Source organism: Schistocerca cancellata, chromosome 2, assembly GCF_023864275.1.
Source record: "Schistocerca cancellata isolate TAMUIC-IGC-003103 chromosome 2, iqSchCanc2.1, whole genome shotgun sequence".
Taxonomy (NCBI): domain Eukaryota; kingdom Metazoa; phylum Arthropoda; class Insecta; order Orthoptera; family Acrididae; genus Schistocerca; species Schistocerca cancellata.
In genome coordinates, this window is record NC_064627.1 from 1,107,203,900 (window position 1) to 1,107,348,078 (window position 144,179).

A 144,179-nucleotide genomic window follows, 5' to 3' on the forward strand; every position below is an offset into this window, starting at 1 on the left:
TACGAGGGCAGTTCAATAAGTAATGCAACACTTTTTTTTTCTCGGGAAATTTTGGTTGAAAAAACCGAAAATTTCTTGTGGAGTATTTTCAAACATTCCCGCTTCGTCTCGTATAGTTTCATTGACTTCCGACAGGTGGCAGCGCTGTACGGAGCTGTTTAAATGGCGTCTGTAACGGATGTGCGTTGCAAACAACGGGCAGTGATCGAGTTTCTTTTGGCGGAAAACCAGGGCATCTCAGATATTCATAGGCGTTTGCAGAATGTCTACGGTGATCTGGCAGTGGACAAAAGCACGGTGAGTCGTTGGGCAAAGCGTGTGTCATCATCGCCGCAAGGTCAAGCAAGACTGTCTGATCTGCCGCGTGCGGGCCGGCCGTGCACAGCTGTGACTCCTGCAATGGCGGAGCGTGCGAACACACTCGTTCGAGATGATCGACGGATCACCATCAAACAACTCAGTGCTCAAGTTGTCATCTCTGTTGGTAGTGCTGTCACAATTGTTCACCAGTTGGGATATTCAAAGGTTTGTTCCCGCTGGGTCCCTCGTTGTCTAACCGAACACCATAAAGAGCAAAGGAGAACCATCTGTGCGGAATTGCTTGCTCGTCATGTGGCTGAGGGTGACAATTTCTTGTCAAAGATTGTTACAGGCGATGAAACATGGGTTCATCACTTCGAACCTGAAACAAAACGGCAATCAATGGAGTGGCGCCACACCCACTCCCCTACCAAGAAAAAGTTTAAAGCCATACCCTCAGCCGGTAAAGTCATGGTTACAGTCTTCTGGGACGCTGAAGGGGTTATTCTGTTCGATGTACTTCCCCATGGTCAAACGATCAACTCTGAAGTGTATTGTGCTACTCTTCAGAAATTGATGAAACGACTTCAGCGTGTTCGTAGGCACAAAAATCTGAACGAACTTCTCCTTCTTCATGACAACGCAAGACCTCACACAAGTCTTCGCACCCGAGAGGAGCTCACAAAACTTCAGTGGACTGTTCTTCCTCATGCACCCTACAGCCCCGATCTCGCACCGTCGGACTTCCATATGTTTGGCCCAACGAAGGACGCAATCCGTGGGAGGCACTACGCGGATGATGAAGAAGTTATTGATGCAGTACGACGTTGGCTCCGACATCGACAAGTGGAATGGTACCGTGCAGGCATACAGGCCCTCATTTCAAGGTGGCGTAAGGCCGTAGCATTGAATGGAGATTACGTTGAAAAATAGTGTTGTGTAGCGAAAAGATTGGGGAATAACCTGGTGTATTTCAATGCTGAATAAAACAACCCCTGTTTCAGAAAAAAATGTGTTGCATTACTTATTGAACTGCCCTCGTATGCCAGTTCAAGATAAAGAAACATACAAGACGAAGGAAAACAGCACTCCTAACAGCCTCTTCTTAGTTGTTGTCGTGGTCATCGATCCGAAGGCTAGTCTGATGCAGCTGTGCATGTTAGTCTACTCTGCAGATTCCTCTCCATTTCTGCATTATTACTGCAACCTACATAAACTTGAAATTGATTACTATAGACAGGCTTGGGTCTCCTTTACAACTTTTATCATCCCTCCCCCACAAACTTCCCTTCATTATCACAATAACTACTACTGAAGATAGGTCAGGGTACCCTACTAAACTAATCAAACTACCCTTTGTTCCAGGGTAAACCTGTCGGTGATACACAAAACTTCTCCTGAAGAGACTGGCGCTGGAGTTCACTGAGTACGTCCGTAACGCTTTCGTACTTACGAAACGATCTAATGACGAAACTCACCTTCTCCGTTGGATCTTTTCTACGATGCCGTGTACAAGAATTGGCCGATGGCGATAACGATAGTGGCGGTTACGGTTATGTTGAGAGTCATCGCGGCGATTCTGATACACATCACGTGTAAATATTTTCAAATTGCGACTCAAGAACACAGAGAACTCCAGGCACCCTCAAGAAAATCTGGCATGTAAGCCATTAGGGAACTGAACAGGAACAACAAGTACGGAGGCGATGAACTCTGACGCCACGTTCAATCACGTCCCAGTTGCATTCGATCGGGCTCGGGTCTGGGGGGTTCGGAGATCAGCTCATCAACTGGAACTCGCCACTGTGCTCCTCGAAGCACTCCATCACATTCCTGGTCTTGTGACATGGCGCATAATGTTGCTGAAAAATGTCACTGCCGTCGGGAAGCATGATCATGTTGAAGGAGTGTACGTGGTCTGCTACCAGCGTACGATACTCCTTGGCCGTCATGATGCCTTGTACCAGCTCCACTGGACCTATGGACGGCCACGTGAATGTTCCCCAGACCGTAATGGAGCAGCCGCCACCTTGTCTCCGTCTTGCAGTACAGAAGCTGTTCCTCCGGAAGACGACAGATTCGCGCCCTCTCATCGCATGTTGAAGAAGGTATCGGGATTCATCAGACCATGCAACACTGCCACTGCACCAACGTCCAGTCCCAGTGGTCGCTTGCCTATTTCATCTACATCTACATTTATACTCCGCAAGCCACCCAATGGTGTGTGGCGGAGGGCACTTTACGTGCCACTGTCATTACCTCCCTTTCCTGTTGCAGTCGCGTATGGTTCGCGGGAAGAACGACTGTCTGAAAGCCTCTGTGCGCCCTCTAATCTCTCTAATTTTACATTCGTGATCTCCTCGGGAGGTATAAGTAGGGGGAAGCAATATATTCGATACCTCGTCCAGAAACGCACCCTCTCGAAACCTGGCGAGCAAGCTACACCGCGATGCAGAGCGCCTCTCTTGCAGAGTCTGCCACTTGAGTTTGTTAAACATCTCCGTAACGCTATCACGGTTACCAAATAATCCTGTGACGAAACGCGCCACTCTCCTTTGGATCTTCTCTATCTCCTCCGTCAACCCGATCTGGTACGGATCCCACACTGATGAGCAATACTCAAGTATATGTCGAACGAGTGTTTTGTAAGCCACCTCCTTTGTTGATGGACTACATTTTCTAAGGACTCTCCCAATGAATCTCAACCTGGTACCCGCCTTACCAACAATTAATTTTATATGATCATTCCACTTCAAATCGTTCCGCACGCATACTCCCAGATATTTTAATGAAGTAACTGCTACCAGTGTTTGTTCCGCTATCATATAATCATACAATAAAGGATCCTTCTTTCTATGTATTCGCAATACATTACATTTGTCTATGTTAAGGGTCAGTTGTCACTCCCTGCACCAAGTGCCTATCCGCTGCAGATCTTCCTGCATTTCGCTACAATTTTCTAATGCTGCAACTTCTCTGTATACTACAGCATCATCCGCGAAAAGCCGCATGGAACTTCCGACACTATCTACTAGGTCATTTATATATATTGCGAAAAGCAATGGTCCCATAACACTCCCCTGTGGCACGCCAGAGGTTACTTTAACGTCTGTAGACGTCTCTCCGTTGATAACAACATGCTGTGTTCTGTTTGCTAAAAACTCTTCAATCCAGCCACACAGCTGGTCTGATATTCCGCAGGCTCTTACTTTGTTTATCAGGCGACAGTGCGGAACTGTATCGAACGCCTTCCGGAAGTCAAGAAAAATAGCATCTACCTGGCAGCCTGTATCTAATATTTTCTGGGTCTCATGAACAAATAAAGTGAGTTGGGTCTCACACGATCGCTGTTTCCGGAATCCATGTTGATTCCTACATAGTAGATTCTGAGTTTCCAAAAACGACATGATACTCGAGCAAAAAACATGTTCTAAAATTCTACAACAGATCGACGTCAGAGATATAGATCTATAATTTTGCGCATCTGCTCGACGACCCTTCTTGAAGACTGGGACTACCTGTGCTCTTTTCCAATCATTTGGAACCTTCCGTTCCTCTAGAGACTTGCGGTACACGGCTGTTAGAAGGGGGGCAAGTTCTTTCGCGTACTCTGTGTAGAATCGAATTGGTATCCCGTCAGGTCCAGTGGACTTTCCTCTGTTGAGTGATTCCAGTTGCTTTTCTATTCCTTGGACACTTATTTCTATGTCAGCCATTTTTTCGTTTGTGTGAGGATTTAGAGAAGGAACTGCAGTGCGGTCTTCCTCTGTGAAACAGCTTTGGAAAAAGGTGTTTAGTATTTCAGCTTTACGCGTGTCGTCCTCTGTTTCAGTGCCATCATCGTCCCAGAGTGTCTGGATATGCTGTTTCGATCCACTTACTGATTTAACGTAAGACCAGAACTTCCTAGGGTTTTCTGTCAAGTCGGTACATAGAATTTTACTTTCGAATTCACTGAACGCTTCACGCATAGCCCTCCTTACGCTAACTTTGACATCGTTTAGCTTCTGTTTGTCTGAGAGGTTTTGGCTGCGTTTAAACTTGGAGTGAAGCTCTCTTTGCTTTCGCAGTAGTTTCCTAACTTTGTTGTTGTGCCACGGTGGGTTTTTCCCGTCCCTCACAGTTTTACGTGGCACGTACCTGTCTAAAACGCATTTTACGATTGCCTTGAACTTTTTCCATAAACACTCAACATTGTCAGTGTCGGAACAGAAATTTTCGTTTTGATCTGTTAGGTGGTCTGAAATCTGCCTCCTATTACTCTTGCTAAACAGATAAACCTTCCTCCCTTTTTCTTATATTCCTATTAATTTCCATATTCAGGGATGCTGCAACGGCCTTATGATCACTGATTCCCTGTTCTGCACTTACAGAGTCGAAAAGTTCGGGTCTGTTTGTTATCAGTAGGTCCAAGATTTCAGTCGTAGTTGCCCATTTCGTGGTGTTAACATTGGCATATGCATGGCTCGTCGGCGGCAGAGGCCAACCGTTAGGAGTGTTCGGTGCACTGTGTGTTCAGACACACTTGTATTCTGCCAAGAATTAAAGTCTGATGTTAGTTCCGCCGCAGTCCGCCGCCTGTTCCGTTTTACCAGTCTGCCCGGACTACGACATCCGACATCTATAATGATGGGTGGCCGCCCAATCCCATGGCGTCTGGACGTGGTTTCACCTTGGATTCACCACACGTTCAAGACACTCCCCACAGCACCCCGAACACCTGAGAAGCCGTTCAGTTTTTCGGCAATCAAAATCGCCCTCGCTCAAACTCAGGTTGATTGCGCGCCTTCGCCATTCAACACATGGACAGCACGCTCGCTGGCGCTCCAGGTACCGTGCGTGTGTCGGACCAGCAATCATTCCTCGCCAGGTGACGCTGCTATCACCTGGACGGGTTTTTATCGATTTTGATTGGTGGTCATAATATTCTGGCTGATCAGTGTACAACAGGGACTGTCTGAAGAAAGATCGAAAAGGTTTGCATACTGTAACAAAGACTGAAAGAAATGAGTTACCTAGCGTTGTTCTTTCGAAGGGTGACGTTGCAAACTGGACCCAACAAATGACAAAACAATATAAAATTCAGCGCCCTGAAAGACAAATCTGGGGAAGAAGAACAAAACTCCAGAGCAGGGTCAATCTGTCATTCGGACATCATTCCGTGGCACTCTGATTCTTAGATCATTCTAGTTTTCAATTTGAATTTATTCCAATTGAAGTGATTACAAGTTGGAGCTTTTCGGAGATGACTCTGAGTTCATGCTGAGTTTATTCGGATTGATTCTGTGATAAATCTGTTGCACTGGTGGTCCTCCTCGAATATTTTTGTCCATGGTCGTACCAATTACTCCCATGCTGTTTCGAACTGAGTGCTGCGACTTTGTATTATGCAGACATATTAACTTGTCAGAATGAGATTTTCACTCTGCAGCGGAGTGTGCGCTGATATGAAACTTCCTGGCAGATTAAAACTGTGTGCCCGACCGAGACTCGAACTCGGGACCTTTGCCTATCGCGGGCAAGTGCTCTACCATCTGAGCTACCGAAGCACGACTCACGCCCGGTACTCACAGCTTTACTTCTGCCAGTATCTCGTCTCCTACCTTCCAAACTTTACAGAAGCTCCTCTTTCTTTTAGGAGTGCTAGTTCTGCAACGTTCGCAGGAGAGCTTCTGTAAAGTTTGGAAGGTAGGAGACGAGGTACTGGCAGAAGTAAAGCTGTGAGTACCGGGCGTGCGTCGTGCTTCGGTAGCTCAGTTGGTAGAGCACTTGCCCGCGAAAGGCAAAGGTCCCGAGTTCGAGTCTCGGTCGGGCACACAGTCTTAATCTGCCAGGAAGTTCCATATTAACTTGTATTCTACGCAGTTTTCAGATTTAAGCTTCATTCCTGATTTGAGTCTGATGTCAGTTGTTTCCATTCCGTGATATGTGGTCTTTCTTCCAGCCCAATTTTTTAATCTTAACACCAGACCATTCATCATCTTACCGCCACTTCCAGATATAACGAGGATGCCACCTTTGCAGCTTCATCATAGCAGACAACAGAAGTCGCATACGCACTGGGTGCCGGTGATTGGTAAGACTGGCCACAACAACAGAGACTGTAGCTACTTGGCAACTCTTGTGCCTAGAGACGGATGGGACGAATAGAGAGGAATGGGAAGGGGGTTAAGATGCTCTGAGCATCACCCTCAAAGCCGCATATTTGAAGATAACATTTGCCGGTTGACAGTCAACGGTCAGGCAGCCGTACACTCATGTCGCATAAACGCCGTACCGCAGATTCCATCATGTGAGGTGAAATTTTTAATACCCCCAGCCTCCGCCCCCCTCTATGTTCACAGTTACTGTATGTGCCCCATCGAACTGACCCAGAGAATTTTGTGTTGATGATTTATGCATAATGATAATAAACAGTAATACTGCATTCATCCAGTGTGAAGTCATTCCATTTCCGAGCAGTTTCTACTGCATGTCATTTCTGTTGTTGTTGTTGTGGTCTTCAGTCCTGAGACTGGTTTGATGCAGCTTGTAACGCCGGAAATGCATATCCTCCTATTCCCATCTATTGTACTGTAATTTTTCCTTGTTTTGTTACCTCAAGATATGACATTTCTGTCTCTTTATATATTGTAATTGTTTTACTGTTTGTATATATATATATTTATGCATTTATGTTGGTTTGCTTCGTAAATATTATTTGTACTTTTACGCTGGGTCTTGCCTAGGGAAAACTGCTGTCGAACGATTACATCGATAGGTCGTGTGAAGAATCAAAGTGTGTAGGATCTTTGGTAGTGTTAACTCGGCCGCGTGGAGCGCGGGCTGAGAGAAGGTGTTTGGCTGGAGTAGCGAGTGGAGGAGGTGTGTTGTGTGACGCTCCCGCGAGTTGCCGCGCTTTCGGGGTTTGGCAGCATGTAATTGCGCTCGACTTGCGATGATAGTTTCCGACATGGTGTCGCGGACGGGAAACATTAACTAGTGCACATCAAGAGCCCGTTTCGTCTGGTGACCGTGTCGAGAAGAAGGCGCGCCAACATCCAGCTTCTGCAACAGCGACGGCCGACAATGAGTGACTGTCGCCACCTCCTCGACCGACGGCTTCAAACCTTCAATCAACCGACAAGGAAGACTGGACGCACGTAAAGTTTTAGAGCTGTATGGCAGACCTCAGCTTTTAATCTTGTTCCATTTGCCTCGTATAATTACAGCAACTTAGCATGAACGTTTGTTGCTCATTGTCCCAATTGCATTACCAAGCAGAGTCCCTTCCTTTTCCGGAATGAACCCGAGTGTCATTGAAATTCAAACGCCAGCATTAAAGTAATATTCTATTTCACTGCTTTAATTTCAAAGTTCAGTTAGCTGGCTACAATATTCAGATTACACAAGCACAAATTAAGAGTGCGAGTTTTGTTACCATATTTTAGCTTACCTGTGACTGCAGCTCAGCTTGGTACGTACTAAATTTTACTATTGTTAATTGTTCAGAATCATTTAATTCAGGCTCAAAGTTAAATCTCTTCTTTCTAAATTGCGTAGATTCAAGTAGCTTTTGAAATGATTGTTGAGGTAGTCCAAGACTAACCGTATTTTACTGAATTTCGATGTGCTTCAGAAAGAAAGCTCACTATTAACTTCAGTCACTAAATTAACTTTCGATTTTCCGGTTTTATTAATTCTTTTGCTAAATTAAGTCAGGGTGTAGCGAAATTTATTACTTCTGACAAACTTTCAGTTTTCACACTACACGTGTCAACCTTCAGTTGCCACGCTTCTAGTGCTAATTATATGTGTAATAACCTTTCTTTTTCAGTTACTATAGTTATTGTCCTTAGGACTGGCGACCGTGATTTTCCCCAAATCTCAAATACCTAATTACCGCTAGTTAATTGTTAACGTAACGGCTGCACATTTACTTTATTTATTAACTTTACCCCTTTTCAAAATTAATTTCCACCAGTTTCTTTAGCACATTTCCTTTCATTTAGATGTAACCCTTTCCTCCCTCTTTACCGACAGCTTAACTTCGGTGACGATTGCTTTTCCAAAACTCCCATTAGGTACACGCGGTTTCATCTTTCACTGTCATTAACGTCGGTAAGTGAGGGGGAGGTTACAAGCTCTCCATGCTACTCTATCCTGTGCAAGCTTCTTCATCTCCCAGTACCTACTGCAACCTACATCTTTCTGAATCTGCTTAGTGTATTCATCTCTTGGTCTCCCCCTACGATTTTTACCCTCCACGCTGCCCTCCAATACTAAATTGGTGATCCCTTGATGCCTCAGAACATGTCCTACCAACCGATCCCTTCTTCTGGTCAAGTTGTGCCACAAACTTCTCTTCTCCCCAATCCTATTCAATACTTCCTCATTAGTTATGTGATCTACCCATCTAATCTTCAGCATTCTTCTGTAGCATCACATTTCGAAAGCTTCTATTCTCTTCTTGTCCAAACTATTTACCGTCCATGTTTCACTTCCCTACATGGCTACACTCCATACAAATACTTTCAGAAATGACTTCCTGACACTTAAATCTATACTCGATGTTAACAAATTTCTCTTCTTCAGAAACGCTTTCCTTGCCATTGCCAGTCTACATTTTATATCCTCTCTACTTCGACCATCATCAGTTATTTTGCTCCCCAAATAGCAAAACTCCTTTACTACTTTAAGCGTCTCATTTCCTAATCTAATACCCTCAACATCACCCTACTTAATTCGACTACATTCCATTATCCTCGTTTTGCTTTTGTTGATGTTCATCTTATATCCTCCCTTCAAGACACTATCAATTCCGTTCAACTGCTCTTCCAAGTCCTTTGCTGTCTCTGACAGAATTACAATGTCATCGGCGAACCTCAACGTTTTAATTTCTTCTCCATGGATTTTAATACCTACTCCGAATTTTTCTTTTGTTTCCTTTACTGCTTGCTCAATATACAGATTGAATAGCATCGGGGAGAGGCTACAACCCTGTCTTACTCCCTTCCCAACCACTGCTTCTCTTTCATGCCCCTCGGCTCTTATAACTGCCATCTGGTTTCTATACAAATTGTAAATAGCCTTTCGCACCCTGTATTTTACCCCTGCCACCTTTAGAATTTGAAAGAGAGTATTCCAGTCAACATTGTCAAAAGCTTTCTCTAAGTCTACAAATGCTAGGAACGTAGGTTTGCCTTTCCTTAATCTTTCTTCTAAGATAAGTCGTAAGGTCAGTATTGCCTCACGTGTTCCAGTATTTCTACGGAATCCAAACTGATCTTCCCCGAGGTCGGCTTCTACTAGTTTTTCCATTCGTCTGTAAAGAATTCGTGTTAGTATTTTGCAGCTGTGGCTTATTAAACTGATTGTTCGGTAATTTTCACATCTGTCCACACCTGCTTTCTTTGGGATTGGAATTATTATATTCTTCTTGACGTCTGAGGGTATTTCGCCTGTTTCATACATCTTGCTCACCAGATGGTAGAGTTTTGTCAGGACTGGCTCTCCCAAGGCCGTCAGTAGTTCCAATGGAATGTTGTCTACTCCGGGGGCCTTGTTTCGACTCAGGTCTTTCAGTGCTCTGTCAAACTCTTCACGTAGTATCGTATCTCCCATTTCATCTTCATCTACATCCTCTTCCATTTCCATAATATTGTCCTCAAGTGCATCGCCCTTGTATAGACCCTCTATATACTCCTTCCACCTTTCTGCTTTCCCTTCTTTGCTTAGAACTGGGTTTCCATCTGAGCTCTTGATGTTCATACAAGTGGTTCTCTTATCTCCAAAAGTCTCTTTAATTTTCCTGTAGGCAGTATCTATCTTACCCCTAGTGAGATAAGCCTCCACATCCTTACATTTGTCCTCTAGCCATGCCTGCTTAGCCATTTTGCACTTCCTGTCGATCTCATTTTTGAGACGTTTGTATTCCTTTTTGCCTGCTTCACTTACTGCATTTTTATATTTTCTCCTTTCATCAATTAAATTCAATATTTCTTCTGTTACCCAAGGATTTCTACTAGCCCTCTTCTTTTTACCTAATTGATCCTCTGCTGCCTTCACTACTTCATCCCTCAAAGCTACCCATTCTTCTTCTACTGTATTTCTTTCCCCCATTCCTGTCAATTGTTCCCTTATGCTCTCTCTGAAACTCTCTACAACCTCTGGTTCTTTCAGTTTATCCATGTCCCATCTCCTTAAATACCCACCTTTTTGCAGTTTCTTCAGTTTTAATCTACAGGTCATAACCAATAAATTGTGGTCAGAGTCCACAGCTGCCCCTGGAAATGTCTTACAATTTAAAACCTGGTTCCTAAATCTCTGTCTTACCATTATATAATCTATCTGATACCTTTTAGTATCTCCAGGGTTCTTCCATGTATACAACCTTCTATCATGATTCTTAAGCCAAGTGTTAGCTATGATTAAGTTGTGCTCTGGGCAAAATTCTACCAGGCGGCTTCCTCTTTCATTTCTTAGCCCCAATCCATATTCACCTACTACGTTTCCTTCTCTCCCTTTTCCTACACTCGAATTCCAGTCACCCATGACAATCAAATGTTCGTCTCCCTTCACTATCTGAATAATTTCTTTTATATGTCATTTCTACAGTATGAATATTCAGATACGACTCTCACAAGTACACTCCTGAAAATGGAAAAAAGAACACATTGGCACCGGTGTGTCAGACCCACCATACTTGCTCCGGACACTGCGAGAGGGCTGTACAAGCAATGATCACACGCACGGCACAGCGGACACACCAGGAACCGCGGTGTTGGCCGTCGAATGGCGCTAGCTGCGCAGCATTTGTGCACCGCCGCCGTCAGTGTCAGCCAGTTTGCCGTGGCATACGGAGCTCCATCGCAGTCTTTAACACTGGTAGCATGCCGCGACAGCGTGGACGTGAACCGTATGTGCAGTTGACGGACTTTGAGCGAGGGCGTATAGTGGGCATGCGGGAGGCCGGGTGGACGTACCGCCGAATTGCTCAACACGTGGGGCGTGAGGTCTCCACAGTACATCGATGTTGTCGCCAGTGGTCGGCGGAAAGTGCACGTGCCCGTCGACCTGGGACCGGACCGCAGCGACGCACGGATGCACGCCAAGACCGTAGGATCCTACGCAGTGCCGTAGGGGACCGCACCGCCACTTCCCAGCAAATTAGGGACACTGTTGCTCCTGGGGTATCGGCGAGGACCATTCGCAACCGTCTTCATGAAGCTGGGCTACGGTCCCGCACACCGTTAGGCCGTCTTCCGCTCACGCCCCAACATCTTGCAGCCCGCCTCCAGTGGTGTCGCGACAGGCGTGAATGGAGGGACGAATGGAGACGTGTCGTCTTCAGCGATGAGAGTCGCTTCTGCCTTGGTGCCAATGATGGTCGTATGCGTGTTTGGCGCCGTGCAGGTGAGCGCCACAATCAGGACTGCATACGACCGAGGCACACAGGGCCAACACCCGGCATCATGGTGTGGGGCGCGATCTCCTACACTGGCCGTACACCACTGGTGATCGTCGAGGGGACACTGAATAGTGCACGGTACATCCAAATCGTCATCGAACCCATCGTTCTACCATTCCTAGACCGGCAAAGGAACTTGCTGTTCCAACAGGACAATGCACGTCCGCATGTATCCCGTGCCACCCAACGTGCTCTATAAGGTGTAAGTCAACTACCCTGGCCAGCAAGATCTCCGGATCTGTCCCCCATTGAGCATGTTTGGGACTGGATGAAGCGTCGTCTCACGCGGTCTGCACGTCCAGCACGAACGCTGGTCCAACTGAGGCGCCAGGTGGAAATGGCATGGCAAGCCGTTCCACAGGACTACATCCAGCATCTCTACGATCGTCTCCATGGGAGAATAGCAGCCTGCATTGCTGCGAAAGGTGGATATACACTGTACTAGTGCCGACATTGTGCATGCTCTGTTGCCTGTGTCTATGTGCCTGTGGTTCTGTCAGTGTGATCATGTGATGTATCTGACCCCAGGAATGTGTCAATAAAGTTTCCCCTTCCTGGGACAATGAATTCACGGTTTTCTTATTTCAATTTCCAGGAGTGTATATCAAAAATAAAAAATTCTTGTAGCTAAGGCAGGTGCATAAAGAGATGTAAAATATAAAAAAACTCTCTAATAAGTAAATAGTTAGTTTTATTGTTTTATGTGTTTTTGATTGTCTCTGTCTTGGCAACAATTGTCTTGTGTGTTATATACTATTTTACCAAGGTAGCCTCGTCTGATGATAAGACTAAATTGTTCAAATTTTAAACATTCGGTCTTTCATTGTGATTCACTCACATTTCAGAGAAATACCATTGAGCTGCAGTCCTGTGCATATGTTGGCGCGCACCCTGCTAACTCTTTCCACATCCTTCTCCAGCCATCCTGACCTATTGTGAACACTACACACTTGTTTAGTCACCTGGCACACAGGAGAAGTTTGGGAAGTAACTTCCGTTTTCATAACCCATCGGCAAGTGTGTCTGCAGCGACAATATGTTCCCTTTTACAGCGACCGTTCGGTAACCGGTATTGGAATCAATGCGACGTTGTGGCTTGTATGACAAATGCTTTCCGATGCCCATGCAGTCGCACATCTCGCTGACCGAGAAGTTCACGCTGTGATTAACGTTGTGTACTGAAAAAGAAAAAGACATAGACATCGTGAATGTTGTGCAGTTGGAAAGAAAACACACAATTATTACGCTATATTTCTGATTTCTGTTGTCACAGCCGTCATTTTCATATGTGTCAACGGAATAAAAGGCATAACTAAAAACTTTTCTACAATTTGTATACATGCTCCTAGTACCAGCAGTATTCACTAATAGTTATATATTGTTAAACTTAGTCCATATTAACAAATTATTGTATGTTCAACTACATGCGACCTCAAAAGTACACAGGAATTTGTATCATATCAGGCTATACAATGAGAGAAGCGGCTGCAGGGTGCTGTGGAAAATCGTAAGGACGCTATCAGGCGACAAATGAGCCAGCAGGAACATAATTTAGGATAGCCTACTGTACAAAGAAAGATACTCGCTGTAACGTACTTACGAAACACAACTTCCTCCATCCTGCATTTGTGCTTCTTCTTTGTTATGTCAATTCCGGTTTGAGTGAAACAAAATAAACAGTTTTGACAACTGTACGTAGGCCACTTGCTAGATGACATATTTATGACCTGTGCGTGTGGCTACGGCCTCCCGTCGGGTGGACCGGTCGTCTGGTCTAAGTATTTTTGGTTGACCCCACTTTGGCGATTTCCGTGTCGATGAGGATGAAGACAACTCAACAGCCAGTCCCATAGTGGAAAAGAATCTCCGACCCGACTGGGAATCGAACCCAGTCACCTTGCATGGCATTCCGCTGCGCTGACGACTCAGCTATGGAGGCAGACGACATGTTTGTAAGCCTGTAAGAATCCTTTTTCCTTGGTAAGCTGTATTTTCCTTAAATACCGATATGTTTTCCATAATATTCTGCATCAAGGAAACAGTGCTACCTATCGATTGAGGAACGACAATCAGTTCAACATTTCACAGTGAAACGTAGTTCAAAACAAACCACATGGCACATTGCCTGATGTGCATTTGCTACGCCAGTAAGCTAGTCCGTACACTGCCTCAGACATTCGTTAAATATTGACTCATCTGAAGTGGGAGCTGTTTGCTCATCTTTGGAAATTGGAAATTTGTTTTAAGGTCTTATGGCACCAGACTACCAAGGTCATCGGTCCCTAAGCTTAAGCACTACTTAATCTAACTTAGATTAACTTACGCTAAGGTCAACACACACACCCATGCCCGACGCAAGACTCGAACCTCTGCCGGGGGAAGCCTCCCGGACCGTGAAAAGATGCCCGAGACCGCGCGGCTAACCCGAGTGGCTGTTCATGTTTCTTGCGGTCCGTATTTAGCTCGCAATGATTATGAACTCTTCCCTAAAATAGAGTAAAAATTAAATTACAGTGGCTCAACCGAAAAACGCCTTTTGCATGCTGCACATTAAGCTTTCTGTTTGTCTCGTGCACCTAAAAGCGTTCCAGGTTATCGTTTGCTATTATAGTTTTTTTCTATTTATTGTTTTCATGCATTTGTATTCTTGGGAAAGAAATTAGCATTTGGAATTACTCTCTGTTATGCAATCAGTCAGTGTAAACAGTTGCAGTCAGTGATTTTCTCTCGATTATTTAGTAGTATCTTCCATCCAGCTTTTGATTTGTATATGTGTCAATTATATTTTAAGGTTAGGCTGTATTGTTTATTACTTATTCTAACTACTTTCATGTCTTTCTCTCTTGTAGCAGGTTCACAACTATTTTCTCTTAAGTCTTATGCAAAAGTTGAGCGGATTGTCCCATATCTGAGCGGCTTGTCCCATATTTCCCAAACAAATAAAAATTAAAAAAAGTATTATAAAATAAAAGTTCACACACACACACACACACACAGAACGTTAGCACACACATAGTCACAAAAAAAAAAAAAAAAAAAAAACAGTTGAAATCGAAACCTGAGAAAGCTGGCAACACTTACAGAAACGAATGACACTACACACACACAAAAATGGCAGTTAAACTGCTGTACGGTGAAAACACCGAGAAAAATGAAAAGTACAACCTTTCAACCAGTTTGAAAGCAGAGAGAAAGCTGTCTGGCTTAAAAATGACGAGTTAGACACTAATATGTAAATACTTTTCCATTTTATTGTAAAAATCTTAACGAACTCCAAGCGCAAAGGATAATCCGTGTGTGTAAACGAAAAAATTGTGAGATGTTTCAGGACACCCACTGAACATGCCTTGCAGTTTAGGCGAAACACGTGTAGGTGCACAAGATAAATAAAATCAACATAATATTCAGCTTATGAAAGGCGTTTTTCATTTGATCCACCGTAATTTCGATACAGCTGTTGCGAAAATGGCCAGCACAACTAACTCGTTAGAGTAAAAATTATTGCTTTCACCACGCAACTCTCTTTTCAGGTTATTTGGCAGTGTGGGGAACAGATGTCAGACACACCGGTTAAGCAAGAACTGAGCCTCTCAAAGAAAGGAAAGAAGGTTAGGTTTTAACGTCCCGTCGACAACGAGGCCATCAGAAATGGAGCATCGGCTCGGTATAGAGAACGACAGAAATCGCCTGTGCCCATTTCGAAGGAGCTATCACGGAAAATATAAATCAAGATGACCTGACATCGATTTCAACCGTCGTCTTCCCGAATGCGCAGCCTCGTTGGGTAAATCGAACCTAAAGGGTGCGATTTACTACACTCTAAGGCAGTCCCGAATAAGGGTTGGTGTTGTGTTGGCAAAAGAGCCAACACCGTGTTACTAGAGGAGGCCGAAAAGCAAGCATTTTAGGTCACGCAGGCTGGCGTGAGGAGGGAAGGACTGTACTGACGTGAGGTCTGGAACATGACAAGGAATTAGAATTCAGAAAGCGGACGTAATTGGTTTCATACTTAACTTTAATCCATTAATGATGAACGTCGCTCTTGACGGTACATGATTCACAATATTATCTGTTCAGAATAGTCACTGAATATGGCGCCTTGCTAGGTCGTAGCAAATGACGTAGCTGAAGGCTATGCTAAACTGTCGTCTCGGCAAATGAGAGCGTATGTAGACAGTGAACCCTCGATAGCAAAGGCGGCTGTACAACTGGGGCGAGTGCTAGGGGGTCTCTCTAGACTCGACCTGCCGTGTGGCGGCGCTCGGTCTGCAATCACTGACGTACAATAACGGACCGCGGCCGATTTAAAGGCTACCACCTAGCAAGTGTGGTGTCTGGCGGTGACACCACAGTTGGCAGTTAGTGTTGTAGTTCGACGCTTCATCTTGTTTCTTCAGAGCTCGCCTCTAGTCCCCTTCCCTTCCTCCTTCCGCGTCCCCTTACCGTTTTGATCTGCGAAAGGTTTGCCATCTCCGAACTTAATTGTCGAAGTCAGATAGCTTTGTTAATGAGTCTCAGTCTGTAGCTAGGGGTATATTTCAGGTTATAAATCAGGTTCACCATCCTTTATGAAAACTCAGATTTCATTTTTAGTTCTGTAAGTACTAGCAGACTTACAAATTAGGTTAGAGGTAAAGAGAAGCAGAAGCAATGGGGCAGATAGCTAAATAGTGCTACTGACCATCTACGAAAGCTGAGAATGGTGCAGCCAAGAGAAATGGATCACACAATGCTAATTTCATCCTAAAGAGACCAACGTTGGGCTATACTTCTCGACTGGAAGCGCCCCTTCAGCAGTTTGCCTGTTGGGTTGGGGTTCGCCCCGCGCGCCAGCGGACAGAATGAGGCAGAGCTCTTGTGGCTGGGCGCTTCCTGTATCGACCTTTTCCGGCAGGCTACGCCGCCAATGGCCTAATTAGCCTGTGCGCTGCCAAGAGATCTACGGGGCCCCAGGGTCCGTCGTCTCGGGACAGGGGATAATTCTGCCAGCCACGTGTCGCTCTCCACCCGGAAAATCCTGCTCCTCCATCCTCAACACGCTCCATACGAGGCCAATGGAAGTGCTAAAGTCCATTGTTACTTCACTATTAGTTCCACAAAGAGTGCAATGTACAGTGTGGTTACAATAAAACTTTCTGAAATCTGGTTTTTCGTTGGACAGAGCGGATCAGGTTGTGGAAAGGGGCCTAGATCGGTTACTGTTAGTTACACAATAACACACAACTTTACTCCTCAAAAACACAATGCACGATTTTCTCTTTAAAACAACAAGCATCAATTCACGGTTGAGGACCGAAGTAACTTCTCAACAATAAGGTTTAAATAATTCCTTTTAAAAGACGAGGATTTAGACAAATGGCTGAAGGCCTTACTTAAGTAAAATTAAAGTATCTTCTCAGCTAAAGACCCGAATAATATTTCAGATTAACAAAGGAAATTCTTTAAAAGGCAAGCATCTACAAATTTCGGCTAAAAACCATATTAAGAAAAACTTGAATTAATTCCTCAGCTGAAAGCCCAATAATGTTTCAATATAATAAAAAGTAGCCTTTAAAGACAAGCTTTTACACAAGACAACGAAAACCATCTTAAGACAATTTGAAATATGTTAAAGGCTGAAGGCCCAAACAATTATTAAAAATAATTACAGACAAACCTTAAGATAAGCATTTACACAGTACAGCGGAAGGCCATTTGAAGAATCCAGGATAATTAAAGAGAAACCTTACAGACAGAAATTTACACATTATAGCTGAAAGCCACAAATTTTAAAGCAAACGCAGCTGAAGGCCTAAATACAGAGCAAACAAGAATTTTAAATAAAACATGTCTGAAGGCATACTCTTACAATATCTCACCTAAGGTATGGCTGAAGGCCATATGCTGAACATAGAACAGAGAAAATCAATACATGGCTGAAGGCCTGGCACAGTACTTACGACAAAGAACATCAAAATCACAAACAACAGAACAGTGGTTCTCAGAAGTGTTCCGAGGGTCGGCCTGGGGAGGAAACTCTAAAAACAATTTAGGTGAGAGAGGTAACCAAGCGTGACACTGAATAATCGATTGGCAGCACGACCTAGGAACAACTGAAGAACCAACAAATAATCCAATCAATACCTTTCCACCCGACCAACGGAATGACAACCAAAAATATCAGCGAGGACGAGGATCGCAACAGGACTATGACTTAATAACTGATGTCTAAACACAGTCAAAGCACAACAACGACTTAAACAAAAAAGGAGAACAAAATCAAGCTGTCGAACTAAATACCAGGCTGGAGAGCATCAACACAGAGAGGAAAACATACTGCCAGGAAACTACGCTAACACCAGGGCAGGTAACTGGAACGTTAATGGCCACAAGGTAGAAGATACCGCTGGTGCACTTCACTAATAAATTGTAATCATTTCAAATGTTAAACGTGTAAGTAGGCTATTTAGATTCTCATGTTGGTAACGCCACCGTCACGTAGCGCTCTGTATGAAAATCAGTGGCTGTGCTGTGTGCAATATGTGGCTGGTTTGCATTGTTGGAATTTGTTATTGTAGTGTTGGACAGTTGGCTGTTAACAGCGCGTAGCGTTGCGCAGTTGGAGGTGAGCCGCCAGCTGTGGTGGATGTGGGGAGTGAGATGGCGGAGTTTTGAGAGCGGATGATCTGGACAGAGACATTAAATTTGTAAGACTGGATATCATGAACTGATTATATATATATATATAATGACTTTTGAACACTATTAAGGTAAATACATTGTTTGTTCTCTATCAAAATCTTTCATTTGCTAACTATGCCTATCAGTAGTTAGTGCCTTCAGTAGTTTGAATCTTGTATTTAGCTGGCAGTAGTGACGCTCGCTGTATTGCAGTAGCTTGAGTAACGAAGATTTTTGTGAGGTAAGTGATTTGTGAAAGGTATAGGTTAATGTTAGTCAGGGCCATTCTTTTGTAAGGATTATTGAAAGTCAGATTCCGTAGCGCTAAAGCATATTGTGTGTCAGTTTAAGCACAGTCATGTATAATTTTTATGAGGGGACGTTTCATACGTCGACCCTTAGCTGAGGATACCTCACTGGAATCTTCTGATTCTTTCTTGTAGTTTGTGTAATTAGTGTAGCTATTGTTTATTGCTAGCGCGTAATTGTATAGAGAATCTTCTTTGTAGTTGTAGTTTTTCATTGTTGTACAGTAAAACAGTTGTGGCATGCATGCAGATTTGCACCAAGTATTTTGCAGCTGCGCTTGCAATTAACTAGATATTATTTTCAGTGCTATGCAAATGTTTTTTTCTTATTTTGCTCTTCAAATTGTGCTTTTCTGTGTTGTCGTGTGAAATATTGTGACAATAATGGCGTGTGAAAAACGTAATACGAGACTCCAAAGTAAACTAAGAAATGACAGTGAAGACGAAAGCAGTGTGTTAGCGCCACTACTTCCAGCTAAGTAAAAGATTCAAACTAGTGAAGGCACTAACTACTGATAGGCATAGTTAGCAAATGAATGATTTTGGTAGAGAACAAACAATGTATTTATCTTAATAGTGTTCTAAAGTCATATATATATATATAGTTTTTATATATATATATATATATATATATATATATATATATATATATATATATATATATATATATATATAGTTCATGATATCCAGTCTTACAAATTTACTGTCTCTGTCCATATCATCCACTCTCAAAACTCCGCCATCTCACTCCCCACATCCACCACTGCTGGCGGCTCACGTCCACCTGCGCAACGCTACGCGCTGTTAACAGCCAACTGCCCAACAGTACAATAGCAAATTCCAACAATGCAAAGCAGCCACACACTGCACACAGCACAGGCACTGATTTTCATACAGAGCGCTAAGTGACCCTGGCGTTACCAATATAAGAACCTAAACAGCCTACTTACAAACGCTGTACAGGAAGATGGCTGCAAAATTTTGCTGACTCCAGCACACCATCACGTTGCTGCTTACGGGCACAGGCCAGGAGGCAACAACCAGTAATCAACGAAGGGATGTCACAGCAGTTGAGGTTTCGTAACAGGTTCACTGATTACTGAATTCCAGTATGCATTTATGTCGATGTATAATTGGTTTGTTTCTATTTTTACGCTGGGTCTTGCCTAGGGAAAACTGCTATCGAACGATTACATCGATAGGTCGTGTGAAGAATCAAAGTGTGTAGCATCTTTGGTAGTGTTAACTCTGCCGCGTGGAGCGCGGGCAGAGAGAGAGTCTGGCTGCAGTAGCGAGTGGAGCAGGTGTGTTGTGTGAAGCTCCCGCGAGTTGCCGCGCTTTCGGGGTTTGGCAGCATGTAATTGGGCTCGACTTGCGATGATAGTTTCTGACATGGTGTCGCGGACGGGAAGCATTAGCTGGCGCACATCAAGAGCCCGTTTCGTCTGGTGACCGTGTCGAGAAGAAGGCGCGCCAACATCCAGCTTCTGCAACAGCGACGGCAGACAATGAGTGACTGTCGCCACCTCCTCGATCGACGGCTTCAAACCTTCAATCACCCAACAAGGAAGACTGGAAGCACGTAAAGTTTTAGAACTGTATGGCAGACCTCAGCTTTTCAAACTCTACCATTTTCGTAACTACACTCCTGGAAATTGAAATAAAAACACCGTGAATTCATTGTCTTAGGAAGGGGAAACTTTATTGACACATTCCTGGGGTCAGATACATCACATGATCACACTGACAGAATCACAGGCACATAGACACAGGCAACAGAGCATGCACAATGTCGGCACTAGTACAGTGTATATCCACCTTTTGCAGCAATGCAGGCTGCTATTCTCCCATGGAGACGATCGTAGAGATGCTGGATGTAGTCCTGTGGAACGGCTTGCCATGCCATTTCCACCTGGCGCCTCAGTTGGACCAGCGTTCGTGCTGGACGTGCAGACCGCGTGAGACGACGCTTCATCCAGTCCCAAACATGCTCAATGTGGGACAGATCCGGAGATCTTGCTGGCCAGGGTAGTTGACTTACACCTTCTAGAGCACGTTGGGTGGCACGGGATACATGCGGACGTGCATTGTCCTGTTGGAACAGCAAGTTCCCTTGCCGGTCTAGGAATGGTAGAACGATGGTTTCGATGACGGTTTGGATGTACCGTGCACTATTCAGTGTCCCCTCGACGACCACCAGTGGTGTACGGCCACTGTAGGAGATCGCTCCCCACACCATGATGCCGGGTGTTGGCCCTGTGTGCCTCGGTCGTATGCAGTCCTGATTGTGGCGCTCACCTGCACGGCGCCAAACACGCATACGACCATCATTGGCACCAAGGCAGAAGCGACTCTCATCGCTCTGAGACGACACGTCTCCATTCGTCCCTCCATTCACGCCTGTCGCGACACCACTGGAGGCGGGCTGCACGATGTTGGGGCGTGAGCGGAAGACGGCCTAACGGTGTGCGGGACCGTAGCCCAGCTTCATGGAGACGGTTGCGAATGGTCCTCGCCGATACCCCAGGAGCAACAGTGTCCCTAATTTGCTGGGAAGTGGCGGTGCGGTCCCCTACGGCACTGCGTAGGATCCTACGGTCTAGGCGTGCATCCGTGCGTCGCTGCGGTCCGGTCCCAGGTCGACGGGCACGTGCACCTTCCGCCGACCACTGGCGACAACATCGATGTACTGTGGAGACCTCACGCCCCACGTGTTGAGCAATTCGGCGGTGCGTCCACCCGGCCTCCCGCATGCCCACTATACGCCCTCGCTCAAAGTCCGTCAACTGCACATACGGTTCACGTCCACGCTGTCGCGGCATGCTACCAGTGTTAAAGACTGCGATGGAGCTCCGTATGCCACGGCAAACTGGCTGACACTGACGGCGGCGGTGCACAAATGCTGCGCAGCTAGCGCCATTCGACGGCCAACACCGCGGTTCCTGGTGTGTCCTCTGTGCCGTGCGTGTGATCATTGCTTGTACAGCCCTCTCGCAGTGTCCGGAGCAAGTATGGTGGGTCTGACACACCGGTGTCAATGTGTTCTTTTTTCCATTTCCAGGAGTGTATAATTACAGCAACTTAGCGTGAACATTTGTTGCTCATTGTCCCAATTGCATTACCAAGCAGGGTCCCTTCCTTTTCCGAAATGAACCCGAGTGTCGTTGAAATTCAAACGCCAGCATCATTTTATTTCACTGCTTTAATTTCGAAGTTCAGTTAAGGTATTCATACCTGGCTACAATATTTAGATTGCACAAGCACAAATTAAGAGTGCGAGTTTTGTAACCGTATTTTAGTTACCTGTGACTGCAGCTCAGCTTGGTACGTACTAACTTTTACTATTGTTAATTGTTCAGAATCGTTTAATTCAAGTTCAAAGTTAAATCTCTTCTTTCTAAATTGCGTAGATTCAAGTAGCTTTCGAAATGATTGTTGAGGTAGTCCAAGACTAACCGTATTTTACTGAATTTCGATGTGCTTCAGAAAGATAGCTCACTATTAACTTCAGTCGCTAAATTAACTTTCGATTTTCCGGTTTTATTAATTCTTTTGCTAAATTAAGTCAGGGTGTAGCGAAATTTATTACTTCTGACAAACTTTCAGTTTTCACACTACACGTGTCAATCTTCAGTTGCCAAGCTTCTAGTGCTAATTATATGTGTAATAACCTTTCTTTTTCAGTTACTATAGTAATTGTCCTTAGGACTGGCGACCGTAATTTCCCCCAAATCTCAAATACCTAATTACCGCTAGTTAATTGTTAACGTAACGGCCGCACATTTACTTTATTTATTAACTTTACCCCTTTTCAAAATTAATTTCCACCAGTTTCATTTGCATTTTTCCTTTCATTTAGATGTAACTCTTTCCTCCCTCTTTACCGACAGATTAACTTCGGCGACGATTGCTTTTCCCAAATTTCCATTAGGTACACGCGGTTTAATTTTTCACTGTCATTAAGGTCGATAAGTGAGGGGGAGGTTACAAGTACCCATGTCAAGGGGCAAATCATGACACTGACACTACCAACACGGCAAAACCTGCAGCGCACAGTCTGAATATCATTCCAATAAAGTTAGGTACCCAAACGATACATAGTTTCCCTTCTACATTGGCTCAAGTAACGAAAATTTAATTATAGCCACACTGTACAAGTGGCCCAGACTTTTGCGGCTGCCCAGCCTTATTTTTCGACACAACCCTCCACGATGACCGTCTGTCGCAAACACTCAACCCTTACTTTCGTCTGAATCGACATACGGAAGCAACGGCCAAGTGACCACCAACAACTTGCCGCCTTCGATGTCACTTAGCTCCGACGTAATGCAGTCACAACTACACAAAAAACTGTGTCGTTGGTGGTGAAATACACAGCGCAACCTGCAGGCTTCGCAAGCATCGGCGTTTATGCTCAGTCACGCATTTCTCGTGACGGTTTCGTATTTTTTTTTCCAACCGCTGTACATCGCATTCGTGAATGTTTACTTGAAAATGCCTACACAACTTTACAGACGGCGCTACCACAGAAACTACTATAGCACTGCTTTGTTTCGGAACATTTTATTGAGGATGCACTTATTTAACTGTTCTTCGGATTTGTGGTGACGTCACAAGATCGATATAAATTTTCGACACGCAGCATGCCCCATAATTAAACGAAAAGAAACGAGTCATCGTTAGCTAAACTGAAGCGCCAAAAGTGTTAATAAAAAAGCATGTTTTATGGTCAGATATGGAGCTTAATTATATTTGTAACTACTCGAATACCGTGAAAAAATAAAGGGAAGGTGCTTGTAAACTCATTCGAATGACACAACAGCGCCACAGCGTGTCATCTTCTCGTAGAATTAAGCAAATTGTGTTATGCATCTGGTATCAGTCGAAAACGGTCGTAAAATTCAGCTCCTGCTATGTTTACTTTCTTGGCGCCTCACGCTGTTCCCCTTCTGTTTCAAAATGAGTCTGAAAGTGCTCTACAATTTCATTTATTGCTGAGGCTAAAAATCTGGTTTGGAGGCGAAGAGATTCCAGTAAATGCCGGATTTAGCAGCAGTAAATACCTCGCACAATAATACTCGCTTGGTGGTCCAACATGGGGCAGCCAGTTAGCGGGAAGTTTAATTCTGGTACCTTCCAGGAAAAATAAAGTTATCGCCAGAGTGTTCAGGTTATTTCTGTGGTTGTCGCCTGTAATATTCACTTTATACATCTGCGTTTTAACGGCATTTCAGTTCGCTGGAATGCGTAACATAGTTCACGTCCCAGTTTCCCGCTCTGTGCAACTCTGAAAACAGCTGCCTGCAGACTCTGTTACTGCGAAATATATGCGCAGGGTCATAAAACAGTACAGTAAAAGGGCGACATCTCAGCCGTCCTAGAATTTCAGGCCAATTTTCTACGTCTCAAATGCCGAATAACGATATGAGATACGAACAGAATTGAGAGACCAGGATTAGTTAAAATGAAATAGTACTCAATATATTCCAACTGTTGCAACATTTCTGGTTCTTGTAGCAATCAGTACTTTATTATCAACCAAAGCACACTACGTACTATAGCAGAAAGGTGATATCATTAGAATGGAATTAGTTAAAACCCGAGTAAAGCTGGATATTGGCGAGCTAGGCAGTTTGACTTCAGGTTTGATCGACATACAGGGTGTTTCAAAAATGACCGGTATATTTGAAACGGCAATAAAAAGTAAACGAGCAGCGATAGAAATACACCGTTTGTTGCAATATGCTTGGGACAACAGTACATTTTCAGGCAGACAAACTTTCGAAATTACAGTAGTTACAATTTTCAACAACAGATGGTGCTGCGGTCTGGGAAACTCTATAGTACGATATTTTCCACATATCCACCATGCGTAGCAATAATATGGCGTAGTCTCTGAATGAAATTACCCGAAACCTTTGACAACGTGTCTGGCGGAATGGCTTCACATGCAGATGAGATGTACTGCTTCAGCTGTTCAATTGTTTCTGGATTCTGGCGGTACACCTGGTCTTTCAAGTGTCCCCACAGAAAGAAGTCACGGGGGTTCATGTCTGGCGAATAGGGAGGCCAATCCACGCCGCCTCCTGTATGTTTCGTATAGCCCAAAGCAATCACACGATCATCGAAATATTCATTCAGGAAATTAAAGACGTCGGCCGTGCGATGTGGCCGGGCACCATCTTGCATAAACCACGAGGTGTTCGCAGTGTCGTCTAAGGCAGTTTGTACCGCCACAAATTCACGAAGAATGTCCAGATAGCGTGATGCAGTAATCGTTTCGGATCTGAAAAATGGGCCAATGATTCCTTTGGAAGAAATGGCGGCCCAGACCAGTACCTTTTGAGGATGCAGGGACGATGGGACTGCAACATGGGGCTTTTCGGTTCCCCATATGCGCCAGTTCTGTTTATTGACGAAGCCGTCCAGGTAAAAATAAGCTTCGTCAGTAAACCAAAATGCTGCCCACATGCATATCGCCGTCATCAATCCTGTGCACTATATCGTTAGCGAATGTCTCTCGTGCAGCAATGGTAGCGGCGCTAAGGGGTTGCCGCGTTTGAATTTTGTATGGATAGAGGTGTAAACTCTGGCGCATGAGACGATACGTGGACGTTGGCGTCATTTGGACCGCAGCTGCAACACGGTGAACGAAAACCCGAGGCCGCTGTCGGATCACCTGCTGCACTAGCTGCGCGTTGCCCTCTGTGGTTGCCGTACGCTGTCGCCCTACCTTTCCAGCACGTTCGTCCGTCACGTTCCCAGTCCGTTGAAATTTTTCAAACAGATCCTTTATTGTATCGCTTTTCGGTCCTTTGGTTACATTAAACCTCCGTTGAAAACTTCGTCTTGTTGCAACAACACTGTGTTCTAGGCGGTGGAATTCAAACACCAGAAAAATCCTCTGTTCTAAGGAATAAACCATGTTGTCTACAGCACACTTGCATGTTGTGAACAGCACACGCTTACAGCAGAAAGCCGACGTACAGAATGGCGCACCCACACACTGCATTGTCGTCTATATCTTTCACATCACTTGCAGCGCCATCTGTTGTTGAAAATTGTAACTACTGTAATTTCGAAAGTTTGTCCGCCTGAAAATGTACTGTTGTCCCAAGCATATTGCAACAAACGGTGTATTTCTATCGCTGCTCGTTTAGTTTTTATTGCCGTTTCAAACATACAGGTCATTTTTGAAACACCCTGTATGTAGAAATGTATTTCGTGCCGCGAGTGCGTGAGCAATGCAAACCACCTACAGCCGTCGCTCACTAGTGTACTCATTACATGTATGTCCGCAGCTCGTAGTGTAGTGGAGCCGGCACGGTAGCTCAGCGTGTTCGGTCAGAGGATTAGCTGCCCTCTGTAATAAAAAAGAAAAAGACTGAGTGAATGGATCAACGATGAACTTGAACAGGTGTCATGGGACGTCCGCCCTGAACAAATGTAACGAAGAAAACTAGATAAAAAGATTGTCTAGCGTTGCTGTCACTGGACCACGGGGTCCCGGGTTCGGTTCTCGGTCTTGTCAGGGATTTTCTCCGCGCAGGGACTGAATGTTTGAGCAGTCTTCATCACATAATCATTCAGAACAGTGGCGAGGCTGTACAGTGAAAGATTGGAAGATCGTACGGGCACTGATAAACACGCCGGTGAGTGCCCCACAAACAAAGCATTATCATCATTACGTGTATGAATTCTTTTGCGAGTGGATTTGTTGGTCGCCTGTCGATGTGAATACACGACTTTGTACTGACTTTGTTTTTGTTATTTTAACCAGCATTAACTTCCTGAATAAAATGACTGGTATGCCTTTTGAACCCGGCTACATCGCATAATATCTTCCCTGAGCACAAATATCCGAGTTACTTTTAGCAGCAATCCATTTCAGCTAATAGCATCTGATGTGTAACAACGCCACCTTTCCAACAGATGATGCAAAGTCTTAAGCGACTGGAAAAAAAAATGCGCAGATGATGGCTGCGCATAAGATGTGATCAAGAAAGAATTTGCAAAACTACAGACCAATATCCTGAACAACGGTTTGGTGCAGAAGTCTTGAACATATTCTCGGTTCGAACGTAGTAAATATCCTTGAGACGGGAAAGTTTCTGTCCACAAATCAGCACAGATTTAAAAAGCATCTCTCGTGCGAAACTTATCTTGCTCTTTTTGCACACGATATCCTGAGAACCGTGGACGAAGACATACAGGAAGATTCCGTATTCCCAGGTTTCCGGAAAACTTTTGACACGGTACCCCACTGCAGACTGTTAACTAAAGTACGAGCATCCATATTTCCTTCCCAGATGTATGCGTGGCTCGAAGACTTTTTAAGTTCTACAATCCGTTGTTTTTGACGACGAGCGTTCATCAGAGATATGGGTATCGTCAGGAGTGCCCCAGGGGAATATGATGGGATCGCTATTATTCTGTACATACATTATATTGACGATCCGACAGATGGCCGAGCGGTTCTACGCGCTTCAGTCTGGAACCGCGCGACTGCTACGGTCGCAGGTTCGAATCCTGCCTCCGTCATGGATGTGTGTGATATCCTTAGGTTAGTTAGGTTTAAGCAGTTCTAAGTTCTAGGAGACTGATGACCTCAGATGTTAAGTCCCATAGTGCTCAGAGCCATTACAACCATTTTTTTGATCCGACAGACCGCCTGAGCAGTAATCTGCGGCTGTTTGAAAAAAAAAAAAAAAGTTCAAATGGCTTTGAGAACTATGGGACTTAATTTCTAATGTCACTAATGTCATCAGTCCCATTGAACTTAGAACTACTTAAACCTAACTAACCTAAGGACGGCACACACATCCATGCTCGAGGCAGGATTCGAACCTGCGACCGTAGCGGTCACGCGGTTCCAGACTGTAGCGCCTAGAACCTCACGGCCACCCCAGCCGGCGGCTGTTTGCCAAAGACGCTATGGTTCATAGAGGTGTCATCGCTGAGTGAAAATGGTTCAAATGGCTCTGAGCACTATGGGACTCAACTGCTGTGGTCATAAGTCCCCTAGAACTTAGAACTACTTAAACCTAACTAATCTAAGGACAGCACACAACACCCAGCCATCACTAGGCAGAGAAAATCCCTGACCCCGACGGGAATCGAACCCGGGAACCCGGGCGTGGGAAGCGAGAACGCTACCGCACGACCACGAGATGCGGGCTCGCTGAGTGACTGTAAGAGGAAACAAGAAAGATAAAATTTTTAAAATTTTGCACATGGCAGGAGCAGCTGCTGTAGGCTGAAATTTTCTTGTAGAAGTAATAAACAGCCGATCAGTTGGAAAATGGAAGTTTTACTAAAACTCCTTTACCATGATTCCAACGTATATAAAAACGTCTTCTTCAGACAGCAATATCGACAGCTGGATTGCGTGCTGTGGCAGAAAGACGTTAAAACATAACCGAAAGGCGTCAGTCAGATATAAAATTTCGCCTCCATAATAACTAAGACATTCAAACATGGTTGTTGTCATTTGATACTTCCGCACCAATGTACAGCAAATGCACTCCATTTTCCAACTGACTGCTGTTTGCTCTAAATGCAGAAAGATGCAAGTTAGCGTAGATGAGTAGGAAAAGAACCCCGTAATGTTCGATTACAGCATTGCCAGTGTACTGCCAGACGCAATCCCGTCGATTAAATACCTAACACTAACATTTCAAAGCGATATGAAATGCAACGATCACGTGAGATCGGTAGCAGGTAAGGTTAATGGTGAAGTCCGGTTTATTGGGAGACTTTTAGGAAGGTGTAGCTCATCCATAAATGACAAGGCGTATAGTTCACTTGAGCGACCCACTATTGAGTAGTTTTCGAGTGTTTTGGAACCCTACCGGGTCGGTTCAAAGGGGACATCAAAGCAATTCAGAGGCGATCTTTTAGATTTTTTGCCTATAGTTTACATGTGAGTAATACGCTGATGACTCGTGAACTCAAATGTGAATCTACGGAGGGAAGACGACGTTCTCTTCGCAAAGCGGTACTGACAAAATCTAGAGAACCGGTGTTTGAAGCTGACTGCAAAACGATCCTACAGCCGCCAACGTACATTTCGCCTAAGAACCACGAAGATAAGAGAAGTTAGGTCTCTAACTGAGGCATATAGACATTCATTTCTCCATCGCTCAGCGATTGGAACAGGAAAGGAAACAACTGGTAGTGATACAAGGTACCCACGGCCATATGCCGTGTGGTGGTTTGCGGAATATGTACGTAGATGTGGATGCAGCTATCTACAATGAAGTACTGTTTGAGAAAGCTGCAGAAATATACAGTCGGGTTGTGCTAAGATCTCAGAGTGGTGCACTGATTGGGAACTTGCTTTAAATGTGCACATCACAAAACGAAAAATGTAGTATACTATGGATACAGTATAAACGAGTCACATCTAGAAACGTATGAAGTGCAACGATCACGTAGGCTCGGCCGTAGGTAAAATAGCTGGCAGACGACGGTTTATTGGTGGAACAGCGGGAAAATGCAATCAGTGTGGGTTGGAGACTGCTTGTAAATCACTCGTCAGACCTATCCTGTAATATAACTCAAGTGTGTGGGACCAGTAACAAATAGGAGTAACATGTATACTGAACGCATACAGAGAAGGACAGCACGAATGGTCAAGGGTTGTTTGACCCACGGGAGTAAGAGTGATGCTGAAGATACTGAACTGGCAGGCGCTTGAAGATAGATGCGAATTATGTTGAGGAAACCACTAAAAAGGTTTTAGGACCAGCTTTAAGTGACGAATCTACGAACATAATATAACCCTCTACGTAGAGTCGTAGTAACATATACTAAAATATACTACACAAACAAGAACTACATGTTTCTTACAGAACAAGAAACACACTGCATCGCATTTACGAACAACAACAGACACGCCAAATAAATACAAAGAAGCAGGTGTATACCAATTACAACGTCAAGAATGTGTATTAGTCTATCTGCTGACGTCAGGTAGAAATTTCCAAACTGGATACAAAGAACATATAAGAAGCTGGAAATATGAGGGCAGCTGTTATATCTTCGCTGAACACCTGCTAAAAAATGGGGACGTAAAGCATCCAAGACGGAAAATTATTGAACAATATTTACGACAAAAAAACTCCTGCCATTACACGAAAACTTACAAACATAAATGTAAAACATGATGACACTAAACAACTAATTAGTTCCCACATCCGGCCGCGGTGGCCAAGCGGCTCTAGGCGCTTCAGTCCGGAACCGCGCGACTGCTACGGTCGCAGGTTCGATTCCTGCTTCGGGCGTGGATGTGTGATGTCCTTAGGTTAGTTAGGTTTAAGTAGTTCTATGTTCTAGGGGACTGATGACCTCAGATGTTAAGTCCCATAGTGCTCAGAGCCATTTTTTTAGTTCCCACCCGTCCTCCCTCCCCCCCCCCCCCTCCCTCTCTCTTTCACACACACACACACACACACACTCATACTCACACAACAAATAAACAAATTATCCAATCACACAGGCACAACAGAAACAAAAGACGAAAGATAAACATACAGCGACAATTGGCAACGCCACACACTATAAACTTGCAAACGTTCAACACGCAGTGAAAAGTGCAAGAGAAGTTTTGTAATAAACGTGGTTCAAATGGTTCAAATGGCTCTGACCACTATGGGACACAACAGCTGAGGTCATCAGTCCCCTATAACTTAGAACTACTTAAACCTAACTAATCTAAGGACATCATACACATCCATGCCCGAAGCAGGATTCGAACCTGCGACCGTAGCAGTCGCGCGATTCCGGACTGAAGCGCCTAGAAGGGCTCGGCCACCGCGGCCTGCTAATAAACGTTGTCGTAAAAACGCCGCTAACAGGTGATGTCGAGTATAGCGACCTGACAAAAACATCTTCAGAAATACATCTTGGAAATCGTAAACAGCACCAGGCGATAATTGAACCTCAAGAAATTTTCGCTGAGAAAGTTGTTTCTAACCTGAAAAAAAAATAGAATGACTCGAGAAAAAGTATTGTATTAACATACTTGTAACTACTATATAATACCTTTATTATAAATATAATAACAAACGTATATTACAGGCCACTCAAAATACTTCATAAATAAAGCGCTTATGGCAGAAAACCAACTGTGCGAGATAAAACAACGAGCTCTCTGTTGTGGACTTCTGGAAGCATGTCGATGTTTTAGGCGCCGCAAGAATTACTGGACAATGTTGGAATGGAATTTCACAAAAAGTTTGAATGGTGTCTGGAAAAAATTGTGTCCACTTTTGTTTCATCACTGAAAGCCAGAAGAATTATCACCAGATCCTGAGCAAATTAATGACGTGATTGAAGAAAGTGCCGATCTTGCCAGACAAGTTTAAGTGAATGGTGATGACGTTCAAGAAGTGTTGGATTCACACAGATAGGAAACGACAATCGACGAGCTCCTAGAAATGGGTGAGAAAAAAAAATTAATCAACATGATTCTTTGGATTCAGTCCTGTCAGAATATCAAATGACGGTGTTAGACTTGACAGAAGGACACAGTTCAGTTGAAACACGGTTACACAATGGGCGCGTCTCTGCTACAAAATAGGGAATAAAAAAATAGGAAATTCTACGTGAGGAAACAAAAAAAAAAGAGAGAGAGAGAGAGAGAGAATTGACTCGTCATACATTTAGCCTCAGTTTGCGTTAGTGCAGTATATAACACTGTAATATAATTTGATGTATTGTTGAACGTTTTATTCTAAATTACATTGTTTTCTTTAGTCTCTGGTCCCAACTGAACTTAATTCTTAAGTATTTATTTTCCAAATTAGTTACGCGAATTCAGTCCGAGCTATTGAGGACTATTACTGTCCGAAACCTCTGAAAGCTGGTCACCAGGTGCATTTGCCTATCCGTGCCTACTCAAAAGTCGCCACTGTAGTGACCAGTTCGAACTCCCGCGCGTGCAGTAAGCGGCGCTGTGGTGAGGGCTACTGTGGTGCCTCCTAAACGAAGATGCCTACCGTCTGTGTGCTGCAGAGTTCTCTTCCGCCACCAGCTTAGGACCTGTAGCGACCATCGCCGGTATCCACCCAGCTGGAGCCCTGGACATGTTTCACTTTCCGGCTCTGCATCGTCAGTGGTGGTGTGTACCACCGAGTGACCACAAGGGCAGCTCGGTTTGTATTATCACGTAATAGGGGAGAGAGTGTGGCAGACATAATACGCGAGTTGGGATGGAAGTCATTAAAGCAAAGACGTTTTTCGTCCCTGCGAGATCTATTTACGAAATTTCAGTCACCAACTTTCTCTTCCGAATGCGAAAATATTTTGTTGAGCCTACATAGGTAGGAATTATCATCAAAATAAAATAAGAGAAATCAGAGTTCGGACAGAAAGGTTTAGGTGTTCGTTTTTCCCGCGCGCTGTTCGGGAGTGGAATGGTAGAGAGATAGTATGATTGTGGTTCGATGAACCCTCTGCCAAGCACTTAAATGTGAATTGCAGAGTAATCATGTAGATGTAGATGTAGATGTATGCCACGGTCTGCTGTTCAGGTTTGTGAACACTGGTTTGCCTCGGTGCATGCGCCTTTTTGGCCTTATTTGCTATCCAGAAAGTCTCTAGTCGTGAATCGGGAAACCGGTGGTGTGGATAGCCTTAAGGCAAGTTGGCTGTCTTAAGTTTATGAGCGCGGTGGCTCCAGTCTTGTTGATTTGCAGTACTTAATCGGAACCCAGTAATGAAACAAGTTGCCATATTAGATTGGTGCATAAGTTAGTGGCGTTTCTCCAAATGTGTAATAAAAGCAACAGGCGCACAAAACAGAGATTTAAGTCATCATCTCCTTCACAAGCCAACTCTGGGATAACTTTTCGATTCCGCGACTGTAGAAATCATGTAGTTCAAGGCGAACAACTCGTCGAACTATGTTCGGGCGCATTTTTCTTCGGAAAGGAAGTTCCTTGAAGAATGTTCGATAAAGAACGGAAAAGTGAAAATCGAGAGCGCAAGGTTAGGTGAATAAGATGGGTGTCGAAAGACTTCCCAACGCTACTCCTACAAAGTGTTTCTTGTCACTCCAGTAGAATGCGGTAGGGCTTTATCGCGGAGTAGCGTCCGCCGCTCGTGGTCTCGCGGTAGCGTTCTCGCTTCCCGAGCACGGGGTCCCGGGTTCGATTCCCGGCGGGGTCAGGTATTTTCACCTGCCTCGAGATGACTGGGTGTTTGTGTTGTCCTCATCATTTCATCATCCAGGAAAGTGGCGAAATTGGACTGAGCAAGGATTGGGTAATTGTACGGGCGCTGATAACCACGCCGTTGAGCGATCCACAAACCAAACATCATCATCATCATCATCATCGCGGAGTAGCATCACTTCAGGCAGTCTTCCTGGTCGCTGTTCCTGGATTGCGTCTGTAAGATGACTCAGTCCTTGAAGATAAATGTCATCAGTGATGGTTACATCTCTGGAAGAAATTAGTAGTACGCCACATCGTCGTTGCTCCACCAGGTGCGTAGCATTATCTTCGGTGGATGCGTGCAGTTCTTTGCACGGGAAGTTGCCGCTTTGTTGGGCTCAGCCACTCCTTTCTTTTTCTTATGTTAGAAAAAAGAGACAATTTATCGTCACCAGTAACGATCCAGGATAGGGATGTTCAATGTTGTTCACAGGCCAATTGATAACGAGAAAGCAGAGATCCACATATGGTCACCAGCTAATTTCTGTGACATTTGGCTTAGAGCATGCGGTAGCCATGCACCTAATTTTTGAACCTTCCCCACTGCAAGCAAATGTCGCACGGTGGTCGAATGATCACAGTTCATCAAATCTTCCAGTTCTGGAGTACACTGAAGTGTATCATTGTAGATTAATGCGTTTAAACGATCTTCATTGAATCCCGAAAGTCTTCCTGAACATGGAGAGTCACTAATGTCAAAACGGTCTCCTCAAAACGGGGAAACCATTCATGTTATACGCAAATATCATCATCAGTTCCACCTTTGATTGTTGGCGACGGAAATTTTTCGGGCGTGGAGGGTCGGGACTTCTCCATTGTGGTGGGTGACACTCCAGTTCAGGCTCAAAATCTCGTATTCAGGCTTCATCATGTGCGAAAATACTTATCAGAAACTATTTTTCCGTTCGACGTTGAAGTAATTCTTCTGCGATGTTTTTTTTATGCTTTCTATTCTTCACGCAGATCATGCGTAACCCATCGACCAGCAACTTTTCTCATCTTCAACTTCTCAATTATGACTTTGTAAACTGAAGTGACAGACATTCTGGTCTCATTTCAGTTTCCTCATATGTTTTCGTCGATCCTCTCTCAAAATGTCATTAACAGTAATCTGAAAGGTCTAGTCTGTTGCAGTTGATGGCCTTCCACTTCTCTGGTTGTCCTCAGTGTTTACCCTACCTTCACGGAAAAAAGCAGACCATCGTAACACTTTGCTACGATACACTACACTATCCCCACACACCTGTCTCAAAACGTTGTATATTTCACGATAGAGCCACACGAACCAGTAAACACAAATACGACCATCACACCTGAAGTATCACTCACAACTAATAAGAATTTCAACTTGATCAAGCCACTGTAACAGTCGCGCATGCGCTGTGTACAGACCTTTTGAAATGACCCTCGTATGCTTTTTGCTTTTCATTGTTGAACAGAGCTGAAAGACACAGCCTGTCTTTGTCTCAAATAGCAGTGTAGCGGATTTCATTTGCCATTAGGAACAGGTGGTTGCAAAATACTTGTCTCTTGTTTGTTAGTCAATTGGTTTAGCAGTTAGACCATGTTGCCACTGACATCTACATCTACATGGATACTCTGCAAATCACATTTAAGTTCCTGGAAGAGGGTTCATCAAACCACCTTCACAATAATTCTCTGTCATTCCAATCTCGAACAAAAAAAAAAAAAAAAAAAAAAAAAATGGTTCAAATGGCTCTGAGCACTATGCGACTTAACTTCTGAGGTCATCAGTCGCATAGAACTTAGAACTAATTAAACCTAACTAACCTAAGGACATCACACACATCCATGCCCGAGAAAGGATTCGAACCTGAAACCGTAGCGGTCGCTCGGTTCCAGACTGTAGCGCCTAGAAACGCACGGCCTCTCCGGCCGGCCCAATCTCGAACATCTGTATCTTTCCGTACGAGCTCTGATTTGCCTTACTTCACTTTGATGATTGTTTCTTCCTATGTAGTTAGGTGTCAACAAAATATTTTCGCATTCATGAGAAGATTCTGCAGCAACGACAAAAGCCTTTTTCTTTAATGATGTCCCTCCCAAATCTTGTATCATTTCAGTGACATTCTCTCCCCTGTTCCGCGATAATACAAAACGTGCTGCTATTCTTTAAACTTTCTCAATGTGTAATAGGCGAAACGGCTTTCGTCAGTAACAATTTCGTAGCAAGTGTGGCTTATGCATGTATGTGAAGGGATTTTTTGGTCATACACCATACATATAAATAGGTCTCATGGAAAATTAATCTGCTTAAGGAGTTCTGCTTTGGCAGATGGCCAACGCTGTCAAAGATCCTTCACTGTTCCCAACAATAACCCTAAACAACCAAAGATGTTCTACTCCATCTTGACTCCGTTATAAAGGTTAATTAGGGGAAACACAACCCCGCTCTTAAGTGATCAATTCTGTACGAGCAGTTACTTCATCCACATCAAGTTACAGCGTGAGCAAGCTACCACGCCACAAGCCCACAATGCCAGGTCTTACATATGGCAACGAATACGAAGGCACTAAGGGTATACAGTCGCTAGCTCGTCTTTTACATACGGACGAGGCAGAATTTGAAAACGCTTTGATAAATTGCGACAATAGCCATGTATGGTGGTAGAAGAACATTTGAAAATAATTAATCCATGCATACCATAATATTATCTTTTACGCAATGGTTGTTATCATATCACGATTCACTGCTCTCACTAGACTTACACACACACACACACACACACACACACACAGACACACACACACGGTTTCATGAAATCCTCATGGGGTCTCCGAAAGAAGCTGAATTAGCACCTCAACAAATTGAATAAGTTGCTAAGCTCAAGTACATGGGAAGGGGTTAGTACTATCTAGCATAGATTCTCTGTACAGGATTATACTGTAATGTTTACTTAGTTACCGAGCTGACTGTACAATGGTAATTGTTTATTCTTAAACAAGAAGTTAATTTTTTAATATTCCCTATTTTGTGATATCTATGTAATCCTTTCTTTTGCAGTTTGTGCTTTCGGTCAATGAACAACTGACTAAAAAACCTGTTGGTTCAATTTTTGTAGAGAAAAAAATAATTATTAATGTTCTAACTGTTGTTGTTGTTGTTGTGGTCTTCAGTCCTGAGACTGGTTTGATGCAGCTCTCCATGCTACTCTATCCTGTGCAAGCTTCTTCATCTCCCAGTACCTACTGCAACCTACATCCTTCTGAATCTGCTTAGTGTATTCATCTCTTGGTCTCCCCGTACGATTTTTACCCTCCACGCTGCCCTCCAATACTAAATTGATGATCCCTTGATGTCTCAGAACATGTCCTACCAACCGATCCCTTCTTCTGGTCAAGTTGTGCCACAAACTTCTCTTCTCCCCAATCCTATTCAATACTTCCTCATTAGTTATGTGATCTACCCATCTAATGTTCAGCATTCTTCTGTAGCACCACATTTCGAAAGCTTCTATTCTCTTCTTGTCTAAACTATTTACCGTCCATGTTTCACTTCCATACATGGCTACACTCCATACAAATACTTTCAGAAATGACTTCCTGACACTTAAATATATACTCGATGTTAACAAATTTCTCTTCTTCAGAAACGCTTTCCTTCCCATTGCCAGTCTACATTTTATATCCTCTCTACTTCGACCATCATCAGTTATTTTGCTCCCCAAATAGCAAAACCCCTTTACTACTTTAAGTGTCTCATTTCCTAATCTAATACCCTCAACATCACCCGACTTAATTCGACTACATTCCATTATCCTCGTTTTGCCTTTGTTGATGTTCATCTCATATCCTCCCTTCAAGACACCATCCATTCCGTTCAACTGCTCTTCCAAGTCCTTTGCTGTCTCTGACAGAATTACAATGTCATCGGCGAACCTCAAAGTTTTTATTTCTTCTCCATGGATTTTAATACCTACGCCGAATTTTGTTTTGTTTCCTTTACTGCTTGCTCAATATACGGATTGAATCACATCGGGGAGAGGCTACAACCCTGTTCTAACTAGAAATTTAAAACCTGTTGCTTTTTTTCTGATAGTGAAGAAATATTATTTAGTTACTTTAGAGTAATATGTTAAATACTATGTTAAAAATCTTAATTTCTGTAACATTTGACGGTAAAATCGCGCAGTTTCTTAAGGTGAAATTAATAGTGCACCCACGGTGTAAGCTAAATAAATGAAACATAAGAACACGTTTTTGCGGCTTGATGTTTTTCAGTTAAACTTCCAACGCACGGATGACGGCACTTCGCCGCCCTGTGTGGACAGGAGGGCGAAGCTTTGACTGTCTGCTGTGACTAACTCGCGGTCGATACGCTGTTTGTAAACCTACCCTCCCTCCCACCGGCCGAAACCGGCTGGCGCCAGGGCGCGCCGCTCCGCGGCAAATACCACACGACGGGCCGTGGGCACGCGCGCCGTGTACCGCAGAGCCGACGCTACAAGCACCAGCCGCAGCAGAGGACTCTGACCACCGTCTGCGGTGGCCGAGCGGTTCTAGGCGCTTCAGTCTGGAACCGCGTGACTGCTAGAGTCGCAGGTTCGAACCCTGCCTCGGGCATAGATGTGTGTGATGTCCTTAGGTTAGGTAGGTTTAAGTAGTTCTAAGTTCTAGGTGACTGATGACCTCAGTTGTTAAGTCCCATAGTGCTCAGAGCCATTTGAACCATCGTCTGAATGATGTAAGTAGGCTGTTTATGCTTTCTTTATGTAAGTAGGCTGTTTATGTTTTCTTATTGGCAACGTTACGTAGCGCTCTATATGAAAATCACTGGCTGTGCTGTGTGCAGTCTGTGGCTAGTTTGCATTGTTGTCTGCCATTGTAGTGTTGGGCAGCGGCAGCTGGATGTGAACAGCGCGTAGCGTTGCGCAGTTGGAGGTGAGCCGCCGGCAGTGGTGGATGTGGGGAGAGAGAGGCGGAGTTTGAAATTTGTAAAAATTGATGTCATGAACTGCTATATATATTATGACTATTAAGGTAAATATATTGTTTGTTCTCTATTAAAATCTTTCATTTGCTAACTATGCCTACTAGTAGTTAGTGCCTTCCGTAGTTTGTATCTTTTAATAAGCTGGCAGTAGTGGCGCTCGCTGTATTGCAGTAGTTCGAGTAACGAAGATTTTTGGTGAGGTAAGTGATTTGTGAAACGTATAGGTTAATGTTAGTCAGGGCCATTCTTTTGTAGGGATTTCTGAAATTCATATTGCGTTGCGCTAAAAAAATATTGTGTGTCAGTTTAAGCACAGTCGTGTATAAATGTTCTAAGGGGACGTTTCATATGGAAGTCACTAACTACTGATAGGGATAGTTAGCAAATGAAACATTTTAATAGAGAACAAACAATGTATTTACCTTAATAATCATAATATATATAGCAGTTCAATTTCAAAACTCCGCCATTTCTCTCCCCACATCCACCACTGCTGGCGGCTCACCTCCAACTGTGCAACGCTACGCGCTGTTCACATCCAGCTGCCGCTGCCCTACACTACAATGGCAGACAACAATGCAAACTAGCCACAGACTGCACACAGCACAGCCAGTGATTTTCATATAGAGCGCTACGTAACGTTGCCAATAAGAAAACATAAACAGCCTACTTACATAAAGAAAACATAAACAGCCTACTTACAATGTTATTAGCGGATGCGAGTGACACTCGCACTTTTGCGGTACGCTGCCTAACAGCTGAGCTCTATGGAGACTACAGCAGTTCATAAATAGAAAAGAATCGCCAGTAGTATCACTCTTACTTCATCTATACTCCGTCGACATCTACTTTACGAAGGGCACTTCGTCAGTAACATATGAAGGGGCGGAGCTCTGATGTCATATCGCGCACGAAACACGCGCTAATCTCACATTTCATTCAGCTCCCTTAAGTTCGGAAACCATTCCGTATTGGAATGCGAAAAGTGGCAATTGGCACTAAACAATGAAAAGTGCGATGTCTTCCACATGGGTACTAAAAGAAATCCGATACATTTTTGGTATACGATAAATCGCACAAATCTAAGGGCTGTCAATTCTACTAAATACCTAGCAATTACAATTACGAGCAACTGAAATTGGAAAGACCACATAGATAATACTGTGGGGAAGGCGAAACAAAGGTTGCGCTTTGTTGGCAGAACACTTAGAAGATACGACAGACCCACTAAAGAGACAGCCTACATTACACTTGTCCGTCCTCTGCTGGAATATTACTGTGCGGTAAGGGATCCTTACCAGGTCGGATTCACGGAGGTCATTGAAAAAGTGCAAAGAAGGGCAGCTCGTTTCGTGTTATCGCGCAGTAGGGTTGAGGGTCTCACTGATATGATACTCGAGTTGGGGTGGCAGTCACAGAAACAAAGGCGGTTTTCTTTGGGGCGAGATCTATTTACGAAATTTCAATCACCAACTTTCTCTTTCGAATGCGAAAATATTTTGTTGGCACCCACCAACGTAGGGAGAAATTATCATCATAATAAAATAAGATAAATCAGAGTTCGAACGGAAAGATTTGGGGTGTTCCTTTATCCCACGCGCTATTCTAGAGTGGAATGGTAGAGAAGTAGTATGAAAATGGTTCGATGAACCCTCTGCGAGGCACTTAAGTGTGAACTGCAGAGTAACGATGTAGATGTAGATGTAAATGTAGAAGGAACTGCGATCAGCTTGTTATGAAAGAGCTGCATTACGTTTTTCTATCATTTCTGTATTATTTTTCTCTCTTTCGTTTTCAATCATGGATGAAAAGCAAGAGGTAGGTTCCATATTCCTGGATTTTCGGAAACCGTGTGACACGGTGCCTCACTCCAGACTGTTAAAGAATGCATATGCAATAGGGTCCCAGATATATGAGTGTTGCTCAAAGACTTCGTAATAGAACCCAGTACGTTGTCCTCGACAGCGAGTTTTCATCAGAGACCGTTCTTATTGTCTTAATTCATTAATGATATGAAGGACAGGTTGAGTACCAATCTGCTAATGTTGGCTGATGATGCTACGGTGTACTGGAAGGTTGTAAGTAGGCTGTTTATGTTTTCTTATTGGCAACGTTATGTAGGTATGAAAATCACTGGCTGTGCTGTGTGCAGTCTGTGGCTAGTTTGCATTGTTGTCTGCCATTGTAGTGTTTGGTAGCGGCAGCTGGATGTGAACAGCGCGTAGCGTTGGGCAGTTGGAGGTGAGCCGCCAGCAGTGGTGGATGTGGGGAGACAGATGGCGGAGTTTTGTGATTTGTCATGAACTGCTATATATATTATGACTATTAAGGTAAATACATTGTTTGTTCTCTATTAATGTCTTTCATTTGCTAACTATCCCTATCAGTAGTTAGTGCCTTCAGTAGTTTGAATCTTTTATTTAGCTGGCAGTAGTGGCGCTCGCTGTATTGCAGTAGTTCGAGTAATGAAGATTTTTGTGAGGTAAGTGATTTGTGAAAGGTATAGATTAATGTTAGTCAGGGCCATTCTTTTGTAGGGATTTTTGAAAGTCAGATTGCGTTGCGCTAAAAATATTGTGTGTCAGTTTAAGCACAGTCGTGTACAATTGTTCTAAGGGGACGTTTCATATGGCGACCCTGCCAGGATTCGAACCTGGAATCTTCTGATGTAAGTAGGGGAAACGTCCCCTTAGAACATTTTCATACCTACGTAACGTTGCCAATAAGAAAACATAAACAGCCTACTTACAAGGTATTCTCGTTGAGAGACTCTAGGAGGATACAAGATAATTTACACAAAACGTCTAGTAGGTGTGATGAATGTCAGTTTACTCTAAATACAGAAAGATATAAGTAAATGCAGATGGGTTGGAGAAACACTCCCTTTATGATCCGAATACAGCATTAGTAGTGCGATGCTTGAAGCAGTCGCGTCGATTAAATATCGAGGCGTAACGTTGCAAAGCGATATGAAATGGAACAAGCACGTAAGGACGGTACTAGGGAGGGCTAATGGTTGAATTCGGTTTACTGGGAGAATATTAAGAGCGTGTGATTCATCTGCAAATAAACGACTGCGTATAGAAAAGTAGTGCGGCCCATTCCCGAGCTCTCCTAGAGGGTTTGGGGACCTCAAAATGGTGAAATAAAGTAATTAATCAAAGCAGTTCGGAAGCGGGATGCAATATTTGTTGTCCGTATGTTCGAAAGTCGCGCGAGTATTAACGGAAATTATCCCTGAGTTCAAATGGAAATCCATGGAGGGAAAAGGAGATCTTATCGCGGAACGCTACTGAGAAAATCAGAGGTTCGGCATTTCAGCTCCACCTGCACGACGGGGCTTGCTTGCTGCTCCACGCCAACCGACCGACTGGACTGCTGGTCCGTCTGCAACTGCTGCGACGCCGCGACTGCACTGCTAGTGCGCCTCCAACTGAATTTATTCCTTCGGACGGACGACATCCCGGAGACACTGGCTCCGACCCAACCATGCAGAGGTAACACAACCGACGTCTCTGCACAGGAAGGAACCGACCCGAATACACGTCGTCGATGAGGCGACCGACCAAACGACCAACCAATGGTTGTCCCACTGGTACTGGCTGTGCCGACCTTGCTGGGGCTACGTCCCCGACTGCACTGCAGCTCCTTCTCGAACCGACTTTCATCCTTTGGGCGGATGACATCCCAGAAACACTGGCTCCACAACCCAACCATGCAGAGGTAACACAACCGACGTCTCTGCACAGGAAGGAACCGACCCAAATACACGTCGTCGATGAGGCGACCGACCAAACGACCAAACAATGGTTGTCTCACTGGTACTGGCTGCGCCGACCATGCTAGGGCTCCGTCCCCGACTGCACTGCTGCTCCTTCTCGAACCGACTTTCATCCTTTGGGCGGATGACATCCCAGAGACACTGGCTCCACAACCCAACCATGCAGAGGTAACACAACCGACGTCTCTGCACAGGAAGGAACCGACCCAAATACACGTCGTCGATGAGGCGACCGACCAAACGACCAACCAATGGTTGTCTCACTGGTACTGGCTGCGCCGACCTTGCTAGGGCTCCGTCCCCGACTGCACTGCTGCTCCTTCTCGAACCGACTTTCATCCTTTGGGCGGATGACATCCCAGAGACACTGGCTCCACAACCCAACCATGCAGAGGTAACACAACCGACGTCTCTGCACAGGAAGGAACCGACCCAAATACACGTCGTCGATGAGGCGACCGACAAAACGACCAACCAATGGTTGTCTCACTCTTACTGGCTGCGCCGACCTTGCTAGGGCTCCGTCCCCGACTGCACTGCTGCTCCTTCTCGAACCGACTTTCATCCTTTGGGTGGATGACATCCCAGAGACACTGGCTCCACAACCCAACCATGCAGAGGTAACACAACCGACGTCTCTGCACAGGAAGGAACCAACCCAAATACACGTCGTCGATGAGGCGACCGACCAAACGACCAACCAATGGTTGTCTCACTGGTACTGGCTGCGCCGACCTTGCTAGGGCTCCGTCCCCGACTGCACTGCTGCTCCTTCTCGAACCGCCTTTCATCCTTTGGGCGGATGCCATCCCAGAGACACTGGCTCCACAACCCAACCATGCAGAGGTAACACAACCGACGTCTCTGCACAGGAAGGAACCGACCCAAATACACGTCGTCGATGAGGCGACCGACCAAACGACCAACCAATGGTTGTCTCACTGGTACTGGCTGCGCCGACCTTGCTAGGGCTCCGTCCCCGACTGCACTGCTGCTCCTTCTCGAACCGACTTTCATCCTTTGGGCGGATGACATCCCAGAGACACTGGCTCCACAACCCAACCATGCAGAGGTAACACGACCGACGTCTCTGCACAGGAAGGAACCGACCCAAATACACGTCGTCGATGAGGCGACCGACCAAACGACCAACCAATGGCTGTCTCACTGGTACTGGCTGCGCCGACCTTGCTAGGGCTCCGTCCCCGACTGCACTGCTGCTCCTTCTCGAACCGACTTTCATCTTTGGGCGGATGACATCCCAGAGACACTGGCTCCACAACCCAACCATGCAGAGGTAACACGACCGACGTCTCTGCACAGGAAGGAACCGACCCAAATACACGTCGTCGTTGAGGCGACCGACCAAACGACCAACCAGTGGTTGTCCCACTGGTACGGGCTGTGCCGACCTTGCTGGGGCTCCGTCCCCGACTGCACTGCTGCTCCTTCTCGAACCGACTTTCATCCTTTGGGCGGATGACATCCCAGAGACACTGGCTCCACAACCCAACCATGCAGAGGTAACACAACCGACGTCTCTGCACAGGAAGGAACCGACCCAAATACACGTCGTCGATTAGGCGACCGACCAAACGACCAACCAATGGTTGTCTCACTGGTACTGGCTGCGCCGACCTTGCTAGGGCTCCGTCCCCGACTGCACTGCTGCTCCTTCTCGAACCGACTTTCATCCTTTGGGCGGATGACATCCCAGAGACACTGGCTCCACAACCCAACCATGCAGAGGTAACACGACCGACGTCTCTGCACAGGAAGGAACCGACCCAAATACACGTCGTCGATGAGGCGACCGACAAAACGACCAACCAATGGTTGTCTCACTGGTACTGGCTGCGCCGACCTTGCTAAGGCTCCGTCCCCGACTGCACTGCTGCTCCTTCTCGAACCGACTTTCATCCTTTGGGCGGATGACATCCCAGAGACACTGGCTCCACAACCCAACCATGCAGAGGTAACACGACCGACGTCTCTGCACAGGAAGGAACCGACCCAAATACACGTCGTCGATGAGGCGACCGACCAAACGACCAACCAGTGGTTGTCCCACTGGTACGGGCTGTGCCGACCTTGCTGGGGCTCCGTCCCCGACTGCACTGCTGCTCCTTCTCGAACCGACTTTCATCCTTTGGGCGGATGACATCCCAGAGACACTGGCTCCACAACCCAACCATGCAGAGGTAACACGACCGACGTCTCTGCACAGGAAGGAACCGACCCAAATACACGTCGTCGATGAGGCGACCGACCAAACGACCAACCAGTGGTTGTCCCACTGGTACGGGCTGTGCCGACCTTGCTGGGGCTCCGTCCCCGACTGCACTGCTGCTCCTTCTCGAACCGACTTTCATCCTTTGGGCGGATGACATCCCAGAGACACTGGCTCCACAACCCAACCATGCAGAGGTAACACAACCGACGTCTCTGCACAGGAAGGAACCGACCCAAATACACGTCTTCGATGAGACGACCGACCGAAAGACCATCCAGTGGTTGTCCCCGCTGGTACGGGCTGTGCCGACCTTGCTGGGGCTCCGTCCCCGACTGCACTGCCGCTCCTTCTCGAACCGACTTTCATCCTTTGGGCGGATGGCATCCCAGAGACACTGGCTCCACAACCCAACCATGCAGAGGTAACACAACCGACGTCTCTGCACAGGAAGGAACCGACCCAAATACACGTCGTCGTTGAGGCGACCGACCAAACGACCATCCAGTGGTCGTCCCCGCTGGTACGGGCTGTGCCGACCTCACTGGGTTTCCGTCCCCAACTGCACTGCTGGTCCGTCTCGAACTGGCTGCCAGACACACGACGGACCGGAAATACTCTCGGTCGTTCCAGAGATGGTATAACATTGCACTTAGCGATACGCGCTGCTGCTGCCGCTCACGCGCAAGTAAGGTAGGAAGTTATTGACGCCAGTAAATTAAATAAGAAAACGAGGTGGCAGTACCGTAATAGAAGATGACAAACAATAAATGGCATGAACACTAGCCATGCACGGCTCAAGCAGATCTATTTTACTGTCGCCAACATAATTTTCTTTTTATGATCACGTACATAGGAGAAGTTAGGGCTCGTACAGAGGTATACAGACAGTCCTTTTTCCCTCTCTCCGTTTTCTAGTGGAACAGGAAAGGAAATAATCAGTAGTGGGTAATAATATCTTCTGCCACGCACCATACTTTGGCTTGTGAATTGTATTTGTATATGTATGTTTAGATGTGGATCCATGAGGTTGGTAGCTGGAAACTCATCATGCTTTTCTATCTTCGTCCGCATCTCGTGGTCGTGCGGTAGCGTTCTCGCTTCCCACGCCCGGGTTCACGGGTTCGATTCCCGGCGGGGTCAGGGATTTTCCTGCCTCGTGATGGCTGGGTGTTGTGTGCTGTCCTTAGGTTAGTTAGGTTTGAGTAGTTCTAAGTTCTAGGGGACTTATGACCACAGCAGTTGAGTCCCATTTTTTCTATCTTCGGTCTACCCCCTGAGAGCTAGTGCCTTCCATGGTCCGCTTGCTATATGCCAGTCTCTGTGTGCCATTTCTTTTCTTTCCCTCTACTGTCCTTTCAGCTATACTTTTCATTACATCATCATGTCCCAGGTGATAGCCGCGCCACGTGTGTTGCATAAGCTTACAAGGACACCGCTCCTCTTCCTCCACTCCGTGAGGCACCTCTTCAGTTAATCTACTTTGTCCACTCGGACAAGCAGGAAAATCACTGGGAAAGTTGGCGTTGCCGTTTTGCATCGTGTAACTGATTACAGAGTTCGCTACAGATAAGCTAGAGTCGTCGACTGCCGGAGTGCAAGCAGTAGCTGAAAATATCCTCTGAAGTTAAAGCTCAGTCTGTTGGGCCTGTAGAGTCATTCGGGCGCGGCAGGGAGGGTCATACGATCGGTACACCGCTCTCCGGGCCGCCGTCAACTTCCCAGACTTTGAAACCAACTGCGGAGCTACCTGACTGACATCGACCAAAGCCCACTCTGATTGTAACCTAGTTACTAGTCGGCCACTGTCCCAAACTGACTCAAATACTTTTCTTCTCCCATTAAGACACCAGATTCGTATTCATGAAGAATGGAGTTCATATCTGCATTTGGCCATCTCTGTTTATGGTCTCGTAAGTTTCATGCATTAGGCGGATAAGACTACAGCCTGGAAGGTTTGGAAGGTAGGAGACGAGATACTGGCAGAAGTAAAACTGTGAGTACCGGGCGTGAGTCGTGCTTCGGTAGCTCAGTTGGTAGAGCACTTGCCCGCGAAAGGCAAAGGTCCCGAGTTCGAGTCTCGGTCGGGCACACAGTTTTAATCTGCCGGGAAGTGTCAAGACTACAGCCTATTTCGTTTCTTATACTAGTGCAGTGTGAATTTGCTAAAGTATCTGCTGACTTTCGCAAGACTTTAAACACTAATACTCCTTCCAGTCTTCGTTATATATATTTTCTCGTCAGTTACCTGACTGTTTTGATGCGTTCGGCCGCAGTTCCCTATCGTGAGGCAATCTCTTCACCTCCTTTAGTCTCAGATAGCACATAAATTCAACGTCTTCAGTTGTTTGTTGCATGTATTCCAATCTCACTCTTCCGATACACATTTTTCCCTCTCTAGTACTGTGGGTGTTACTCTCTGAGCTCTTCACATTACTTGCCCCTTATTTTAATAGCGGTTTTTGTTGTGTCTAGACAAGACAGCCTAGACACAATGAGAGGAAGCCGAAAGGCACGCGCTTAAACTCACGCAGGCTGGCGTGAGGTGTGAAACAGGATACATAATGAATGCTATAAAGAAAAGTACGTAGCTGCTGGAATACTTAACTTTAATCCACATTTGTAGAACATCGCTCTTGATGATACATTAATAGAATCTCAATATAAATTGAATACGGCGCCTTGCTAGGTCGTAGCAAATGTAGCTGAAGGCTATGCTAACTATCGTCTCGGCAAATGAGAGCGTAATTCTCAGTGAACCATGGCTAGCAACGTCGGCTGTACAACTGAGGCGAGTGCTAGTACGTCTCACTCGACCTGCCGTGTGGCGGCGCTCGGTCTGCCATCACTGACAGTGGCGACACGCGGGTCCGTCGTATACTAGCGGACCGCGGCCGATTTAAAAGCTACCACCTAGCAAGTGTGGTGTCTGGCGGTGACACCACAGTTTTCACCAGATTGTTCTTCTGTTTTCTTATCAGCCCACGGTTTTCAAATTTTTCGGTTACAACACATCTCAAATCCTTCCATCTCTAATTTTCCAGTTTTACCGCAGTCCTGTGACCCACTTTCAACAATGCTGTGAACAAAAAGTATACTTTCTTCCCCAAATTATTGCCTACTTTTGATACTAGTGGGCGTAGATTGCTCTTTTTCCGCTGTACTAGATTGTCTCATGTCCTTGCTGCATCTGTCAGTAGTATCTCTTTGCAACGTAGCAGAATTTATTCACTTTCTCTACTATGTGATCTTCGATTTTGGTTAGATCGACGCTAATTTTACTTCTGCTACTCTTCGCCTTCCTTAGGTTTACTCTCAGTTCATATTGTGCACTTAACTGACTGTTCGTTAAGTTAAACAGGTCTTCCTCACTACATAATATTATTAGTGATGTTCTTTCACAATGAATTATAATCCAGCTTTTATACCATATATCGTTCATTGCTTCTTCTATACGGGGTGGTCTATTGATCGTGGCCGGGCCAAATATCTCACGAAATAAGCGTCAAACGAAAAAACTACAAAGAACGAAACTTGTCTAGCTTGAAGGGGGAAACCAGATGGCGCTATGGTTGGCCCGCTAGATGGCGCTGCCATAGATCAAACGGATATAAATTGCGTTTTTTTTTTAAAATATCAACCCCCATTTTATTACATTTTCGTGCAGTACGTAAAGAAATATGAATGTTTTAGTTGGACCACTTTTTTCGCTTTGTGACAGATGGCGCTGTAATAGTCACAAACATATGGCTCAAAATTTTAGACGAACAGTTGGTAACAGGTAGGTTTTTAAATTAAAATATAGAATTAGGTACGTGTGAACATTTTATTTTGTTGTTCCAATGTGATACATGTACCTTTGTGAACTTATCATTTCTGAGAACGCATGCAGTTACAGCGCCATTACCTGTAACTACCACATTACTGCAGTAAATGTTCAAAACGATGTCCGTCAATCTCAATGCATTTGGCAATACGTGTAACGACATTCATCTCAACAGCGAGTAGTTCGCACATGCATTGACAATGCGGTCGGGCGTTGTCGGTGGATCACGGTAGCAAATATCCTTCAAACTTCCTCACAGAAAGAAATCCGGGGACGTCAGATCCGGTTAACGTGATGGCCAATGCACCTGTCATGAAATATGCTATTCAATACCGCTTCAACAGCACGCGAGTTATGTACCGGACATCCATCATGTTGGAAGTACATCGCCATTCTGTCTTGCGGTGAAACATCTTGGAGTAACATCGGTAGAACATTACGTAGGAAATCAGCATACATTGCACCATTTAGATTGCCATCGATAAAATGGGGCCAACTAACCTTCTTCCCATAATGCTGCACCATACATTAACCCGCCAAGGGCCGGCCGCGGGGCCGAGCGGTTCTAGGCGCTTCAGTCGGGAACTGCGCTGCTGCTACGGTCGCAGGTTCGAATCCTGCTTCGGGCATGGATGTGTGTAATGTCGTCAGGTTTAAGTAGTTCTAAGTTTAGGGGACCATAGTGCTTAGAGCCATTTTGAACCAAGCCAACCCGCCAAGGTCGCAGCCATCGTGGATTTTCCGTTGCCCAGTAGTGCATATTATGCCGGTTTACGTTACCGCTAGTGGTGAATGACGCTTCGTCGCTAAATAGAACGCGTGCAAAAAATCTGTCATCGTCCCGTAATTTCTCTTGTGCCCAGTGGCAGAACTGCACACGACGTCCAAAGTCGTCGCCATGCAATTCCTGGTGCATAGAAATATGGTACGGGTGCAATCGATGTTGATGTAGCATTCTCAATATCGACGTTTTTGGGATTCCCGATTCTCGCGCAGTTTGTCTTCTACTGATGCGCGGATTAGCCGCGACAGCAGCTAAAACACCTACTTGGGCATTATCATTTGTTGCAGATCTTGGTTGACGTTTCACATGTGGCTGAACACTTCCTATTTCCTTAAATAACGTAACTGTCCGGCGAACGGTCCGTACACTTGGATGATGTCGTCCAAGATACCGAGCAGCATACATAACACACGCCCATTGGGAATTTGGATCACAATAACCATACATCAATACGATATCGACCATCTCTACAATTGGTAAACGGTCCATTTTAAGCCGGGTAATGTATCACGAAGCAAATACAGTCCACACTGGCGGAATGTTACGTGATAGCACATACTTATAGGTTTGTGACTATTACAGCGCCATCTATCACAAAGCGCAAAAAGTGGTCCAACTAAAACATTCATATTTCTTTACGTAATATACGAATATGTAATAAAAATGGGGGTTCCTATTTTTAAAAACGCAGTTGATATCCGTTTGACCTATGGCAACGCCATCTAGCGGGCCTGCCATAGCGCCATCTGGTTTCCCCCTTCAAGCTAGACGAGTTTCGTTCTTTGTAGTTTTATCGTTTGACGCTTATTTCGTGAGATATTTGGCCCGGTCACGATCAATGGACCACTCTGTATATATGGTGAGTAGCAGAGAAGAAAGGCTGTATCTCTGTCTTCCAATTATTTTAATCGGAGCACTTATCATCGTCCATTCTTTTAGTTCCCTCTTGTTTCTGTGCACAGTCCGCCGTTGTGGCCGAGCGTTTCTAGGCGCTTCAGTCTGTAACCGCGTGACCACTACGGTCGTAGGTTCGAATCCTGCCTCGGGCATGGATGTGTGTGATGTCCTTAGGTTAGTTAGGTTTAAGTAGTTCTAAATTCTAGGGGACTGATGACCTCAGATGTTAAGTCCCATAGTGCTCAGAGCCATTAGAACCATTTCTGTGCACATCATGTACGGGTTAGGGAAAGTAAAACTGACCTAGAAAATATTTCATGATAGGCCACCCAGTTTACATCATCCGATCCGAGTTCGGATGATTACATATACATCACATCTGTCGTATTCCGTTCGTGTATGGAATGAGGGAAACATAACTGTCAGTATGCTCATGTGATGTGATTATTCTCATAATCTCTACAATAGGCAACAGGTGACAGTAGGGGAGAGCGTTATTCCATGGAACACTTTACAGCCTATCATATAGCCAGCCCTTTAATAGACATTTAATATACATATATATTCTTATTCCATTTTGAAATGACAGCATTCACTTCGTGTGTGCTGAAGTCTCTTTCTGAAACTACGAAAATTGTTCCCAAAAAGTAAGGTTTTTCCAAATATGAATAACTGCACCAAGGTATAACATGGTCATGTACCTATGAACAAATATTCTTTTTAAATTTAAAACGGCTGTCGTCGAGCTTATCTTGTCAATATTGCATTTAGCTATCGATGTGTTACATTGCCACTGTACCACACACGAATAATCAGTAAGTGAAATCGAACTAACCGTAAGTATTTGTTTTGTAATAGGAGCTGTTGACAGCTAAAACAAATTTTCGTTTTCCTGACAGGAGGAATTGTAAGGACGTTAAAGAAACTCAGTTCATTTGCAAATATCACGTTTTCAGTTGAAGAAGAGATTCCGTTTTAGGGTACAGTATGCTCACGACTGATGCAGTATGGCTTAACCGTCCATACGTTATGTAACTATTTTCAAAAATATATAGAACTTGTATAAAGAGTAAACTCTGTAACAGAAAAATTAACAGTATCCTCCATATAGCTTCAGTATTCAGTATTATACGGTACTTAAAAATACATAACTCGTAATGTTTACAAATTCTACCCCAAAAAGAACATGAAGTCTTCCAACGACAAAAACAGTAGAAAATGCCGTTCTGTACTGCGCATTCCTGCATGTGTAACCGGGAAAGTACCCCAGCCATTGGTCGACGGCATTTGTCAAGTAGTCTGTCGGTCGAGCCTAGAAAAAGAAGAATGTTTCCGAATTTGCGACCATCTTTCGCTATGTACTCTCCTGAAGCTTTTGCGACCATCGTGCTTCGTTTAGACGAAACGCCTCCAACGTATCTTCTCAGTATCATCGTTTTACACATGAATTAGTTAGTTTTATATTCTTCCAGTGTAGTGCTAGCGAGCTTCACACCGATTTGGAACACAGCTCAGTACATATTGGTTTGAAAAATTGTCATTGAGTCTTCTCTAACAAGATTTGACATTTTGATACGTCTCCGATGTGTAGTATTTTTAAGAACGTTTTGGGATTCGTGCACATTCAGTATATTTAAGGATGGAGTTGAAGATGAAAACTAGTGTGCTTACAAAATTACCACTGCTTTCGCCGTAAAAACTGAAGCACTTTTAGGTTGGCTGGAGATTTTACTGGCTTGTATCCACGGGTATAGAAAAACACATCCAGTACATTCATTTCTGGAATTTTGGATCTGTCCGTATGTATGCAGATATAACCACCCCACTGAACTTCTACGAGGCGATTAAATCCGCAGTTTATATTTATAGCTTCTAATTTTGTCATATTAAAATAGTAGTCTTAAATCTAGCAGCTAAAAGCATCAAGAGCGTATTCAAACAAGAGCAAATGCGAAGAATATCTTATAGAATATAAGATAGACGACGAAATTTCAAAGCTTGTATAATGGGAAGGAATTTTAATTCTTCTGTTGAAGGCAGTCCGTTTACAACTAGTCGCTATGTATTGGACATGGTACTGAAACATGCTCGCTCTAAACGGAGGGCGCAGACAATCCATCTGCTGCGTCTACATTCGCACGCAGGTATCCGCTACAAAGAGGAAGTTGATGTCTTAGCGACACAAGTTGTGCTTGTAGAAACTGTCATCGATTTGAAATTCTCATAGCAGAATACTTACGTGAGGGCAAGAGCTACAGAAAACATTAGTGGCAAGAGTTGTGGAACGTGTGACAACAAATGAAAGATGGTTATCATACGGCATTAAAATCTCAAATTCCATGAAATCAACATTTACGGCTCTTCTGCGTGTGAATGTGGTTCTGAGTCAGAAGCTGATATAGAGCACATGGTGTTTTCAATTTCTTGAAGATTACAGGGGAAAATCCCTAGTTTTCAATAATATTCTTATTTTTATTTCTCTATATCGCTTATGATTGAAGTTAAGAAACAGTGGGAACTGGTGACAAATAGTGTTTAATTTACTTAACATGCCAACCGTAAAAACATTATTGTAGAAAATTTGACAGTTAACCTTATAAGTTTGAAAATGTACATTTACTTATTTTCTCCGTGTAGTTAAGTATGCAGTCACAAATGGTCATTTTTTTTTTCCAACCCCCGAAGCGTTTCGAGCCCTGGGGGTTCAACTGCAAATGCTTGATGAGTCTACATCATTTTCCTACTTTAGGTTACTGGTGCTGTTAATATTACGTTAATATGTTTACAATGAGACACATTGTGACTACAATTTTTACAAAACTAAGGCAACATCAGAAAACTACTGTTTTCGGAATCCAAACTGATCTTTCTCAAAACTGGCTTCTACCAGTTTCTACATTCTTCCGTAAAGAACTCGTGTTATTATTTTGCAACCATGAATTATTAAACAGATAATTCGGTTACGTTCACACCTGTCAGAACCTTCTTTCGCAGGAATTGGAATTATTACAATCTTCTTGAAGTTTCAGCGTATGTCCTTTGGTTCCTAGATGTTGCACACCACGTACAATAGTTTGTTCACGGCTGGCTCTCACAAGGCTGTCAACAGTTCTAACGGAATATCATCAACTTCCGGGGGCTTGTTTCAAATTAGGTCTTTCAGTGCTTTGTCAAATTCTTCTCGCAGTATCATATCTCCCATCTCGTTTTCATTTTTCTATAATACCGCTTTCAAGTTCAGTTCGCCTGTACAGACCCTCTGTATACTCCTGCTAGCTTTTCGCTTTCACTTCTGTGCTTAGTACTAGTTTTCCATCTGAGCTCTTGATATTCATACACCTGCTTCTCTTTTCTTCAAAATAAAATTGTCCTTTTGGTAATATCTATCTTTCTCCAAGTAAAATATCCTTCTATATCTTTACATTTGTTCTCCAGTGATTCCTGCTGAACCATTTTGCAGTTTCTATGAATCTTACTTTTTAGACTTTTGTATTCCCTTTCGCCTGCTTTATTTGCTGAATTTTTATAATTTCTCCTTTCATGAATTAAATTCTATATCTCCTTTGATACCCAAGGTTACATCCCATGGTCCGACCCGTAGAATGCTAGTTCTTTCTCTTGAGGTCATCCTTCTGTGTATTCCTTATCCGGATATCGAAAGTTGGCTATTTTACCTACGGAATATTTTATCCAAAAAGATGCTATCATTATTTAACCATGCCGCGGAGCTGCGCGCCCTTCAGAGAAATTACGGCTATACTTTCCCGCTGCTTACAGCCGTTCACGGCACCAGCACGGCAAGGCCATTTTTCTTGGTGTTACATGGCCAGATCCATCTATCATTTATTTCAAATTTTTACGCGATAGTCTAATGAAGATTGGGACGGTCATAGGTTTTATAAAATCTTGAACACGGCAGTAGTGAGTAACTGTAGAATTATGGGGGTAATGGGAATCATATACCACCAACCAGTTGCACGTCAAAAGTTTATTCAAACGTTTACCTAGGTTTCGACAGGTATAAACTTGTCCTCTTTAAAAAAAAATATTAACACAGCACATATTACGTAAAAACAGAGATGATGCCATCAGTGTTAGTTAACAACAGAATGATCCATATCAATGCTCTGGCCTAGCCATAAGGCTTACTCAACGGTAAAATGACTCATGTAAACACAATGCCATTGCCATAAGGCTTAGTCAACAATAAAATTATCCATTTAGTCAACAGTAAAAATGATCCATGTAAAATCTAAGGCAGATCATACATACAAGTTTTCTGTTTGTGTGTATGTTTGTCTGTGGATGCAGAATTCATGGCGTCAGTACCCTCCAGAAGCACATTATACGAAGGCAGTTCAATAAGTAATGCAACACATTTTTTTCTGAAACAGGGGTTGTTTTATTCAGCATTGAAATACACCAGGTTATTCCCCAATCTTTTAGCTACACAACAGTATTTTTCAACGTAATCTCCATTCAATGCTACGGCCTTACGCCGCCTTGAAATGAGGGCCTGTATGCCTGCACAGTACCATTCCACTGGTCGATGTCGGAGCCAACGTCGTACTGCATCAATAACTTCTTCATCATCTGCGTAGTGCCTCCCACGGATTGCGTCCTTCATTGGGCCAAACATATGGAAATCCGACGGTGCGAGATCGCGGCTGTAGGGTGCATGAGGAAGAACAGTCCACTGAAGTTTTGTGAGCTCCTCTCGGGTGCGAAGACTTGTGTGAGGTCTTGCGTTGTCATGAAGAAGGAGAAGTTCGTTCAGATTTTTGTGCCTACGAACACGCTGAAGTCGTTTCTTCAATTTCTGAAGAGTAGCACAATACACTTCAGAGTTGATCGTTTGACCATGGGGAAGGACATCGAACAGAATAACCCCTTCAGCGTCCCAGAAGACTGTAACCGTGACTTTACTGGCTGAGGGTATGGCTTTAAACTTTTTCTTGGTAGGGGAGTGGGTGTGGCGCCACTCCATTGATTGCCGTTTTGTTTCAGGTTCGAAGTGATGAACCCATGCTTCATCGCTTGTAACAATCTTTGACAAGAAATTGTCACCCTCAGCCACATGACGAGCAAGCAATTCCGCACAGATGGTTCTCCTTTGCTCTTTATGGTGTTCGGTTAGACAACGATGGACCCAGCGGGAACAAACCTTTGAATATCCCAACTGGTGAACAATTGTGACAGCACTACCAACAGAGATGTCAAGTTGAGCACTGAGTTGTTTGATGGTGATCCGTCGATCATCTCGAACGAGTGTGTTCGCACGCTCCGCGATTGCAGGGGTCACAGCTGTGCACGGCCGGCCTGAACGCGGGAGATCGGACAGTCTTGCTTGACTTGCGGCGATGATGACACACGCTTTGCCCAACGACTCACCGTGCTTTTGTCCACTGCCAGATCACCGTAGACATTCTGCAAGCGCCTATGAATATTTGAGATGCCCTGGTTTTCCGCCAAAAGAAACTCGATCACTGCCCGTTGTTTGCAACGCACATCCGTTACAGACGCCATTTTAACAGCTCCGTACAGCGCTGCCACCTGTCGGAAGTCAATGAAACTATACGAGACGAAGCGGGAATGTTTGAAAATATCCCACAAGAAATTTCCGGTTTTTTTCAACCAAAATTGGCCGAGAAAAAAAATGTGTTGCATTACTTATTGAACTGCCCTCGTATATTTGTCGAGTACATGCCACGTCGTGTTGCGGCACTTCTAAGTGCTCGCGAGTGCCCTACACGGTACTAGGCAGGTGTACCAGTATCTTTGGATCTTCAGTGTATATTCTTTCTCTATATATAAAAGAAAATGTCCTGACTGATTGAGTGACTGGTTCATTGTCGCCCAGTCCAAAACGCTAAGGATAGAAACTTTAAATTTGGAGAACATGTGGATCTTAGACTGTAGGTGTTGTCTATGAAGGGATTTTTCGAAATTCCTACCCTACGGCGGTGAAACAGGGGCTGAAGAGTTTGAGAAATGCCGCTATTAAGGATATTTTGAAGGTGACCTACGAAAATTGGTATTTGGTTCCTCGTTCAAAAATAAAGAAATAGTAGGTAAGAGCTTTTTCTAAAAGTATATCATTATTAAAGAACTTCTTTAGTATTTTTTAAAGCTGGCGCAATGAATACTGGAATTTGACTTCTCTGTTAGAAATAAAAAATACGTGTTTCAGTGTTTTTAGAAATTGAACTCCTATAGGGGTGAACTAGGGAATGAGACTTTTTATGCAAATCTTTTATTATGAAAGCATCTTTAACCCTAAATGTACGAAAATTTAAATTTAGCTCCTCAGTTAGAAATTTAAAAAATTCGTGTTTCACTTTTACTGAAAATTCAATCCCTAAGGGCGTGAAACTGGGGATGAAAGCTATTACGGAGCAAGTATTTTTGAAGCTAAATCTATGAAAATTCGTATTTTGCTTCTCTGTTACAAATAAAACATGTGCATGTCATTGTTTTAGGAAACTCAGAACCTAAGGGGGCGAAATAGGATGTGAAACAGCGTATGAAAATATTTCACTGCGAAAGCATTTTTAAATATAAATCTTAAAAAAAATGCTTTTGGTTTCTCGATTATAGATGAAAAATACTTGCTTTATGGTGTTTGGAAATTTAACCCCTATGGGGGTGAAGTAGGATCAGACTGATTCACTGACTGATCATCGTCCTGCCCAAATGGCTAAGAATGGAAACTTGAAGTCTGGAGAGGGTGTAAATCTAATACTGTAGGAATCGTTTAAGGAGGGATTGGTTTCTCAGTCAGAAAATAAAACATACGTGTTTCAGCATTTTTGGAAATTCAACCACTAAGGGGTTAAATAATGAGTGATTTTTTAAATAAATAATTGCTAAAGAACTAATAAACAATTTAAAGGCTACACCTAAGACAATTGGTATTTGATTTCTCGGTCAGAAATTAAAAGTGTGTTTCAGTGTTTCTGGAAATTCAACACTTAAGGGAGTGCAGTAGGGGACGAAAGTATTTCGTTACATTCAAAAAACTTTAAAGCTAAATTTACGAACATTGATGTTTCACTTCTCGGTCAGATACAAAGATAGAGGATGAAACTTGCTATAGAAATATCTCTACAATAACGCAAAAGGTATGAATAGCAAAAACTTTGGACTCCAGATACCAGATTTTGATCAGATGTAGATTCGAAAAAGACGATGCTTATATGACCTTAATTGGCGTGAAAAGCTTGGAAGGTGTTGCAATTAGTGAACAACATAAAAATTCGTTAAAATAAAAACAAAAATATCTCTGCAGGTTATCTTCGGCGCCCGAGGTAATGCATGGCGTTTAAACATAGCGAGACTCCTCCATCTCCAGTACTTAAAGCCCCCCTTTTAAGACAAGTGTCTAGATAAGTGCAGAAGAGTTCTGTTCTCCGGCGACGATAATCAGCGTCTGTGCTGCCCGAGTAGGGATTCCAGCAAGTATTATCGGAGTAGGTCTGGAGCGGCGGTGTCCTGAGAACGGAGGAGGCGAGCTCAGGAGTGGGGACTATCGCGGGGTTTGGCGAGCTCCGCTATTTACTCGCCGGATTGCGGCGCTAATACCCTCGGGGAATTTATTTGCGGCTTCCGGGCAGCGCTCTGGCTCAAGCAGGGGGAAGGAACCAGCGATGGGACGGCGATGGGCGGCTGTGGGCGACGTGGGCCCTCTGGAGTGCGTTCAGATGCTCTTTCCCCTTATCTTCCGACCAACTGACTACTCGGCGTTGTCCGGTTACTCATGCATCCCAGTCGTAGGCACGAAAAGGATTAGTTTTACACGTTATCTCACTCACATACCCCAGCCATTCTCCTATTACTGCTATGGTTCAAATGGCCCTAAGCACTATGCGACTTAACATCTGAGGTCATCACTCCCCTAGAATTAGAACTACTTAAACCTAACTAAGGACATCACATACATCCATGCCCGATGCAGGATTTGAACCTGCTCTAGGCGCTCAGTCCGGAGCCGCGTGACTGCTACGGTCGCAGGTTCGAATCCTGCCTCGGGCATGGATGTGTGTGATGTCCTTAGGTTAGTTAGGTTTAAGTAGTTCTAAGTTCTAGGGGACTGATGACCATAGATGTTAAGTCCCATAGTGCTCAGAGCCATTTGAACCATTTGAACCTGCAACCGTAGCAGCAGCGCGGTTCCGGACTGAAGCGCCTAGAACCGCTCGGCCCAAGCGAGTACTGCTATGCTGGTTGTCTTTTTCCCATAGTATTCTAATCACATAGTAACTCATATTTATTCGACGCTAACGTAGCGCATATTTAGGGGGGACGTGGATACCAGCCCAGCATTCATTTAATGGGACGTGGAAAACCGCTTAAAAAACTACATCCAGGTTGTTCGATGAGATTTCGGGATTGCAGCCGGATCATGTTGACTTCTTGCCACGGTATTTCGGCTAGCAATCGTCCAGCCATGTTCAGGTGAGTGTCCGTCACTGGAGACTGCAAGTTCCCGGAGTCAACTTTATAGCAAAAAATTGGTGCGAAAACGCATGCGCGTAGTTCGCCCGGCTGTCAGCAATGTTACCGCAAGAAGATGGTTTTCGACGGTCCGTGGTCAATAAAGTTTTAGACAAGGTAACACTGTCTGTGCTTGGGAAAGGCTTGAACTTCACCCCTACGCCGAGAACCCTGCCTCTGATTTTATTAGTGCTGTTGAGGAAGCTGTTAGAGCTCTTTCTAGTGATGCTGCAGAAGAAATAAGACGTGGAACTTGCCTTGTACTGACGAAAGCTCCACGTCAGAAGAGCAACATTTCTGCCATGGAAAGGGCCGCACTACGAAAGCTGGGAGAAGATCCTCAGATGGTGGTCTTACCAGCGGATAAGGTAAATGCTACAGTGCTGTTGCGGCGTGAGGTTTATAATCAGAAGATCTACAACTTACTGAGTGAACCGATGTATCGGAAGATTGACAAAGACCCCACAGCGAAAGTGGAAAGGAAAACATCAGCCCTGCTGACTTCCTCCTCTATTCCGCAAGAAGTGGCCAAAAGACTAAGACCTCACAGTTCTGTGCCACACAAGTTATACTGTCTTCCGAAGATCCATAGAAAAGAGGTTCCGTTACGGCTGATCGTCAGTAATATTGACGCCCCACATATGATTTGGCGATACATCTCGCCTCTCTACTGAGATCTTTTGTGGGGAAGTGCGTGCATCAGTTCGCAACTCGGCTGACTTTTATCAATAGACTGAAGTCACTTCAAGTAAGTGAAACTGACTTACTAGTCAGCTCTGATGTTATCTCACTTTTCAGTAAGGTTCTTCTTATGGATTCTTTGTCGCTCATCAGCAATAAGTCCACTGCCGACATAGCACCGCTTTTCCATCACGTCCTTTCCTCAAGCTATTTTTTATTTAACAACGAAAATTTTGAGCAGACTGACGGTGTTGCTGTGGTGTCACCGCCAGACACCACACTTGCTAGGTGGTAGCCTTTAAATCGGCTGCGGTCCGTTAGTATACGTCGGACCCGCGTGTCGCCACTGTCAATGATTGCAAACCGAGCGCCGCCATACGGCAGGTCTAGAGAGACTTCCTAGCACTCGCCCCAGTTGTACAACCGACTTTGCTAGCGATGGTTCACTGACAAAATACGCTCTCATTTGCCGAGACGATAGTTAGCATAGCCTTCAGCTACGTCATTTGCTACGACCTAGCAAGGCGTCATTACCAGTTACTATTGATATTATGAATAATGTTCCGTCAAGAGCGACGTTCATTATTAATGTATTAAAATTAAATATTCCACCAGCTACGTCCGTTTTTCTAAATTCTAATTTCCTTGTCCTGTTCCAGACCTCACGCCAGCCTGCGTGAGCTAAAACGCGTGCCTTTCGGCTTCCTCTAAGAATACGGTGTTGGCTCTCCTGCCAACCCACGGCACATATGCCATGAGCAGTCCTCTCTCGCCTTTGGTAGCAAACTTTTTTATGGAAGACTTTGAGGAAAGGGCACTAGACTCGGCAGAACGTAAACCGAAAGTTTTCTGGCGATATGTAGACGACACCTTTGTAGTGTGGCCCCATGGTGAAGAAGAACTGTCACGGTTCTTGAAACATCTGAATGCAATCCACACGAACATCCAGTTTACGATGGAAGTAGAGAAGGATGGTTGCTTGCCGTTTTTGGAAGTCTCGGTTACTAAGAGAGTGGATGGGTCATTAGGGCATTCTGTCAACCGTAAGCCAACACATACGGACCTTTACCTGCAAGCGTCGAGTTGTCATCATCCTGCACAAACTACCGGCGTCTTTAGAACGTTGGTGCACCGGGCACATGTTGTTTCTGATGGAGACAGCCTTACAAAGGAGCTGGAACATTTAGAGTCGGTGTTCAGATGTAATGGTTACTCTCCACATCAGATTAGACCAGCGCTAAGAAGGAAGAAACGTGACCACCTACAAATTCAAGAAGATACGGAGCTATTCAAGTCCAGGGCGTTCCTTCCATACGTCGGTAACCTTTCATCTGAAATAGGCAGGATTGTAAGGAAACATCAAGTTAAAGTGACCTTACGGCCACCAGCGAAGATTAGTGTCCTTCTCGGTTCAGCAAAGGACGATATGGGTCTGGGGAAGGCCGGGATCTATAAAATTCCTTGCCAGTGTGGCAAAGCTTCCATCGGTCAGACGACACGCACAGTACATGCAAACTGCGTTGAACTTGAACGCCACACTCGCCTTTCGCAGCCCAGTAAGTCGGCCGTAGGTTAACACTGTATTACCACAGGACACGCTATGGATTTTTCTGCCACGAAAATCTTGGCCCCAGCGAAAACTTTCTGGGATTCAGTAATTAAAGAATCTGTGGAGATACGCCTAGCGCAAAATCTTATAAATCGTGATGGCGCTTTTCAACTGGACAAGGCTTGGGACCCGGTGATCTCTCTAATGTCCCCTGAGGGAAGAAATTTTATTCAAAATGACAGGTCTGGCGACATCTGACGTCTGTTTTTAGCGACGCGGACGCGCATTCCGACAGAGGGCGAACATGATGTTTTCACCCTCACGCATGCGACTGCGCGCCACAGATAGAACAGTAGCTCCAGAGGGCGTGGATTTCAAAAGAGGACGCTCCTGTGACGGAGGCCAATGCGCATGCGTTTTCGCGCCAATTTTTTTGCTATAAAGTTGACTCCGGGAACTTGCAGTCTCCAGTGACGGACACTCACCTGAAGATGGCTGGACGATTGCCAGCCGAAATATCGCGGCAAGACGTCAACATGATCAGGCCGCAATCCCAAAATCTCATCGAACATTCAATACGCCGGGAACACTTCAAGAATTACATCCAGGTTGATCACCGCATCGACAGTCGGCGTTAATCCGCCGAGCGCAGTCGATAGTTTTAACGCTTTCTGCTTTCCGGGCAGGTTATCAGGATAGTCTTGCAAAAAAAAAAAAAAAAAAAAAAAAATCTAAAGCTAAAACGAATAAGAACACTAATTCCTCTTAAACAATTCCTCGTTAAAAAAATTGGTTTACTGTAAAGAAAAATATCTAACAAATCTTGTCCTAGGTGACATGTCATGTCCTGTACGAAGTTGTTTAGAAAATTTAATGTAAGTATGTCGCTTTCCGCTAATAATGTTAATGCATTTTATAAATGAGAACCGTACATCTGATAAATTCTCTAACCTGAGATGTCTAAAATTCAGTGTAATAGATGTCACAGTGTTTGTTCAGAACAGGCAGGCTGAACATCCAACATCCGCTTTGGTGAGCAGTTGGTCAACAAATACGGTGAAAAGTCATATAAGTTAGCTTTTGCAGAATACCTCAAAATCGCGAAAGACACTCTTCCCCTGCATCTTTACTTAATTTGGAAATCATTGCATATTGTTGAGAAGGCCTACGAAATCAAACTCGCAGAAGAGCATGAAATGTATAGACGTCCCCAAGTAAATTCTAAAGCCATCCCCAAGTAAATTCTAAAGACTTTCTGAATGATCAGCTCGCACTGAAGAATAGATTATTGTTAGACTATATAGTATAACTTAAATAATGATGTAAATTATGCCTTCTATGAAGAACAACACAACTGTTGTAATAGCACACCAGCGAATCCCTGATTCTTTAAACAATCGAACTCTCACGTATAAAGTAATTTCAAACGTGATAGAACTTTAAAAATGACTTAGTGTGTTAAATAGTGTGAAATATCTGATGTTAAGCATACAAGCGAGGAAAAGTTTAGAAAGGTTTGAACTCACGCTTAATGTTTGCAGGATATCGCTAAGTGTTCTCATTCTGAAATACTAGATAAAAATACTCTGCAAAATTTGCTCTCCATTTTACGCAAAAACAAATTTTCACGCATCTCGTTGTATATGACGTCATATTTCCTGAACTTTGCGTCGGAAAATGATATAATTTTTCAGGTACATTCAGTGGTGTATGTGGATACTATCTGCGAACTGTGTTGCAAATAGATTTGTTAGTAAAGAACTAAAAAATTAAAACGTCATTAGCGATGCTGAATTCTGAAATGGTCGATGAATAAGCTCAGGGGATGTGCGCTCCATCAGTCTGTCTCACAACAAATACACAGTTTCTAACTGTATCACTTGTCATACTTTGTTAAGTTTTTAACACACGATTATGCCTCTTAATGAGTAGATTATGACAGCATATTAATATTCGCCATTTACTGAAAGACCAATTTTTGTCACACCTGGAAGGCGTTAGACAGGTAATATTTAATTACACTGACGGATAAATGGCAACACCAAAGTATAATTAATATACAGTAAGGAAATTTTGGGATACGTTTGTTTAGGTAACGTATTTATGTGATTAACACTACCAGATCACAGGTTAATACAACCACGAGATACGCCATTGCAAATGTGAAATGTTGGTACATTTATAACTGGTGTAACTGACAGGGCCGGCCTGGGTCGCTACAGTCTGGAACCGCGAGATCGCTACGGTCCCAGATTCGAACCCTGTCTCGGTCATGGATGTGTGTGATGTCCTTAGGTTAGTTAGGTTTAAGTAGTTCTAAGTTCTAGGGGACTGATGACCTCAGAAGTTAAGTCCCGTAGTGCTCAGAGCCATTGGAACCATTTATTTAACTGCCAGGTTGTCGATTGAAAGCAAGCAAACGTTTATGAATTGTGTTGTACAGGTGCCGGATGTCAGTTTCTCGGATGGATTTTCATGTTTGTGCAGTTGGTATGTGAATACAGGGACGGTTAATACTGTTTGTTAATGACTATGGAGTTGTCATCCAATGGTGTCCCATATGTGTTCGATTCGAGAAAGAATGGTGGTCGAACAGGCCAAGGCAATATGTCGACACTCTGTAGAGCATGTTGGGTTACAATAGCGGCATATGGACCAGCATTATCATGTTGGAAAACACCCCTAGGAACGTTGTTCATGAATGGCAGAATAACAGGTTGAAACGTCCCCTTAGAAAAATTGTATACGAGACTGTGCTTAACCTGAAACACAATATTTTTAGCGCAACGCAATCTGACTTTCAAAAATCCCTACAAAAGAATAGCACTGACTAACATTAACCTATACCTTTCACAAATCACTTACCTCACCAAAAATCTTCGTTACTCGAACTACTGCAAAACAGCGAGCGCCACTACTGCCAGCTAAATAAAAGATTTAAACTACAGAACGCACTAACTACTGATAGGCATAGTTAGGAAATGAAAGATTTTAATAGAGAACAAACAATGTATTTACCTTAATATTCATAATTGACATCCAGTCTTACAAATTTCAAAACTCCGCCATCTCTCTCCGCACATCCACCACTGCTGGCGGCTCACCTCCAACTGCGCAACGCTACGCGCTGTTCACATCCAGCTGCCGCTGCCCAACACTACAATGGCAGAAACAATGCAAACTAGCCACAGACTGCACACAGCACAGCCAGTGATTTTCATACAGAGCGCTACGTAACGTTGCCAATAAGAAAACATAAACAGCCTACTTACATAGCCTACTTACATACTGTATTACCTGTCTGCACGTCGAGAGTCAGTACTGTCTTTCTGTTGGAAGCACAACAGTACTTCTTCAAGACTGCATGGAAATCCACTACTTTCGTGTGCATTTTTACTGCTCAGACTTTGAGAAAAACACTGCAATTTTACTGTGATAAATGATCAGGACAGTCTTTATGGACTGTGAGAAAATTTTAGCTTATGACCAACATTGTATCAATAAGTGTGTGCATTTGATTTCTTTGTTATTGTAATTTTGAAAAAAATTTTAACAAATTGTGGCGAGCATGGGGGCTATGTAAGTAGGCTGTTTAGGTTCTTATATTGGTAACGCCGCCGCCACGTAGCGCTCTCTGTATGAAAATCACTGGCTGTGCTGTGTGCAGTCTGTGGCTAGTTTGCATTGTAGTCTGCCATTGTAGTGTTGGGCAGCTGGACGTGAACAGCGCGTAGCGTTGCGCAGTTGGAGGTGACCCGCCAGCAGTGGTGGATGTGGGGAGAGAGATGGCGGATTTTTGAGTACAGAATGGATGTCATGAACTGCTATATACATTATGACTTTTGATGACTATTAAGGTAAATACATTGTTTGTTCTCTACTAAAATCTTTCATTTGCTAACTATGCCTACTAGTAGTTAGTGCCTTCCATAGTTTGAATCTGTTATTTAGCTAGCAGTAGTGGCGCTCGCTGTATTCCTGTAGCTTGAGTAACGAAGATTTTTGTGAGGTAAGTGATTTGTGAAAGGTGTAGGTTAGTGTTAGTCAGGGCCATTCTTTTGTAGGGATTTTTGAAAGTCAGATTGCGTTGCGCTAAAAATATAGTGTGTCAGTTTAAGCACAGTCATGTATAATTGTTCTAAGGGGACGTTTCAAGGTCGAATCACTAGACTGACGCAGTTTTGCAGTGAGGGTGCTTGGGATGACCACGAGCGCTCCCGCTGTCATACGAAATCGCACTCGAGACCGCAATTCCAGGTGTAGCTCCAGCGTGTCCAGTATGCAGACAGATGGGTTGCAGGCCCTCAACTGACGTTGGTTGGTTGGTTGGGGGAAGGAGACCAGACAGCGTGGTCATCGGTCTCATCGGATTAGGGAAGTCGGCCGTGCCCTTTCAGAGGAACCATCCCGGCATTTGCCTGGAGCGATTTAGGGAAATCACGGAAAACCTAAATCAGGATGGCCGGACACGGGATTGAACCGTCGTCCTCCCGAATGCGAGTCCAGTGTCTAACCACTGCGCCACCCCGCTCGGTCCTCAACTGACGTCCCAACCAGCACACAGCCATCACTGGCACCGAGGCAATCAGAAACAGGCACAGAGGCAGAATCGGCTTTGTGCAGAAAACACAACAGACCTCTACCGTGACCTCCAATGACCTCTCGCCTCACAGCACTGAAGTCGCAAATGGCGGTGGTTTGCGGTCAATGGATAGCACGCTACAGGGCGTCTGGCTCGGAGCTGTCCTTGAAGTAACCGATTTGTAACAGTTCATTGTGTCACTGTGGTGCCAACTGCTGGTTAAATTGCTGTTGTAGAAGCAGCAGGATGGGCCAGGGCCATACGCCGAACACGATGGTCTGCCCTCTCAGTAGTGCCACGTGGCGGTCCGGAACCCGGTCTTCTTGGGACTGTACTTTCTCGTGACCACCGCTGCCACCCATCATATAAAGTGGCTGGATTCTTGACAAGTTTCTCTGCAGTCTCGCAGAAGAAACATCCAGCTTCTCATAGCCCCATTACACGACCTCTTTCAGACTCATTGAGACGTTGATAATGGTGACTTGGTCGCCCTAAAGGCTGTAACGTCCCTTTAGAACAATTTATACAGGACTGTGCTTAACCTGACATACAATATTATTTAGCGCAACGCAATCTGACTTTCAGAAATCCCTACAAAAGAATGGCCCTGACTAACATTAACCTATACCTTTCACAAATCACTTACCTCACAAAAATCTTCATTACTCGAACTACTGCAATACAGCAAGCGCCACTACTGCCAGCTAAATAAAAGATTCAAACTACGGAAGGCACTAACTACTGATAGGCATAGTTAGCAAAATGAAAGATTTTAATAGAGAACAAACAATGTATTTACCTTAATAGTCATAATATATATAGCAGTTCATGCACAAATTTCAAATTTCCGCCATCTCTCTTCACATCCACCACTGCTGGCGGCTCACCTCCAACTGTGCAACGCTACGCGCTGTTCACATCCAGCTGCCGCTGCCCAACACTACAATGGCAGACAACAATGCAAACTAGCCACAGACTGCACACAGCACAGCCAGTGATTTTCATACAGAGCGCTACGTAACGTTGCCAATAAGAAAATATAAACAGCCTACTTACATAAAGAAAACATAAACAGCCTACTTACATAAAGAAAACATAAACAGCCTACTTACATAGCCCCCATGCTCCCCACAAAAAATTTTACAAATTTTTTTGGGCAGTGGCCAATACAGATTTGAAAAATTTTTTCATAATTACAGTAAGAAAGATATCAAATGCACACACTTATTATGTAACGTAGCGTTGCGCAGTTGGAGGTGAGCCGCCAGCAGTGGTGGATGTGGGGAGAGAAATGGCGGAGATTTGAAATTTGTGCATGAACTGCTATATATATTATGACTATTAAGGTAAATACATTGTTTTTTCTCTATTAAAATCTTTCATTTTGCTAACTATGCCTATCAGTAGTTAGTGCCTTCCGTAGTTTGAATCTTTTATTTAGCTGGCTGTAGTGGCGCTCGCTGTATTGCAGTAGTTCGAGTAATGAAGATTTTTGTGAGGTAAGTGATTTGTGAAAGGTATAGGTTAATGTCAGTCAGGGCCATTCTTTTGTAGGGATTTTTGAAAGTCAGATTGCGTTGCGCTAAAAATATAGTGTCAGTTTAAGCACAGTCATGTATAAATTGTTCTAAGGGGACGTTACAAGGCATGCTCAAATAACAACGTCCAATCACAAAAGTACCTAACGCTCACGATCGTTACAGCGTGTGTAACGTGATTAGCATCCTCATAGAATATTGCTGCGCGGTGTGGGATCCTTACCAGGTGGGATTGACGGAGGACATCGAAAGGGTGCAAAAAAGGGCAGCTCGTTTTGTATTATCACGTAATATGGGAGAGAGTGGGGCAGATATGATACGCGAGTTGGGACGGAAGTCATTAAAGCAAAGACGTTTTTCGTCGCGGCGAGATCTATTTACGAAATTTCAGTCACCAACTTTCTCTTCCGAATGCGAAAATATTTTGTTGAGCCCAACCTACATAGGTAGGAATGATCATCAAAATAAAATAAGAGAAAACAGAGCTGGAACAGAAAGGTTTTGGTGTTCGTTTTTCCCGCGCGCTGTTCGGGAGTGGAATGGTAGAGAGAAAGTATGATTGTGGTTCGATGAACCCTCTGCCAAGCACTTAAATGTGAATTGCAGAGTAATCATACAGATGTAGATGTAGATACTGGTGCTACTAACGCCACTTTTATGTGACTGGTGCAAATTTTGAATAGAAAACATCTTTCAGATGTAGAAACACGCTACAAAGTTTGGTTTATGTCGCACAATCCTTCTTGCTGTTGCGATTTTTTTCCGTCCTTGTATTACGAGCGTCCGGGGTAGGGGGTTGAGGATGGTCGCTTGGTAATCACGTTTAGTTAAAATTGTTCCAGACACACAGACACACACACACACACACACACATACACACACACACACACACACACACACAGAGAGAGAGGGAGTTTTGCTCACCAGTGTGTTTTCCGAGCCGCTGTATGTCGCCAGCAGTGGAAGACGAAACATTAGGTAGAGAAATATGCCTCGGTCAACAGCCTCATGTCAGTGAAACATACATCACCGACGTTTGAGAGACGATTTGGATGAACAAGGTGAGCGCATTGATCGATCCAAACACGTGATGAACAGACAGCAGAAGGCCCCTGTAATATCACTATAATGCGACCAATAGGCAGTTCATCAGACATAATTTTGTATTCGTTGTTTTCAGGAAAAGAAGGAAATCTAGTAATAAAATGGGTTATTTATGTATTTCGTTGTTGCTACTGTGACCTTTAGTCCGACGACTGGTTTGGTGCAGCTCTCCCCGCTACTCTGCTCTGTGCCTGTCTCGTTCACCTCTGAATTACTACTTGAGCCTGCCTACTGTGTTCAAGTCTTGGTATTCCTCTATAATTCTGAACGATTCGATTACCTCCAAAAGCAAACTGGGGGTTCCTTGATGCCCCAGGATGTGTCCTATCAACAAGACCCATCCTTTATCCATGCAGTAAAAATTTTTTCTCTAGGCGATTCAGTATCTACTCATCAGTTACTCAATTTACCCAGCTGATCTTCAGTATTTTTCAGTAAAACCCTTATTCAAAAGCTTGTATTCTCTTCTTTCGTGAACTGCTCACCGTCCATGTTTAACATCCACATAACTCTGCACTCCAGATAAATGCCTTAAGAAATCTTACCAAAATTCAAGTCTACATTCGATGTTAACAAATTTCTTTTATTCAGGCACGTTTTTCACGCCATTACCCATCTACATGTTATGTCCCCTCTGCTTCGGCCATCATCAGTTATTTTGCTCGCCAAAGAGCAGAACTCGTCGTCTCCTAGTATCATATTTCCTACAGCAATTCCTTCAGCATCGTCTGTTGTAATTCCACTAAATTCCGTTGCCCATACTTTCTTTTGTTTTATGTTCGTCTTATATCTTTTCAAGATACTTTCCATTCCGTTGAACAGCTCTTTAAAGTCCCTTGCCTCTCTGACGGAATTTCATTGTCATCAGCATACCATGAGGTTTTTAATTCTTCTCCCTGAACTCTAGTTCTATTTTCCAAATTTTAGCCCGATCTACAACTTGAACAAAACTGGAGACCAGCAATAACCCTGTCTCACTACCTGCTGCACACTGGTTTCTGCATTTTGCTCACTCAAATAAAAACTTTGAGAATGAAAAGCAGAATCAGTTTTAAACTTTAATAAAATCTCTGTCTATACTGAAAAATGAAATAACTTACCATTCCGAATAAATGTGTTTTGGCAGTTTTCTAGTTTACATCTACCTCATAGCATGACAAAAATACGTGTGATAGAACTAAACTAACGTCAGATACGACTTCATATCACTCATATAAAATACAGTGAGAGTAGTGCTCAGAAAGTGTTAGAGGTTAATCGTTAGCTCGTTCAAACGGTTCAAATGGCTCTAAGCACTATGGGACTTAAAATCTGAGGTCGTCAGTCCCCTAGACTTAGAAATTACTTGAACCTAAATAACCTAAGGACATCACACACACAAAGCAATAATATCAAGCGTCAAGCGATAAAAATACGGAACGTGGGTCAGAGCTTTTGTTTACAAGCTTTTCTCACGTACTTATTCCGTACAGAACACCGTATAGGGAAATTGAACTATCACGTGACAACAGGTCATCAGCGTGTGCGAATGTTAAGCAACACTGAAAATTACACAAATTCGAAGCCGAATGCCAGAATCATTTATCCGTACCAATGCAGCTGCGACATGACTAAAGAACGTAAACTTCAAGGCAGAATCGTAGACAAAAGTTACTGCCTGATGAATACGTGAAACTGACTTGTACTAACACGGGTCTTATTCATGCTGCTAATCAAAACCAGTTTAGGACGCTCTGGAAAACTCCAAACTTTAGAAGAAGCTAATAAAGGTTCATTACCACCACCCAGGCTAGTAAGTTAAGAATAGATAATTTTTACAACAGTACGCTACGCTAGTTGTTCGTCAAGTCTGTACTATGGCAACTAGAACGGGTTAGCAGCCGTCCCTTCTTCTGCAACAACACCTACGCTAGGTTCTGTACCCTTGTAAACAAAAATGGTTCAAATGGCTCTGAGCACTACGGGACTTAACATCTATGGTCATCAGTCCCCTAGAACTTAGAACTACTTAAACCTAACTAACCTAAGGACAGCACACAACACCCAGCCATCACGAAGCAGAGAAAATCCCTGACCCCGCCGGGAATCGAACCCGGGAACCCGGGCGTGGGAAGCGAGAACGCTACCGCACGACCACGAGATGCGGGTACCCTTGTAAACATCAAATTTATGAACTAACGATACGATCCCAGAATGAATGAAATTTTCACTCTTCAGCGGAGTGTGCGCTAATATGAAACTTCGTGCCAAATTAAAACTGTTTACGGACCGAGACTCGAAAGGAGGACCTTTGCCTTTCGCGGGTAAGTGCTCCCCACAGCTCCATTTCCGCCAGTACCTCGTCTCCTATTTTCTCAATTGACAGAGCACTTGCCCGCGAGAGGCAATGGTCCCAATTTCGAGTCTCGGTCGGGCATACAGTTTTAATCTGGCAGGAAGTTTCATAATGATACAATACTGCCTAAATAAAATTTTTGGATTTATTAATGTTCCTTCCTACGTTTTCTCCTTTAGTCTCGAATTACTTGAATGCTCGGTAGCCCGAGAGGTTTGTGGCGCCATCGACACATCACTGTCTTCTCCCGCAGACCTTCACAGGGCGCTGCCGTTCCTTGAATCTCCACCGCTATAGAAGGTCTGCATGCGCCACGAAGCTTCTAGAGCATTCGAGGAAGCTGTTATTTTGGCACATCGGATACGCAAACTGCTTCTGGCCACATGCGATTCACGGTAGCCTTGCATGCCCTCTAGCGGCGTACCTCCGTCTCCATGTAACTTACTGCGCATGCCTGCATCATACGACTTCACGTGCTCTATTTAGTTCGCTCGGTGTGAATGACAGAAGGATATTGAGTTATATTCTAACAAGTATTATACCCGTGGTCTAAGAGTAGCATCTTTGATTCATAATCAAAACGTGTTCGATCCCCGCCACTGCCTATATTTTGATAAATAATCAGCATTGGCGGCCGAAGACTTCCGGCATAAGAAGTCAGCCTCATTCTGCCAACGGCCTTTTCAAAGAGGGCGGAGGAGCGGATAGAGGTTCAGGGCACGCTCTTGTCCTAGGGGTGGGAAATTGCCCCTAAAGGCGGAAGAATCAGCAATGCTCAACAACATGAGGATGCAGAAGGCAATGGAAACCACTGCGTTAAAGACACGTAACGTGTATCCACAGGACATGTGGCCTGTAATTGAAGAAGTGTCATGATGACCTCTCCATTGACAAAAGATTCCGGAATAGTCCCCCATTCGGATCTCCGGGAGGGGACTACCAATGGGGAGGTTACGATGAGAAAAAGATTGAATGATCAACAAAAGGATAACTTTCTACGAGTCGGGGCGTGGAATGTCAGAAGTTTGAACGTGATAGGGAAGCTAGAAAATCTGAAAAGGGAAATTCAAAGGCTCAATCTAGATATAGTAGGGGTCAGTAAAGTGAAGTGGAAGAAGACAAGGATTTCTGGTCAGATGAGTATCGGGTAATATCAACAGCAGCAGAAAATGGTATAACAGGTGTAGGATTCGTTATGAATAGGAAGGTAGGGCAGAGGGTGTGTTACTGTGAACAGTTCAGTGGCCGGGTTGTTCTAATCAGAATCGACAGCAGACCAACACCGACAACGATAGTTCAGGTATACAAGCCGACGTCGCAAGCTGAAGATGAACAGATAGAGAAAGTGTATGAGGATATTGAAAGGGTAATGCAGTATGTAAAGGGGGACGAAAATCTAATAGTCATGGGCGACTAGAATGCAGTTGTAGGGGAAGGAGTAGAAGAAAAGGTTACAGGAGATAATGGGCTTGGGACAAGGAATGAAAGAGGAGAAAGGCTAATTGAGTTCTGTAACAAGTTTCAGCTAGTAATAGCGAATACCCTGTTCAAGAATCAAAAGAGGAGGTATACTTGTAAAAAGCCGGGAGATACGGGAAGATTTCAATTAGATTACATCATGGTCAGACAGAGATTCCGAAATCAGATACTGGATTGTAAGGCGTACCCAGGAGCAAAAGAATGGTTCAAATGGCTCAGAGCACTATGGGACCTAGCTTCTGAGGTCAGTAGTCCCCTAGAACTTAGAACTAGTTAAACCTAACTAACCTAAGGACATCACAAACATCCATGCCCGAGGCACGGTTCGGACCTGCGACCGTAGTGGTCTTGCGGTTCCAGACTGCAGCGCCTTTAACCGCACGGCCACTTCGGCCGGCTACCCAGGAGGAGACATAGACTCAGATCACAATATAGTAGTGATGAAGAGTAGGCTGAAGTTCAAGACATTAGTCAGGAAGAATCAACACGCAAAGAAGTGGGGTACGGAGGTACTAAGGAATGACGAGATACGTTTGAAGTTCTCTAACGCTATAGATACAGCAATAAGGAATAGCGCAGTAGGCAGTACAGTTGAAGAGGAATGGACATCTCTAAAAAAGGGCCATCACAAAAGTTGGGAAGGAAAACATAGGTACAAAGAAGGTAGCTGCGAAGAAACTATGGGTAACAGAAGAAATACTTCAGTTGATTGATGAAAGGAGGAAGTACAAACATGTTCCGGGAAAATCAGGAATACAGAAATACAAGTCGCTGAGGAATGAAATAAATAGGAAGTGCAGGGATGCTAAGACGAAATGGCTGCAGGAAAAATGTGAAGACATCGAAAAAGATATGATTGTCGGAAGGACAGACTCAGCATACAGGAAAGTCAAAACAACCTTTGGTGACATTAAAAGCAACGGTGGTAACATTAAGAGTGCAACGGGAATTCCACTGTTAAATGCAGAGGAGAGAGCAGATAGGTGGAAAGAATACATTGAAAGCCTCTATGAGGGTGAAGATTTGTCTGATGTGGTAGAAGAAGAAACAGGAGTCGATTTAGAAGAGATGGGGATCCAGTATTATTATCGGAATTTAAAAGAGCTTTGGAGGACTTACGGTCAAATAAGGCAGAAGGGATGGATTACATTCCATCAGAATTTCTAAAATCATTGGAGAAGTGGCAACAAAACGACTGTTCACGTTGGTGTGTAGAATATATGAGTCTGGCGATATACCATCTGACTTTCGGAAAAGCATCATCCACACAATTCCGAAGACGGGAAGATCTGACAAGTGCGAGAATTATAGCACAATCAGCTTAACAGCTCATGCATCGAAGCTGCTTACAAGAATAATATACAGAAGAATGGAAAAGAAAATTGAGAATGCGCTAGGTGACGATCAGTTTGGCTTTAGGAAAAGTAAAGGGACGAGAGAGGCAACTCTGACGTTACGGCTAATAATGGAAGCAAGGCTAAAGAAAAATCAAGACACTTTCATAGGATTTGTCGACCTGGAAAAAGCGTTCGACAATATAAAATGTTGCAAGCTGTTCGAGATTCTGAAAAAGTAGGGGTAAACTATAGGGAGAGACGGGTCACAACAACCAAGAGGGAATAATAAGAGAGGACGATCAAGAACGATTTGCTCGTATTAAGAAGGGTGTAAGACAAGGCTGTAGCCTTTCGCCCCTACTCTTCAATTTGTACATCGAGGAAGCAATGATGGAAATAAAAGAAAGGTTCAGGAGTGGAATTAAAATACAAGGTGAAAGGATATCAATGATACGATTCGCTGATGACATTGCTATCCTGAGTGAAAGTGGAGAAGAATTAAATGATCTGCTGAACGGAGTGAACAGTCTAACGAGTACGGTTTGAGAGTAAATCGGAGAAAGACGAAGGTAATGAGAAGTAGTAGAAATGAGAACAGCGAGAAACTTAACATCAGGATTGATGGTCACGAAGTCAATGAAGTTAAGGAATTCTGCTACCTAGGCAGTAAAATTACCAATGACGGACGGAGCAAGGAGGACATCGAAAGCAGACTCGCTATGGCAAAAAAGGCATTTCTGGCCACGAGAAGTCTACTAATATCAAATACCGGCCTTAATTTGAGGAAGAAATTTCTGAGGATGTACGTCTGGAGTACAGAATTGTATGGTAGTGAAACATGGACTGTGGGAAAACCGGAACAGAAGAGAATCGAAGCATTTGAGATGTGGTGCTATAGACGAATGTTGAAAATTAGGTGGGCTGATAAGGTAAGGAAAGAGGAGGTTCTTCGCAGAATCGGAGATTAACGGAATATGTGGAAAACACCGATAAGGAGAAGGGACAGGATGATAGGACATCTGCTAAGACATGAGGGAATGACTTCCATGGTACTAGAGGGAGCTGTAGAGGGCAAAGACTGTAGAGGAAGACAGATATTGGAATACGTCAAGCAAATAATTGGGGACGTAGGTTGCAAGTGCTACTCTGAGATGAAGAGGTTAGCACAGGAAAGGAATTTGTGGCGGGCTGCATCAAACCAGTCAGTAGACTGATTACCAAAAAAAAAAAAAAACTAACAAGTTTCACAGATGAATTCTATTACATTATTAGAGGTACGACTTTAATTTCAGCCGGCCGGAGTGGCCAAGCGGTTCTAGGCGCTACAGTCTGGAACCGCGCGACCGCTACGCTCGCAGGTTCGAATCCTGCCTTGGGCATGGATGTATGTGATGTCCTTAGGTTAGTTAGGTTTAAGTAGTTCTAAGTTCTAGGGGACTGATTACCTCTGATGTTGTCCCATAGTGCTCACAGCCATTTTTGAACTTTAATTTCAGGTGAAGCCGTTACGGCGAGTTGAAAAAGACAGAAAAATGCAGAGATGGATATATAAAGTGATGTGAAAATTTTTGGACTCTAAATTAAAAATTTGATATTTTCTAGTTTCTGTCATTCTGGAATTATTTAGCCATGAGATATTGGCATTTTTCACTCAATTATATCAATATTGAACCGTAAAATTACTACTGGTTCACCAAAGGTTATTAATCTCAATCAATACACAAAATGTAAAGTGGAAGTAGGTGCCAAGGAATAACTGGTGAAATTATACACTATTTTCAGTAACAGTCTTTATTCAAATTTGGTACAAGAATTTACGATATTTACAAAAACAGCAATCGTTTAACGATTAAGTGACAATTTACGATAGGAAAGGACTTTTAAATTATTAAATTATATTAAAAAATTTCACGCCAGTAAAAGGCAAGTACAGGCAAGCAATTTAACGTATACAACGCGACGCTGTATAATATTTCAAGCTCACTAATTTACAGAACTTCACTCCATTCATTAAATGGCGCAGAATCTAACTTGTCTGCAACATATAAAGACAATCCTGTTTACAAAAGTTCTCAAAATAGAAAAACCAAAACGCATGAGTCATGCACACGGGGAGACACAGTTAATAACATTAACATTTCCAAAATAATAAAAAAACAAATTTTACAAATTTCTGCTAGTTAATTTACGGCGAACACACACGCTCGCCAGGTAGACTTGCGAACTTTTACAACATTCTCCTTTCAAGGCAACAATTTCTACCCGTAATGAAATGGCAAACTTTTGCATGTCAAGAAAACACACTAATAACCAACTGAAACTTCCTGGCAGATTAAAACTGTGTGCCCGACCGAGACTCAAACTCGGGACCTTTGCCTTTCGCGGGCAAGTGCTCTACCATCTGAGCTACCGAAGCACGACTTACGCCCGGTACTCACAGCTTTACTTCTGCCAGTATCTCGTCTCCTACCTTCTAAGAAGACCTTCTTGCAGCTGAATACCATGGCTGCCAAGCCAAAAATACTATACCGTCACAAGATTAATTATTAAAATGAACGAATCAATTCATATAACTAAGGCAAACAACCTATAGTTCAACTGTATGCAAAGAGAAAACCATGTAGAAATCCCTACGACTCCAGCATCAAATTAAGACCACGGATCCAAAAACAAGATAGAAGTACAAAATCGTGTAAATACCCCTGAGACCATAACTGAGTACCGACTGTAATCTTGGGAATTCCAAAGATCCTACCCAAACAAATAACTCAGTACAATAATGTAAAAATTTTTCACGGTACATAACTCAAGAAATACACTGAAGTGCCAAAGAAACTGGTACATCTGCCTAATATCGTCTGGGGCCCTCGCGGACACGCAGAAGTGCCGCAACATGATAGCATGAACTCGACTAATGTCTGAAGAAGTGCTGGAAGGAGTTGGCACCATGAATCCTGCAGGGATGTCCATTAATCCGTAAGAGTGCGGCGGGTGGGGGTGGGGGGTTGAGGGGGGTGGAGATCTCTTCTGAACAGCACGATGCAACGCATCCCAGATATGATTAACATGGCTAGAGAGTTTGGTGGCCAGAGGAAGTGTTTAAACTCAGTAGAGGGTTCCTGGAGCCACTCTCTAGCAATTTGGGACATGTGGGGTGTCGCTTTGTCCTGCTGCAATTGCCCTAGTCCGTCAGAATGCGCAACAGACTTGAACAGACGCACGTGATCAGACAGGATACTTACGTACGTGTCACCTATCAGAGTCTAATCTAGACGTACCAGGGGTCCAATATCACTCCAACTGCACACGCTCCACACCATCACAGAGTCCCCACCAGCTTGAATAGTCCACTACTGATATGTAGGGTTCATGAATTCATGAGGTTGTCTCCCTACCCGTGCACGTCCATTTGCTCGATACAATTTTAAGGGGCTCCGGAACGCCCTATACTTGCAATGTTAAAATAACGCTTATAAATTACATCTTTCCTCACAAACTGTTTGAGGTAGGAAGTTGAACTTTTTACAGATTATTTATTAGAATATGGGCTACAACTTAACACAGGGATTTTACAAAATTTTAGTTCAGTTATTAAAGATGATTTTTTTTTCAATTGTAATGAAAATTCACAACATTTTTTTGCAATTTTTTATTTATATATTTAAAAATATACAGTTTTTTGGAAAAAGGCTGTGTTAAATTATGCAGAAGGTACTGTGTAACATTTACTGAAAGTTTGAAACAAATATGTTTGGAAGATCCTTAGAAAACATGTAATTAGTATGAGAAAATAAAAGTTTTGGGAATCGAGCGACAAAGATTGGACTAACTTTTTAGTGCATTCCAGGTCCATAGGATGGATTATCTTCATCCTCTGCAAACTCCTCCTCCAGCTTCCTCTTGTTCCTCCTCCTGTTTACTCTTGCTTGTATTTCTAGACTCTTTACAGCCCTGTCTGCAGCTTGAAGGCGTTCCTTGTCTAAAGCAAGCATCGCTCGTACCATGTTAGAACCTATCTTCATTCCCATATGTCTAAATACCTTGCACCTTACAATGTTGCCATCATTGAAAGTCGCAACAGCATCATACACACCAAAGTGAAGTGTTTCTATTCCAACAAATACAGTCTTGGGGATTCTCGACCATATAACACTATTTACACTTTCATTGGGGTTTTGAGTTTTTCCGTGAATACACTTTTTCAACAGTTCAGGTGCTGCTAAGTCTCTGAAAATAGGTTTTATCACCTCCATTATTGCATGAGGCAGACTATGCTTATGAGTGTACACTTCACCAGTTAGCAATCCTTTGTTATATTTACACCAACTGTCTTCTTCTTTGAGACACAAACTATGTTGGGGATTTTCATCGGTAGAAGAAGTATGAAAAAAAAGGGCCCAAACAGCCTACTTCATTTCGTCGACACTTTGTGTATTTTGCCTAATAGCCATTCCATAATAGTTCTGTATTTTGTCAATTACACTATCAGTTAACCTTCCCTTCCCATCCAACCCTTTACCATCACTGAGTTTTTGTTTTTTGTACGAAGCTATCAGTCGCCGAAGTCTTGTTCCCATTCGCTTCTGTACGTGTCCAATACACTCAATTTTCTGCACTACAACATCATCACCATAGGGCTTCAGTCCTTGAACATGTTTGAAACTTTTAGAATCAGCGTCACCAAGGTAATTAACATATCGCACAGCGCCACAGTGGGTCACGCCCATGTAGAACACATTTCAAATTTTTTTAAAAAATAGTTGTAGTCTTCGGAATTGAATAAATTATATATCTATTAAAAGGTAATAGTCTGCAGATTCAGAAAACGCAAAAAAGTAAAAATTGAACTTTTCATGATTTTGAGCCTTTCCGGAGCCCCTTAAACGAGACTCGTCCAACCAGGCAACATGTTTGCAGTCATCAACAGTCCAACGTCGGTGTTGACGGGTCCAGGCGGGGCGTAAAGCCTTGTGTCGTTCTGTCATCAAGGGTACACGAGTGGGCTTTCGGAGCAACAACCCGTATCGATGATGTTTCGTTGAATGGGTTCGATCGCTGACACTTGTTGAGGGCTCAGCATTGAAATCTGCAGAAATTTGCGGAAGGGTTGCACTTCTGTCACCTTGAACTATTCTCTTCAGTCATCGTCGATCTCGTTCTTGCCGGAGATTTTTCTAGCCGTAGCGATGTCGCAGATTTGATGTTTTACCGGATTTCTGATATTCACTTCAGCGCTACCTGGCTCAGCATTGATATCTGCAGAAATTTGCTGAAGGGTAGCACTTCTGTCACCTTCAACAACTCTCTTCAGTCATCGTTGATCTCGTTCTTGCAGGATCTTTTCCTGACCGCAGCGATGTCGCAGATTTGATGTTTTACCGGATTCAGCACTACCTGGGAGATGTAGTGTGCCATGGCTCGCGCGCCGACTATAACATCACGTTCAACCTCACTTAAATCTTAATAAGCTGCCTTTGTAGCAGCAGTAATTGATCTAGCAACTGCGCCAGACACTTGTTGTCTTATATAGGGGTTGCCAACCGTAGCTCCGGATTCTGCCTGTTTACAAAACTTTGTGTTTGGATACGCATACCTATTCCAGTTTCTTTGGCAGTTTAATGTAGCTTCTAGAGAGACTATAAGGAAACATACAACAGCACTGTTTGACGAGCGTCCCTTTTTGCCTGTTGCACAGTGTAGCTGTCATCTGCTCCTTAGTTGCCTTTCTGTCCTTCGGGCAGCAGTGTCTGTGTATCGGACCGCTCCCCAAGCACGTCAAACCATGCTGTGAGCGATATACAACACAAATTGTCAATGAAAGCAGGTAAAATCTGATTAATCACGGTACACAAGCTACCTCCTCTATATTTTTGTACGCTCTTTTGTCGAAAATTAACTTGGTATGATCTTGGCTCTGTGAGAACGTAGGTTAAACAATAAAGTAAAAATAGGAAACAAGCACTTTTAATAATGCCTTTACTCCGCCGGACACTGGACTCGCATTCGGGAGGACTACGGTTCAATCCCGCGTCCGGCCATCCTGATTTAGGTTTTCCGTGATTTCCCTGTATCACTCCAGGCAAATGCCGGGATGGTTTCTTTGAAAGGGCACAGCCGACTTCCTTCCCCGTCCTTCCCTAATCCGATGAGACCGATGACCTCGCTGTCTGGTCTCTTTCCCCAAACCAACCAACCAACCTACTCTACCGGACAGAAGAAGTGAAACAGCTAGAAGGAGAGGTGGACTTAGAGGGCACGTGATGTTCTTTCAGTGATCAGAAAATAGTTCCAAATTTACAAAGAATTTGGCAGAATGGGCCGACTTATCGTATGACATTTCACACCCTCTGGCCTGGATACATACACTGATTCGGCTTGGAAGGGTATTATAATGCCGCTCTATCCTCTGCTTGGGCAAGCAGGCCTACAGCCTTTTTAACTAGTCCTTGATATTTCAAGAGGCAATTATTGTAAGGGCGTGAGTGGAGTTGGTTCTCCCGGTTCCTTCCTTGCCAATTCTCCTCGAAGGGATGGTAGTGGTCTATAGTCCTCGGTAGGCGCAGTGACAAAAGATTCAAAAATAGTTATTTATTTCCAAAAGAGTACAGCTAGCGTATTGACTCGTGGTTTGCATAGTCTGTCATTAATGCTCGTAAGTGGCCTTCAGTCACTAAGACCGCACACTTCGTTCCAACCAGTCGCCGCTTGGCGGTTCTCCGCTTGCGGCGACTCCGGCACAGACAGTACCGCGACGCCGCAGCGGTGAGCGACAGCGGCACATGTATTGAACTTATGTACGACGACCTGGAATTTGATCTGTCCCCTTCCGGTCACCGCCGTTCTTCGTCGGTTGCCGTGTAGCTGTGAAGTTCGCGATACTGCCCTCCCAACCAGGTAAGCCCCATTCAGCCCGCCAGAGCTTCAGGAACGCTGGTATCCTGATTCTGGTGGGAAGGAAAGACCTCCAAGTCCTCCCATCTGCGACAGAGGCAGACTGTGGGTATGAACTCTGCGACTGGTGATTAAGGCGAGGTAGCCATCTCCACGTGGCGGCTGCTGTCATCAGTAGCGTGCAGGAATCCAGAACAGACTTGTGCCAGGTCCGGCCGCTTTGGCCGAGCGGTTCTAGGCGCTTCAGTCCGGAACAGCGCTGCTGCTACGGTCGCAGGTTCGAATCCTGCCTCGGCCATAGATGTGTGTGATGTCCTTAGGTTAGTTAGGTTCACGGTGATCTAAGTGTAGGGGACTCATGACCTCAGATGTTAAGCCCCATAGTGCTTAGAGCCATTTGAACCATTTGAACCTTTCGCCAGGCGTCTCTTCACTGCCACCAGGGAATCGAGTGCGAATGCCATGCATGGCATCGATCCGCCTGACCGACTGCCTTACGAGGGCAGAGAATTGCTGGGCTGATTTTTATCCATCGTCATTCGCCATGACCGCATAGCGCTTGCTATTGCGAAGGTATCAGCGGTTTTCCTTCTGCCGTGGTTGCTTAACGCGTTTGTAGTATAGAACTGGTTCGTAAAAGCTCTCGGCACCGTTTGTTGCACTGGCCTTAGCTTTTCTTTCGTAACATACCGAAGGCGATGTGGTCCTATTTGGCTGCTCTCACCCACTACATTCTGCTGAAGTCTGCTGCCTGGCTAGCCAGAAACGCCGATGTTATAGCAATTGTTTGATATTTGAAACATCTGCTGTTTATACACTCCTGGAAATTGAAATAAGAACACCGTGAATTCATTGTCCCAGGAAGGGGAAACTTTCTTGACACATTCCTGGGGTCAGATACATCACATGATCACACTGACAGAACCACAGGCACATAGACACAGGCAACAGAGCATGCACAATGTTGGCACTAGTAAAGTGTATATCCACCTTTCGCAGCAATGCAGGCTGCTATTCTCCCATGGAGACGATCGTAGAGATGCTGGATGTAGTCCTGTGGAACGGCTTGCCATGCCATTTCCACCTGGCGCCTCAGTTGGACCAGCGTTCGTGCTGGACGTGCAGACCGCGTGAGACGACGCTTCATCCAGTCCCAAACATGCTCAATGGGGGACAGATCCGGAGGTCTTGCTGGCCAGGGTAGTTGACTTACACCTTCTAGAGCACGTTGGGTGGCACGGGATACATGCGGACGTGCATTGTCCTGTTGGAACAGCAAGTTCCCTTGCCGGTCTAGGAATGGTAGAACGATGGGTTCGATGACGGTTTGGATGTACCGTGCACTATTCAGTGTCCCCTCGACGATCACCAGTGGTGTACGGCCAGTGTAGGAGATCGCTCCCCACACCATGATGCCGGGTGTTGGCCCTGTGTGCCTCGGTCGTATGCAGTCCTGATTGTGGCGCTCACCTGCACGGCGCCAAACACGCATACGACCATCATTGGCACCAAGGCAGAAGCGACTCTCATCGCTGAAGACGACACGTCTCCATTCGTCCCTCCATTCACGCCTGTCGCGACACCACTGGAGGCGGGCTGCACGATGTTGGGGCGTGAGCGGAAGACGACCTAACGGTGTGCGGGACCGTAGCCCAGCTTCATGGAGACGGTTGCGAATGGTCCTCGCCGATACCCCAGGAGCAACAGTGTCCCTAATTTGCTGGGAAGTGGCGGTGCGGTCCCCTACGGCACTGCGTAGGATCCTACGGTCTTGGCGTGCATCCGTGCGTCGCTGCGGTCCGGTCCCAGGTCGACGGGCACGTGCACCTTCCGCCGACCACTGGCGACAACATCGATGTACTGTGGAGACCTCACGCCCCACGTGTTGAGCAATTCGGCGGTACGTCCACCCGGCCTCCCGCATGCCCACTATACGCCCTCGCTCAAAGTCCGTCAACTGCACATACGGTTCACGTCCACGCTGTCGCGGCATGCTACCAGTGTTAAAGACTGCGATGGAGCTCCGTATGCCACGGCAAACTGGCTGACACTGACGGCGGCGGTGCACAAATGCTGCGCAGCTAGCGCCATTCGACGGCCAACACCGCGGTTCCTGGTGTGTCCGCTGTGCCGTGCGTGTGATCATTGCTTGTACAGCCCTCTCGCAGTGTCCGGAGCAAGTATGGTGGGTCTGACACACCGGTGTCAATGTGTTCTTTTTTCCATTTCCAGGAGTGTAGTTGTTAGTTCAATCTGATAACCGTAGTTACTGCTCTGGCGTGGCTTATGTGCCAGACTCGGATCTTTTTGGATGAAAGTTATATTTCACGTAGAAATCTTTCGATGACTATGTGTGATGTTATATTAGCATGGTTTCTGTATTCCATGCTAGCCACCACGTTGTCCTAATTGACATGCTTCTCTAAAGAGATATGCACTTGAACTTAACCATGTATTTCTTTTCCTAGCTTCTGTACAAATTTACGATTCCATATTCCGGTTTACTATTTAAAAACTACCTCGAACTAATAATCGTAATGACGTTGCACAGCAGTATGATTTATTTCAAGTGCAAATAAAGACGATTATACAGTCTAAGAAAAAAGAAACAGACGCACTTCGAAGGAATTGTCCAAATGGAATGGAAATCTATGGAAATGATGCACATCTACAGACAAGCAAACGATTACAGTTTCAGAAAAATTGGACAATTTTTTTAGGAGAAACAGCATTGCAAATGGAGCTAGTCAATAACGTGTTGGTCCACCAATGTCCCTTATAAAACAAATGCCATGTGCTAGGGCCTCCCGTCGAGTAGACCGTTCACCTGGTTCAAGTCTTTCGAGTTGACGTCATTTCGGCGACTTGTGTGTCGATGGGGATGTAATGATGATGATAAGGACAACGTAACACCCAGTCCCTGAGCGGAGAAAATCTCCGACCCAGCCGGGAATCGAACCCGGGCCGTTAGGTATGACATTCCGTCGCGCTGACTTCTCAGGTACCAGGGGTGGAGTCCAATGTCGCTTATTCAAGCAGTTATTCGACTTGGGGCTGACTAATGGAGTTGTTGGATGTGCTCCAGAGGGATATAATGCCAAATTCTGTTCAACTGGGATGTTACGTTGTAAAGACGCGAGATAGTTGGGGGCCCTGCCCATAATGCTCCAAACGTTGTCAATTGGGGAAATATGCGCCGACCTTTCTGGAAAAGGTAGGATTTGGCAAGCACGAAGACAAACAGAAGGTGTGGGAGGGCATTATTTTGGTGAAATGTATGTGGAGGATCGCTTGCCATGAATGGAAATAGAACGGGGTGCAGAGCATCATCGACGTACCGCTGTGCTGTAAGGCTGCCAAACAGGTCTTGCTGCGAAAAGAATTGGCACCCTGTATCCAAACACGATTTAGATGGTCATCGGGGCTCCGTTCGAAACAGTACTCATCACTGAAGACAAATCTACTCCAATGAGCTTCCAGGCCAAGGACGGGTCTGGAGACACTATGAACAACACTGGGAGGTCAATAAAACTGTCGCCCACCATACGGCCTGACACCCAGCAGTGATGATCTGGGGTGCCATTTCTTTTCACAGCAGGACTTGCCCGCCTTCTAACAGCCGTGTACCGCAAGTCTCTAGAGGAACGGAAGGTTCAAAATGATTGGAAAAGAGCACAGGTAGTCCCAGTCTTCAAGAAGGGTCGTCGAGCAGATGCGGAAAACTATAGGCCTATATCTCTGACGTCGATCTGTTGTAGAATTTTAGAACATGTTTTTTGCTCGAGTATCATGTCGTTTTTGGAAACTCAGAATCTACTATGTAGGAATCAACATGGATTCCGGAAACAGCTATCGTGTGAGACCCAACTCGCTTTATTTGTTCATGAGACCCAGAAAATATTAAATACAGGCTCCCAGGTAGATGCTATTTTTCTTGACTTCCGGAAGGCGTTCGATACAGTTCCGCACTGTCGCCTGATAAACAAAGTAAGAGCCTACGGAATATCAGACCAGCTGTCTGGCTGGATTGAAGAGTTTTTAGCAAACAGAACACAGCATGTTGTTATCAACGGAGAGACGTCTACAGACGTTAAAGTAACCTCTGGCGTGTCACAGAGGAGTGTTATGGGACCATTGCTTTTCACAATATATATAAATGACCTAGTAGATAGTGTCGGAAGTTCCATGCGGCTTTTCGCGGATGATGCTGTAGTATACAGAGAAGTTGCAGCATTAGAAAATTGTAGCGAAATGCAGGAAGATCTGCAGCGGATAGGCACTTGGTGCAGGGAGTGGCAACTGACCATTAACATAGACAAATGTAATGTACTGCGAATACATAGAAATAAGGATCCTTTATCGTATGATTATATGATAGCGGAACAAACACTGGTAGCAGTTACTTCTGTAAAATATCTGGGAGTATGCGTGCGGAACGATTTGAAGTGGAATGATCATATAAAATTAATTGTTGGTAAGGCGGGTACCAGGTTGAGATTCATTGGGAGAGTCCTTAGAAAATGTAGTCCATCAACAAAGGAGGTGGCTTACAAAACACTCGTTCGACCTATACTTGAGTATTGCTCATCAGTGTGGGATCCGTAACAGATCGGGTTGACGGAGGAGATGGAGAAGATCCAAAGGAGAGCGGCGCGTTTCTTCACAGGGTTATTTGGTAACCGTGATAGCGTTACGGAGATGTTTAACAAACTCAAGTGGCAGACTCTGCAAGAGAGGCGCTCTGCAGCGCGGTGTAGCTTGCTCGCCAGGTTTCGAGAGGGTGCGTTTCTGGATGAGGTATCGAATATATTCCTTCCCCCTACTTACACCTCCCGGGGAGATCACGAATGTAAAATTAGAGAGATTAGAGCGCGCACGGAGGCTTTCAGACAGTCGTTCTTCCCGCGAACCATACGCGACTGGAACAGGAAAGGGAGGTAATGACAGTGGCACGTAAAGTGCCCTCCGCCACACACCGTTGGGTGGCTTGCGGAGTATAAATGTAGATGTAGATGTAGATGTAGGACCACTTTGGCTGTCACTCCGCGGCAACCTCACAACGCAGCGATACGTGAACGATATCGTACGTCGCATTTTGTTGCCCTTCATGGAAAGCCATCCTGGGCTTACATTTCAGCAAGATAATGCCCGCCCGGGCACGACTAAAGCTTCTACTGTTTGTATTAGTGTTTCCCAAACCGTACCTCGGCTATGAAGATCGCCGGCTTTCTCCTCAGTCGGAACGTTTGGAGGGTTTTGGGCAGGCCCGCAAACCATAGCAGATTGTTGACGATCGAACGCGCTAATTTGACAGAATTTGGCATGATAGCTCTCAGGGAGACATCCAACAACTCTATCAGTGCCAAGCTGGATAACTGCTTGCATAAGGAGCAGACGTAGGCTAACGTGTTACTGAGTAGCTCTGTGTGTGAGTGAAGCTCTCACTCGTGAACAGATCATCCAGGTTTTCTGAAATTGTACCGATTTGTTTGTTTGTACACGTAAATCACATGTACATATTTCCGTTCTATTTGATTCGAATAATTCCTTCGTTATTTTATTTATTTATTTATTTTTTAGGTATTTCAGGTAGTGTTGCAAAGAAGACCAGAGCAGATCCTCTGTTTAGCAAGTAACCTTATTAACCAGAAGATGACGTGGTTGGAATATCTAAACTAGTTGCCTAATAAAATAATGTCAATATAACGAACGGCTGTTCGCTAAACTTCATCGACCAGCTACTATTGCACGCTCCTCAACCAAGGAATGAGGTACGTTTATTAATTAATTTTAGCGTCACAAGGAACTTTCTTTCCTCTGTTTTAGGAAGAGAGAACATTTATTAAGGTCATTCTAAGTTCCTAGGTAGATTCACTAACTGTAGAAGACAAGGAGTACCTTATTGCCGGCCGGGGTGGCCGAGCGGTTCTAGGCGCTACAGTCTGGAACCGCGCCACCGCTACGGTTGCAGGTTCGAATCCTGTCTCGGGCATTGATGTGTATGATGTCCTTAGGTTAGTTAGGTTAAGTAGTTCTAACGTCTATGGGACTGATGACCTCAGAAGTTAAGTCCCATAGTGCTCAGAGCCGTTTGAATTTGAAGTACCTTACAAAGTTTGTTGCCCACTATTACGGATTATGTCTCTGTAGACTACGCCGCCGTTTCTGTCCTGTCGATTATTTAGATCAGATGCTGCCTGGGTGGATTTATTCTGGAGATAAAATTTGCGAGAACAAGTTTGCTCATTAGCGTGTCGGCCTTCACCGGTGACAAAGGCAATACGTTTATATCCGACAGGTACATACAGTTCCAGATGGCCGCGCCATGCTGGAGTACTTCACAAGCGGATTTCATTACCCCAGCCGTCTGCATGACGCAGCCGCAATCAGCTCAGCGATGCCAAATTCGATATCAACCGTGAATTATCTCTCTATTTAACTCTGTGTGTGTGTGCGCTCTCTCTAGCTGCGGTGCAACGAAATTAGTGGACCAGTGCGTGCTCGGTGGTACTACCTGTGCGGAAAAGCGTGAGCACGTTGACGCACGATGTCCACATCTGCTACACAGGGGAGCCACAGATGACCGCAAATACTCGCCGTCCATTCATCTGGCTACACATCGGCCGCCTGCAGTGACGCGGTTAACACAGTCCGTTGCTGCGCCGGGTAATATCATTAGCTGTGGGTGCGGAGCAGAGAGACAGATTTATAACACTGGAGCTCTGCTCTGCAACACCGTCAATTGTCTGTGGTATTGCTGCTTGTTCGCTATGGCCATGGCGACGAAATCAATTACATGTTAATTGTAATCAAAAGAGAGGATCAGTCTGAGTTTAATACACGCACGCAATTTATCGCCCGTGCTGTTAAATAACCACACAAACGGAATCCTTTTAGAATAGACAAATGAACATTCATTTAACTTACAAGTAAACATCACCAATCTGATCTCGTATTTTAAGGAGAAAAAAAGCTGTAAAGCCGACTGCTGACGTAAAATGGGAAATCAGGTTTCGAGTCCCGGTCCGGCACAAATATTCACCTGTCACCATTGGAAAGAAATTAGGACGAAATTTGTAATAAATGGGAAAAGGGAAAATTAGAAAGTAAAATACAAAAATAAGAGCAGAATCGTCGTTAATATTTCTAACCGAATGAACGAAAGAATACAGAACGTGTACTAATTTGGAAAAGGAAAAATTCGAAAGTAATATACAGAAATAGGAGCAGAATTATCATTCATATTTCAAAATGAATAAACGAAATTTATTAATTATTTATTAATGGGAGAAGAGAAAATTCGAAAGGAAAAATACAGAAATAAGAGAAGAACTGTCATTCATGTCTCTAAATGAATAAATGCAAGAATACAGAACGAAATGGAAAGAACACCTAATTACGATGGAGGATGACAGCATACCAAAAGTATTATACAAACACAAGCCAACAGGATGACGAAACGTAGCGAGATCCAAAACCAGATGAAATAACTTTTACTTTCTCCATAAGGAGGCTAACAGGCAAAGCCTAATATGTGCAGCAGGTTGACCCTTAGCCATATGTAATTTTTAGAAAGTTCGGATTTTGCTTCTCCTACCCCACACTTCTGTTCCAATTATCAAAAAAATGAAGTCTGTGAAAAATTTCATCTCAGTCCAGCAAATCGCACATAGGCAATCCTTAAATGCCTTGAAGTAGGAGCATAGCATTCACAAAACCTAGTTCCGTCAAAACGCATTCCGTTCTACCGTATCTCCTCTGTACTCTTGTCCTTTGTGAGGATAATGTATGTGACACGATCAGACAAATCACTTAATGGTTTAAAATCATTTTGACTTGTATTTCTGAAAATATCATTCGAGGAATTCAAAAACCAACACGAAAAATTTAACACATGTTAAGTTTATTTTCTACAATGCACAGAGTTTCAGTCTGAAGGACGTGTTTACTTCAAGAATAATTTTACAACGTTCATTTCTGTTGATTCAAAAGATAATTTGATTGAATGAACATTGAACATTATTCATTCCTAAGAAAAGATTTAGTAGCAATTTTTATGCTCTACAACAACAATATGAAAATTGTATGTTATTGTAATCCTGAGTGAGTTTGGCACCTCTTACTGCAACATCATTCACAACAACCACCCGTCAAGTTTCCGAATTGCACTTTTGTAACGGGAGTCATCTTTTTACGTTGAAGGGTTTTCGTGGAGAAAATCTGTATTGATAGAAAACTTCGTGAAGAAAGTTTCCGTATAAGTTGCTACATAATATGAAAGTCAATATTCGTAAAGAAGAAAGACCATTTTTGTGTATGAAGTAACTTTTCGCTTGATATTTTTTTTCGTCCTCTTCGTATTTTTCTAATTCTAATATAACTGTAGCTATTTCTTGTCTTAACCGTTGTGGAAGCATTGTCATCAAATAAAACTAAAGACACAGTTTATGCAGCTAAGTATAGGAAGTGATTTGAAAATTTTCTTTGCCGCAGTCTTACTGATTACTGCATCTGTATCTGGATAATTTATCATATAAATAATGAATAGAAAATCATAGAAAGCTGCCTTAATTGCTTCTGTTGGCAGAGACCAGACACAGACGTACACGCTTACTAGAAAAGTACATATTCTTGTTAAAGAGTTCTTCTCCACATCAGTTAAGTGAAAATAATCTTGAAACATGTGTAACTTAAATGCGTGCATAGCCTTTGCCATCCACCTGGAATGAGTTAGAGCTACTAGGATGGGAAATGATATCTCATTCTTTGGTATGCCGGCAAGGACTATCACTTATGGTCGTTTCTGCGTAGAAACTTGGTTTTCAAGAAATCTGAGAATAGAAATCTGGTACTTCACCGATACCGGTTACGTAACCGCTCTTGTCAATTTTTGATCAACTTACTACAAAATACTTGGAAAGTTCTACGTCCAGCCGAGAAGTGGCTTCCAGCAATGAATCCAAACAGGTCCTGAAGAGCAATTCAAACATTTAGTGATGGCAAGGAGATATAACAGGTTACGACTAAATAAATTTTCTAGATTTGTACAGCTGCAACCAGTGTTGCTTGCTGTTGCATCACAGCAAAGTGACTGAATTTTGTCAGCTATACCCCACTTTTCTATTGTCTGGTAAACAGACATGACTTGTTCTTCTCCAGAAGATGTTGGGATTCCAGAGACTCCCAACAATTGTTAGTTGCCTTGAAAGGTTACTAATACCATCAGTCTATCGACCTTTTCAACACCTTTGGGTGCTGAGAGCAACTTTCCACCCCAGTTCAACACAAACACTAGCACAGCAGGCGATTGCATACAAGTTTTTCACGAAACTCGCTGACAGTGCCATGCTAGTCTACGTTTGCTTTCAGATGATCGCCACTGGGCTGCAGTATTCTTCAAATTACGAGGGTAAGTCAATTATTATTTCATTGTAATGAAATAGGCAACTTACAAGAACATCCTTTTTCGACAAAGTCTCCTTGCGTTTCAACGCATTTGGTCCATCGTTGCAGAAGCTTCCTGAAGCCCTCATAAAAGAAGGTTCTCGGTTGAGCTGCGAACCAGGAATGCGCAGCTTCTTTCACTGCTTCGCCGAGGCAAATCGACGGCCCCTTAGTGCCTGTTTGAGTGGACCAAATAAGTGATCGTCAGGAGGGGCAAGATCGGGACTATATGATGATCCAGTCCTTCACATTTGAGTTTCTGGAGTGTTTCGGCAGTGTGGGCAGCAGTATGCGGGCGGGCATTGTCGTGCAACAACACAACACCTTTTGGCAGCAATCCTCGTCGTTTGCTTCGAATTGCAGGCTTTAGCCGGGCAATAAGCATCTCACTGTAACGTACACAGTTTATTGTTGTGCCCCTTTCCCCCATAATGTTCCACTACCCATGGTCTAGGGGTAGCGTCTTCGATTCAAAATCAAAACGCCTCCGGTTCCGGGTTCGAACCGCGCCACCGCCTAAATTTTGATAAATAATCAGCATTGGTGGCCGAAGACTTCCGGCATAAGTAGTCAGCCTCATTCTGCCAAAGGCCTTGTCAAAGAGGGCGGAGGAGCGGATAGAGGTTCAGGGCACTTTCTTGTCCTAGGGGTGGGAAATTGCCCCTACAGGCGGAAGAATAAGCAATGATCAACGACATGAGGATGCAGAAGGCAATGGAAACCACTGCATTAAAGACACGTAACGTGCATCCACAGTACATGTTGCCTGTATTTGAAGAAGTGTCATTATGATCTCTCCATTGGCAAAAGATTCCGGAATAGTCCCACATTCCGATATCCGGGAGGGGACTGCCAAGGGGGAGGTTACGATGATAAAAAGATTGAATGATCAACGAAAGGATAACGTTCTACGTTCTAAGAGTCGGGGCCTGGAATGTCAGAAGCTTGAACATGGTAGGGAAACTAGAAAATCTGAAAAGGGAAATGCAAAGGCTCATTCTAGATATAGTAGGGGTCAGTGAAGTGAAGTGGAAGGAAGACAAGGATTTCTGGTCAGATGAGTATCGGATAATATCAACAGCAGCAGAAAATGGTATAACAGGTGTAGGATTCGTTATGAATAGGAAGGTAGGGCAGAGGGTGTGTTACTGTGAACAGTTCAGTGGCCGGGTTGTTCTAATCACAATCGACAGCAGACCAAAACCGACAACGATAGTTCAGGTATACATGCCGACGTCGCAAGCTGAAGATAAACAGATAGAGAAAGTGTATGAGGATATTGAAAGGGTAATGCAGTATGTAAAGGGGGACGAAAATCTAATAGTCATGGGCGACTGGAATGCAGTTGTAGGGGAAGGAGTAGAAGAAAAGGTTACAGGAGAATATGGGCTTGGCACTAGGAATGAAAGAGAAGAAAGACTAATTAAGTTCTGTAACAAGTTTCAGCTAGTAATAGCGAATACCCTGTTCAAGAATCACAAAAAGAGGAGGTATACTTGGAAAAGGCCGGGAGATACGGGAAGATTTCAATTAGATTGCATCATGGTCAGACGGAGATTCCGAAATCAGATACTGGATTGTAAGGCGTACCCAGGAGCAGATATAGACTCAGATCACAATATAGTAGTGATGAAGAGTAGGCTGAAGTTCGAGACATTAGTCAGGAAGAATCAATACACAAAGAAGTGGGATAAGGAAGTACTAAGGAATGACGAGACACGTTTGAAGTTCTCTAACGATATAGATACAGCAATAGGAATAGCGCAGTAGGCAGTACAGTTGAAGATGAATGGACATCTCTAAAAAGGGCCATCACAGAAGTTGGGAAGGAAAACATAGGTACAAAGAAGGTAGCTGCGAAGAACCCATGGGTAACGGAAGAAATACTTCAGTTGATTGATGAAAGGAGGAAGTACAAACATGTTCCGGGAAAATCAGGAATACAGAAATACAAGTCGTTTAGGAATGAAATAAATAGGAAGTGCAGAGAAGCTAAGACGAAATGGCTGCAGGAAACATGTGAAGACATCGAAAAAGATATGATTGTCGGAAGGACAGACTCAGCATACAGGAAAGTCAAAACAACCTTTGGTGACATAAAAAGCAACGGTGGTAACATTAAGAGTGCAACGGGAATTCCACTGTTAAATACAGAGGAGATACAGCGCAAATAGGTGGAAAGAATACATTAAAAGCCTCTATGAGGCTGAAGATTTGTCTGATGTGATAGAAGAGGAAACAGGAGTCGATTTAGAAGAGATAGGGGATCCAGTATTGGAATCGGAATTTAAAAGAGCTTTGGAGGACTTACTGTCAAATAAGGTAGAAGGGATAGATAACATTCCATCAGAATTTCTAAAATAATTGGGGGAAGTGGCAACAAAACGACTATTCACGTTGGTGTGTAGAATATATGAGTCTGGCGATATACCATCTGACTTTCGGAAAAGCATCATCCACACAATTCCGAAGACAGCAAGAGCTGACAAGTGCGAGAATTATCGCTCAATCAGCTTAACAGCTCATGCATCGAAGCTGCTTACAAGAATAATATACAGAAGAATGGAAAAGAAAATTGAGAATGCGCTAGGTGACGATCTGTTTGGCTTTAGGAAAAGTAAAGGGACGAGAGAGGCAATTCTGACGTTACGGCTAATAATGGAAGCAAGGCTAAAGAATAATCAAGACACTTTCATAGGATTTGTCGACCTGGAAAAAGCGTTCGACAATATAAAATGGTGCAAGCTGTTCGAGATTCTGAAAAAAAGTAGGGGTAAGCTAAAGGGAGAGATAGGTCATATAGAATATGTACAACAAGCAAGAGGGAATAATAAGAGTGGACGATCAAGAACGAAGTGCTCGTATTAAGAAGGGTGTAAGACAAGGCTGTAGCCTTTCGCCCCTACTCTTCAATCTGTACATCGAGGAAGCAATGATGGAAATAAAAGAGAGGTTCAGGAGTGGAATTAAAATACAAGGTGAATGGATATCAATGATACGATTCGCTGATGACATTGCTGTCCTGAGTGAAAGTGAAGAAGAATTAAATGATCTGCTGAACGGAATGAACAGTCTAATGAGTACACAGTATGGTTTGAGAGTAAATCGGAGAAAGACGAAGGTAATGAGAAGTAGTAGAAATGAGAACAGCGAGAACTTTAACATCAGGATTGATGGTCACGAAGTCAATGAAGTTAAGGAATTCTGCTACCTAGGCAGTAAAATAACCAATGACGGACGGAGCAAGGAGGACATCAAAAGTAGACTCGCTGTGGCAAAAAAAGGCATTTCTGGCCAAGAGAAGTTTACGAATATCAAATACCTGCCTTAATTTGAGGAAGAAATTTCTGAGGATGTACGTCTGGAGTACAGCATTGTATGGTAGTGAAACATTGACTGTGGGAAAACCGGAACAGAAGAGAATCGAAGAATTTGAGATGTGGTGCTACAGACGAATGTTGAAAATTAGGTGGACTGATAAGGTAAGGAAAGAAGAAGTTCTACGCAGAATCGGAGAGGAAAGGAATATGTGGAAAACACTGATAAGGAGAAGGGACAGGATGATGGGACATCTGCTAAGACATGAGGGAATGGCTTCCATGGTACTAGAGGGAGCTGTAGAGGGCAAAAACTGTAGAGGAAGACAGAGATTGGAATACGTCAAGCAAATAATTGAGGACGTAGGTTGCAAGTGCTACTCTGAGAAGAAGAGGTTAGCACAGGAAAGGAATTCGTGGCGGGTCGCATCAAACCAGTCAGTAGACTGATGACCAAAAAAAAACTTGAACTTGTGCGTCCCAAAAAACCGCAAGTATCTGTTTCACTGCGGAAGGTTGGGTCTTGAGAGCTTTTTTTGCACGGCGAATTTGTATATTTCCATTCCATGCTCTGCCGTTTACTCTCCGGCTCGTAATTATAGTTCCATGTTTCGTCACAGGTAATGATCCTGTCTAAGAAGTTGTCCCCTTCGTTATCACAGCGATCCAAATGTTTTTTTGCGGATGCCAAAGAGCGTTTGTTTATGCAACTGTGTGAGTTGTTTTGCGTCCCATCTTGTGTAAAGTTTAGGATATCCAAGTCTGTTGTGCATGATTTCGTAGGCAGAACCGTGACTAATTTGCAGACGATCTGCCACTTAGTCAATAGTTAATCGTCCGTCCTAGAAAATCATTTCACGTGAACGCTCAATGGTTCTCCATTTGTGGCTGTAAACGATCGTCCGGCTCCTCCATCGTGCGTAACACTTGTGCGACTATTTCGGAATTTTTCAATGCATTCGTAGAAACTCTGTTTTGGCAAAACACTGTTCCCGTACTGTACCAAAAGTCTTCGATGAATTTCGGCCCCTGATACGCCTTCCGACCACAAGAAAGGGATCACTCGACGTTGCTTTTGTTTGGTGCAAATAGACAGCGGAGCAGCCATGATTAACTGCACGGCAGCGATAACGAAACTAACCTAGCAGCTTGAAAATTGCAAAGATGTAACAACAAATAAACAAAACATGCGTCATCAACGTAAAACGACATTACTACTGAAATAAACAAACATATAACTAAATTGCGGGTAATAACTGACTTACCTTCGTAATAGAAAGAAGATGCCACTTCCACTCCCGCCTGCGAATACAGTCGTCTATACTACACTACTTATGTTTTACTATTAATAAAATTATTATATAATATTACGATGAAACTCTTCAAAAAGGCTGTTAAAAATAAGCTGCGGCTCACATCGTTACCGTCGCTCGCGCACGCCAACGCCACTAGCCCATCGCCATGCCGAGAAGTAGGAATGGAGGAAGAGGCTAGATTGCTGCTGCTGTGGAGCTCCTGCTAAACGCAGTCGGGAGCAACGGTTGCGGCAACAAGAAGAAGAAGCGGAAGCCTGTGGCACAATTACAGTGCTATAAGTGTCAAAAGCTTGGACACATAGCCAAAGAATGCGACGGTGTGGTTGCGTGTGTTAAGTGCGGGAAACCTCACGACACGCGCAACTGCACAAAACCCAGGGGTACTGCAGCGCTGTGCGTAAACTGCGGTGGCTCGCACGCCGCAAACGCGCGCAGCTGCAGCTACCTGAAGACGTGGAAGCAGCGGAAGTCGGCCACCACACACGAAGAGGTGGCCCAAGGAGAAGAAATGGTGGTCACCCCGCCCCCCTGCCTTAGTAGGGGAAGCGGGCTGCGCCACCAAGACGGTGTGGGCGCCTTCCGCCAAGCACTGCGGGAAGCCAACGAGGACGGAATCACCGCGCTCAAATCCGCCATGGCGGAGGAGAGAGCGGAACTCGAAGAGACGCGCCAGGAGGTGACTCAACTAAGGGTCACCTTGTACCCCGCGTCCTGCACGAAGACGGACGTGGCACCGACCCCCACCTGTACGGGGGTACACTAGAGATGGGGGATCCACTCCTCAACTGATTCATAAAGTTAAATCTTTCAAAGGAATGAACAATCAGTGATTCAGAAAAAAAGAACGGTAGCTCCAAACGTTTCCCACAGCAGAGAGAGAGAGAGAGAGAGAGAGAGTCGGAGCAGATCAGCGGGGCCTCTGCTGGTCAGAGCACAGTGCACGCCACACAACACAGCCAGCGCCGGCCTCTGCCCTGCTTCTGCCTTGGCTGCCTGCATCGTGCAGTGCCCCATTGGATTTTGTGTTTCACATATGCCGTGCCGTCTCTGTCCTTCCTCTGCCGCATGCAGTGTCTAGCACAGCTTAACTTCGCATCGCATTCTGTCGGCGATCGTTTCAGTCACACGTCCTGCCCTCTGGGCAGTTGACGTGAGCAACAGGACAGAGAGCCTCTTAGCGGAGAACATAACGTGCTCGTAAGAGAACGGACGATTTGTCTCGGAGCGGGTGACTGGTGGCCGTTCACCGCTCCCCCCACCCTCGGAACTCGCCCGCTCAATGCTTACCCCACCGTTCTCGACTCTAGCCAGAGCGTTCAGCAAAGCAACTCAGGTGTCACTCTGGTCTCTGCGGTCTCAGCTCACGCAGTAATACAGGATGCGGCTCGACCTGCTTGACTCAGCACCTCTGCATCGGAGTTCATCTATACTGGATATTGTTCTTCGTAGTAATACCAGTATGTATATTACATAATTATGTTATGTATACATCATTTGTTTTTATTTTATTTTTATTTGTTTAAACTGATCAGATGAGGTTCCTTACGATTCCTCTTCCTATAGGATTTTTTATTATGGACACTTGAATTTATTACGAGCGACCCAATAAACGTATCGCAAAATGTGATACACCAATATTTTCCTTGTTTTATTCTGCTTAAGGCTATATGCAGCACTTTGGTCTTACAGTCAAATTTATATACTTTTTTTCTTATTGTAGTACGGATTTTGCGATTTTAGGCGTCTTTGGAAGGAAACGTTCACTTTAAAAATATATGGCTTGTGATGTATTTGTACGAGGTTAATGAAATTTTAATACATTATAGCCAAATACATTGTTAATGTAAATCTCAAGTTACAACATTTTCCGATCACCCAAAAAACCACGATAGTGCAAAATAAATCAATAATCAAAAACTTTGTCATATCGTGGAAATTTCAATAAACAATACAAACTTCTTACTCATTATCTGTGTTACTTCAAAATTGGATCAATTAAGATCAAAATACAGGTATAGTACCGGAATAAACCAAGTTTAAAGGGCAATGTGCCTTCCATTTATTTTCTATTGTGAATGAGTTGTGAGTCATGAAAAAGAGCTAGTTCATTTCAGGGAGTGAACAGTTCTGATCCGATCTCTGAAAAGAACAGTTTTGCCCATCTCTAGGGTAGACACGGCAACACAACGACCGCCTCCCTGGCTGACGCGGCAACGCAGGTTGCTAGGGAGGTGGTTATACAGTCGGGGAAGACCAACGACAACAAGGAGACAGCCCCCTCGGAAGCAGTCGTCACTCCTGTCTCTGCAGAAACGCAGACGACACAGGAAGTGCTGATGGAGACCGAGGGAGAAGAAGAAGACGAGCCGTTCGAGTGCCCCCCCCCTCCCCAACAAGAACTGTGTGAGGGAGGTGCTCACCAAGATCGCCGATTCCCTGCGAGACGGTAGCTACCCCCATCATGATCGTCCTTACCCTTTCACGGTAGATAACACCCCTCCCCTTCCTCACAAACATTATCCTTTCCACTGGGGGTGTGAACCACTGAACCAGAAGCTGCACGGGAGGGAAATCGTCAGGCGTGGAGATCTGGAGCTCATAAACAAGCACTCGATCTTCATGGACGAGGACTGGAAATACATGACTGAGGAAACAGTCAAGTACATCCGGACACAGACGCCGCCAGTGGACTACTCCCGCTTGAAGAAAACAGAATTCGGGCAGCAGGGAAGCAGTAAGAAGAAGAGGAACAAGAAGCCGCCGGAATCAGCCGGCAGATAAGCTCCTGCATCCACAGAAACCAGAGGCCAGACCAACACGCGAAGAAAAACATTCCAAACAGAGAGGACTTCAGGAGGAACAGCTCAAACAGGTTAAACTCCGCTACCTCGGGCCAAGGCAGGCCCGTCAATATAGTGAGTGAGTGAGTGAGTGAGTATCTCCAATAATAAGATTTTATTTAATAATAATAAAGAGAAACTGGGTTCAAAATTCACACGGAACACCGGAAATGCAGATAAAATACCTTCTGCACCATCCAAAATTTTTCGCCATTTAATGTCCGTTGATAAACTGTAATATACTGCTAATTCTGAATCTGTAAGCTTGATTACAGAGATTGTATTTAAATGGATGTTGTAGTGTATTCATTTGAGAATGTACATAATTGATTGTAATCTACATCTACATCTACATTTATACTCCGCAAGCCACCCAACGATGTGTGGCGGAGGGCACTTTACGTGCCATTGTCATTACCTCCCTTTCCTGTTCCAGTCGCGTATGGTTGAACGACTGTCTGAAAGCCTCCGTGCGCGCTCTAATCTCTCTAATTTTACATTCGTGATCTCCTCGGGAGGTATAAGTAGGGGGAAGCAATATATTCGATACCTCATCCAGAAACGCACCCTCTCGAAACCTGGCGAGCAAGCTACACCGCGATGCAGAGCGCCTCTCTTGCAGAGTCTGCCACTTGAGTTTGTTAAACATCTCCGTAACGCTATCACGGTTACCAAATAACCCTGTGACGAAACGCGCCGCTCTTCTTTGGATCTTCTCTATCTCCTCCGTCAACCCGATCTGGTACGGATCCTACACTGATGCGCAATACTCAACTATAGGTCGAACGAGTGTTTTGTAAGCCACCTGTTTTGTTGATGGACTACATTTTCTAAGGACTCTCCCAATGAATCTCAACCTGGTACCAGCCTTACCAACAATTAATTTTATATGATCATTCCACTTCAAATCGTTCCGCACGCATACTCCCAGATATTTTACAGAAGTAACTGCTACCAGTGTTTGTTCTGCTATCATATAATCATACAATAAAGGATCCTTCTTTCTATGTATTCGCAATACATTACATTTGTCTATGTTAAGGGTCAGTTGCCACTCCCTGCACCAAGTGCCTATCCGCTGCAGATCTTCCTGCATTTCGCTACAATTTTCTAATGCTGCAACTTCCCTGTACATTACAGCATCATCCGCGAAAAGCCGCATGGAACTTCCGACACTATCTACTAGGTCATTTATATGGTCATTAGATATTGTAAATTTCTGGGTAATCGCCAAGTGAACTGTGTTTAAACTTATCAATATCAAAGACGAAATGGCAGTACTGTACCGTCATTTATCTTTGCGTATGGAGAGCCCCCGTCGCGCAGAGAGCAGAGAGGACATACAGCAGCTTGAGTGTTAAAAGAGTGCGGATGGGTTCGGCGCTCCCCAAGACGCGCTGTGCGGTCATGATCGCGCTACTGTGGGCGCACCTACTTTATTAACCCCAGAGTATTGAGAGCTCGATCGGAATGGACAGGCGTAGCAAGCTGTAGTTCAAACTATTATCAGCGGCTCTGGAAAAGACTCGTGGTTCTGAAGCACCAGTAGCAGCATCGGCAACAGTAACAGTTCAGCATTGTCGTCGGCTACATTCGTCGTCGTCCGCACAGCTACAACATCCTAAGACTGTTAACTGACAGAGTATAGCTAGTATTGTACAGGCGTTACCTAGTGACATTTCTTTCAGAAACTTCAATACTAATTTTCTTGAATATTGACTTTCAATAATTAAAACTTGAAGGGCACCTATGTTGTCATTTACCTCAGACATTATTACGAAGCCGGGACCCTTTCCTTTCTATGCAATCACCGAAAGTCGTAAAAATATAAAAACTAATTGTTTGCTAATGCCTCAGTAACTGTTCACTCTTGTATTGCATAACAGAGTCTTAACTAATTTGCAATTTTGAATAATAACTGCACTCACTTAAAGTAACGAAAAAATTCAGTGGCAAAACTAATAACTAAAGATACAGCACAAATTAAGAGTGCGTAATTTCATTTCTTCTGTATTTAGCTTAGTAAAAGACTTCTGCTGGCTTGGCGCGTATTTTATTGTTCTTATGTTAAAAGTAAATCAGTTGCTCGTTTGCTTAAATTAAATTCAATCCAGCCTTTCAGTAATGAAAGCAAATTGCTTGCCTTTTTCCAAATTTTGCATTAAGTTACGCTAAAGTTACTGAAAATCACTTTTATACATAAATAAGTTTCAGCTACAGTCAGTCACTTATTTAACCAGCAACTTCATTTAACTTTGCTTTCAAAATTTACTATTTCAGAATAAGTAACTGCAACTTCACCCCGCCCCCGCCCCCCACCCCCATGAACAATGGACCTTGCCGTTGGTGGGGAGGCTTGCGTCCCTCAGCGATGCAGATGGACATACCGTAGGTGCAACCACAACGGAACGGTATCTGTTGAGAGGCCAGAAAAACGTGTTGTTCCTGAAGAAAGGTACCAGCCTGTTCAGTAGTTGCAGGGGCAACAGTCTGGATGATTGACTGATCTGGCCTTGTAACAATAAACAAAACGGCCTTGCTGTGCTGGTACTGCGAACGGCTGAAAGCAAGGGGAAACTACGGCCGTAATTTTTCCCGAGGGCATGCAGCTTTACTGTATGATTAAATGATGATGTCGTCTTCTTGGGTAAAATATTCCGGAGGTAAAATAGTCCCCCATTCGGATCTCCGGGCGGGGACTACTCAAGAGGATGTCGTTATCAGGAGAAAGAAAACTGGCGTTCTACGGATCGGAGCGTGGAATGTCAGATCCCTTAATCGGGCAGGTAGGCTAGAAAATTTAAAAAGGGAAATGGATAGGTTAAAGTTAGATATAGTGGGAATTAGTGAAGTTCGGTGGCAGGAGGAACAAGACTTCTGGTCAGGTGACTACAGGGTTATAAACACAAAGTCAAATAGGGGCAATGCAGGAGTAGGTTTACTAATGAATAAAAAACAGGAGTACGGGTGAGCTACTACAAACAGCATAGTGAACGCATTATTGTGGCCAAGATAGACACGAAGCCCACGCCTACTACAGTAGTAGAAGTTTATATGCCAACTAGCTCTGCAGATGACGAAGAAATAGATGAAATTTATGATGAGATAAAAGAAATTATTCAGGTAGTGAAGGGAGACGAAAATTTAATAGTCATGGGTGACTGGAATTCGACAGTAGGAAAAGGAAGAGAAGGAAACGTAGTAGGTATGGATTGGGGCTACAAAATGAAAGAGGAAGCTGCCTGGTAGAATTTTGCACGGAACATAATCATAGCTAAAACTGTTCAAGAATCATGAAAGAAGGTTGTATACATGGAAGAACCCTGGAGATACTAAAAGGTTTCAGATAGATTATATGATGGTAAGAGAGAGACTTAGGAACCAGGTTTTAAATTGTAAGGCTTTTCCAGGGCAGATGTGGACCCTGACCACAATCTATTGGTTATGAACTGTAGATCAAAACTGAAGAAACTGCAAAAAGGTGGGAATTTAAGGAAATGGGACCAGGATAAACTGAAAGAACCAGAGGTTGTACAGGGTTTCAGGGAGAGAATAAGGGAACAATTGACAAGAATGGTGGAAGGAAATGCAGTAGAAGAAGAATGGGTAGCTTTGAGGGATGAAATAGTGAACGCAGCAGGGGATCAATTAGGTAAAAAGACGAGGGCTAGTAGAAACCCTTGGGTAACAGAAGAAATATTGAAGTAAATGGAGAAGGCAAAAAGGAATACAAATGTCTCAAAAATGAGATGGACAGGAAGTGCAAAATGGCTAAGCAGGGATGGCTAGAGAACAAATGTAAGGACGTAGAGGCTTATCTCACTAGGGTTAAAATAGATACTGCCTACAGGAAAATTAAAGACACCTTTGGAGAAAGAAGAATCTCTTGCATGAATATCAAGAGATTTGATGGAAACACAGTTCTAAGCTAAGATGGGAAAGCAGAAAGGTGGAAGAGTATATGGAGGGTCTATACAAGGGCGATGTACTTGAAGAGAATGTTATGGAAATGGAAGAGGATGTAGACGAAGATGAAATGTGAGATACGATACTGCATGAAGATTGACAAAGCACTGAAAGACCTGAGTCAAAACAAGTGCCCCAGAGTAGACAACATTCCATTAGAACTACTGACAGCCTTGGGAGAGCCAGTACTGAAAAAACTCTACCACCTGGTGAGCAAGACGTATGAGGCAGGCGATATACCCTCAGACTTCAAGAAAAATATAATAATTCCAATCCCAAAGAAAGCAGATGTTGACATATGTGAAAATTACCGACTTTCAGTTTAATGGGTCACAGCGCAAAATACTAACGCGAATTCCATACAGACGAATGGAAAAACTGATAGAAGCCAACCTCGGGGAAGATCAGTTTGAATACCATAGAAATGTTGGAACATGTGAGGCAATACTGACCCTACGACTTATCTTAGAAGAAAGATTAAGAAAAGGCAAACCTACGTTTCTATCATTTGTAGACTTCGAGAAAGCTTTTGACAATGTTGATTGGAATACTCTCTTTCTAATTCTGAAGGTGGCAGGGGTAAAATACAGGAAGCGAAAGGCTATTTACAATTTGTACAAAAAGCAGATGGCAGTTATAAGAGTCGAGGGGTATGAAAGGGAAGCAGTGGTTGGGAAGGGAGTGAGACATGGTTGTAGCCTATCCCAGATGTTATTCAATCTGTATATTGAGCAAGCAGTAAAGGAAACAAAAGAAAAGTTCGGAGTAGGTATTAAAATCCATGGAGAAGAAACAAAAAAAAATCATTGAGGTTCGCCGATGACATTGTAATTCTGTTAGAGACAGCAAAGGACTTGGAAGAGCAGCTGAACGGAATGGACAGTGTCTTGAAACGAGGATATAAGATGAACATCAACAAAAGCAAAACGATGATAATGGAATGTAGTCCAATTAAGTGGGGCGATGCTGAGGGAATTAGATTAGGAAATGAGACACTTGTAGTAGTAAAGGAGTTTTGCTATTTGGGGAGCAAAATAACTGATGATAGTCGAAGTAGAGAGGATATAAAATGTAGACTGGCAATGACAATGAAAGCGTTTCTGAAGAAGAAAAATGTGTTGACATCGATTATCGATTTAAGTGTCAGGAAGTCGTTTCTGAAAGTATTTGTATGGAGTGTAGCCATGTATGGAAGTGAAACGTGAACGATAAATAGTTTGGACGAGAATAGAATAGAAGCTTTAGAAATATGGTGTTACAGAAGAATGCTGTAGTTTAGATGGGGAGATCACATTACTAATGAGGAAGTACTGAATAGAATTGGGGAGAAGAGAAGTTTGTGGCACAACTTCACCAGAAGAAGGGATCGGTTGGTAGGACATGTTCTGAGACAGCAAGGGATCACCAATTTAGTATTGGAGGGTAGCGTGGAGGGTAAAAATCGAAGAGGGAGACCAAGAGATGAATACACTAAGCAGATTTAGAAGGATGTAGGCTGCAGTAGGTACTGGGAGATGAAGAAGGTTGCACGGGATAGAGTAGCATGGAGAGCTGCATCAAACCAGTCTCAGGACGGAAGATCACAACAACAACAACAATATGTAATTGCTCATCTTCATGAAACTCGTTGTCGTGCCCTTCTGTTCTTGTGAAATCTTAGGAAAACTACTATATGATAACATCTCCTTTCACATATACTGCATTTTATTAGTTAAAACACCCTTTTTGTAAGCCAACATTTATAAACTTTCAACAGAAATCCAATACTGTGTGCCACTAGGCCTACATTCTGCCACTAATCTCCAGCCTCGTTACTGAGCAACTGTCTCAAGCCTCTCGCACACCCGGCTTCCACTCACGGACTCCAACACTCGACTCTAGCTCACTTACTCGATCATTGTTAACTGCACTTCAGTCTTTGCTTTATGATCGCTGCATTGTGCATGGTCGATATTATGTAACGGTACTGTAGCCTTACAGTTCAAATACGTGGAAGAGGCCTGGAGACACTGGAAGGTTCCAGGTAGTTTGTATAAAGGTAAGACAGAGATTTTGGAACCAGGTTTTAAACTGTAACACATTGCCAGGGCCAGATATGGACTCTGACCACAATCTATTGGTTATGAACTACAGGCCAAAAGTAAAGAAACTGCAAGAAGATGGGAATTTAAGGAGATGGGCCTGGATAAATTGAAAGAACCAGAGGTTGTAGAGAGTTTCACAGAGAGCATTAGGAAACAATTGACAAGAACGGGAGAAAGAAATACAGTTGAAGAAGAATGGGTAGCTTTGAGAGATGAAGTAGTGAAGGCAGCAGAGGATCAAGAAAAAATCCTTGGGTAACAGAAGATATATTGAATTTATTTGATGAAAAGAGAAAATATAAAATTGCAATGAATGAAGCTCGCAAAAAGGAATCCAAACGTCTCAAAACTGAGATCGACAGAAAGTGTTGAAGGGCTAACCAGGGAAGGCTAGAGGACAAATGTAAGGAAGCAGACTTATGTATCACTAGGGGTAAGGCAGATACTGCATACAGGAAAATTAAAGAGAACTTTGGAGAAAAGAAAGCCACTTGTATGTATATCAAGAGCTCAGATGGAAAACCATTTCTAAGGAATATGTTAAAAAATGACGAGATTCCTCCAGCTGTATTAAGGTGTTGGTTTTATTGGCAACTAGTTTCGATGTTGTATTTGCCAATAAAACCAACACCTTAATACAGCTGGAGGAATGTCGTCATTTTTTAATATATATTATACTAGCTCACGTCCCAAGTCGCCCGTTTCAATTATGGATATACGAAGATTTCTGAGGAAAGAAGGGAAGGCAGAAAGGTGGAAGGACTATATAGAGGGTCTATATGTAAGTGCGATGTACTTGAGGGCAATATTATGGAAATGGAAGGAGACGTAGATGAAGATGAAATGGAAGATATGAAACTGCGTGGTGAAGAGTTTGACAGAGCACTGAATGAGCTAAGTCGAAACAAAGCCCAGGGAGTAGACAACATTCCATTAGAACTACAGATAGCCTTGGGAGAGGCAGTCCTGACAAAACTCTACCACCTGGTGAGGAACATGTATGAGACAGGCGAAATACCCTCAGACTTCATGAAGAATATAATACTCTACTGGCCATTAAAATTGCTACACCAAGATGAAATGCAATGATAAACGGGTATTCATTGGACAAATATATTATACTAGATCTGACATGTGATTACATTTTCACGCCATTTGGGTGCATAGATCCTCAGAAATCAGTCCCCAGAACAACCACCTCTGGCCGTAATAATGGCCTTGATACGCCTGGGCATTGAGTCAAAGAGAGCTTAGATGGCGTGAACAGAAACAGCTGCCCATGCAGCTTCAACACGATACCACAGTTCATCAAGAGTAGTGACTGGTGTATTGTGACGAGCCAGTTGCTCGGCCACAATTGACCAGACGTTTTCAGTTGGTGAGAGATTTGGAGAATATGATGGCCACCCGGCCGGGGTGGCCGAGCGGTTCTAGGCGCTTCAGTCTGGAACCGCGCGACCGCTACGGTCGCAGGTTCGAATCCTGCCTCGATCATGGATGTGTGTGATATCCTTAGGTTAGTTAGGTTTAAGTAGCTCTAAGTTATAGGGGACTGATGACCTCAGAAGTTAAGTCCCATAGTGCTCAGAGCCATTTGAACCATTTTTATGATGGCCAGGGCAGCAGTCGAACATTTTCTGTTTCCAGAAAGGCCCGTACAGGACCAGAAACATGCTGTAGTGCATTATCCTGCTGAAATGTAGGGTTTCGCATGGATCGAATGAAGGGTAGAGTCATGGGTCGTAACACATCTGAAATGTAACGTCCACTGTTCAAAGTGCCGGCAATGAGAACAATAGGTGACCGAGACGTGTAACCATTGACACACCATACCATCACGCCCGGTGATACGCCAGTACGGCGATGACGGATACGCGCTTTCAATGTGCGTTCACCGCGATGTCGCCAGACACGGATGCGACCATCATGATGCTATAAACAGAACCTGGATTCATCCGAAAAGATGACGTTTTGTCATTCGTGCACCCAGGATAGTCGTTGAGTACACCATTGCAGGCGCCCCTGTCTGTGATGCAGCGTCAAGGGTAACCGCAGCCACGGTGTCCGAGCTGATAGTCCATACTGCTGCAAACGTCGTCGAACTGTTCGTGCAGATGGTTGTTGTCTTGCAAACGTCCCCATCTGTTGACTCAGGGATTGAGATGTGGCTGCACGATCCGTTACAGCCATGCAGATGCCTGTCATATCGACTGCTAGTGATACGAGGCCGTTGGGATCCAGCACGCTGTTCCGTATTACGCTCATGAATCCACCGATTCCATATTCTGCTAACAGTCATTGGATCTCGACCAACGCGAGCAGCGATAAACCGCAATCGCGATAGGCTACAATCAGACCTTTATCAAACTCGGAAACGTGATGGTACGCATTTCTCCTCCTTACACGAGGCATCACAACAACGTTTCACCAGGCAAAGCCGGTCAACTGCTGTTTGTGTATGAGTAATCGGTTGGAAACTTTCCTCATGTCAGCACGTTGTAGGTGTCGCCACCGGCGCCAACCTTGTGTGAATGCTCTGAAAAACTAATCATTTGCATATCACAGCATCTTCTTCCTGTCGGTTAAATTTCGCGTCTGTAGCACGACATCTTCGTGGTTTAGCCATTTTACTGGCTAGGGGTATAATTACAGTACCATAGAGAGCAGGTGTTGAGAGGCGTGAAAATTACCGAAATATCAGCTTAATAAGTCAGGGCTGAAAAATACTAACACTAATTCTTTACAGACGAGTGAAACTTTCAGATTTGCCGATGACATTGTAATTCTGTCAGAGACAGCAAAGGACCCGAAAAAACAGTTAAACGGAATGAACAGTGTCTTGAAAGGAGGATGTATGATGAATATCAACAAAAGCAAAACGAGGGTAATGGGCTGTAGTCGAATTAAATCAAGCGTCCTGAGGGAATTAGATTAGGAAATCAGACACTTGGGGTAGATTAGTTTTGCTATTTGGAGAGCAAACTAACTGATAATGATCGAAGTAGAGGTGATATAAAATATAGACTGGCACTGGCAAGGAAAGCGTTCCTGAAGAAGAGAAATTTGTTAACATGGAGTACAGATTTAAGTGTCAGCAAGTATTTTCTGAAAGTATTTATATGGAGTGTAGCTATATACGAAAGTGAAACATGGACGATAAATAATTTAGACAAGAAGAGAATAGAAGCTTTCGAAATGTGGTACTACAGAGTAACAGTGAAGATTAGGTGGGGTAGATCACGTAAGTAATTAGGAGGTACTAAACAGAATTGGGGAAAAGAGGAATTTGTAGCATAACTTGACTAGAAGAAGGGATCGGTTGGAAGGACATGTTCTGAGGCATCAGGGGACCACCAATTTAGTACTGGAGGGCAGCGTGGAGGGTAAAAATCGTAGAAGGAGACCAAGAGATTCAGAAGTATGTAGGTTGCAGATGAAGAAGCTTGCACAGTATAGAGAAGAATGGAGAGCTGTATCAAACCAGACTGAAGATCGCAACAACAACAAGTATTAGTTGCTGGTACGGAGAGTAACTGGTATGAAGGCTTGACAGTGTTCTACGTTCGCTGCAGGGTTGGGAACCTCTGCTTTAGGAGTCGACAGTGATAGAAAATGATAGCCTTGACGCCGTAATTCTGCACTTCACGCTGGACAGCACCCGGACAGTCACTGGAGTAGAGGTCAGCGACCTTGACGGGAAGTGGAGGACCGTCTGGAGGCTGGGATCCAGAGTCCAGTGTGGTCAGTGTCAGCCGTCTGCCCCAGCTGGCCGAATTAGCCCCGCGAATTACAAGCTGTGTCGTGTTAGGTCTCTTGTTTTTCTCGTGTTCAGCGTCCGCCGAGGCCGGCTTAATGAAATGGCGCGGCGCCGCAGCGGTACGCTTTTCATAAAAGTCTCATTTGATTACGGCCGCCTCTGGGCTGCAATTAGCGGTCGCTCTTGTCCCTGCCCGCTGACCCTGCGGAAAAATGAAACAGAACAGACTTGCGACAAGCGAAATTACGCTGCGGCAAACGTCTGTGTCAACCGGGCTGACGTAATTTCCAGACATGATTCTCTCGTGTCAGAAGTGAGCTAATTTGGCTGTTTCTTTCAAACAGAGTACTCTGGGAATTCGAATGAAATGAGGCTCGCCAGTGTCAATGCTAGCGACCTGCGCAGCCAGTTTATGTGCCGTTCTCCAAGCAAAGTCGCGCCGCTGAGGCAGTAGGTACGTGATATTTACACTACTCGCGACGGAACTCCATGTCATTGAGACAAGTTGCGTGTCGGCCTTATGAGGAGTTAACTCTATTCCACTGGAACCACAGTCTGTACAGATCGGGTTTATTATGAGGAACGCTGCAAATCAATCACATTGTGTTACTTATCAAACAGACATATAGCCAAACTGTTAATAATGCATAAACCATTTTCAGGAGTACACTAAAATTTACTCTTCATCTTCTTTCTGCCAGTTTTTTACACCTTGCGGCGTCTCTCGTATTAACGTTTCCATCTCCTTCTAACTTGCCAGTCCTCCTCTTGCATAGTTCGGTCCTCTCTCGATTGTTTCAATGTAGCCGGAGTCTCTCTCTTTTTCTGCGTCGTGAAGGTCTCCATTGCCATATTTTAGAGGGCTATCTTTCCTCTGGCATTCTTCTGAGATGTTCATGCCGTGTTAGCCGTTTATTTTCAATTGTCTCTACCTTTGCAACTTTCGTACCACTTCATTTTTTATTTCGTCTTTCCTTGTTACTTCACAACTTCGTCTCCAAAACTCCATTGCCTTTAATTCCTTCTCACTGATCCTGCAGGCTCCCCACAGTTCAGCATCATTCACAGAAATGCTCGCATCAATGGTTTCGTATACCTTCCCTCTCAATCGTTTTATTCGAAATAATGCGGTGTAACTGCTTAATTGCCACCTTCCCTTTCCTATTCTGTGCTTTATTTCCTCTTTGTTTCCAACCTTACCTGAAATGAGCATCCTTAAGTATTTATTTCAACAGATACACTTTATTATAGACCCATCATCGATAACAAGATCCCTTTCCATAGTCCCGACAACCAAATATTCAGTCTATGTAAAGTTAGTTTTCATGCCCCACTGCTCATATTCTTCTTTAAGCTTCCTTAACATGTAATACACATCCTCATCTTCCTCGACCAAGATGATCTGATGGTTACTGAATTTTACGGAGAACAGGATGTCATCACATACCCTGATTCCCATATTTTTGCGCTTCCTTTTCGAACCTTTCAGTGCTTACTTCGAAAGAGTTTTAAAGATTAAAGGCGCTAAGAAGTATCTTTGTCTTAGTCCTTCGCTAACCTTAAGTTTCTGTGACAGTAACTTCCCAACATTAACACGACAAGTAGTATATGAATACAACCTACTTACCAATAATTTGTCGACATGATTTTAATTTATGGCAAGTGTCGGCAAAATGCATGAGGAGCAGCAGAATTGTATGAAGTGGTGTTCGCATGTAGACGGCGTTCAACTGTCCCCACCTTCCACGTTTTTATTTTCTTTTTCTGTGAGTCATCAGTCGTCTGACTGGTTTGATGCGGCCCGCCACGAATTTCTCTCCTGAGCCAACGTCTTCATATCAGAGTAGCACTTGCAACCTACGTCCTCAATTATTCGCTGGATGTATTCCAATCTCTGTCTCCCTCTACAGTTTCTGCCCTTTACAGCTGCCTCTAGTACCGTGGAAGTCAGTCCCTGGTGCCTTAAAAGAAGTCCTACAATCATGTCCCTTCTCCTTGTGAATGTTGTCCTCATGTTGTCATATTCCTTTCCCCTCCGATTCTACGCAGAATGTCTTCATTCCTTACGTTATCAGTCTACCTAATGTTCAACATTCGCCTGAGCACCGTATCGCAAATGCTTCGAGCCTTGATTCTCTTCTGTTCCGGTTTTCTCACAGTCCATGTTTCACTACGAAACAATGCTGTGCTCCAGATGTACATTCTCAGAAATGTCTTCCCCTTACTAAGGCCTATGTTTGATACTAGTAGACTTCTCTTGGCCAGGATTCCCCTTTTTCCAGTGTTAATCTGATTTTGATGTCCTCCTTGCTCCATCCGTCATTGGTTGTTTTGCTGCCTAGGTAGCAGAATTCCGTAACTTCAGCTACTTCGTGACATAAATCCTGATGTTAAGTTTCCCGCTGTTCTCATTTCTGCTACTTCATTTATACCACAGAAAGGTTTCACGAGACCTCAGATGTTAAGTCCCATAGTGCTTAGAGCCATTTGAACCATTTTTTTTTTTAATTTCACTTACGTGGAACGCTCATTTCACCAACATAAAGAGAAGGAAAAAAGTCTTACGTTACTGAATAACAAAGAAACACCAAATATTGGTAGTATTAAATATGTGCTATGACACAAATATATTTATTTAAAAAAACATTTGTTTCATTGTTTGTGCTTCCTCATGAACTGAAATAATTTTATCTTAGCAATTAAGTATCTTTGGAATATAAACATCTGAATGTGAAAGTGTTATGTCTATAACTTTGTTTCGTGTGCCAGGAAAATAAATTTCTAGCAAAATTGTAAGTAAAATCAACAACGAAATAATACAAACGTGTAGCTCACTTAAGGTACGCACTGAAATATTGTAAATGAATCATTCTGTATAGGGTTAAATTTAGGTACATAACCTCACTTTGTGACCACCTCCTCCCTAATCGACATATTGGATTGCTATATAACTGACCGTGATCGCGTATGCTTAATCAAATTTTACAGTGAGAAAGGCTATCGTTACCGAAGGAAAATAATACTGGTTAGTAGGAGGAAGGTGTGCAACAGATCCTTCTGGGAAGAATCTATTCCAAACCTAATCTAAATACTGACAATACTTTTGAAATGGGTGGAAAATAGTGCATCGCTCACGAACCACACAGGGGGGGAAAAAAGAGTACCACGTAATAATTTTAATAAAAAAAATATTGATAACACAAAATAATACTGATTACCAAAAACGGATAATTAAACAGTCGCCAGCCCACTAGGGCAATGAATCATCAGAATCTTGAGAAAGGTTATGGCAAAAAAAAAAGAAAAAAAATCAAGCAAATAATCACTGGTGTGGTAACGGAAGGTTCTCACGCTTTTCCAGAATACAACAGTTCACGAGAAAATAAATAAATCAGGAAGCACTGGGTTTGCAGTTACTTATTCTGATGTACTAAATTCTGAAGGTATAGTTAAATGAAGTTACTTGTTAAATAAATGACTGGCTGTAACTATTTGTTCGTCATATAAAAATGACTGTCAGTAAATTCAGTGTAACGTAATGCAAAATATAGAAATAGGCAAGAAATTTACTTTTGATTATTGAAAAATTGAATTAAATTTACTACAAGCAAATGAGCAACTGATTTTACTTTTAATATAAGACCGATGAAATACATACCAAGCCAGTAGAAGTTATTCGCTAAGCTAATTTCAGAATAAATGAAATTGCGCACCCTTATTTTGTGCTGTATCATTAGTTATTAGCTTTGCCAGTTAAATTTTACATTACTTTAAGTGAATGAAGTTGATACTCAAAATTGCAAATTAGTTAACCTCTGTTAGTAACACAAGAGTGAACAGATACTGAAGCAGCAAGAGTTAGACTGAAAACTGGTCATTAGCAAACAAACAAAACTGACAGTAAATAGTTAATCAATTTTCATATTTTTACAACACTCGGTGATTGCATGGAAAGGAAAAGGGACTCTGCTTTGTGATAATGTCTGAGGACTATGACAAAACAGGTATCCTTCAAGTTTTAACTATTGCAAGTTATTATTCAGGCTAGTCATACTTATTGAAAGAAATGCCAGTGGGTAATGTCTCTACAACATTAGTTATATTTTGTCACTTAACAGTCTTCCGAAGTTGTAGCTGCGCAGAAGAATGTAGCAGACGACATTGCTGAGCTGCTACTGTTGCTGGTGGTGGTTCAGAACCACGAGTCGTCTGCAGAGCCACGGATAATTATGGAACAGGCAATAGTTAGAATTTCAACTTCCTCCGCCTGCCCACTCCCTCCGCGCTTGTCATCGGCGCTATCATAGCTGCGCACCGTGTCTGCGGGAGCGCCCAACAAACACTTCCGCACTCTTTCATCACTCAAGCTGCTCTGCCTCCTCTCTGCTCGCTGCGCGACAGACTCTCCTTACGCAAACATGAACAACGACACAATTGCTGCCATATCGTCGTTGCTATCGATACATTGAAAATGTCGTTTTTTGGCTGTTACCCAGCAATTTACAATTTTTACATTATAATTAAATTCAATTATATTCTAAAATAAATACACTGGTACATCCATTACATATTAAATATGGTTTCTCTAACAAAGCCTACAGATTCAGAATTAGAAGTACAGTACAAGTTATCGAAGGGTATTAAACGCCGAAGAATTTTGGATGGTGCAGGAGGTATTTTATCCTCATTTTCGCTGTTGCAACTGGCACAGCAAGCAAATAATCCTCACCATACTTGAGATTAGTGTACACCTAACTGCGATGCATCTGATGTTGGCAGCATGCCGCCACAACACGTCTTTCCACTAAATATTTGTAAGAAGTGATTGAAGTAGTGAAAATTATTTTACAAGTTTGTAATATAGTCGCTTACCTCAACTAATTCCATATTTATTATTATTGTTATTATTTACAAGTGGTTCAAATGGTTCAAATGGCTCTGAGCACTATGGGACTTAACATATGAGGTCATCAGTCCCCTAGAACTTAGAACTACTTAAACCTAACTAATCTAAGGACACCACGCATATCCATGCCCGAGGTACGATTCGAACCTGCGACCGCTAAAGCGCCGAGAACCGCTCGGCCACACCGGCCGCCATTTACAAGTGGCGAGTGCCTCGTCGACCGTAGATCTGCTCTACAAGCCTCATCCATTTCCTTCTGGTAAGTGCAGTATTCATCCTAGTTGTGTCCTCCCGAATGTTATCTCTCCACCTACTTGTGGGCCATTCTATTCCTCTCGTTCCCTATATTGTCTTTCCGAATGATATTTTAGGTAGTCTGTTTTCTATCATTCTTGCAATATGGCCCGCCGATTTCAACCTTCTCTTCTTTAGCACATCTACGATGTTACGGTGTTTGTACAGCTCCCTTAATCCTTCGCTTTTTCTTGTCCTCCATTCCATTCTATCTTCGTCATATACTGGACCAAACATTTTTTTTAGTATTTTTATTTCAAATATTAACAGTTTTTCTTTATCCTTCTTCCTAAATATTGAAAGGGTACAGTACCGCCCGACATTGAAAATAGGTACAACACTCTTCGTTATTCTTGCCAGTACAACATATTTTTTGTAAAAATAACTCAATTTCAATTAATACAGTGAAGCCGGATACCAGTGTGGGAAAGAATGACAATTTATTTATTTAATTGCTCACATGTGCACTCCCCCAAAATAAATCCCTACATCCAGTTTGGTGAGATCTGTGAAATGAATGAATGTATGGTCGTCTGCTAACCGCAGATAGTGAATGTGAATATATGATCATCTTTGAGACGATCCTTTGGCCACCTTTGGTGGAACCAAAGAAGTGAAACTTACCGGAGCTTTGAGCGCCTGAAATGTGGCTGACCAATACGGTAGCATGGTCTTCCCCCACCTCGACAGAGGTGCGAGATGACCTGAAGAACGGCCATGTTTCAGCACTCTGCCGCTGGATCTAGTGTTGGTAAGACCTGTCTTAGGCGTGCTCCGCAAGGACAAAAGAGTGGAGACATGGTATGCATGTGAAATACTTAAGAGTAGTTTAGAATAATAATTTCTCTATTTCAGGAACTTTTGTGGGGAGAATTAAATGTCAGGCAGGTAATATTAATGGGATCGTAGTAATCTTCGGAAGTGACCAACGGTCACAATGAAACCACGTGTAGCAATAAGTTGAAATACTTCCGAGTGCTTAAGTTAAGCTGAATCACTAGCGTGTGTACTATAAGTTGGAAATATTTAAGAAATGGCGTGTGCAGGACTTGAAATTAGAGAAGAGGACTTCCACTTGGTGAGTACTGTGTGAGTCTCAATCTGTGTATGAGACAAAGGATAAAGAGAAGTACTCGTCCACGGTATCAGTTGAGGACTCGCGTGTGTGATGAATATGTTCTTAATGTTACTTTGCGTGTTATGTTTCCGTGTGACGCTTGATTCAAACTATAATACTCTGAGAGAGAAGCCAGGTGAGTCAGCCGTCTATCCAGCAACGCCACTTGGCTTGCATTGCACAGGAAGACGTGCATATAACGTCCAGAGTTCGTAGTAGGAAAGAAAAGTTACGAAGTGGGGCAGTGTCGTGTGAAACTGGGATGAATACTAATTGAAGTGGGAAAGCTGAAAGTGATGTGATTATAATGTTGTGACTATTCCTTATGTCGTATTCCATGTTGCAGTGTGGTGTATGTCATGTAATTTAAGTATGTGTGGTTTGCATGGGAGAGTAGCAAGGTAGTTTCATAGGTAGTGGGTATGCATGTTCCTTTTGTACCGCTCGGTCTGGAGGAAAGTTTCGTGATGATGGTTGAGAGAGTCGTAGTGTGAGCTATAGAAAAAGATCCACCATCCTATCCAGAAAGTGCACTGTAGCATTAAATAATTACGAGACCATAAAATAGAGAATCACCAATGTAAAGCCATGCCCACTGGGCGGAATTTCTCATGTGTTATTGTTGTAGGTTATAGAATTTGTGTGTTTAGGTTATAGAATTTATCGGAATAAATAAGATAGTGAAAAGAAAAAGATTGGTGGCCTTTTCCTTCGAATTGTATGTTGTCATGATATCCAGAATTTATAATGTGTGCGCCATTCATATTCAGTGCGATGGCCACGTGTTGATAAAAGCCGTTAAATAAGAAAGAAAATGTGGTATTGCCAGTGCGTAGTGAACAGTCAGTGTTGTGTAAATTGCTAATAGTCAGATGTGCGTTTCCGTTGCGTAATATCCAAGCAGGAGAATAACTTTTAACTTAATTGTGAGTACTAGAGTTCATGTTACTTGATAAATAAAAAAAAATGAATCCACTCGCTTGGCAGACCACTCATCTTGCAGGCCTGACTGCTTGATGCCACAGTATGAGCAAGGCATGTGGGTGCCTGTAAATATTAATGCTTCCTATACGTATAATGTTACTGGTGTAATGGTCCACTGATACAAGCGGATTTTGTGGTTGGTAATTAATGATCTTTTCTGTAAGATTTTGATGGAACTAAAGAGTGTTTTGATCGATGTTGGTAGTCGAGCATCTACTGCTATAATCCCTCCATTATTGTTACTAAACAGACTCCCTAAGTACATGAAGGAGCCAACTGTTTTGAAAGTGAATCCATCTACAGCCAAAGGGGCATCACTTTCGTTTTTCTTACTTATGTCCGTATTTATTCTGTTTTTTCTTCATTAACATGTAAACCTGCTTTCTCAGTAGTTTTGTAATAACTTTGCATCGTTTTGATTAATTCTATTTTGGAACTACTTATTAATGCTACATCATCTGCGTAGGCAAGTCTAGTAATGTTCATCTCCTGCATTTGGATTTCTTATGGATTAGTTTTACTAAATTCTCTATCGATCTTCTCTAAGACGAAGTTAAATAAAACAACTGAATTGGCGTCTTCTTGTCTCAATCCAGCGAACACTTTAAAATTTTCTGTTTCTCCTTCAGGTGTCTTGATACGACATAAAGTTTCATAGGCTTTTGATTGTGTAAATCATGGAGTACTTCTAGATAAGCTGAAGTACTGTGGTATGAATGGGACAGCGCTCAAATGGTTTAAATCATACCTAACTGGAAGAGTGCAGAAAGTTGAAATAAGCAGTTCACATAATATGCAAAAAAATTGGTGATTTCTCAAACTGGGGAACAATCAAGAATGAGGCCGCAAGGTTCGGTCTTGGGTCCTCTGCTGTTCTTAATATGTGTTAATGACTTGCCATTCTTTATTCACGAAGAGGCAAAGCTGGTACTTTTTGCCGATGATACAAGTATAGCTATCACTCCCAACAGACAAGAATTAATTGATGAAATTGTAAACGATGTTTCTCAGAAAATCATTAAGCTGTTCTCTGCAAATGGGCTCTCATTAAACTTTCACAAAACACAGTATATATAATTCCACGCAGTAAATGGAATGACACAACTAATAAATATGGACTTCGATCAGAAACCGGTAGCTAAGGTAGAATATTCAAAATTTCTAGGTGTATGCATTGATGAGGGGTTGAACTGGAAAAAACACACTGAAGATCTGCTGAAACGTTTGAGTTCAGCTACTTATGCTATTAGGGTCATTGCAAATTTTGGCGATATACATCTCAGTAAATTAGCTTACCACCCCTATTTTCATTCTCTGCTTTCGTATGGCATCATATTCTGGGGTAACTCATTATTGAGTGAAAGAGTGTTCATTGCACAATAGCGTGTAATCAGAATAACTGCTGGAGATCATCTAAGATCATCCTGCAGACACTTATTTGAAGAGCTACGGATCTTCAGTGTAGCCTCACAATATATGTATTCACTTACGAAATTTCTTGTTAACAATCCGAACGAATCCAAAAGTAATAGCAGTGTACATGGCTACAACACTAGGAGAAAGGATGATCTTCAATACTCAAGGTTAAATCTAACTTTGGCTGAGAAGGGGGTAAATTATGCTGCCACAAAAGTCTTTGGTCACTTACCTAGTAGCATCAAAAGTCTGACAGATAGCCATATAGAATTTAAAAAGAAATTAAAAGAATTTCTGAATGTCAACCCCTTCTACTCATTAGATGAATTTTTGGATATATTAAGTGGGTAATTTCCCCACCCCCCACCCAAACAAACTAAACAATATTAAGTGTCATTTAATATTCTTTGTAATGTAGTATCTTGTATAGACACCTTCTATTAACCTGACACGTTCCACATCGTTATGAAGTGTCGTATTCATGATCTATGGAACAAGTACTAATCTAATCTAACCTATACAGATTTTAATTAATCTGATTAGCTTTGATGGTATTTCAAACTTCCTCATTATATTTAGAAGTGTTTTTCGGTGTATCCCATCATTGACCTTCTTGAAATCTACAAATAACATGTCTACATTTACACTGAATTCCCATGCCTTTACAGCTATCTGTCTTATAGTGGAAAGATGATCTAACGTGGATCTGTTCCTGACGAAACCGCGTTAGTAGTCGCCAATTAATTCTTCAGTAATTGGGGGTCAGTCTGTTTAATAGACGCATCTATAGGAAACTAATTCCATGTTGTTGTTGTGGTCTTCAGTCCTGAGACTGGTTTGATGCAGCTCTCCTTGCTACTCTACCCTGTGCTTCTTCATCTCCCAGTACCTACTGCAACCTACATCCTTCTGAATCTGCATAGTGTATTCATCTTTTGGTCTCCCCCTTCGATTTTTACCCTCCACGCTGCCCTCCAACACTAAATTGGTGATCCCTTGATGCCTCAACAAATGTCCTACCAACCGATCCCTTCTTCTGGTCAAGTTGTGCCACAAACTTATCTTCTCCCCAATCCTATTCAATACTTCCTCATTAGTTATGTGATCTACCCATCTAATCTTCAGCATTCTTCTGTAGAGCCACATTTCAAAGGCTTCTATTCTCTTCTTGTCCATACTATTTACCGTCCATGTTTCACTTCCATACATGGCTACACTCCATACAAATACTTTCAGAAATGACTTCCTGACGCTTAAATCTATACTCGATGTTAACAAATTTCTCTTCTTCAGAAACGCTTTCCTTGCCATTGCCAGTCTACATTTTATATCCTCTCTACTTCGACCATCATCAGTTATTTTGCTCTGCAAAACTCCTTTACTACTTTAAGTGTCTCATTTCCTAATCTAATACCCTCAACATCACCCGACTTAATTCGACTACATTCCATCATCCTCGTTTTGCTTTTGTTGATGTTCATCTTATATCCTCCCTTCAAGACACCATCCATTCCGTTCAACTGCTCTTCCAAGTCCTTTGCTGTCTCTGACAGAATTACAATGTCATCGGCGAACCTCAGCATTTTTATTTCTTCTCCATGGATTTTAATACCTACTCCGAATTTTTCTTTTGTTTCCTTTACTGCTTGCTCAATATACAGATTGAATAACATCGGGGAGAGGCTACAAACCTGTCTTACTCCCTTCCCAACCACTGCTTCCCTTTCATGTCCCTCGACTCTTATAACTGCCATCTGGTTTCTGTACAAATTGTAAATAGCCTTTAGCTCCCTGTATTTTACCCCTGCCACCTTCAGAATTTGAAAGAGAGTATTCCAGTCAACATTGTCAAAAGCTTTCTCTAAGTCTACAAATGCTAGAAACGTAGGTTTGCCTTTCCTTAATCTTTCTTCTAAGATAAGTCGTAAGGTCAGTATTGCCTCACGTGTTCCAGTATTTCTACGGAATCCAAACTGATCTTCCCCGAGGTCGGCTTCTACTAGTTTTTCCATTCGTCTGTAAAGAATTCGTGTTAGTATTTTGCAGCTGTGGCTTATTAAACTGATTGTTCGGTAATTTTCACATCTGTCAACACCTGCTTTCTTTGGGATTGGAATTATTATATTCTTCTTGAAGTCTGAGGGTATTTCGCCTGTTTCATACATCTTGCTCACCAGATGGTAGAGTTTTGTCAGGACTGGCTCTCCCAAGGCCGTCAGTAGTTGAAATGGAATGTTGTCTACTCCGGGGGCCTTGTTTCGAGTCAGGTCTTTCAGTGCTCTGTCAAACTCTTCACGCAGTATTGTATCTCCCATTTCATCTTCATCTACATCCTCTTCCATTTCCATAATATTGTCCTCAAGTGCATCGCCCTTGTATAGACCCTCTATATACTCCTTCCACCTATCTGCTTTCCCTTCTTTGCTTAGAACTGGGTTTCCATCTGAGCTCTTGATGTTCATAGAAGTGGTTCTCTTATCTCCAAAGGTATCTTTAATTTTCCTGTAGGCAGTATCTATCTTACCCCTCGTGAGATAAGCCTCTACATCCTTACATTTGTCCTCTAGCCATCCCTGTTTAGCCATTTTGCACTTCCTGTCGATCTCATTTTTGAGACGTTTGTATTCCTTTTTGCGTGCTTCATTTACTACATTTTTATATTTTCTCCTTTCATCAATTAAATTCAACATTTCTTCTGTTACCCAAGGATTTCTACTAGCCCTCGTCTTTTTACCTACTTGATCCTCTGCTGCCTTCCATAGGATTCCATAGGAGATGGATAAATTTAAGTCTAGCTGAATCACCGTGAACAATCACACCTCTAAAGCAATGATGGTTGATTTTGCACTGCAACAGAAAGTTATCGCTCAGTGTAGTTATCCACGGAGGCGGAATGACCTGGTGGTAGCTGGGAGGCCGTGTAGAAGGCTTCAATCGCTTTCTGGGTCAAGAGGGTATTCCGACGGCGCGAGGGCCCTGCTGGAAACAGGTTCCGCGGATTACGTGGTGTACCGCCCAGCGCGGAGGATCACAGCGGCTGGCGGCCATTCTGGGTGGACAGCCCGAACACCGGCTACAAGTGGACCACTCACTCTGTCAGCCGCCACTGTGCGCGACGCGCTCTTCGCTATCAACACGGCGCGCGAGTGCGCTTCTGTTTGGTCCCACGCGTCCCACCAGTGGGCGCCGAGTTATCCCTTGTGTTTGGCGTTCCGGCGGAAGCCTGCACGTGAAAGCCGGCGTGTAACCTCAATTACTACTAAATCCAGACCTCCCGCGGGCAGCGCTCAACGAGCGGCATCTGCCACAAGGGGACAGGGCAGTAAGAGCTACGATTAACAAAGGGTACTTACCAGTTGCTTGTGTGCCCCTGCCCACGTGTATAGGCTCGCAGGCTGACCGAAAACACTCCGGCCATGTAAAGGGTCAAATGCACAGGCTTATAGTACGTGCTGTCAACAAGAAATCCAACATGGTTTGCGAAACCACTGCGAGAACACGCAAACCACAGGAAGCTGTGAAAGACAATACAAAAAGGGAAAGACCCTCCGTTAAGGAAAGAAAAAAATAATAGAAATTCTTTCCCGAACGTACAAACAGCGTTCCCCTCATTTACCTGGTTCTATAGAAGAAAATTTGCAGATCACTGTATGCAAACTGCTTACAAGGGAAACTCCCCATCGCACTCTCCTCATATTTAGTCGTAAGCCCGTGAAACACTGAAAAAAAAAATCAAGAAATGAAAATAGGAAGAAGGGGTACTGAACTGTGAAAAAAATAACCAAAATGGAAACATTGAAAGGTCCAAATTCAGGAAGTGCAATGTCGAACCAATATAAATATGCAGGGTGTCGTGGTTTTGTGGTCACGATGTTGTACTGCGAAGGGGGAGATCCGTGTTTAGATCTCTCCCGTGTCCCTTCCTTTTTTTCACACAATTATTAACTGTCCGACTGGCCATCGAAGTCTCTTCGCTGAATACAGATTTGTGTCTGCGTCGTGGTTCAACGTCTGTTTGCAACAGCGAGGTATTACGAAGGGACATCCAAACGTGCGTACCTCCTATTTGTTATACACAAGAGTACAGTGCGTTATGAAACTTGCGTTACTTTTTGGAAGTTTTAACTCTTGATTTCCTTTGTTGTTGCATAGTTCACGCCCGTTTGTTTGTTGTTTCCATTTCTGTGAGCGGTCTATGTAGCATTTCGCCTGCTATCAGTATTCATCACATTTACTTGCGACGGTAATATATTCTTACCACATGACTCATTGACCGTAACAGTTTTGTGTCCTAAAACCATAACAAAAAAATGACTCATATTCTACAACCAATGCATTGTATGACAATTGCCAAGACTACAGAAGGAAAACACACACGTCACTAACTGGATGGAAAGTTCGTAATTTTGTGAAAAAAATATAATACAAGGCGAGTGAAATATGAACAAATATCACATATCTCCAACTTTGCAGTCCAATACCGTGACCACAAGACCACAACAACGTGATCCTTGCAGTTTCCTACAGGTTTTCATGCTTGATCTGTGTTTAGTTTATGGCGGGCTGAACACCTGGGCCATTTCACCACTAAATTTTGGGAGGGGGGGGGGAGGATGGGGAGGGAGTTTCCCTTGTTACAGTGGAGTATCTGTAATTATGAGTGCACATGTCGATTTTGTATTGTGAAAATTATGTTGTTATCAAAGTTATAAGAGTCTCTTGGTGTTATAGTTTTAATTTAATTGCATGGCAAATCCTCTTCCCAAACTGTTTGGCGCGTAATTTTCAAAGGCACTATTTCTCGCACGTCACTTGACGCTATTCTAAATCAGTGTATTATCCACTGACGTAAACAAATTACTGTCTCAAAAGTGTTTGAGGCTCTCGCAATCACTTGATGACGTACTGCCTTTGTCTCAGGATCTTCGTTCAACTTTTTAATATTTTTTTCTGATGTTTCGCTAGCACGACTTTCCGGCATTGTTAAAAAGTCCCCTTCATAGCTAGTGCATAAATGCGTCGAGCCTCAGTCCCCCATGACGATTAGATTATCAACTCTCTCCACCTACTAGATTACCAGCTCAGTACCCCCATAAACTTTCTCTCTCTCTTCATCTTCTGCGAATGAAAACACGGTCCAAGCAGGCCGTACTCTTTTTATTATCCACGCAACGGGTCAATTTCAACCATGGGTCATTTTCAAGCCCGTGTAATACATTCAAAAATGGTGACATTGGTTTACACACCAATCGTCTACAAGCTCTCGCATGTAGAGATACTTTATTTAAAAAAATGGTTCAAATGGGTCTGAGCACTATGGGACCTAACTTCTGAGGTCATCAGTCCCCTAAAACTTGGAACTACTTAAACATAACTAACCTAAGGACATCACACACATCCATGCCCGAAGCAGGATTCGTACCTGCGACCATAGCAGTAACGCCGTTCCAGACTGAAGCGCCTAGAACCGCACGGCCACACCGGCCGGCTAGAGATAGTTTATAACCCAAGTCATTTACATATCTTAAGATTTCAACTTCGTTTCACATTATAATACATCGCTGATACATGTGGGCAGGCATACACGTATTTCTGTTCGTGGCACAAAAACAATACAATAGTGTACAAACGCACAGAAGTACGATGTACACAAGTACCAGCAATGTAACACAGTGTGACATAAACTTAAGATATGTAAGTAACTTAGGTTATAAAGTATACGTAGATATTAGAGCTTGTAGACGACTGATGTATAAACCAATGTCACCATTTTTGAAATTATTACAGGTGTTTCAAAATCAACCACTGTTGAAATTGGCCGATTGCAAAGATTATAAAAAGACTACAGCTTACTTGAACCATAATGAGAATTTCACTCTGCAACGAAGTGTGCGCTGTTATGAAACTTTCCTGGCAGATTAAAACTGTGTGCCGGACCGGGACTCGAACTCGGGACCTTTGCCTTTCGCGGGCAAGTGCTCTACCATCTGAGCTAACCAAGCACGACTCACGCCGCGTCCTCACAGCTTTACTTCTGCCAGTACCTCATATCCTACCTTCCAAAGCAGGAGAGCTTCTGTAAAGTTTGGAAGGAAGGAGATGAGGTACTGGCCGAAGTAAAGCTGTGAGGACGGGGCGTGAGTCGTGCTTGGGTAGCTCAGTTGGTAGAGCACTTGCCCGCGAAAGGCAAAGGTCCCGAGTTCGAGTCTCGGTCCGGCACACAGTTTTAATCTGCCAGGAATGTTACTTGAACCATGTTTTCATTCTCAAAACACGTTGAGGCTGTGAACTCCCACAAAAATAAAACATTAAAATCTTCTGCTTGGACGTCGACATTTAGGGATTCCTATCCCCTACGCTCTGTCAAGGAGAATGGGACTTCATCATCATATCTCTATTATTGTTGGGGGTAGGTTTTCCGTCTATTTTGATGAGAACAACCGTATAACTAAACTAAGTAACTGACTATACCTAGCTACCTCCAACCTACTTTCCTATTCCTATCTTTTAATTGCTGACAAATCCTACTCCTTTTATACCATTTTCTGCTGCTACCGCTGCTATTCTGTAGTCTTCTGACGAAAAAACCTTATCTTCCTTCCATTTCACTTCACTGACCTCCGCTACATCTCGACTGACCCTCTGCATTTCCCTGTTCAGATTTTCTTGCTTCTCTCCATATTCAGACTCGTAGTATGCTACTGTTTCGTTGGTTATTCAATCGTTTTCCCGTGGTCACCACTCCCTTGGTTTTCTGCTCCCGGAGATTCTAATAGGTTAGTAATTGAGAATCTTTTGCCAATGAAGGGAATGTAATGAAACCTTTTCACTTACTGCCTATGTGTCGTGCTATCACACTTAGTTTCCATTGGCTCTTTCGCTCCTCAGTCCTCTTTGACGAGGATTGGGAGAATAAGGGCGTCTCCTTATGCCTGGTATTACCAGCCACCATTTTTGCTGATGATTTTCATTCAAAACTAGCTGACAACCGCTACATTCCTTGGGTACTCATTTTACCAATTTTCTATTAGAAAGGAAACCTAATACCTACTCTTGCAGTAGACTTGGTGTGAGAGATCCCAGACAGTTTGTATTCTCGTTAGTCACTTTCATGTCGTCTCGGTGTCTCTGTAGAGCTGTACCATGGGAAGCGAGCAGAGGAGATTGGTTGGTAGCCGGCATCCTCATTCTGTAACACGGACAGCTCGCAATTAATAACTGGGTTCTTTATTCATCAGCAAAGAACTATTTAACTTAAGTTTCCATGTCCTGTGGTACAAGCTTTCCTCTGTACAGTCCACGTATCCTCAATGCTGCTGAAGTAGAAGTCCGCTATGTTTACCATAATGTAGGATTGTGCTGCCTGTCTCTGAGACAGACGCTAAGTCTGCGGCTCCGTCTCGGTGACAAGCTGGAACTCTCACGGCGTACAGACTTGAACTAACTGACGTTAACAGGCTCGAAGTAACTGCCTAAACTAACTGCAACTAACTAACTGACTAAACCGGCCCTCCGGTCCGCGACGGCGATCGTAAATACTGGCGGGTGAGAGGGCGTGGGCGACACATTTCCAGTGAGTCTAGTCGTTGGTCTCTATCGATATTCTCGTAAACTCTATGCCGAATGGCGTGCTGGCGCCAGCGTACGCCAGGACAGTTTCTGTACGCCAGGTGCAGCTGTTACTCATGTCTACAACGATTTTGTAAAGGTATCTACAGGAACGCCTCATCACAGCTCTACAGACGATTATTGTTTCCGCCTACAGCTGGCTGCGATTCACTGCTTAAAGCCATCAGAAGAGCTAGCGAGTGTCATGGATTTTCATTAGTTGAACCAACTGGAGGACTACCTTACTAGTAAATAAGAAATGTATTAAAACTTCATCCATGATTCGGAATTATTTATTTTTACAAATCTCAGTGTTTATGTCGTCATATCTCTTGAACCATGTGTCGCGTCCTACAGTGACATATTGATTTAAGTATATTCAGCGGCATTTATAGATAATGCTTCCGAAATAGTTGCGAACAGAATTAGTAACATAGAAGTAATAAATTTACACGTCATGCCCGATGCCGCAATTTTTCACGCAGTGTTTATGACATCGTATCTCCTGATGTATATACAGGGTGTTTCAAAAATGAGCGGTATATTTGAAACGGCAATAGAAACTAAACGAGCAGCGATAGAAATACACCGTTTGTTGCAATATGCTTGGGTCAACAGTACATTTTCAGGCGGACAAACTTTCGAAATTACAGTAGTTACAATTTTCAACAACAGATGGCGCTGCAAGTGATGTGAAAGATATAGAAGACAACGCAGTCTGTGGGTGCTCCGTTCTGTACGTCGTCTTTCTGCTGTAAGCGTGTGCTGTTCACAACGTGCAAGTGTGCTGTGGACAACATGGTTTATTCCTTAGAACAGAGGATTTTTCTGGTGTTGGAATTCCACCGCCTAGAACACAGTGTTGTTGCAACAAGACGAAGTTTTCAATGGAGGTTTAATGTAACCAAAGGACCGAAAAGCGATACAATAAAGGATCTGTTTGAAAAATTTCAACGGACTGGGAACGTGATGGACGAACGTGCTGGAAAGGTAGGGCGACCGCGTACGGCAACCACAGAGGGCAACGCGCAGCTAGTGCAGCAGGTGATCCGACAGCGGCCTCGGGTTTCCGTTCGCCGTGTTGCAGCTGCGGTCCAAATGACGCCAACGTCCACGTATCGTTTCATGTGCCAGAGTTTACACCTCTATCCATACAAAATTCAAACGCGGCAACCCCTCAGCGCCACTACCATTGCTGCACGAGAGACATTCGCTAACGATATAGTGCACAGGATTGATGACGGCGATATGCATGTGGGCAGCATTTGGTTTACTGACGAAGCTTATTTTTACCTGGACAGCTTCGTCAATAAACAGAACTGGCGCATAAGGGGAACCGAAAAGCCCCATGTTGCAGTCCCATCGTCCCTGCATCCTCAAAAAGATCTGGTCTGGGCCGCCATTTCTTCCAAAGGAATCATTGGCCCATTTTTCAGATCCGAAACGATTACTGCATCACGCTATCTGGACATTCTTCGTGAATTTGTGGTGGTACAAACTGCCTTAGACGACACTGTGAACACCTCGTGGTTTATGCAAGATGGTGCCCGGCCACATCGCACGGCCGACGTCTTTAATTTCCTCAATGAATATTTCGATGATCGTGTGATTGCTTTGGGCTATCCGAAACATACAGGAGGCGGCGTGGATTGGCCTCCCTATTCGCCAGACATGAACCCCTGTGACTTCTTTCTGTGGGGACACTTGAAAGACCAGGTGTACCGCCAGAATCCAGAAACAATTGAACAGCTGAAGCAGTACATCTCATCTGCATGTGAAGCCATTCCGCCAGACACGTTGTCAAAGGTTTCGGGTAATTTCATTCAGAGACTACGCCATATTATTGCTACGCATGGTGGATATGTGGAAAATATCGTACTACAGAGTTTCCCAGACCGCAGCGCCATTTGTTGTTGACAATTGTAACTACTGTAATTTCGAAAGTTTGTCTGCCTGAAAATGTACTGTTGTCCCAAGCATATTGCAACAAACGGTGTATTTCTATCGCTGCTCGTTTAGTTTTTATTACCGTTTCAAATATACCGGTCATTTTTGAAACACCCTGTATCATACTATGGTATAATTCTGTAGGTTCATTCAGCCGAATATTTGGATATAGTCACTAAAATGTGTTGCGAATAGTGTTAGTAGAAAATAACTAATAAATATAAACGTCGTTCTCAATGCGGCAATTTTCCACGCATCTCAATGTATGTGACATCACATCTCACGAACTTGATGTGGTGCTGTGATATGCTTTTGTGGTGCATTTAGCAGCATATATGGATACTGACTGCGAAACTGTTTGTGAATGCAGTCAGGATCACAGAAGTAATACATTTAAATGTCAGGCATGAGGCGGCAGATTTTCATGTACCTCGTTGTTTACGACTTCATACAGAGGGGCACAAAACCTGTTTAAAAGTCCATAACTGGCAAACTAATTGACGGAGTTGTCTCATCTTTGGTAGTGTAATAGTTTGTAGTTCCGGCAATCGCCACACAAGCGTTGTATTGCGTTGTTTTGTTTTGTCAGATGACAGTCACCAGATAGTCAGTGTTTTGTTCTTAGTTGCACCTAGTTACTCGAGTAAACATGGCTGGCGCAAGGCTTACATTCGATGAAAGGATGTCACTTTTGAAGTGGTATTTTAAGTACGAAAACAATAATGAGGTTCAACGGAAATGGCGAAATGAGTAGCGAACAGAGCCACCGACACTTTTAGCGATTCATCGCATCCGAGACAAATTTGAAGCCGAAGGCTGTGTTAAAGATGCACACAAACAACGATCTTGACGACCTGTAACAGTAACAAGTCCGGCTAACTCCCGTCGTGTGTTACAACAATTCACTCGCTCACCACAGAAGCCTGTGAGACAGTGTGCCCGTGAAACTGGTAGTGAGTCGCCCAAGTGTTCGGCGAATTTTGAAGACAGCAAAGTGGAAGTGCTACATCCCACGACTGCTACACGCAATGAACGAGGACGACCCAAGTCGTAGAATGGAATACTGCGAGTGGTTTACTAACATGGTGCGCAACGATGAAAGGTTTACAGAGATGATTGTCTGGTCTGAAGAGACACAGTTCAAACGCAATGGTACAGTAAATCGCCACAATTGCATCTACTGGGCCGCCGAAAATCCGAACGTTCATGTAGACAAAGCCGTGAATTTTCCAGGAGTAAATGTGTGGTGTTGGTTGTCATATCGGGGCTTGATTGGGCCGTTCTTTCTTGACGGCACAGTTACCGGTGAGGTGTACCTTCAGAAGCTTCAGACATCCATTTTAACTGCCATCCGAGACTTGTATAGAGACGGAAGAGTTTACTTTGAACAAGATGGTGCCCCAGCCCACTACCAAAATCGTGCTAGCGCGTATCTTGACGAAAATCTAGCAGGAGGTGCTGTTGAGTTTCCACCACGTTCCCCAGACCTAACTCCTCTGGACTTTTACCTGTGGGGAACACTAAAGGACGTCGTTTATCGACAAAAGCCACGAACATTGGATGAACTTCGAGAATCCATCGTACATTCATGTGAAAATATCCAACTGAATACGTTGCAGTCAGTAGTTCGTGCGGCATCGTTTGTGTGTGGATGTTAATGGTGACCATTTCGAACACATTCGGACTTTAAGCTACACTTTCACCAAAAATGAGACAACTCAGTCAATTAGTTTGCAAGTTATGGACTTTTTAAATAGTGGATACATTTTTTTAGAACCCTCTATATCCTGAACTGTGATAGCTAGGCGGTTCTTAACCCCACAGTGACTGTTAGCTGACAGTAAGGGATACGTGCATCACGTTTGGTTGAAATCGGTCGACTGGTTTAGGAGGATATGTGGAACGTACACATCCACATATGTACATGCATATATTTTTATGATATGCAGGGATCTAAACGATTTTCAATCAAAGACGTTATTCTAGACGCGAGTATTCTTAGTACAAGTGCAACAACGTTCCTGGACAATTTGTATAAGGTTTATTGTCTAGTTTTGACCAGTTCTGTCTCGTATAAAAATATGAGATGCAGTTTCCAAAATACCTTTATAAAATGATTTGTATGACAGTAAACATGAAATCGTGACATTACTAGAGGCTGTCGCGCGGGGCGAGTGGCAGTGGTGTGCAGTTGACAGCCAGCAGAGCAGCGACTACCAGAAACAGGCACGAATGCTGGCTGGCCGATAGCGGCGAATAATGTTTTTTCTCTGGTCGGCCGTCCAAGCTCGCTAGACTGCAGAGGTTGACTCCACAACAATGACTTCTAGAGATGGCTGAAATGGAGAGATGGATATTGATAATTAATTGAAACCCTCAGCTGCCGACAGGTGTTGTTGATACACCTCGATGGAGACAGCTTAAAATGTGTGCCCCGACCGGGACTCGAATCCGATATCTCCTGCTTACTATGAAAGGTACGAGGGGCGGTCAATAAGTAATGCAACACATTTTTTCTAGGCCAGTTTAGGTTGGAAAAATGCGGAATTTGTTATGGGTGACGAGCAGATTAGCAACGCAGCAACACGTTCGTTCCGACGTCGACCAGTAGAGTGGTACCATGCGGGCATACTGGCCCTTTCAATAAGGCGGCGTAAGGCCGTCTCATTGAACGGGAATTTTGCTGAAAAATATAGTTTTGTAGCCAAAACAGTGGGGAATACTATGCTTTACCGCAGTTCTGAATAAAATCAACCTGCTCCCCGAAAAAAAAAAAAATGTTTTATACTTTTTGAAAGTCCCTCGTACAATTGTTTTAATAAAGGCGATGTATAAATGTAACACTGAAGTAACACATGGCTTATATATTTTGCCATACGAAATTTGTATACATCAGTAACCACGAAAACAGACTACAGTTGAAATCGTTCATGTTGAAAAACAATTACAGACAATTTATTAAGGAGTTGATAGGGAGCTTATGCCATTACTGTTACAGTAAATCCTCCACAGTTACACGTAATATCAAGGCGGTAAGTTTCCCAGATATTTACTAAATAATCCTAGTGGATGAAATATCAAAATTTATTATTTCATTAATATTTTCAATATTTAGTAAGTTCTGTCACGTTACAAGGCCGGAAGTCGGCAGGCATTCTTGAATTTTCTTAATAACTTGTTTAATGGGAAAGCGCAAAGTGACTGCAACAATTTTCTGTACCGACTAGTATAACAGGTCTATATAGTCATTGGTTAAGTAAGTAACTTGGATTCAACTGCGTGTGACGTCAAAGAGAACTTATAAGCACTAGCGGAAAGGTGCGAGAGGTGTTTCCCCAGCGAGCTTCTGATCATGATGGTGGCTGCGTTCTTGTTCAGGGGCAGTGACGCCGAGGAGACGCCATCAAGGGAAATAGGCCTGTTTCAAAATGTCTCTGGACTTTGAATAATACGGCGAGAGCGAATTATGAACTAACATTTCACGGCACACAGTTTTTGGCTGCGTTTCCTGGTGACTGATTTTTGTTCGACTACCCAGACGAGATTTGAGGCAGCTGTCAGTTGCTATAATTTTCTGCAGCTGATGTTTATATCTGTGTGTAATGTATTTATTGTATGTCTTCCGTATTAATTATTGAGAATAACGAACTGTAGTTTAAGTCGCGACTGAAAGTCGTAACTGCACTCTCGGACTTTTTCCTGCTAAATTTTTTAATCACCGTGCAGCTGAAGGAACTTTGTTCACAACTTTGATGCTCTGCTCGCACGCAAATTAATCATTGTTTCAATGTATATTTTAGATCACAACCTACACGAGGCCAACATTCTTATGTGCGCTAACTTCATTTAATAAATATTTATTTGGAGGGAATTTTATATTTCTGGTTCAAACGACACCATTATTCAAAGGGACTGTTTCCAGTTATTTCAGGTGCTTTCCAAATATTTCACTTATTTATGTATCTTTGTTTTTACAGCGTATCTGCTATGCGGGGTAGCCGCTCGATCTAGGGCCTCGGTTCGCTCGGTGCCCGCTTACATCACGTAACCTGCCATCTTGAAGACATGCTGTGACGGCGCCACTCACAAGAACAGGATGAACTAAGTTTGAAAACAAACGGGAAGGATGTATCTACACACTGTAAAACTTTCACACATGCAGAATGAAAACTGTATTTTTACAAAAATAGTGTGTATTTCTTTTGGAGTGACCCTCGTATAATTCGTAATTTCATAAAGAATCGTACTATCAATTTCCATGGTGATCGGTTCTATATTTTTTGAGTTAGACTGCACGCAAATGTGAAAGAAGTCATTTCGAGAAAAACACGTTTGAACAATGAGTTCTCGGAAACCAGAAATTTAAAGAAGTTAACAATAATGTAAAATGCTTACCAATTAATCTGCGATTCCAGCACCATATAGTAATCCTTCTTCTTCCTAACAGGCTTCGTTTTGCGCTTGCAGCAATACTTTCCGAGCTTTCCGACGTTCCTTCAGTTCCAATTAAATACGTCGTTGCTGCCGGCTCACGCGCTGGTTGTCCATTCGTTCGGCATAACTGAAGCTCTGCGTGCCTACTACAATTCCTGCCTCGTTCATGACCTTCAGAAGGGATGAATTTCTTTCATTGAATAAGCCCGTCGCTAAGTACAATGGCGATTCAACGACTTTTAGTCCGGAGTGCAAGTGTTTAGGAGCTAATCGCCAAATAGTGGAATTAAAACTTTCATTGGCATTTTGTGTGTGGCCACCTAAACATCTCTCCAGTTATTCATCCATTGACAAATCTGCGCTCGAGCCTGTACCCGTTGTGCATTCGGTTCTATGCTCTCTAAAACAGAAACGAATGGGAATTTCGCTTTGAAATTTTGACAGCGTGTTCTTGGATAATTAATCTAACGATTTATGCAATAATAAAATCGGGGTTTTTGAATCTCCTAATTTGGTTTCCCCACTTAAGTATTGTGTATGCCTAGTGACTGATGACTTCAGCAGTTTGGTCCCTTAGGAACTTACGACCACTCATTACATTGTATGTCTCTACCAAATAAGGATTTGAGGAATACTTCTATACATATACATTTGCGCTTTAAAACAACAGTGCAGGTAAACCAAACGTGTCAACCCAACGAAAAACTATGTCATGCATAGTCCACACTGATTGCAGCAAGTAGAACCACCGGTGCGTTCGTAATATTTCAGGATATTTATGTTGTAGTCGAAAATTTGTATTACGTAGCGTCAGAACCAACTTATACCCATAATTTGCTAATATTGAAATTAAAGAAAGAAATAGCTTTCAGCCACAAGCAATCGATCAGTTGTCCTGAGAGTGCTTCCCATTAACCCTTTGCTGCGTGCACGGGGTCATTTCTATCTACGTGTATGATCCAACTTGTATTCTGTCGCGCTGCCACCTACCGTTGTTTACATTTTCAGTACCTTCCCATTCTTCACAGCAGTAAGCCATCAGTGTGTTTTCATCGTCCTGCCAGTCACCGTCTAGTTGTTGTGAGCCTCGCAAGACATTTCTGACCTCACGCGCCTGCATAAGAGTTGCAAGGGAGTTGTTACAGTTGAAACATTTCATCGTTTCTTCACATCTCTTTGTACGATACAGGTGCAAATTCCGTCCATCTCTGATGATTCATTAAGGGGCTCCGGAAAGGCTCAAAATCATGAAAAGTTCAATTTTTACTTTTTTGCGTTTTCTGAATCTGCAGACTATTACCTTTTAATAGATGTATAATTTATTCAATTCCGAAGACTACAAGTATTTTTAAAATTTTTTTGAAATGTGTTCTACATGGGCGTGACCCACTGTGGCGCTGTTAAACTGCTGTCAAATGGTGTTATTATTAACGTCCGTGTTCATCAGGTACATTTTAGTGATGTGAGATAAAGTATGTGTTGTGGCTAACCTATTTTCAGAGACTTAGCAGCACCTGAACTGTTGAAAAAGTGTATTCACGGAAAAACTCAAAACCCCAATGAAAGTGTAAATAGTGTTGTATGGTCGAGAATCCCCAAGACTGTATTTGTTGGAATAGAAACACTTCACTTTCGTGTGTATGATGCTGTTGCGACTTTCAATGATGGCAACATTGTAAGGTGCAAGGTATTTAGAAATATGGGAATGAAGATAGGTTCTAACATGGCACGAGCGATGCTTGATTTAGACAAGGAACGCCTTCGGGCTGCAGACAGGGCTGTAAAGAGTCTAGAAATACAAGCAAGAGTAAACAGGAGGAGGATCAAGAGGAAGCTGGAGGAGGAGGAGTTTGCAGAGGATGAAGATAATCCATCCTATGGACCTGGAATGCACTAAAAAGTTAATCCAATCTTTGTCGCTCGATTCCCGAAACTTTTATTTTCTCATACTAATTACATGTTTTCTAAGGATCTTCCAAACATATTTGTTTCAAACTTTCCGTAAATGTTACACAGCACCTTCTGCATAATTTAACACAGCCTTTTTCCAAAAAACTGTATATTTTTGAATATATAAATAAAAAATTGCAAAAAAATGTTGTGGATTTTCATTACAATTGAAAAAAAATCATCTTTAATAACTGAACTGAAATTTTGTAAAATCCCTGTGTTAAGTTGTAGCCCATATTCCAATAAATAATCTGTAAAAAGTTCAACTTCCTACCTGAAATACTTTGTGGGGAAAGATGTAATTTATAAGCGTTATTTTAACATTGCAGGTATAGGGCGTTCCGGAGCCCCATAAAGGGGATTCACTTTTCACAAATTTGGGAGATTATTCTTCGTCTGTGAAAACGGCAGGACACGTAGATTTTCCGAGGAATCGCTCCCCTCTAACTCGGCGCGCTGTGTGGCGCATACAAGAGGCCGCTAACAAGCACTGCTCCACCACAAGCGCCGCTTTGTTGCTGTGGTAGCGCGGAGATCTGCGCGTCGTTCACACGTAACACCGGGCGTCCGTCGTCTACAGGTGCCTCTTGGGTAAAGAGTAGGCACGGAGGGAGATGAGGCAGACGAAAGTCGAACAGCGCGACAAGCTCTTTCGCAGTTCGCAGAGACGCCACGCTGCAGTTTGAAGAGGGGATGCGTCTCGCCGACCCAGGCGGGGTACGCTTCGGCACAGGCGTCAGCATACAGCAGTCCTTCTGAGCTACCTGCTACGAACGTAGCCAGAGCATGAAGATATCTGTGACTCGCGGCCGTCAGAGAGTACAACCCAAAGAGGCAGAGAATACGTAGAGATTCTGTGGCACGTTATTTAGCGCTGCTTCCGGTGCATTACCATATTATTAACCAGCGTGTTCTTGTGGTCATCTTGCATTTGTCCTGACAGCGGGAGAGGTTGTACTTGGTAAAAACTTTCTGAAGCAAAGAACACATAAATATTTCTTTATTTACAACAACCAGTTTCGACAGATTTTGCTGACGTCTTTAGGTCTTCAGAATTTAATGTTATGAAAAGTGTTCATTTAGTGTGTCGAAACCGGTTGTTAGTGTAGTGGACTGACAAGACAGCCAGTCCACAGTGACGGGTAACCGAAAGGCACGCGTTTACACACGCCGGCTGGCGTTAGGACTGAAACAGGATACGTAATGAATGCTATAAAGAAAAGTACGTAGCTGCTGGAATACTTAACTTTAATCCATCAGTTGTATACAGCATTCTCGATTATACAAGTGAGACTCTTTAGATACATGCAATGTAATGCTAATGGCGCCTTGCTAGGTCGTAGCCATGGACTTAGCTGAAGGCTATTCTAATTGTCTCTCGGCTAATGAGAGAAAGGCGTCGACAGTGTAGTCGCTAGCAAAGTCGTCGTACAACTGGGGCGAGTGCTAGTACGTCTCTCAAGACCTGCCGTGTGGTGGCGCTCGGTCTGCGATCACTGACAGTGGCGACACGCGGGTCCGACGTATACTAATGGACCGCGGCCGATTTAAAGCTACCACCTAGCAAGTGTGGTGTCTGGCGGTGACACCACAGTAAGTAAATAAAGAAATATTTATGCGTTCATGGCTTTAGAAAGTTTTTACGACGTAAAGCAGATCGCTCCTAATTTCTCAGCATGAGAAAATTCAACGTGCATGCATTTTCTTTCTGAGGACTACAAAACTGCTGAATTTCTTTTGGGATCATGCCTACCATGCGCTGTAGATGCAAATACAAACTCATACGTGGAAAAAAGACTGGAGGAGGTCTGTGAACATCTTATTATAAGCTGAAGCGCCAAAGAAACTGGTACAGGCATGCGTACTCAAATACAGAGATATGTAAACAGGCAGAATGCAGCGCTGCGGTCGTCAACGCCTATATAAGACAACAAGTGTCTGGCGCAGTTGTTAGATCGGTTACTGCTGTTACAATGGCATGTTATCAAGCTTTAAGTGAGTTTCAATGTGGTGTTATAGTCGGCACACGAGCGATGGGGCCAGCATCTCCGACATAGCGATGAATTAGGGATTTTCCCGTTAGACCATTTCACGAGTGTAGCATGAATATAAGGAATCAGGTAAAACATCAGATCTCCGGCATCGCTGAGGAAAAAAAAATGCTGCAAGAAAAATGCTGCAAGAACGGGACCAGCGACGACTAAAGAGAATCATTCAACGTGACAGAAGTGCAACCCTTCCGCAAACTGCTGAAGATTTCAGTGCTGGTACATCAGAAAGAGTCAGCGTGGGAACCATTCAACGAAACATCATCGATACTGTCTTTCGGGGCTGAAGGCCCACTCGTATACCCTTGATGATTGCACGACACAAAGCTTTACGCCTCTCCTGAGCCAGTCAACACCGACATTTAACTGTTGACGACTGGAAACATGTTGAGTCTCGTTTGAAATTGCGTTGAGCAGATGAACGTGTACGGGTATGGAGAAATGGTTCAAATGGCTCTGAGCACTGTGGGACTTAACATCTGAGGTCATCAGTCCCCTAGAACTTAGAACTACTTAAACCTAACTAACCTAAGGACATCACACACATCCATTCCCTAGGTAGGATTCGAACCTGCGGCCGCGCGGTTTCAGACTGAAGCGCCTAGAACCGCTCGGCCACTCCGGCCGGCCGGGTATGGAGACAACCTCATGAATCCGTGAACCCTACATATCAGCAGGGGACTATTCAAGCTGGTGGAGGTTCTGTAATGCTGTGGGGCGTGTACTGTTGGAGTGATATGGGACCCCTGATACGTCTAGCTACGCCTCTGACAGGTGACATATACGTAAGAATCCTGTCTGATCACCTCCATCTATTCGTGTCCATTGTGCATTCCGACGGATTGGTGCAATTCCAACAGGACAATGCGACACCCCGGACGTTCAGAATTGCTACAGAGTGGCTGCAGGAGCACTTCCCCTGGACACCAAACTCCCTAGGGATGAACATTGTTTAGCACATCTGGGATACCCTGCAAAGTGCTGTTCAGAAGAGCTCTCCACCCAATCGTAATCTTACGGATTTATGGACAGCTCTGAAGGATTCATGGTGTCAGCTCTCTCCAGCATTACTGCAGACATTAGTCGAGTCCATGCCATGTCATGTCGCAGTACTTCTGCGTGATGGCGGTGTCCTTACACGATATTAGGCAGGTGTACAAGTTTCTTTAGCTATTCAGTGTTTATGTTCTGTTACTATGATGTATGTTGTGTACATTGATGACATTGATGAATTAGTTTACTTGTTTAATGAAGGTTGTTTACCAAGTTCTTCTTATTTTATTCCAAAAGCTGCATAATATTCGCAGAATTTCGTGACGATAAATGTTGACAAAAGGTTGCATTATATTATGTAACATTTCCGAAACATCTGGGCCATAAGTTTGTAAGTTTTGTTGTGACTGAAAACTTCGTTTCTGGATGGAAACAGGGCGAGTCACACCCACTTGTTTATGTGTATTATCAATTAATAGGCTCACTTTTTGACAGTTCGTTAGGCATTACTCCAATAATTGTTTTTGCTGCTTTCTCTTACATTTGAAATGAAGTACACTTTCACACTAGAAAATATAAAGTACAGACGGAAATGCCATTAATTTCCTGTGAGCATACAGTTACTATTTACAGATTATAACTTCAGATTGAAGAGTCTGTACACAAAGCAATATGCGCAAAGTATAAATTACTCCATTAAAAATATCTTGGAACTGTGCCCTTTTCTACATGGAAAGTAATTTTATATAATAATTTTATATCAGCCATCATCCCTTGTTAATATTCATCAACAAAATGAAACTTGCGCTAATTGCTCATTTACCAGATTCGCAAACACTTCAGCTTAGCTTATTTTTACTCTACAGTCATAATAAAGCGTGTATTTTGTTTAGATATATGTATTTTCGGCGGGATTACGGGCACTGAAAGTCAGAAAATTGTGTTGTTCATAAATCCACACTAGTATTATCTGTCTGCTACGTTTTCATGACTAAACTGCTTATCCGACTTTCATTAAATTTGGTATGGAGAAAGAAAAGCGACCGTTAGGAGGGTTATATAGGGAATGGACCCTATTTTTAATTATAGAGCACATTAAAAAGCATGTTAATCATAAAGCATGTTAAAAATTATTAAATTTATTGTAAATGTACACACTGTATAATGTACAGTTACTTAGTTACTTGAGAAAAACGTATGCTATTTTAAAAAGAAAAGCGACCGTTAGGAGGGTTATATAGGGAATGGACCCTATTTTTAATTATAGAGCACATTAAAAAGCATGTTAATCATAAAGCATGTTAAAAATTATTAAATTTATTGTAAATGTACACACTGTATAATGTACAGTTACTTAGTTACTTGAGAAAAACGTATGCTATTTTAGAAAGAAAAGCGACCGTTAGGAGGGTTAATTAGGGAATGGACCCTATTTTTAATTATAGAGCACATTAAAAAGCATGTTAATCATAAAGCATGTTACTTAGTTACTTGAGTAGCGTGATGCATGGATGTGCGCTACTGCCCACCCCCCCCCCCCTCCCCCACATGCACCACTCAGCAGTGACGCTGAACGTGCCAATTCGTCGTGTACTGAAGCAGTTGGGGAGGTACGGAGGCACACATCACACGCTATGCTTACCTGAACAGGCGGACATGTGAGGGCAGCTGACATAATTGCAAGTATAAAAATTATAAATTTGAGCTGCAATTTTTTTTAGTTTTTTGTACTCTTTAACTAAGATTCTACGTATGGAAAAATAATAGAAACACATTCATTCTGTACCTATACACTGGCACTGCATGCATACATACATACATACGTACATAAATACATACATACATATCTACACCACTACATACCCATATATTTATAAGCTACCTTCTTTGTTACTCATCACCACTCATTATAACAAAACTAATGATATGCAAATGAAGATGCAGACAATAGCTAGTAAATCATATACAATGCACAGTATGATATTCAGGTGGACATCAGCATGTCAAGAGCCAGTTTGTGTTAAAGAAGGTACTATGTATCAAATGATAGGTGCAGTGGTCGAGATGGTTCAGAATGGAAATTATATCAAATTTGATGCTGATGGGTGCCATATTTAACCATAAACAGGCCAATAGTTCTAAGTTTTCGGTGTCTGCTACATTTTAAACATTATATACGTTTTAAGCTCAGAATCACCTATTTGCTGGAATGAGTGCTGATATGATCCCTTTCAGACCCTCTGGCTACAACTGTGTGCCTTAACTTTCACTGTGTCTTCGATGTTCCAGGAGTAGTTTTTCCCAATGGAACCCTGAGGTACACATTTGTGAATGTTCAACCTTTTCATCACGCAGTAGTGCTACCATCTGTTGGGCATCACTATGAAAATATCAGCAGTTCAATGTAGCAGTTTGCAGCAGCTCGTGGTCACTAGAATACACGAATTTGGTTGGTTTGCTATGTTTCACTGCGTAATTGAATATTGTTATTTTGCATGGTAATTATTGAATGGTGACTTTACTTCTTATTACAGTAGAGAATATTTTGTAATTAGTTATTTTACTCCATAAAATCAAGCTAAGTGTACAAAGTTTTTTTTTTCAAAATTGGTACATTTTTTATAAAGCTTGCATCTAAAATCATTAAGAAATCACCGAAGAACATTGCCACATAAAGAAAAAAGTTTCTTCACCCAGAAAAAATTCAGGTCTGAGAAGGTTAAATGGGGTGGGCAAAATAAAACTGGCCCAGAAATTATGTGTTTCTCCTTAAGATAGGCACCCAAGTTACATCATCTGCCCCTGATGCATGTGATGTTAGTCAGATTGCCTATCTAAAGGTATATGAAAAACTTTCCCAGTCTGTTCTATTTCACCAACCTTGTATAAGGCCCAGGTGGTGGAGGGTGTGACATTCTTGTTCTGGCAGTGCAGTGAGATTCTTCTACCAGCAGTGGAGGGAGACACTTGGTTCACCAGCTATGTGTGACTAATTTTTGTGATAACCTCAGAGGGATGTGGTCACATGTTCCGTTTATAGAAAATATTCGTTGATTTTTAGCACTTAGAAAAGTATGAGCAAGAGCTATGTTGATACTGTCCACCTGAACATTCAGTTCAGATATGTATCCACATTTTCAGACTGACTGGTATAGTGCTCCATCTCATCTCTAGTACCGACTGCTTTTGTTTGACTGTGAATAAACTGAATTATTCATTTAAAGCACAAACCTTTCAGTGTAGGCTACAGTTGTTGATAATCTCCTGTCACCTCCTTAGAAGCTATTATTGAACATTAAAGGAAACTGGAACATATTGCTTAGAAGGGTGGCAACGACAAATGACAAATCTATTCAGGGTTATAGCGTCCCCCCCCCCCCCCCCGAAACCTCTTCAGAGTAATGCTGAGATGCTTAAGGGAGTCCTGTCCCAATTCTTCCATCTCTCCACAAATTAGCTACTATCAATGTGTGTGTGTGTGTGTGTGTGTGTGTGTGTGTGTGTGTGTGTGTGTTTGAGAGAGAGGGAGAGAAAGAGAAAGAAGAGAAAGAGAGAGTGGGGGGGGGGGAGGATAGAGAGAGAGAGAGAGAATTTGTGTGTTTTAAAGTGCTCGCAGAAGACAAGCTGTCAATCTCACACCAACTATTAAAAATCAGCTTGGGGCGCAATGAATTTACGGTGACAGTATGATGTGATATGTGAGGCACATTCAAGTTGTAAACGGTTTCGCACAAACGAATCACACTAAACTTCTTTACATAATCTTTCAGCAGTTGCGCACATTTTTTTTAAATGTTGACGCCATAATTCCATAGCCGCAACACACCTTTAGGAGTCTGTTTTGTCCATGAGAAAATTCGTAATGCAATAGCAGCATCACTAGTGAAGTTGCGTCCACGGAGAGGGTCTTTCGTCGTTGGAAACAGCCATCACTAGAAGCCAGCTCAGTGAGCAGAGAGCATGAGAACTCACTTCGAGGTTGTTGTTACGTAGAAACAACAGCGTCGCGCTCGACCGACGCTCTCGTGCGTTGGCTTGTTGAAAGAGCACACATGCAACCTCTTCTGACCGCTTTTCACACATGGTGGGATGCATCTGTCACCATAATGCCATTCGGAACACAATGACTGAGAATTTCGCCATAGCTGTCCCAGAACATGGCTAATTCTTTTTTTACCCGATATTTGTTTTGGTGGTGGTATATGCGCTTTACTGAACTGACCGAAACTCTGTTTCAGGATTGAAAAGCGGTATCCATATCTCATGCATTGTCACAATCGACGAAAAGAAATCCGCATTCATGCCGTCATCATACGTCAACATTGCCTGGCAACATGCCATTCGCACAGCATTGCTGTCGTCCGCATTTTTTCGTTGCGTTCTCATTGTGAACACTTTTCACGTTTTCAGGCCTTCACGCAGGATTGTTTGCGAAGTTCCCAAGAAAATATCAACTTTTGAGGCTGTGTTCCTCGCCGAGTCGCGTATCCTCCAAAATAATTTTCTTCACTAGCTCGTTAGGGCCGTCAGACGGGACGTTGTGAGGCCTATATTGTCCTGGTTCCCTGTCACACCACTTTCTGACTTCTTTGAACTATTGCACCTAGAAACGCACATGAAGCACATTTATGATACCACCACCACAGGTCTCACTCAACTGGCGATAAATTTCAGTCGGTGTCAGGTCACGCAATAATTGAAAACGAAAGATTACATGCTCTTCTTGTAATGAAAACGTTGCCATTTAAAGTATCGAAAAGAGCCCTCACTCTCACGGCTGCCGTTGGAGTTCTGTGTGTCGTACTAAGCTGACACCTGTGTCACGCATTCACGAGTGCACCCATATTTTAAAACAAACCGCGTGTATGTTTGTTTCCAGTGCTTAGAAAAAAAATGTCACGTGTTACAACCTGAATGCACCTTGTATGAGAATTTTTTTATGTTGCTGCACCAAACAGTTAATGAGCACATGGCTAGATTCCAGCATGGAAGCTTGTAAGAGCAATCTAACTCTAAAAAACCAGTAAAAGTTAAATATGAAAGTGTGGTGTCACCGCCAGATACCACACTTGCTAGGTGGTAGCCTTTAAATCGGCCGCGGTCCGTTAGTATACGTCGGACCCGCGTGTCGCCACTATCAGTGATTGCAGACCGAGCGCCGCCACACGGCAGGTCTAGAGAGACGTCCTAGCACTCGCCCCAGTTGTACAGCCGACTTTGCTAGCGATGGTTCACTGACAAATTACGCTCTCATTTGCCGAGACGATAGTCAGCATAGCCTACAGCTACGTCATTTGCTACGAGCTAGAAAGGCGCCATTATCATTTGCTATTTATCTTGTGATGCATGTACCGTCAGACCGATGTTCAACAATTATGGATTAAAGTTAAGTATTCCAACAGCTACGACATTTTTTGCTAAAGTCTAACTTCCTTAAATGTTCCAGACCTCACGCCAGCCTGCGTGAGCTTAAACGCGTGCCTTTCGGCTTCCTCATAGTGGCTTGGCTGTCTTGCCAAGTCACAACAGAAAGAACTTCATGTATCACACTCGTGGCCGGTTGCTATACAAACGTTATAATCCTTATAACTGTGCTACAGCCACTCTTCTCACAAAGTCGGCTTTCGATAAATACCAATAATAATTTTTTTTCACTCTATACGCTAGAGGTGTCAGCCACTGAATAGAAGGAGTGGTAAGGCATAAACATTTCAAATTTACTTTTAAGGTTAATCTACATCTACCTGTTTACTCTGCTATTCACAATAAAGTGCCTGACAGAGGGTTCAATGAACCATCTATAAGCTGTCTCTCTACCGTTCCACTCTGGAGCGGCACGCTGGAAAAACGAGCACTTAAATTTTTCTGTACGGGCCCTGATTTCTTTTATTTTATCGTGATGATCATTTCTCCCCATTTAGGTGGGTGCCAACCGAATGGTTTCGCAATCAGAGGAGAAAATGATTGGCATTCCTATTCACGTGTCATATCTGTGGCACTATCTCCCCTATTTCGCAATACTACAAAACGAGCTGCCCTTCTCTGAGCTTTTTCGATGTCATCCGTCAGTCCCACCTGATGGGGATCCCACACCGCACAACAGTACTCCAGAATAGGGCGGACAAGCGAGGTGTAAGCAGTGTCTTTGGTAGACCTGTAGCACCTTCTAAGTGTTCTGCCAATGACTCGCAGTCCCTGGTTTGCTCTCTCACAACATTATCTATGGGATTGTCCAATTTAGGTTATTTGTAGCTGTAGTCCCTAAGTATTTAGTTGAACTTACAGCCTCAAGATTTGTGTGACTTATCGCATAATCGAAATTTAGCGGATTTCTTTTAGTACTAATGTGATTAACTTCACACTTTTCTTTATTCAGGGTCAACTGCGAAACTTCGTAACATACAGATATCTTATCCAAATCGTTTTGAAATTCGTTTTGGTCATCTGATGACTTCACAAGACCGTAAATGACTGCATCATCTGCAAACAATCTAAGAGGGCTACTCAGATTCTCTCCTGTGTCGTTAATACAGATCAGGAGCAATAGAGGACCTATAACACCTCCTTGGGGAACGCCGGATATTACTTCTGTATATTATCCTATGAGTCACGCATTTTACAGTGCTTCGCACTCTAGCACTATATAGTGCACTACCTTCAGGGCGAAGAACAATGTTTTTTCGTCTGGACGCATGAACCTTTGTATTCCTATAAACAGCGATACAGCATTTTATTTGCAACAATACACGTATTCTGGGACAGCATTTATAATGCCTCACAGATTGGACAGGTGTCTACATGATTGGCAATGAACACCATGTTACTCGTTTGGCACATTATGTCTATTGAAAATGTTGTACGTAAAGATAAGTTAACCAAGAACATTATCCCACACTACATCAGTAAACCTGCTACCTTTAGTCACATGCATGCGTAATATCCCGAATGAATGGGATACGTTTCTAACTTCAATTACCCTCTATATTTTCACATTATTTTACACTGCTTGTTGAGTTCTGCCCATTTACTACATTCAAGTTTGATATTGCATTCACTAAGGCATGGAACTAAATGTTTTATGTTTTACAGGAGTTAAGGTGGATAACATATACCAAGAGACAACAGGTGTTTGAAAACTGTTATTATGCATTATGTTTGTACTGAGTATAAATTCTGCAACATCCGCAAAATGATATACTTCGTTTGTTGTTCGTTAAAAGGAAGACCATATATATGCATGGGAGATAGTAGTGGAACTTAACTAGAACCTTTTGAAGCTCCAGTCACTAATTTTCTTCCCTGTCAGAGAAAATTTTAACGACACGATATGTTGAATATGAAGTGAACCAGTCCTTTTCTATGTACACTGACGCACCCCGGGCAACGTTGATCTATCAGCGGCTAATCCTTCAACAACCGGAACGAACTTCTGAGAAAATTGTAATGTGTAATGAGCTGAAGCCATGTAGCATATCTTACTGAAGTAGATCATGGATGAAATTGCAGCCCAATCTAATGTGGACTTGATCAAAACGCTTACATTTCAAATATATTCATGCTAACTAGGATGATATTTCATTCTCAACTCACGGTGGCTCAAAATCATATGTACCACAATTATCTACAGAGCTGTGTTTGTTGGAAAGTTTTTGCTTATGTTATCACATATTTTCAACCAGTTTAGCTTCCTTTATCGTGTGTGGTTATATTTTAAGTTTTATTATCGTGGGTCTGTTAGTGTGGCCCCTTTGATTTCTCTTATGAACATACTGTAAGCTTCCGTCCATTGTATATGTATGGTGTTGATACCATAACATTTTTAATTCTCATGTGAGTTGTCTCGATCCACGCTATCAAATGTAATTTTGTAGTCCATTTAATTAAACTGAATACATTGTACTTACGTATTATCCTGCAACTATCAGATACAGGCGTACTGGTAGATCCTGTGTCCCTAGGCTCTGGGAGGACGTTCACTACTGAACCAAATTAACGACTTTTAAATAAATTAATGCAAAAAATTTCCTCATATTGCAACTGCCTCCAGGAATTTCCGAAGAACAGAATCCAATGTATTCCGAGTAACTGCAAAGGAATTGTCTTATAGCATGCAAACGCTTTATCATATAAGGTCAGCTATGTGCATTCTCGGTATATTCCCTCATTGCGGTTTAGTTCTCAACATGGACATTTAGACACGGGGTTTTTCAGGTTGGAGAAAAATTCTTTTTAAATGTTGTTTTTTCCACTGTGGTAAAATTGGGTATTAGTCAGCGCATTTCTCGCCATATTCGATATTTTACTACGTGCAAAATTAAGTAATACATCGTATGTAATTTTCGAGGTTCCGTCTATGGGCAATAACGATCACCAGCGTTATATCTTTAGAGAATAATTGCGCAGTTTCCGTAAATACTCCTCGTCTTACCACTTCCCGGAGTATCTCGCAAACTAACTCATGGTAGGAAAAATATATATGAGAGAAGAAATTGGTGAAGCTTCAGTTACTTTCTGATGGAGAGAATGCTAGTTTCAACGGTATAACGATAATTTGGAGGGAGAAATGTCACAGCCATATTCGAAGCATTTGTAATATTGGAAGGACCGCAGGTGGGTGGCACTTAAACTGGAGTATTCTGATAAGTTTTCATTATATGTGGGCACAAATGTTAGTGTAAGTGGCCAGAAATATTCGGTCGCCGTGATCTTTTGTCTAGTTTCGAGCGGGTTTGAAAAGACATCGAGAACTTAATTTCCAAATGGCGGAGAAGCGTTAGCGGGGAGAGCCCATTCCAGAGCAGGTTTACGACAAGGGAATTTTCTGCAGCCGCACATGCAAGCCCACCGGCAAACGCTTCTGCTAATTAACACCGGCCTTCCACCTGCTGCAGTCATGCCGGTTTTTCAGTTATCTCCGTCCACGGCGTAATTGCAGTGGAAGAACAAATAGTTATCGCGTGGTTTTTCCTCCTACTCATATTTGCATGGAATTCGCTCTGTGTTTGGGACGCGCAGATAGCGAGCGACTCGACAAATGAATCTCTCCTTTCCGGTGGAAAATACGAAACTGTGCAGTCTTTCGTTTTTTTCGATTTTCAAATAATTGTAAGAGTCGAGAAAAAGTAGTACTTTCAAGCAGTAAATCGCGCCATGGAAACAGCAACTCATTTTGTCGCCATGTTCTGAGCAATTCGTCACGCTGACTGATAAAGGCGACCAGTGCTGTCAGGGAATTGCAGGTCAAAAACGAAAATGAATGTTTATATTGTGCAATCAGTGATAAATCTACGTCCTGCAGTGAAAAGTAGGGATAAAATATAGGGAGATAAAAATTATATATTACTTGTAGGGAAATTATACTCGTATATAGCTTGTAGAGAAAAATTATGTGTAACTTGTAGAATTGATACACAACTTGTTGAGAATTACATATAACGTGAAGAGTCGAAGAACATGAACGGGAAGCAGTGGCTGAGAAAGGAATTAGACTGGATTGTAGCTTCTCCACGATCTTACTTAATCTGCACATTCAGCAAGCAAAATATGAAACCAAGGAGAAATTCGGAAAGGAAATTAAACTTGTAGCTTTGAAGTTTGTCAATGACACCATAATTCTGTCAAAGTCGACAAAGGAATTGATCGAGCACTTTAATGAAATGGATAGTGTCTTGAAACTATATTATAAGATGACATCAGCAAAAGTAAAACAACGCGAATGGAGTGTATTCGCGAAGCTGAAGAAATTACATTAGGAAACGATACTCCAAAAACAACACAGGAGTTTTGTTATTTGAGCAGCAAAACAGCTAATGGCCGAAATAAAGAGGATATGAAGCACAGACTGACTGTAGCAAGAAAAGCACTTCAGAGAAGAGGAATTTGTTAATATAATGAAAAAAAAATTAAATGATCGTATCGCATTGTTGGCTGGGAGGCCCCATCTGGGGAAGTTCTTCTGCCGTATTGCAAGTCCTTTTTGGTTGACGCCACTTCGGCGACTTGCGAATCAATGATGATGAATTGATGATGAAAGAAACACAACACCCAGTCATCACGAGGTAGAGAAAATCCTTGACCCCGCCGGGAATCGAACCCGGGACCCCATGCGCAAAAAGCGGGAACGATACCGCAAGACCACGAGTGCGGACTAACATAAATATATAATGTAAGTGTTAGGAAGTCTTTCCTGATTGTATTTGTTTATGGTGTAGCCTTGTACGGAAGTGAAACGTGGACAATATGAAGTTCAGACTAGAACAGAATTAAAGTTTTTCAGATACGGTGCAGCAGTTATATGGGTGGATCGAATAACTAATAATTAGAGCTCTGGTTTTAGTGACAAGTCATATTTTTTCCTGAAC